The sequence below is a fragment of the Bufo bufo genome, chromosome 10 (assembly GCF_905171765.1).
Source record: "Bufo bufo chromosome 10, aBufBuf1.1, whole genome shotgun sequence".
Classification (NCBI taxonomy): Eukaryota; Metazoa; Chordata; class Amphibia; order Anura; family Bufonidae; genus Bufo; species Bufo bufo.
The window spans coordinates 59,335,632-59,479,810 of record NC_053398.1 but is presented as its reverse complement, the minus strand read 5'-3'; the positions used below and the strand labels follow the sequence as shown (position 1 = coordinate 59,479,810).

At 44.9% G+C, this 144,179-nt stretch overlaps 1 protein-coding gene across 1 annotated transcript; it reads right to left on the bottom strand.

The window, feature by feature from the left end:
- Positions 1-49,612: 49,612 nt before the first annotated feature.
- Positions 49,613-112,752, bottom strand: STIP1 (stress induced phosphoprotein 1). Its single transcript, XM_040409950.1, has 14 exons — positions 112,635-112,752; positions 91,281-91,490; positions 89,550-89,691; positions 89,324-89,465; positions 88,292-88,457; positions 79,095-79,221; positions 68,643-68,745; positions 67,224-67,344; positions 66,220-66,316; positions 56,013-56,137; positions 55,689-55,725; positions 52,993-53,096; positions 51,414-51,586; positions 49,613-49,944 (listed from the first exon to the last, which is right to left on the bottom strand). Exons 1-14 carry the CDS (start codon positions 112,743-112,745, stop codon positions 49,872-49,874), a joined length of 1,731 nt encoding a protein of 576 aa, XP_040265884.1. The 5' UTR covers positions 112,746-112,752; the 3' UTR covers positions 49,613-49,871.
- Positions 112,753-144,179: the final 31,427 nt, after the last annotated feature.

Here is a 144,179-nt window from a genome sequence, read left to right as displayed (position 1 = left end):
AATACGCACCCTCTTCCTTCCCCAAATTAGGTCGTTGATCAAAGTTTCCAGTCTATGGAAAAAGATATCATCAATCCAAATGGGGCAGGCACATACCGGAAACAAAACTATAGGGAGAATAATCATCTTAATCAATGCAATTCGGTCTGTCTGTGCCAGTGTCAATTTCCGCCAAGCACCAATTTTGGTCCCAACTTTATTCAGCACCGGGGCCAGATTGAGCTCATAAAACCTGTCTATAGGGACCCCGATCTTAACCCCCAATAAATCCAAAGAGTCATTGGGGGCCAAGACGCGAACTCGAGTCCCCACATCTACAGCTTCCCGGTTCAGCGGGAGGAGCGATGACTTTGTCCAGTTGATCATATAGCCTGATAGTTTACCATAATCTTCAATTAACTGTATAACATACGGAAGGATTTTCCACCCCTGATCCAGAAACAAGATCACATCATCTGCATACAGGCTTATTTTATCGCTAACACCCGCCACCCCGAAACCTGCTATACGATTCTCCAACCGAATCCGACAAGCCAAAGGTTCAATAAAAAGAGCGAAGAGGAGAGGAGAAAGGGGGCAACCCTGTCTCATCCCTCTCTGCATCGTAACCGGAGAAGATCTCATGCCATTGATGTTAATATATGCAACTGGCTGTTCGTATAACATTTGGGTCATCTCCAAAAATACATTCCCAAGGCCAAAACACGACATCGTAGCCCAGAGAAAAGGCCACTCCATCCTGTCAAACGCCTTTGCGGCGTCCAATGACAGGATGGAGTGGTCCGCACTGCCTCCAACTGACAAATTCAAATAAACCCTATAAATACTGGCCTGTATTTGCCGTCCCGGGATAAAGCCTGTTTGGTCAGGATGAACCAGGTCAGCTATAACCTTCTTCAAGCGGTTAGCCAGAATTTTTGCGAGAATCTTATAGTCCGTGTTTAATAGCGATATGGGTCTATATGACCCCACATCGCATGGATCCTTCTCCTTTTTCAAGACCAAAGTAATTACTGCCTCTCTAAATGATGGTGGTAAGGAACCAAATGCACAGGATTCCTTAAAAACTTGGAGAAGAATCGGCAAAAGGGATTTGGCGTGATACCTATAAATTTCAAACGGCAACCCGTCTGGGCCAGGAGCTGAACTATATTTTAGGAGCAGAAGAGTCGCCTGAAGTTCTTCCAATAGGATGGGGGATTCCAACATCTCTCTATCTTGAGTAGATAACTGAGGGAGCACCAATTGTTGTAGGTAATAATCCATTTCAGTACGACTAATTATAGACCCAGATGTATAAAGGGTTGAATAGTATTTCACAAACTCCTCTCTAACCTCCTCTGCGGATCTCACCCCAATTCCCTGTGGGTTCCTAATTTCTTTTATAATGGAATCCTCTCTCTGATTGGCCACCAAACGCGCCAAAAACCTACCCGTTTTACCGGATTCGCAGAAGTGATTCTGGCCTTGAAATAGAAGTTTATGTTGTGCTTTTTTATACAAAAGTGTCTTAAATTGTGAATTAGCCTCCTTTAATTGACCAATGAGTTGTTCCTCATGACAGTCAATCAATGTGGCACGCAAACTCCTAATTGAATCTACCAGTTGTTTTTCCTTACGTCGTGCTTCTATTCTAAATCTGTGGATTTTGGTAAAGTAGAGGCCTCTAATATGGGCCTTCAGCGCATCCCACACATAGTGGATATGAGTCGAGCCTACGTTGAGGCCCCAAAATTCCTGTATGTCCTGATCTAAACGGGATTGCTCCCCTATCACCTCAAACCAATGCGAGTTCAACTTAAAGATTCTTCCTGTAATTGGAGCCTCCGCAAACGTAATCAGAACTGGGGAATGATCCGATATTCCATGAGGCTCATATCTCATTCTCAGGACGCGGCCACACAGATCCCGACTTGTAAAGGCCAGATCAATACGGGACATAGACCCGAATGACTGGCTAAAACATGAAAAGATTTTTTTTTCCCCATAGAGGTGGCGCCAGATATCAACCAGCGCCATCTCCTCACACACAGCAATCAAAGGGGACCCACTGTGCCCGCGTCCAGAAGACGACGAAAACCGATCCAGTTCAGGGTCAAGAACCGCATTAAAGTCACCTGCCACTAATAAAGGACATTGATTTTTAGAAGCTATGTAATGGGCTAAATGGGAAATAACAGTTGGTTTAAATGGAGGAGGAATATAAATAAAGGCCAATATCGTCTCCTGACCTTTCCAATGCCCATGGAGGAATACATATCTCCCTTCTTTATCAATAACGCTATCTAACGGTTGGAACTCCATCCCTCTATGGATATATACACTCTCAGCAGGTCATTTAATGACAGCAATGAAATGCAGTGTAAAGGTTTTTTTGGGATTAAGTTAATTTTCATGGCAAAGAAGGACTATGCAATTCATCTGATCACTCTTCATAACATTCTGGAGTATATGCAAATTGCTATTATAAAAACTTAAGCAGCAACTTTTCCAATTTCCAATATTTATGTAATTCTCAAAACCTTTGGCCACGACTGTATATGTTCTAAAACATGTATATTTCGCTCTGTCTGTTGCTATAATTATCTTTAGATACAACCACACCTGTACAGGATAGTTGTATTTATGTTTCTATGAGATAAGCTCATTCACTTAATTGTGGTATAGATAACGAGAATTTTAGCTAAATACTTGATGTAATTTGGTAGAAGGTTTCACTTTTCAATGTTCACTAATGTTACAAGTCTTATCATTTACCAATACCTCTATTTAGGGGTTTATCTTATTATTAATATGTCTGGGGTCATCAGGACCCTAAGGATACCCTCCAGGGAACACCCTGAAACCCACGACTCTGCTTTAAACAAGTAATGATAAGGTTTCCAGTTCATTCACAGTTTTTATGGTTATCTGATTGTTATTTGCCTCTGGGCATAATCATCCCCCCCATTCTATGTGTAGGAACCTTACTGATATCGCTACTACCCCATGATTTAATGAGGTGGACTCAGCGGTGTCTAAGTTAAATCACAGACCCGTCTTTCTCTCTCCCCCCCAACCTTGACGGTACCACACTGTTAGTGTGGTAGGAACTCAGTCCCTCTAGATTCAGAAGGACTGACACTGTCAATTTCCTATTTGGTACTATTCCTCTGCTGTTTGGAGGAGTACCCACATATATTTGCATCACATATAGATTACATAACCTCCCCAAATCCCTAAACCTTCAAATCCCCCACATACTACATACTCTACAGACTAGTCCTTACAGTTAAAATCTCATATATCTATATGAGAAGGTTTGAATTATAGTAATTCTTTATTATTTAGCTTTCTCCTTTCCCTACCTTGTCCCTCATATTTTTCCTTATATACCTTCGGGTGGTCTAACACACATCCTTACTAAAGTAAAGAAATTACTGACATGTCCGAACTACATTGTGTCTCTTTTAACTCTAATGGGTTGAACATCCCATCTAAAAGAGGACAAGTTTTGCATTTCTTTAAGAAAAAACATGTAGACGTGCTGTTTCTCCAAGAAACTCACTTTCGCAAAACTTTTACACCAATCATGAAAAACAACTATTATAAAGTATGGTACAATGCCTGCACACCGCTTAAGAAACAAAAAGGTGTCTCGATAGTCTTTGGCAAAAATGTGGATTTAAAAAAATGGACAGTTTGGTGGACTCAGATGGACGTTATATATTTGTAAAAGGACATATTGGTGAAACACTATATACCTTTGCAAATATACACTCACCTAAAGAATTATTAGGAACACCATACTAATACGGTGTTGGACCCCCTTTTGCCTTCAGAACTGCCTTAATTCTACGTGGCATTGATTCAACAAGGTGCTGATAGCATTCTTTAGAAATGTTGGCCCATATTGATAGGATAGCATCTTGCAGTTGATGGAGATTTGAGGGATGCACATCCAGGGCACGAAGCTCCCGTTCCACCACATCCCAAAGATGCTCTATTGGGTTGAGATCTGGTGACTGTGGGGGCCATTTTAGTACAGTGAACTCATTGTCATGTTCAAGAAACCAATTTAAAATTATTTGAGCTTTGTGACATGGTGCATTATCCTACTGGAAGTAGCCATCAGAGGATGGATACATGTTCTCATTCTATGCCAAATTCGGACTCTACCATTTGAATGTCTCAACAGAAATCGAGACTCATCAGACCAGGCAACATTTTTCCAGTCTTCAACAGTCCAATTTTGATGAGCTCGTGCAAATTGTAGCCTCTTTTTCCTATTTGTAGTGGAGATGAGTGGTACCCGGTGGGGTCTTCTGCTGTTGTAGCCCATCCGCCTCAAGGTTGTGTGTGTTGTGGCTTCACAAATGCTTTGCTGCATACCTCGGTTGTAACGAGTGGTTATTTCAGTCAACGTTGCTCTTCTATCAGCTTGAATCAGTCGGCCCATTCTCCTCTGACCTCTAGCATCCACAAGGCATTTTTGCCCACAGGACTGCCGCATACTGGATGTTTTTCCCTTTTCACACCATTCTTTGTAAACCCTAGAAATGGTTGTGCGTGAAAATCCCAGTAACTGAGCAGATTGTGAAATACTCAGACCGGCCCGTCTGGCACCAACAACCATGCCACGCTAAAAATTGCTTAAATCACCTTTCTTTCCCATTCTGACATTCAGTTTGGAGTTCAGGAGATTGTCTTGACCAGGACCACACCCCTAAATGCATTGAAGCAACTGCCATGTGATTGGTTGACTAGATAATTGCATTAATGAGAAATAGAACAGGTGTTCCTAATAATTCTTTAGGTGAGTGTGAGGTGACCTTTTTGAGGACCGTTCTTAAGCTACTTAGCTCATTCAGTGAGGGTTACTTATTAGTTGGAGGAGACTTCAATATTGCACCCGATCCCAGTGTTGACTCTTCAACTGGTAGTTCCAATTACTCGAAACAACAATTAAAAAGGTTTGGAGAAATGTTAGGAGAACACCTCTTGGTCGACATCTGGAGGGTGTTGCACCCAAACACAAGAGATTATTCTTTCTATTCACATACATTTCAATCTCACTCAAGGATAGATTTTTTTCTAATAAATCAAAAAGATATAGGTCTGGTTCAAAAATCAGAATATGATACAGTGGGGGAAATAATTATTTGACCCCTCACTGATTTTGTAAGTTTGTCCAATGACAAAGAAATGAAAAGTCTCAGAACAGTATCATTTCAATGGTAGGTTTATTGTAACAGTGGCAGATAGCACATCAAAAGGAAAATCGAAAAAATAACTTTAAATAAAAGATAGCAACTGATTTGCATTTCATTGAGTGAAATAAGTATTTGAACCCCTACTAACCATTAAGAGTTCTGGCTCCCACAGAGTGGTTAGACACTTCTACTCAATTAGTCACCCTCATTAAGGACACCTGTCTTAACTAGTCACCTGTATAAAAGACACCTGTCCACAGAATCAATCAATCAAGCAGACTCCAAACTCTCCAACATGGGAAAGACCAAAGAGCTGTCCAAGGATGTCAGAGACAAAATTGTAGACCTGCACAAGGCTGGAATGGGCTACAAAACCATTAGCAAGAAGCTGGGAGAGAAGGTGACAACTGTTGGTGCGATTGTTCGAAAATGGAAGGAGCACAAAATGACCATCAATCTACCTCGCTCTGGGGCTCCACGCAAGATCTCACCTCGTGGGGTGTCAATGGTTCTGAGAAAGGTGAAAAAGCATCCTAGAACTACACGGGAGGAGTTAGTTAATGACCTCAAATTAGCAGGGACCACAGTCACCAAGAAAACCATTGGAAACACATTACACCGCAATGGATTAAAATCCTGCAGGGCTCGCAAGGTCCCCCTGCTCAGGAAGGCACATGTGCAGGCCCGTCTGAAGTTTGCCAATGAACACCTGAATGATTCAGAGAGTGACTGGGAGAAGGTGCTGTGGTCTGATGAGACCAAAATAGAGCTCTTTGGCATTAACTCAACTCGCTGTGTTTGGAGGAAGAAAAATGCTGCCTATGACCCCCAAAACACCGTCCCCACCGTCAAGCATGGGGGTGGAAACATTTTGCTTTGGGGGTGTTTTTCTGCTAAGGGCACAGGACAACTTATTCGCATAAACGGGAAAATGGACGGAGCCATGTATCGTGAAATCCTGAGCGACAACCTCCTTCCCTCTGCCAGGAAACTGAAAATGGGTCGTGGATGGGTGTTCCAGCACGACAATGACCCAAAACATACAGCAAAGGCAACAAAGGAGTGGCTCAAGAAGAAGCACATTAAGGTCATGGAGTGGCCTAGTCAGTCTCCGGACCTTAATCCAATCGAAAACCTATGGAGGGAGCTCAAGCTCAGAGTTGCACAGAGACAGCCTCGAAACCTTAGGGATTTAGAGATGATCTGCAAAGAGGAGTGGACCAACATTCCTCCTAAAATGTGCGCAAACTTGGTCATTAATTACAAGAAACGTTTGACCTCTGTGCTTGCAAACAAGGGTTTTTCCACCAAGTATTAAGTCTTTTTTTGTTAGAGGGTTCAAATACTTATTTCACTCAATGAAATGCAAATCAGTTGCTATCTTTTATTTAAAGTTATTTTTTCGATTTTCCTTTTGATGTGCTATCTGCCACTGTTACAATAAACCTACCATTGAAATGATACTGTTCTGAGACTTTTCATTTCTTTGTCATTGGACAAACTTACAAAATCAGTGAGGGGTCAAATAATTATTTCCCCCACTGTATATGCTTGCTGTCAGATCACGCACCAATCTTTCTTCTCTTTAGAACCGCTCACACCAGCAGTAGAACTAACAGCTGGGTTTTAAACGAAAGCTTATTAAATAATGAAAGCAACACAAAGCTTGTTTCTTCTGAGTTAGAACACTTTTTCAGAGAAAACAAGACGGAAGGTATTAATAATTCAGTAATCTGGGAAACCCATAAGGCGGTAGTGAGAGGATTGCTGATGAAAATTGGGGCTAAAGAGAAGAAGGATAGAGAGAAACAAGTAGATACATTACTTAAACAAATTAGATCCCTGGAGAAAGTTCATAAAACCTCCCCAGACAAAAAAATTGAAATAAAACTTGCGGAACTCAGAACAAATGTGAAAACTATTTTGGAACACTCTTTTCAGAGATACATTTACATGGCAAAATATAGACACTATCTTTACGCAAATAAGTGTGGTAAAGAGCTTGCCAGGCTAGTGAAAAAAGAGAGAGTCAAAAATAATGTTAACAAGATTAAAAATAGCTCTAACCTAACTATACAAGATTCCAGCAGGATAGCATCTGTTTTTAGGGAATATTATGAGAAATTATATAATTTACACTCTACAGAGTCACCGGAAGATAGGGAAAGCAATCATTTCAATGTCAAAAAATATTTAGGAGATATTACAATCCCCAGTCTAACCTTGGCCCAACAAAAAACACTAAATGCCCCATTTTCAGCAGAAGAGGTCCTAAAGGCCATAAAAGGTCTTAAACGTGGTAAAAGTCCGGGCCCGGATGGGCTTACAGCATGTTACTACAAAAATTTTTAAGATATTTTGGCCCCATGCTTAGTAGAATATTTCAATTCAGTGGGAAGGGAAGATTCACTGAGAGAAGAATCTCTTCTTGCCCATATTACAATTTTACCTAAGGAAGGAAAAGATCTGACTGACTGCTCAAACTACAGACCAATCTCGCTGCTAAATGTTGATTTGAAGTTGTACGCGGCCTTGTTGGCAGGTAGGATTGGTCCTTTGGTGGGTTCTCTCGTCGGAGGCGATCAGGTGGGTTTTATACCTGGCCGAGAAGCTAAAGACAACACAACAAAAGTGTTACACCTAATGCAATTTGCTAAAATAAAACATATCCCAACAGTACTGGTCGCCTCCGACGCGGAGAAAGCATTCGATAGATTGAATTGGATTTATCTTAGAGATGTGCTTCTTAAATTCGGATTCCCAGAAAGCTTTATCAATAAAGTCATGGCCTTATATACGGTACCTACTGCGAGAATTAAGGTAAATGGGGTCTTGTCGGACCCTTTCTTTATTAGAAACGGGACGAGGCAAGGCTGCCCTCTATCCCCGCTTTTATTCATTCTTTCCTTGGAACCATTCCTTACCAAAATCAGAACAAACAGACACATAAATGGCTTGAATACAGGCTCGGATGAGCTCAAAATAGAAGCTTATGCGGACGACACTTTATTTATAGTGACAAATCCAAAATATTCATTACCAATTCTGATTAATGAGTTTACACGCTTCCATGAAGTATCAGATTTCAAAATTAATCTTTCTAAATCCGAAATTTACAACATCAATGTTAAGTCCAATACCTGGGAAGAAATCATTTCACTGAGTGCCTTAAAACCTGCTTTAGATGCTTTTAAGTATTTGGGAGTTAATCTATGCCATAACATGAAAGAATTGTACAAATTAAACTTCGCTAAAGTACTTAAGCTGATTGAAGAGCAACTTAAGGAATGGGGGGATCTTTGGCTATCTTGGATGGGCAGAATTAACATTATAAAAATTATTATAGTCCCTAGAATCCTATATCTCATTCAAGCGTTGCCCATTAATATTCCCAAAGAATTCTTCAGCAAATATAGGAGAATGGTCTTGAAGTTTATTTGGAAGGGTAAAGCATGCAGATTGTCATACAAGCTGCTTACTAGATCTAGAAAAAGAGGCAGTGTTAATCTACCAGACGTAGAAAAGTACTACAAAGCAGCATGGCTTTCTAGATCCTTTGAGTGGTTCGTACATCCGATAAGGAAAAAATGGGTATCAGTTGAGAATGATCTTGCGGGAATAAACCTAACTTCCCTGCTTTGGAAAACTTCAACCCTTCCAAAAAGACTCAAAGGCATACAAAATCTAATAACTAAGGAAGCAACTAGGAAATGGCACTCAATAAACTCAGTCTCACACTTTGTTCCGGAATTATTCAAGGAATCACCAATCACTTGCATAATCCCAATGTCATGGTCTTACCTGCTTGCTGCTCTCCTTCGTTTGACATGTGCTGGCGGCCATCTTGGTTTCTGGGTTTCTTGTAGCCTTCCACCCTGCGGCTCCTCCTTCCCCTGGGAGGAGCTGGATGCCTAGCTCATATATATAGGAGGTCTGTGGCTTCAGTTCCTTGCTTGGTCCTCTTGTGTTCACATGCTTCTAAGACTGCTGCTGCTTCTGGTTCCTGATCCTGGCTTCGTCTGACTACCCTTCTGGTTCCTGATCCTGGCTTCGTCTGACTACCCTGCTGGTTCCTGATCCTGGCTTCGTCTGACTACCCTGCTGGTTCCTGATCCTGGCTTCGTCTGACTACCCTGCTGGTTCCTGATCCTGGCTTCGTCTGACTACCCTTCTGGTTCCTGACCTCGTGCTTCGCAAAGACTCTGCTCGGTTTCACCATCCGTTTGGACTTTTGCTTTACAGCTTTATTTTCAATAAAGCCTTCTTATTTTCACTTATCTCTTGTTGTACGTCTGGTTCATGGTTCCGTGACATTAGGACCAAGCCATGAATTCTGACGGTACAGGGCCATCCTCGCTACCCACGCTGGTTGCCAGACTTGATCAGCAGGATCACCTGTTGGGTCGGTTCGCTGTGGCGTTGCAAACCCTGCTTGAACGCACGGCTCATTTCGCTCCCGTTGCCGATGGGTCGGTTGTCGCTCCTGGGCTCGCTCCTACTGCCGCTCCGGTTGTTGCGCCAGAGTCTACCCCGACAACCTGTTGTTGCGCCTGCGGTGTTTCGGGGTATGACCGGTTCTGCCCCTCTTCCACAGCGCTTTGGGGGAGAGCCAACTCAGTGCCGAGGTTTCCTTACCAGGTGGGCATTTATTTCGAGTTGCTGCCACATGCCTTTCCTACTGAGAGATCAAAGGTGGGCTTCTTGATCTCGCTGCTCTCGGACAAGGCCTTGGCCTGGGCCAGCCCTTTATGGGAGAACAACAATCCGGTGGTTGCCGAGTTTTCCGGTTTTGTTGCTTCTCTTCGGAAAGGTATTCGATGTGCCGGCTCGTGCTGCCTCTGCTGCGAAGCTCTTATGTCCATCAGACAGGGTTCACGATCCGTAGCTGAATACGCCATTGAGTTTCGTACCTGGCAGCAGAGGTGGGCTGGAATAATGAGGCTCTGGTCGCTGCTTTCTCTCATGGTCTCTCGGATGCCTTGAAGGATGAGGTTGCAGCTAAGGACCTACCAGTTGAGCTCGAGTCTCTTATTTCTTTCCTGATTTTGATTGACACCAGACTCAGGGAGAGACCTTCCTTTAAGGAGAACCTGCGGAGGTCTTCTAACAGATTGGTGCCTACGTTTGCTGTCCCACCCGTGCCTCCCTCTCCTCCCACGCCTCCTGGGGCTGACTTGTCTGGGGGTGAACCCATGCAGCTGGGGTTTGCTCGCCTGTCCGAGGGGGAGAGGGCACTCCGGAGACGTGAGGGCGATGCAGGTACTGTACGTGGTCTCGGTGGGCATTTTCGGTTGGCATACAACTACCAGGAACTTCAATATAAAATTACCACTAGATGGTACAGGACTCCAGTGTTATTAAACAGATTTAATCCAGAACTTTCCAATGTTTGCTGGAGATGCGGACAAGGCATTGGTAATTGCGAGCACATTTGGTACACATGTCCCTCTCTTACCCCTTTCTGGAATGACATATGCAATGTAATCAATAAGGTATTTGATACAGAAGTTGCTTTGTCTGTGAATTTGGTCTTGTTTAATTTGCATAATACACACCAACAAGGTGTGAAGTCAGACCTGTGTAATTTTATCCTAAATGTGGCTAAGATATTAGTTCCAAGACGTTGGCTCCAAAAGGATCCACCGACATTGAGTGATTGGTTCCCCAAATTTTTCAAAGTTTGCAACTTTGAAAAGAAAAGATGGTACTCTGCACACAAGCCTGAAAAGTTTGACAAGATCTGGAAAAGGTGGCTAATAGCTGTGGACACGGACGTTATCTCATCTTTGTGCAATGCTGCTGGACTTTAATTTTGCTTAGGTAGCTTAGGGCTTACTGGTGAATGGTCTTTTAAAGTTACACTCCTTTAAGTAAGATAGGACATTGTAATATTTGCTGATTGATGGTAATGTCGTGCTGCTGATCACTAATCCTGTTCCCCTTCCCTATCCTATTACCCTTCCCATTTTTCCATACCCCTCCTAATTATTTTGAGGCTGATCTGTATGGTCTACATTAGCGTTTTGCTTATGTTTTCCTTGCTATTATGTATGTGATTTGTTCAGGTTACTTAGTAATCTGATATGTTCTTATGTAAAAAAATAAGTAATTTACACAAATCCATTGTGGTGGTGTATAGAGGCAAAAATGTTAGAATTGTGTTGATGTCCCAATATTTATGGACCTGACTGTATATGCTGCAAAGAATATATAAAACTAATATAATCCAGGCAATAAACTGTGGTATTGTATTTTGTGTTTTTATGTATGTTTGTATTTTTTTTCCAGTAATATGGGAGCAATGTTAGTCAATGTGACAATTTAAAAGGTGGCTTTACACTGCCCGATTGTCATGCAGATTATCAGGGATGAATGACCATGTGAACGCTCATTCCCGATATTCTTAAAGTTGCAGCCGTTGACCCAATGAACAAGCAAAAGACTCTTTCGTCAGGTGAAACAATCGTTCATGCAGACAGTGGTACATTGGTCCTCACTAGGGGCTTCAACTTCCGTTGGCCCAATCACTGGTACAATATAGTGATGAGCAGCAGGGGCAATATTCGATTTTGCAATATTTAGCGAAAATTTGGGCAAATATTCGTCATATATTCGCGAATTCACCATTTTTTTCTTGATTGTGAAATCAGCAATGTAATATTCGCGTATTGTCAACATGTTCTTTTCTTATGTTTTGAGATATTATGGGTCCTCTCATCAATATTTTTCTCTCTAAAGTCAGTTTACAGACCCTTTTAAAATATACTTTTTATTATTTATACTTAAATTAAACCCCTTAGTGGTGGCTTGATGTCATACATAGAGTGCAGGCCTCCAACCGGCTACTCTTATTGTATGACAGCATCCGCCACAATTATGACATACAGACAATACAGACTTACACAGTGTATAATATGAATTGGAAGGTAGATGGTTGTTGTAGGAAATCTTTCCCTAGTACACACTCTTTCTAACCTTTGCCCAGGGGTCGCCCCTGATGGTGGGGTTCCCTGTCCGCGTACCTTCCCTCCTTTTCCTATAACACCCTAACAGTGATAGTGTAGTGTAAACAAATAACATATATACGATACTGCCACAACATAGATAATTGTTGTACAAAGCAATGACCCAACGCGTTTCGCCCATTCAAGAGCTCCTCCGGGGGTCTCGGTTCCAGTGATACAGATAGTATAGTGACACCTGTTAAAGTGTTTATCCCAAGATATATACAATAACACTTTTTGCAGTGTCTAGGTAGATGGTACAATCACCATATATACATTATCCCATTCGTCGTCTCAAATAGGTCCACAATACCATGTCATAATTGTGGCGGATGCTTTTATACAATAAGAGTAGCCGGTTGGAGGCCTGCACTCTATGTATGACATCAAGCCACCACTAAGGGGCATTTATTTTAAGTATAAATAATAAAAAGTATATTTTAAAAGGGTCTGTAAACTGACTGTAATATTCGCGTATTGCATGCGAAATACATGCGTGGGTCCAGGGGCGGACACTGGCAGCAGAGGGCCCCTGTGCAAAGAATGTGCCTGGGCCCCCCAACCACACATATAGAAATAAACATAGGCCATAGGTAAAGATTAATACAATGAGGTGTGGCAGCAGAAGGGACCCCAATTTGTCATCTTCCCCTAATCCTACAGGGAGAGGAAGGGGTGATCAGTCGCATTAAAGATAGGGGAAACCCTTCAGATACTGTGGTGCGTATTAATGTCCTCCTAATGCTCCTACATAGTAATTTTTGCCCCTTTGTGCCAGCACACAGTAGTAATATCCACATTGTGCCCCCTCCACAGTAGCTATGGACAGATATGTACCCCCTCGCAGTAGTTATGCCAGATATCTGCCCCCTCACAGTAATTATGCCCAGATACATGCCCACCACAGTAGTTATGCCAGATTATTTGCCCATCACAGTAGTTATGCTAGATTATGTGTCCTTTACAGTAGTTATGCCAGATATGTGCCCCCTCACAGTAGTTATGCCAGATTATGTGCCCCCTCAAAGTAATTGTGACATATTATGTGCCCCCTCACAGTATTTATGCCCAGATATGTGCCAACTTCACAATAGTTATGCCAGATATGTGCCCCCCTCACAGTAGTTATGCCAGATTATGTGCCCCCTAACAGTAGTTATGGCCAGATATGTGCCCCTCACAGTAGTTATGGCCAGATATATGTCCCCTCACAGTAGTTATGGCCAAATACGCGCCCCCTCACAGTAGTTATGGCAGATATGTGCCCCCTCACAGTAGTAATGCCAGATATGTGCCCCGTCACAGTAGTTATGGCCAGATATGTGCCTACTTTACAGTAGCTATGCCCAGATATTGTCCCCCCCTTCACAGTAGTTATGTCCAGATATGTGCCCCTCACAGTAGTTATGTCCAGATATGTGCCCCCCTCACAGTAATGTCCAGATATGTGCCTCCTCACAGTAGTTATGCCAGATTATGTGCCCCTTCACAGTAGCTATGCCCAGATAGTATCCCCCCTCACAGTAGTTATGTTCAGAAATGTACCCTTCACAGTAGTTATGTCCAGATATGTGCCCCCCTCACAGTAGTTATGTCCAGATATGTGCCTCCTTTATAGTAGGTATGCCCAGATTATGTCCCCCCTTCACAGTAGTTATGGCCAGATATGCGCCCCCTCACATTAGCTATGGCCAGATATGTGCCCCCCACAGTAGTTATTGCCAGACATATGCCTCCTCACACAGACCTATTGAAATGAACGGGTCAGGATTCAGTCCGGATGATATGCATTTACACGGCCGGCGCCTCGTCATAACATCAGCAGAACCACTTCCAGTCTAGGGGTTATTAAGACCGGTGTCTAAAACACCGGTCTTAATAAATGACCCCCTGCATGTCTGGGCAACACTTTAAACCCATTTACATGACACGGACCATATGTATTTTATGATCTGCAAATTACGGATGACACCCATGTGCCATCTGCATTTTTTTTGCAGACCTTTTAACTAGCCTGCATGTTGCGGACCAGTATAGGACATGTCACATTTTCTATCCTTTGCGGAACAGACATACGGATGCAGAAAGCAAATGACTTCCATGTGCTTTCTGCATCTGTATGTCCGTTCTGCACAAGATGGAAAATGTTACATGTCCTATATTTCTCTACAAAATGCGGACTGCAGACCCATTTAAGCTAATGGATTTGCAAAAATATACAGATCGCATATGGACGGCATACATAACTTGTCGATCCGCGGACCGCAAAATACATTGTTAATGTAGCCTCACAGTATGTGGGTAAGGGACAGTCACAGGAGGGCCAGAGGGGGACTGTCACCGCCAGCTCTCTGAGAAGCTCTGGAAGACGTTCTTCTGTACCTCTTGCATGATGTTCTTTGTTTTGGTTTCACTTTGTCATCTCTTTTCCTTCTCCCAGCTGTCACCTATTTACACTGATTGCCTCCCTTTATATTCCCTCCCTTTGCGGTTTATACTACTTCCTGGATTGTGTTCACTGCCAGAGGCTGCAACTGCTGGTTCCTCAGATAAGTCTTTTTCCTTTATTTGTGTTTCCGTGCTGGCTTGATTCTAGGTGACCCTGACTCCCTCCCTATTAAGTGCAGGGAGCCGGTGGTCATGTCCCCTCACTATTATAGGGTTTTCAGGTGTCACACAGTCTAGGTACGAGGGCTTGCAATCCTCTATCATAAAGATCTTTGCATGGGCATAGCAGTCAGGGAGAGCTCTAGGGGTTTTATAGGACTCACCCATATGTTCCTTAGTTTTGGATCAAGTCAGTCGGATGTTTATTCATAACTTCCAGTTTTCTGCAACACCATTCGTGACAGGGACAGGTGGGGTAAAAAACAACAACATACCAAGACAAGTGGGGGGTCCCGTTTGCAGCGCTTTCTGCAGTTTCTGATCCCCGCGGTCCCTGACCGCGGGGATCAGAAACTTTAAAATGCCCAAAATTAAGATTTTTCACCCCCCCTGCACCCCTGAATGATTTTATGCCGGCGGGTGGTGCAGGGGGGGGTTGCAGGCGGTGCGGGAGGCGGGTGGGATCGCGATCCCCAGCCCGCCTCCTCTTGAATATTCATTGGTGTCCAGTGGGTATACCAGAGTGTCAGCACATTGCTGACACTCTGGTATAAACGGCTGACATCTGTGCTGTGATGTCAGCCGTCTAACCCTTTCCATACCGCGGTCCGTACGGACTGCTGTATGGAAAAGGTTAACAGTCAAGGAGCTCCCTCCCTGTCCCATCGGGGGGCTGCTGTGCCTTTGCAGCCCCCAGACAGGATGGGGTCACAGAGGGAGGGAGCTCCCCTCCTTCCCCTTCCCCGTCTGCTCAGTTGTGGCACACGGGGAAGGTTCCCATGGCAACAGGACGCCTTCTCAGGCATCCTGCTGTCCATGGTGCTGAACAGATCTGTGCTAAAGGCATAGATCTGTTCAGACAAAGTGTAAGTAAAATACAGTACAATACGCTATATAGTGTACTGTACTGTATTATACAGACATCAGACCCACTGGATCTTCAAGAACCAAGTGGGTCTGGGTCAAAAAAAAAAAAGTGAAAAAAGTAAAGATAAAAAAAAACACATTTATCACTGAATAAAAAAAAATTTAAAAAAATACACTACACATATTAGGTATCGCCGCGTCCGTAACGACCTGATCTATAAAACGGTCATGCTACTTTCCCCGCACGGTGAACGCCATAAAAATAAAAAAATAAAAACTATGAGGAAATTGAAATTTTGCCCACCTTACTTCCCAAAAAAGGTAATAAAAGTGATCAAAAAAGTACCAATCAAACCATCATCTCATCCCGCAAAAATCATACCCTACCCAAGATAATCGCCCAAAAACTGAAAAAACTATGGCTCTTAGACTATGGAAACACTAAAACATGATTTTTTTTGTTTCAAAAACGAAATCATTGTGTAAAACTTAAAAAAAAAAATATATATTAGGTATCGCCGCGTCCATATCAACCGGTTCTATAAAAATATCACATGACCTAACCCCTCAGGTGACCACCGTAAAAAAATTGTAATAAACGGTGTAAAAAAAGCAATTTTTTGTCATCTTACGTCACAAAAAGTGTAATGGCAAGCGATCAAAAAGTCATATGCACCCCAAAATAGTGCCAATCAAACAGTCATCTCATCCCACAAAAAAATTAGACCCTACCTAAGATAATCGCCCAAAAACTGAAAAAACTATGGCTCTCAGACTATGGAGACACTAAAACATGATTTTTTTTTTTTTTTTTATGAAATCATTGTGTAAAACTTACATAAATAAAAAAATTGCATACATATTAGGTATCGCCGCGTCCACGACAACCTGCTCTATAAAAATACCACATGATCTAACCTGTCAGATGCCAAAAAAGCTATTTCTTGTTACCTTGCCTCACAAAAAGTGTAATATAGAGCAACCAAAAATCATATGTACCCTAAACTAGTACCAACAAAACTGCCACCCTATCCCGTAGTTTCTAAAATGGGGTCACTTTTTTGGAGTTTCTACTCTAGGGGTGCATTAGGGGGGCTTCAAATGGGACATGGTGTCAATAAAAACAGTCCAGCAAAATCTGCCTTCCAAAAACTGTATGGCATTCCTTTCCTTCTGCGCCCTGCCGTGTGCCCGTACAGCAGTTTACGACCACATATGGGGTGTTTCGGTAAACTACAGAATCAGGGCCATAAATAATGAGTTTTGTTTGGCTGTTAACCCTTGCTTTGTAACTGGAAAAAAATATTAAAATGGAAAATCTGCCAAAAAAGTGAAATTTTGAAATTGTATCTCTATTTTCCATTAAATCTTGTGCAACACCTAAAGGGTTAACAAAGTTTGTAAAATCAGTTTTGAATACCTTGAGGGGTGTAGTTTCTTAGATGGGGTCACTTTTATGGAGTTTGTACTCTAGGGGTGCATCAGGGGGGCTTCAAATGGGACATGGTGTCAAAAAAAACAGTCCAGCAAAATCTGCCTTCCAAAAACCATACGGTGCATCTTTCCCTCTACGCCCTACTGTGTGCACGTACAGTAGTTTACAGCCACATATGGGGTGTTTCTGAAAACGACAGAATCGGAGCAATAAATATAGCATTTTGTTTGGCTGTTAACCCTTGCTTTGTTTTTGTAAAAAATGGATTAAAATTGTAAATTTGCCAAAAAATTGCAATTCTGAAATTTTATAACCATTTGTCATTAACTTGTGGAACACCTAAAGGGTTAACGACATTTTTAAAATCAGTTTTGAATACCTTGAGGGGTGTAGTTTCTAGAATGGGGTCATTTTTGGGTGGTTTCTATTATGTAAGCCTCACAAAGTGATTTCAGACCTGAACTGGTCCCTAAAAAGTGGGTTTTTGAAAATTTCTGAAAAATTTCAAGATTTGCTTCTAAACTTCTAAGCCTTGTAACATCCCCCAAAAATAAAATATCATTCCCAAATTGATCCAAACATGAAGTAGACATATGGGGAATGTAAAGTAATAACTATTTTTGAAGGTATTACTATGTATTATAGAAGTAAAGAAGTTGAAACTTGGAAATTAGCAATTTTTTTAAAAAATTGGGTAAATTTGGTATTTTTTTTATAAATAAAAATGATTTTTTTTTTTACTTCATTTTACCAGTGTCATGAAGTACAATATGTGACGAAAAAACTATCTTAGAATGGCCTGGATAAGTCAAAGTGTTTTAAAGTTATGTATATAGAAAGGCTGAGCACTCTCCCAATGGACCACACACAGACTATTCAAAATTATTATATTTATTACACCGATATATAGATCAAGAACAAAGTGAACATATAACAAATTACACAATAAAAATACACCTTAAAAAATACAATATAAAAGTTATTTGAATAAAAAGCGTGCAGATAAAAAGCATTAATAATTCATCTGCGGTGGTATACAAAAGATTAATATATGCAACCTGAATGAAGATATGCTGATTGGAAGAAAAAAGGAGTCGATATCAATTCAATATGTTCGATATTGTGAAAATAATTTTCGACCATAAGAAAATAAATGTTCGAATAAATATAAGAACAAGTTTTTTCCTTTCGAATAAATGTCCAAACTGGAATACGATATTCGATATGAACTTGCAGTAATAATGTTGATTAAATATTATTCAATCAATATTCCCTGTGTGGCAATGCGAAAAGAATAAACATTCACTCTTGTAAAGTTATCACCACTTAAAGTGACACTGGTCAGATTTGCAAAAAAATGGCCTGGTGCTTAAGGTGAAATAAGGCTGTGTCCTTAAGGGGTTAAAATACTGTAGAAAATTACTGCTGGGAAGGTTATTTTATAGTAAGGGGTAGGCAACTTTCCTATTGGTTGCTAGGGATGTTGCTAAGCTCAGAAAAAGACACTGCATCCTTCTCATTGACCCACAAGCAAGAAGCAGGGAGGGATCATGGGTTCAGATGAAAAAAAAATCTAGAATATTCGAAAAAACGAATATATCACTATATTCTAAATATTAGCGAATTCTCGAAGTGCCGATATTCGCGATTCGAATATTCGCACCCAACACTAGTACAATACATTAAAATACATACTGTATTGTAATGCATTGTACTTGTTAGTTTTACACTGACACTTCACCTATCAGACCCTGCCTGTGGCAGGGCCTAATAGGTTTCCATAGCTGGCAGACCCAGAATAGTGGAGTGTTCATCTCTTTCCAAGTCAAAGGTTTCTCTTTGACTATTCTGTCACCTATTGGACATTAGAAAAATCTCTGATGAATGTGAGTGGCAATCACATGCAATGGAAGATAGTGGACTTGCTATACTCATTCCCCTAGTGACACAGAATTAGAATGTAGAATTCCAGTGAGATACAATGGATATGCTTTTTGGTAATTTATTGAATGTACCTTGAGAAATGATGTGATTGGGGGTCAAAGGAAAATCTCTTTCCAAGCTCTATGATGCATGTCTGAACATACAAGAAATTACTGCAGGACAGAGGATATGAGCTTACAAAAGTAGAGAAGTTACAAGATGAAAAGCATATGAAATTGCAGCCATATATAACCTACATAAAGCAAAACCTAATACCAATACATAACTGTGTTTTTTGCTAATTTGATGCGGTTTTGCCACAGATGTCATCCTTTTATTACAAAGGGTGAAATCCGTACCAAAGATCCACAAACATACAAACCGGATTCCAAAAAAGTTGGGACACTATACAAATCGTGAATAAAAACTGAATGCAATGATATGGAGGTGCCAACTTCTAATATTTTATTCAGAATAGAACATAAATCACGGAACAAAAGTTTAAACTGAGAAAATGTACCATTTTAAGGGAAAAATATGTTGAATCAGAATTTATGGTGTCAACAAATCCCCAAAAAGTTGGGACAAGGCCATTTTCACAAATGTGTGGCATCTCCCCTTCTTCTTACAACACTCAACAGACGTCTGGGGACCGAGGAGACCAGTTTCTCAAGTTTAGAAATAGGAATGCTCTCCCATTCTTGTCTAATACAGGCCTCTAACTGTTCAATCGTCTTGGGCCTTCTTTGTTGCACCTTCTCTTTATGATGCGCCAAATGTTCTCTATAGGTGAAAGATCTGGACTGCAGACAGGCCATTTCAGTACCCGGATCCTTCTCCTACGCAGCCATGATGTTGTGATTGATGCAGACTGTGGTCTGGCATTATCTTGTTGAGAAATGCAGGGTCTTCCCTGAAAGAGATGACGTCTGGATGGGAGCATATGTTGTTCTAGAACCTGAATATATTTTTCTGCATTGATGGTGCCTTTCCAGACATGCAAGCTGCCCATGCCAGACGCACTCATGCAACCCCATACCATCAGAGATGCAGGCTTCTGAACTGAGCGTTGATAACAACTTGGGTTGTCCTTGTCCTCTTTGGTCCGGATGACATGGCGTCCCAGATTTCCAAAAAGAACTTCAAATCGTGACTCGTCTGACCACAGAACAGTCTTCCATTTTGCCACACTCCATTTTAAATGATCCCTGGCCCAGTGAAAACGCCGGAGCTTGTGGATCTTGCTTAGAAATGGCTTCTTCTTTGCACTGTAGAGTTTCAGCTGGCAACGGCGGATGGCACGGTGGATTGTGTTCACTGACAATGGTTTCTGGAAGTATTCCTGAGCCCATTCTGTGATTTCCTTTACAGTAGCATTCCTGTTTGTGGTGCAGTGTCGTTTAAGGGGCCGGAGATCACGGGCATCCAGTATGGTTTTATGGCCTTGACCCTTACGCACAGAGATTGTTCCAGATTCTCTGAATCTTCGGATGATGTTATGCACAGTTGATGATGATAGATGCAAAGTCTTTGCAATTTTTCGCTGGGTAACACCTTTCTGATATTGCTCCACTATCTTTCTGCGCAACATTGTGGGAATTGGTGATCCTCTACCCATCTTGGCTTCTGAGAGACACTGCCACTCTGAGAAGCTCTTTTTATACCCAATCATGTTGCCAATTGACCTAATTAGTGTTAATTGGTCTTCCAGCTCTTCGTTATGCTCAAATTTACTTTTTCCAGCCTCTTATTGCTACTTGTCCCAACTTTTTGGGGATTTGTTGACACTATGAAAATTGGAATCAACTTATTTTTCCTTTAAAATGATACATTTACTCGGATTAAACGTTTGATCTGTCATCTACGTTCTATTACAAATAAAATATTGACATTTGCCATCTCCACATCATTGCATTCAGTTTTTATTCAAAATTTGTTTAGTGTCCCAACTTTTTTGGAATCCGGTTTGTAATTGACATGCTGCAGATTTCTAAAACGAGCAAAGTGTACATGAGATTTGTTTAATCTTATTCACTTTGCTGGTACTGTATTACGCTGCAGTTTTTCCGCATGGGAATCCGCACTGAAAAACCTTGCATAATCTGCACAGTGTGCAGACACCCTTATGTTATGCAAGCGGGTGTGGACCCACTGCACCACTGACTGGCTATACTCTGCAGGGATGTGACCAAGCAACTACCTGGTCTTCACTAGGGCCTCTGATGGTGAGGATAGGCTTAGGCCGTTAGGGTAGTTGCCAGGTGCCACTCCAGAGCGTAACCCGAGTCAGTGGCAGCTGACCAGGGGGTCAGAGATACCGGTGCAAGCACCGAGGGGAAGTATGTGGTCAGGGCAGGCAGAGATCAACAAAGTCCGAGGTCAGAGGCAGGCGGCAAACAAGCAAGGTCCATAAAAGAAGTCCGAGGTCAGAGGCAGGCGGCAAAAAATAATTCCAAAAGCAGGGTCCGGTACACAGCAAAACAGAACTTGAAAAACACCTTTACACTTGGAACTAGGCAAGCTAGTGACCGTGAGTTGCTCAGGCATCTTCCTGTGGTAGGAAGCGCCTTTAAATACTTCCTGCAATCCAGCCATAGGCTGGTGAGACAGAGGGCGTGTATGTGCTGCCTCACAAGGTAGGAAAGACACAGCCATACACGCTCTAACAAACAGTACAGGTCTCCATCAGGAAGTAAACTCTGGCATGGAACACAGATGCAACGGTTAAGCTACCTGCTGCCCGCGCTTGTCAGCACAGCGCATGGCAGCAGGAGGGAAAGAGAGAGCCCGGCGGCCGTGCCCGCGGGTAGGGGCAGCAGCGCCGGCACAGACTGCTGGGCTAACACCTTAGAAGGAAAAGCAGGAGTCATCAGATCCCCAAGCAATGACTGTACATTATACACTCACCTAAAGAATTATTAGGAACACCTGTTCTATTTATCATTAATGCAATTATCTAGTCAACCAATCACATGGCAGTTGCTTCAATGCATTTAGGGGTTTGGCCCTGGTCAAGACAATCTCCTGAACTCCAAACTGAATGTCAGAATGGGAAAGAAAGGTGATTTAAGCAATTTTGAGTGTGGCATGGTTGTTGGTGCCAGACAGGCCGGTCTGAGTATTTCACAATCTGCTCAGTTACTGGGAATTTCACGCACAATCATTTCTAGGGTTTACAAAGAATGGTGTGAAAACGGAAGAGCAACGTTGACTGAAATATCCACTCGTTACAACCGAGGTATGCAGCAAAGCATTTGTGAAGCCATAACACGCACAACCTTGAGGCGGATGGGCTACAACAGCAGAAGACCCCACCGGGTACAACTCATCTCCACTACAAATAGGAAAAAGAGGCTACAATTTGCACGAGCAAAAAACAAAATTGGACTGTTGAAAACTGGAAAAATGTTGCCTGGTCTGATGAGTCTCGATTTCTGTTGAGACATTCAAAGGGTAGAGTCCGAATTTGGCGTAAATAGAATGAGAACATGTATCCATCCTCTGATGGCTACTTCCAGCAGGATAATGCACCATGTCACAAAGCTCGAATCATTTCAAATTGATTTCTTGAACATGACAATGAGTTCACTGTACTAAAAATGGCCCCCACAGTCACCAGATCTCAACCCAATAGAGCATCTTTGGGAAGTGGTGGAACGGGAGCTTTGTGCCCTGAATGTGCATCCCTCAAATCTCCATCAACTGCAAGATGCTATCCTATCAATATGGGCCAACATTTCTAAAGAATGCTATCAGCACCTTGTTGAATCAATGCCACGTAGAATTAAGGCAGTTCTGAAGGCAAAAGGGGGTCCAACACCGTATTAGTATGGTGTTCCTAATAATTCTTTAGGTGAGTGTAAGTTGGGGACAAGTGTCTATATGAATAATCAATGTAAGTGATGCGTAAATATCTATAACTGCAAGGACATAAATAGAAAAGGTACATGTCACACAAAGAGGTGAAATAGAGGAAACAATGGCCCCTTTATCATCAGTAGATACAAAAACAGAAAAGGAGGAACAAGAAATAAATTGGCTTTGGGAACAATTACAAGTAGAAGAAACAGCATCAAGCCCATAATTAGAGAAATCAAAATCTTTATTATTAGTTTATCAAGAAACATTTGCCTTACATGATGAAGACTATGGATGTACCAATGCTATAGAACATGGTATACATAATGGAGATTCCATTCCAGTATGAGGACACAATAGGAATATACCACTAGCTCTATACCAGGCATGATCAACCTGCGACCCACAATGCCCTGCTGTAGGCTGATAGCTGTAGGCTGTTCAGGCATGCTGGTAGTTGTAGTTTTGCAACAGCTGGAGGGCCGCAGGTTAAGCATGCCTGCTCTATACCAAAAAGTAAAATAACTTTTAGATCAAATGATCTAAGGCAATGTCATCAGAAAAAAAAAACACCAGTCCATGGGCAGCGCTAATAGTATTTATCCGAAAAAAACACGGCTATCCAATTTTGTGGGGATTATCAAAACTAAGTGCATATATAAACAGAGATGCAAATCCATTGGCAAGAGTAGAAGAATCATTCTCAGCAATGAAGGCACAATATTTCACCACACTAGATCCGGCAAGTGGCTATTGGCCAAGTTCCATTCAAAGAAGTAGATAAAAAAAAGACTTCTTTCATTACGCCAATGGGTCTTTTTGCGTTTAATCAGATGAGTTTTGGATTGAATAATGCACCAATACATCCCAAAGACTCATTGGGGGAGATTTACCATCCTGTGCCAGTTTTCTCGCTGTGCTTGCGACTTTTTTTAAGTTTCAACAAAATAGTTTTTATGCGGCCCTTGCCACTTTCTAGTAAGAGGACGTGGCGAGAGCTGGCTGGTACATTTATCTTCATTTACGACAGTTTCCAGTGTAAATGAAGACAGAAATCTACAGCATCTTGAAGCTGCCGTAGATTTCAGTAGGTCAGATGGACTGCTGGAGAATGTGCCTAATATATGATGAGGTCTGCGCCTTGCATTAATTATGAGCCTCCTCCGACAGCACAGGAGATATCAAAGACCCACATTTACAGCAGTCTTTGATAAATCCCTTGCATAGAGCATTGACTGAGTCCGTCTTTATTTATCTAGATAATATATTCTCTACTGACTTTGAAAAACATCTAAAAGTCCAAAGGACTAAAGTTAAAAACTGCCAAGTGCTGAATGGCAAGAAAATAAATATAGTGCTCAAGTAACTCAATCGAGATCATTTCCATGATTAGAGATAAGCAAAACGATTAGTACGAATCATATCAGAAGGAATTTTGCATCTATGAGGGAGTGTCCTTCAACAAGCAGCTTCCTAATGTGCGAGTATTGGCACAAGCGCTAATGATATGCCTACTGAAATGAATCAGTGATTGGGTATGCGCTACTAAAATTCATTTAGCGGTGCATGCAAATTTGTTGAATCTATTTGTACACATATTATCGCACATGCATCAATACTCAGAGTAAAGGTCCATTCACACATCTGTGTGTGTTTTGCGGATCCGCAAAACACGGACACCAGCAATGTGTGTTACTCATTTTGCAGACCGCACATCGCCGTCACTTAATAGAAAATGCCTAATCTGGTCCGCAATTGCGGGCAAGAATAGGACATGTTCTATTTTTTTCGGGATCGGAATTGCGGACCCGGAAGTGCGTTTCCGGATCGGGGCAGCACATCATGCGGCCCCATAGAAATGAATGGGTCCGCAATTCTGTTCCGCAAAATGCAGAACAGAATTGCGGATGTGTGAATGGACACTAACGGCGCATACTCAAGATTACCAAGGCAGCGCCTGATTTGTGACCATGTTAATCTGCCAGCAGAGGGAGTATTCAGAGCTGTGGGACTCTATCTCTAAAGTATACATTTGTTCAGATAAACAAATCGATTCACTTATCACTACCACAGATATATCCAGGATTTTGCAAGGATTACTGCTCCACTCCACAAGTTGTTGGGCAGGACTACATGGAAAGGAAAAGTTTACCCATCATTAGTAGAATACTGGGTAGGAGAACAACAGAATGCCTTCAAGGAGTTGAAAAGATTTCTGGTTAATACACCCATTTTGGCATATGCACATTATAATCTCCCATTCCACTTATACACAGAGATGCTAGTTTACAGGGATTAGCGGATGTATATTTTAGCTACACAACAGACAAGAAAGAGTTATTACATATGGAAATCGGAGCCTGAGACCAACCAAACGTAATCCTGCAAATTATAACTCCTTCGAAATGAAATAATTGGCTGTCATGAGGGTAGTCACTGAGAGATTTTCAGAATACCTAACAGGAGTCAAAATCAACATCTGTACAGATAACAATCCATTAGCACATTGCATAGATATGGTCACATTAGGTGCTCTTGAACAACAATTATGTCATACATTATAAACCAGGAAGGAACAACAATAATGAAACTCCGAAAGGAGAGCCTGACTTGGAACAGGGGAACATTGAAATTCCTCCCTTGCATGTATCTCCAGTGCCATCTTGTGATTACTATCCCATCATTTGTAATGATATTTCGAACTATATACAAAAGAAGAACGGAGACAGAAACAAGATGAGGACTTTGATACAAAAATATATTATACATGTGGACATTTTTGTGCCGAGAAGACAGAACAGAGAGCTAGGGAAAGTTTATAATCCAAAATTGACTCAGATTACATGATAAGTATACCAAAACGGTGCCAAGTGTATAGTCCATATAGGACAAGAACAAATCATACACACTATAGGTGACAATTACCAGATAACCATCTGAGTTATTAACAATAGATTTCCTCATGGTCCAAGAAGTAACTTCTGGTTATAAGTATACATTAGTCTATGTGAACCATTTCACTAAATTCCTAATAGTTATACCAATTAAGGACCAGATGGCCCAAACAACATCCAGATTGTTATGGGCAAATGTTATCCATCCTTATGGATGCCCGAAAAGATTGTCTGACCAGGGGCATAACTAGAAAGGGCTGGGCCGCATAACAAATTTTTGAATCCCCCCCCAAGCAACGTTACCCACAACCGCAATAGGTTAAGAATGTCATAGTGCTGGGTGGTATCATGACGTTCTTTACCAGTGTCAGGGAAATCAACGTCATCCTGAGTCCCCTGATTCTTACTAGTATAGAGCGGCGCTGAACAGAAGAGTCCAACTGTAGGGTATTGTGAGCCAGGGCCCAGGGGCAGGTCAAGATTGCCATGGGCTCCAGGCTGCATGAAAAGTGTGGGGCCCCCTCCAGTCCAGTATTTTAAAATGTAGCACCACACTATATGTATAACTACATACAGTATGTATATACACTCACCTAAAGAATTATTAGGAACACCATACTAATACGGTGTTGGACCCCCTTTTGCCTTCAGAACTGCCTTAATTCTACGTGGCATTGATTCAACAAGGTGCTGATAGCATTCTTTAGAAATGTTGGCCCATATTGATAGGATAGCATCTTGCAGTTGATGGAGATTTGAGGGATGCACATCCAGGGCACGAAGCTCCCGTTCCACCACATCCCAAAGATGCTCTATTGGGTTGAGATCTGGTGACTGTGGGGGCCATTTTAGTACAGTGAACAGCTTTGTGACATGGTGCATTATCCTGCTGGAAGTAGCCATCAGAGGATGGATACATGTTCTCATTCTGTTTACGCCAAATTCGGACTCTACCATTTGAATGTCTCAACAGAAATCGAGACTCATCAGACCAGGCAACATTTTTCCAGTCTTCAACAGTCCAATTTTGGTGAGCTTGTGCAAATTGTAGCCTCTTTTTCCTATTTGTAGTGGAGATGAGTGGTACCCAGTGGGGTCTTCTGCTGTTGTAGCCCATCCGCCTCAAGGTTGTGCGTGTTGTGGCTTCACAAATGCTTTGCTGCATACCTCGGTTGTAACGAGTGGTTATTTCAGTCAACGTTGCTCTTCTATCAGCTTGAATCAGTCGGCCCATTCTCCTCTGACCTCTAGCATCCACAAGGCATTTTTGCCCACAGGACTGCCGCATACTGGATGTTTTTCCCTTTTCACGCCATTCTTTGTAAACCCTAGAAATGGTTGTGCGTGAAAATCCCAGTAACTGAGCAGATTGTGAAATACTCAGACCGGCCCGTCTGGCACCAACAACCATGCCACGCTCAAAATTGCTCAAATCACCTTTCTTTCCCATTCTGACATTCAGTTTGGAGTTCAGGAGATTGTCTTGACCAGGACCACACCCCTAAATGCATTGAAGCAACTGTCATGTGATTGGTTGACTAGATAATTGCATTAATGAGAAATAGAACAGGTGTTCCTAATAATTCTTTAGGTGAGTGTATGCTGGGTAAATTACAACACTATTATTATTTATACATTTACATGTCCACCTTCGGTACAAACAGCTCATGCATATACTCACTACTTAGTCATCAAAACAAAAAAACTGTGATGCTTGTGCAGTACACCAGACCTGGGGGTATCTGTAATTAATGTAAATAGTTATGTATCGTTATGTATTGTATTGTATATTTTTTGTTTTGGCCAGGGGCGTACATAGAAATCACTGGGCCCCATAGCAAGAATCTGAATTGGGCCCCCTAACCCCACCCACTACCCACCCTTGACACATCCCACCTCCTGTCCTGGCTCCTCCCCTGTCACACCCCCACACGCCAATAAAGAAATGTATACATATGTTCGCACCGATTCATACTGACCCAGGGAATGAAGGGCACAGGTCAGTTTTGCGGCAAAGGGAATGCCGTAGGAACAAAGCCCTTTAGTATCTGAATCTATTGGACTCCTGTGGATATTCCATAAAAGTTTTATTTGCAGTCCTTGTAACACTACCAATAGCACAGTGATAACTCTCTGAGTACAGATCATGTAGTAGATGGTACCTGCAGTCCTATGTAACACGTCAAACAACACAGTGATGGCTCTCTGATTACCGAAAATGTAGTAGTGTTACCTGCAGTCCTATGTAAAACCACAGATAACACTAGTGCTAATAATGTGGTAGTGTTACCTGCAGTCCTATGTAAAACCACAGATAACACTAGTGTAGAGCATGTGGTAGTGTTACCTACGTCCTTAGTGTGCCTTCCTGTGTCTCTCTCCTACGGACTCCATGCTGCTGGCGCTGCCTCCATTTTCTTCTTCTTCTTTCCCCACACAGAACGTCCTGATGCAGTTGCGTCAAGACAAAGGAACACTGTCGGCATGGTGATGGTGACACAGAGGGAGACACATACATACAATAAATATGATCACCAACATTATATTTATATATATATATATATATATATACACACATATACAAACACACAGGCATACATACAGTGGGATGCGAAAGTTTGGGCAACTTTGTTAATCGTCATGATTTTCCTGTATAAATCGTTTGTTGTTACGATAAAAAATGTCAGTTAAATATATCATATAGGAGACATACACAGTGATATTTGAGAAGTGAAATGAAGTTTATTGGATTTACAGAAAGTGTGCTATAATTGTTTAAACAAAATTAGGCAGGTGCATAAATTTGGGCACTGTTGTCATTTTATTGATTCCAAAACCTTTAGAACTAATTATTGGAACTCAGATTGGCTTGGTAAGCTCAGTGACCCCTGACCTACATACACAGGTGAATCCAATTATGAGAAAGAGTATTTAAGGGGGTCAATTGTAAGTTTCCCTCCTCTTTTAATTTTCTCTGAAGAGTAGCAACATGGGGGTCTCAAGACAACTCTCAAATGACCTGAAGACAAAGATTGTTCACCATCATGGTTTAGGGGAAGGATACAGAAATCTGTCTCAGAGATTTCAGCCGTCTGTTTCCACAGTTAGGAACATATTGAGGAAATGGAAGACCACAGGCTCAGTTCAAGTTAAGGCTCGAAGTGGCAGACCAAGAAAAATCTCGGATAGACAGAAGCGACGAATGGTGAGAACAGTCAGAGTCAACCCACAGACCAGCACCAAAGACCTACAACATCATCTTGCTGCAGATGGAGTCACTGTGCATCGTTCAACCATTCGGCACACTTTACACAAGGAGATGCTGTATGCGAGAGTGATGCAGAGGAAGCCTTTTCTCCGCTCACAGCACAAAAAGTGCCGCTTGAGGTGGGCTAAAGCACATTTGGACAAGCCAGCTTCATTTTGGAATAAGGTGCTGTGGACTGATGAAACTAAAATTGAGTTATTTGGCCATAACAAGGGGCGTTATGCATGGAGGAAAAAGAACACAGCATTCCAAGAAAAACACCTGCTACCTACAGTAAAATATTGTGGTGGTTCCATCATGCTGTGGGGCTGTGTGGTCAGTGCAGGGACTGGGAATCTTGTCAAAGTTGAGGGACGCATGGATTCCACTCAGTATCAGCAGATTCTGGAGACCAATGTCCTGGAATCAGTGACAAAGCTGAAGCTGCGCCGGGGCTGGATCTTTCAACAAGACAACGACCCGAAACACTGCTCAAAATCCACTAAGGCATTTATGCAGAGGAACAAGTACAACTGCAGAGGAACAAGTACAACGTTCTGGAATGGCCATCTCAGTCCCCAGACCTGAACATAATTGAAAATCTGTGGTGTGACTTAAAGAGAGCTGTCCATGCTCGGAAGCCATCAAACCTGAATGAACTAAAGATGTTTTGTAAAGAGGAATGGTCCAAAATACCTTCAACCAGAATCCAGACTCTCATTGGAACCTACAGGAAGCATTTAGAGCAGGCATGCTCAACCTGCGGCCCTCCAGCTGTTGTAAAACTACAACTCCCACAATGCCCTGCTGTGGGTTGATAGCTGTAGGCTGTCCGGGAATGCTGGGAGTTGTAGTTTTGCAACAGCTAGAGGGCCGCAGGTTGAGCACGCCTGGTTTAGAGGTTGTAATTTCTGCAAAAGGAGGATCTACTAAATATTAATTTCATTTCTTTTTTGTGGTGCCCAAATTTATGCACCTGCCTAATTCTGTTTAAACAATTATAGCACACTTTCTGTAAATCCAATAAACTTCATTTCACTTCTCAAATATCACTGTGTGTGTCTCCTATATGATATATTTAACTGACATTTTTTATCGTAACAACCAACGATTTATACAGGAAAATCATGACGATTAACAACGTTGCCCAAACTTTCGCATCCCACTGTAGTCTAGTTTGCTGGCTACAATGACCTTAGGGTAAAATATTTTAAAGGGGTTATCCTATGACTAATGTAAAAATGAAAATCAGACATGATGTAGTACGTGGTAATCTCTGTCTATTAAAGCTAGAACCAGCCCTGTACCTCACATGGATCCAAAGATCTCCCCATTCCTTGTTCTGACAGATTTATATCAAGCTGACAGCTCAAGGGGAGTGTCTTTTCTGCTGCAGCTAAGGGGGCGTGTCCATGCTCACCCTATCACAGCTCAGGAGGCAGTTGAAGGATGAAACTGAGCATGTGCGGCCATCTCAGTGAGCAGGACAAAGAAATAAGAAAAAAAACAGCAGGTGGCGCTATACAGATACATTGTATTGAATAACTCAGTGGTTATACTAAATTTTGAACAACATACAATTACAAAAGTATTCAGATTTAAGTGCTGGTTTGAAAATTGTAGAATATTTTCTGTGGGATAACCCCATTAACTTACAATTTTCTTTATGGGCCATCATAACTTAAAACCACATATAAATTGCAAACCAGTCAGATTGTATATCACTGCTAAACGTCTGTGATTGAATATGGTAAATGGTCAATTAGTGCATAACATTAGGGGCCAAGCAGCAATCAGAAAAGTTTATACGCTGTTAAGAAGTCTCTGCAGTACAGCGCTATATCTCCTGTACTACATATCCAGTCCTGCCCTCTCACTGTGATACATTTAGGCCCCTTTCACACGGGCGAGAATTCCGTGCGGGTGCAATGCATGAGGTGAACGCATTGCACCTGCACTGAATCCTGACCCATTCACTTCAATGGGGCTGTTCAGATGAGAAGTGATTTTTACGCATCACTTGTGCGTTGCGTGAAAATCGCAGCATGTTCTATATTCTGTGTTTTTCACGCAACGCAGGCCCCATAGAAATTAATAAGTCTGCGTGAAAATCTCAAGCATCCGCAAGCAAGTGCGGATGCGGTGCGATTTTCACGCATGGTTGCTAGGAGATAAAGTAAGTAAATTGACAAAAGTCAATTTACTGTATTATTTTCCCTTATAACATGGTTACAAGGGAAAATAATAGCATTCCTAATACAGAATGCTTACTAAAATGTGGCTTTAGGGGTTAAAAAATAAAAATAAATTAACTCACCTCATCCTGTTGTTCGCGCAGCCGGCATCATCTTCTTTCTTCTTCTTTCAGGACCTGCAAAAGGACCTTTGATGACGTAATCGCGCTCACACGTGGTGAGCGCGGTGACGTCACTGCAGGTCCTGCTGAATGAAGATAGAAGATTTCTATCTTCATTCAGCAGGACCTGCGCTGACGTCACCTCGCTCACCATGTGGTGAGCGTGATTACGTCATCAAAGGTTCTTTGGCAGGTCCTGAAAGAAGAAGATGCTGGCCGCGCGAACAACAGGATAAGGAGAGTTAATTTTTTTTATCCCCTAAAACCACATTTTAGTAAGCATTCTGTATTAAGAATGCTAATATTTTCCCTTATAACCATGTGTGAGAAATGGTCAACAATTCTCATAACTTATTATCTGTCTATGTTTTTATACCTATCGTGTGATCCTATATATTTTCCATTCTGTGATTGTTCGCGCCGTTCTGTCTGGGCCTGCAGGTGGAATACACATTGCCCTTTGAGGAAATCAGTTTATCACCTGAATTTTAAAAACTAGCCCTTTTGCAAATGTTAATGAAGGTGGTTCCTGGAAATGCAGCCACTCAGACAACCTGGAACCTCATCCCGCAGGGGTCCAGAAGCTTTTCAAATACAGTGCCAGGGGATGAAGAAAATATCATATAAGCAATAACTCATCTCTGATACAACTCACGTATTAATATTTGTGATCATTGTATTCCGCGTGATGTGGGCATTGTAGGGGGTCTAAACACCCCATCCCTGATAGCCAGCATTCCCACATAACCAGTATCTCACCTTCTGGGACAACCACACCGGTCATGTGTGGTATCAAAATGACCAGCCGGATATAATATACATTATTAAAACATGTTGGGTCCCGACCACGAGAGGAAGGTATGGACATTATTTCAGAGGATGTTATTGACCAATCAGATAACAAAATGGAAGACAGCAAAGCCACAAAAGAATCCCTTAAGGAAGAGACTTTAAATTATGTTAATGTGGTGGAGAAGGACAATCTCTCTGTAGCCAAGCTGAAAAATGGGGCCTAGCAAGGAGGAGCTATGCAGTCAGACCCCGTCAATTTATCCAGCAGTCGTCATGGAGCAAGGACTGAAGGCAGAGTCACTGCATCAATATGATGGACTTACAAATGTTACTGATAATAATGACCTAGTTAACGATACCGCATTGGATGTAACAGAGGAGACAACCATAGCATATGATGACCTCACTCTGACCACTAAAGCTTCTGGTCAGCAGCGCAATGAAGCCACAGAACTGACAGAATCGCTTCTCTGCCTTTATGGCTAAGATTATGTGTAGTATCTGTTCTTATCAGTCTGCCTTGACTTGCCGGCCCAGGTCCTTGTGGGTACCCCCTGCACTCTGCCTTTGAGCATCGTTATTGGGTGTAGGGCTATTCCCCAGGGAACAAGAGTGCTCTGGTCTCTGACCTCCTCTTGGCCTTTGGCTTAATAGTCTTGGTGTACGACGTCAGACAGTGCTTACTTGGATCTCGACAGCCGAAGACGACTATTGGAAGATTTTCTCCGACTGTGATCAAGGAGAAGACTTTGCGAAGACTAGACGAGGAACTCTGACGACGAGAACTGAAGACTCCAGCCTGAGGACTTTGGCCTTGGGGGACCCCGACAAGGAAAAGAAGCTCGGCGAAGACCTTCCCCGGAAGAAGCTCCACGCAGCAAAAAGGAATTTGCATAGGCCCACCCCCTGTGGCAAAAGGGACCCATTGCGAATATTTTCCAGAGAGAGGAAGAAGGAAGAAGCTATGGCCTCAACCTCAACCTCCAAGCCTCCCAAGACCAAGAACAATGCCACAGAAGAAAGAAAGGCCACGGAAGAGGCCCACCAGGGCCCTTCAGCCTCCACTTCATCGGCTACTGACCCGGCGGCACCCGTTCCCCTGAAGCAGCAGGAAGGCAAGAAGCCCAGCCCCGGCTCCCCACCCCTGGAGCCTTGGATGAGGCAGACAGTCGTCCTAAAAGATGAAGGAAGTGAACGGGAGAGTGTTGGACATGAGCCAGGATGTGTTTGGCAAAAAGATGGTCCTGGAACAGGGATTCACAAAGCCAGAAGTGGTGAGCATCCATTCGTTCTTCACAGGAATGTTCTGGATCACTTTTGCTTCCGTGGCCATCTGCAAAAAGGATTTGGAGATGGTCAAAGCGGCGAGACCGGAATCCCCTTTCAGGCGATTTGTGGGCAGCTGCCCCGTACAGAGGGAAGAAAGGAGAGTGATCGTCTCTATTCGGAATCCGCACATCCCAGGCAAGGACATCGTCACCTTCCTGAAGCGGTTCTGCACCGTGGTGAGGGATCCCACCCACATAAGGACGGAAATGGATTCTGGACCGGCAAGTGGTCTGTCATTGTCCGCCTCAACAAAGACCCGTCAGACCCGGATGGCGTACAGCACCTGCCACAGTCATTCTCCTTGGTCAACTCTTCGGCCCTCATCTACTACCCCAATATGCCGCAGGTCGGCAGGAAATGCAGCAAGAAGGGCCATCAGATGAAGGACTGGAAGGAGGACGCCTGCAGGATCTGTCATGTGGCAGAACACGACTTCAAGGATTGCCCCAAGAAGACGGTATGCCATCTGTGCGGTCTGGCCTCCTACGTCTACAAGGACTGCCCGAGGAGAGAAAGTACCTGGGCAGCCGTCGCAGCCAGACCTCCGGCCAGCGGGAACCCCACCCCAGCCCTGACTCCGGCGGTGACCAAACCCAAGGCAAAACCACCTAGGAAGGAGGGTAAGCAGACACCTGTCCTAGGCCATGCTCCCGCCCTGTTGTCACCACCACTGAGGATTCCTATTTCCAACTGCCCATTACCTCAGTAGGACCTTCCACCGCCCCCAGCCCAACCCGCCCCATTGCCACCTCTGCAGTAGCACTAACCGCTCCTCCAGCCTCCTACGAGGAGGAATATCCCACTCTCTCCTCCCCAGGTGTCCAGCAAAGAAAGGGGAAAAGAAAGGAGATGGACAGCCCAGTCGCTGACCACTCCAAGAAAAAGATGATCGAGGCGGTGGAAAAAGAAGTGGTGGAGCAGCAATTGGAGGAGCAGGCGGCCGCCAAGGAGGTCCCTGAGCAGCAGGGCCCCCAGACCACCGAAACACTCGACGAGACCAACGTGGAGGAACCGGCTACCATAGTTGAAACCCCCATGCTGCAAGACCTCCAGACCACCGAACATTTTGACGAGCTCGACATCAAGTGCCAGCTGTTGCAGAGGTCACTCACAGACAGCAGACAAGAAGAAGAGAAGCCGCCGGACGACCGGGGTGGTAATTAAGCTGTATCGATTACGCTAACCTATTTCTTTTCCTTACATGATGGCAAATTTTAACCTTTTTTCCATTAATGTTAGGAGTATTAGGGACGGGTCTAGACATCAGACGGTGCTAACTTTTCTTGCTTCCCAGGTTGCCGATGTGTATATGTTGCAGGAGTCTGCTTTGCCCCCCTCTAGGTCTCAACCATCTGCCCAGGCAGTGGTCCCATGGCCTGTCCTACTGGTCCGGTGGTGGCGACTAAGTCGGTCGGGGTGGCCATCCTCCTCAGGGGAAGCGCTTTTACACTTGACTCCGTCCAGGAGCTCATCTGCGGCAGGCTACTTGTCGTAGACGGTTCTTGGGCGGGAGAGCCGGTTAGGCTCATCAATATGTATGCTTCCCCTGACAAAGATGCGTGACTGGAGCTTTTCCAGGCCCTACGACTGCAGCTCGCTACCACTAGGGCCGTAGTGATGGCCGGGGACTTCAACTGCCCGATCGAGGAGGACAGACGCAGCTCCGGCACTTCGAGCAAGTTAAATGTCACTTCCAAACTGATTATTGAGATGGTGACTGAAGCGTCCTTGCAGGACGTTGTGGGCTCCATGAGGAAAGGCTCCATTAATTATATGTGGAGCCGACCCGATGGCTCACTCTGTTCTCGGATAGACTTTGGGTTTACCTCTCGGGCAGTCAGGTGGTGTGGGAACTATATGATCCCTTGCTTCTTCTCCGATCACAGAGCCATTCAGGTCCAGTGCATTCTTGGGATCGGGTTCCCCCAGCCATGGATCCTGGAAACTGAACTGCGCACTGTTGAATCGGGAGGACGTGCTTGCGGAGCTCAGAGAGGTCTACGTAGCCTGGCGGAATGAGAAAAGCTTGTTTAAACGGACTAGTGACTGGTGGGAGTATGTTAAATTCCAGTTTCGTTGTTTCTTTCAGGCCAAACAACAAAAACAGGCGTGTGAGAAGAAGAGGGCCTTCAGAGAGCTGCAGCGTGAGCTGCGGTCCCTGCAAGACCTTCACCGGTGCGGCTGGAGCGTCAGAGAGCAGCTGGAGGAGACCAAGAGGAGCCTGAAAAGGCACTTTGAGGAGGAATCCAATCGAATAATGTAATGTAATGTAAATGTAACTCGTTCTTTTTCAGGAAACTCCACGCCGGCCACACGCCCCTGAACGAACTTAGAGACAAGGATGGCAATATGCGATCAAGGAATGAGGAAGTGCTGGGAGTCCTCATAGACTACTAGAGCGACCTCTACACCCTGAAGAACACCGACCCAAAATCCGCTGATAAATTCCTGTCAGGTATCACTAACCATCTTCGCCCTGCAGGTGCGGAGGCCATGGATAACCCTCTGACAGTGGGGTAGGTGCTCCCCGGCCGCTAGATCCTTTAAGGCCAGCAGGACCCCGGGCAGTGACAGCCTCCCAGCGGAGCTCTATGTAGCGCTGGGGGATCTGATGTGTACGGACGTACTAGAACTCTATGAGGAGATGGTGGTGGAGGGTAGAATGCCCCCATCGTTGAGGGAAGGAATGATCACGATCTTGTATAAGCGGAAGGGGGAGAGATGTGACTTGAAAAACTGGCGTCCCATCTCTCTCCTGAATGTGGACTACAAGATCCTCGCCAAGGTACTAGCCACTGAAGGTGGTCATCGGCGGAAGGTGGTCATCGGCGGAAGACTGACCCCTTTCCGATGCGCTCTGGGGTCAGACAAAGCTGCCCTCTCTCACCTCTCCTTTTTGTTTGTGTTATAGAATCCTTCACGGAGTCTATTCGGCAGAATGGAGAGATCAGAGGGATCACCACACCAGGACCTGGACACTACGAGTTCAAATGCTCACTGTACATGGACGACGTGACCATCTTCTTCGCTGACCGGCGTTCGGTGACTGCTCTCATCCAGACCTGCGAGGAGTTCGGACAAGTTTCAGGGGCCAAAGTCAACTGTGGCAAGTCAGAAGCCATGCTCTTTGGGGGCTGGCAACTGGCCTCTTCTGCCCCCTTCCCATTTACTATCAAATTGGACTTCATCAAAATCCTCGGAGCCTGGTTCGAAAAGGAAGGCGCAGCCCTCAAGTCTTTGGAAGAACACTTTGCACAAGGTCGGTCGAAGAATCGGACTGTGGAGCCTCAGACAGCTCACAATTGAAGGCAAAGCACTCGTCCTGCGTAACGAAGTTCTGCCTGTGCTCCAGTACACTGCACAGGCATGACCCCCTCTTGCCACCATTTCCAGGGCCATCACCAGGACAGTGTTTTGCTTCGTCTGGGGATCCAAGATGGACAGAGTGAAGCGAGCCATAATGTACAAAGAGCCCCGCAAGGACAGAAAGGGCACCCCGGACCTGCCCACTTTACTCTGGATCGCCTTTGTTTGTGACAGCGTTCGCCGGACTCTGAGAACAGCCAACATCTCTGTCTCGCTTTTTCCTCCTGCCCCTCTGGAGGGGCCTGGGACAACTCCATCCCTTACAACTGGCACGCTCCCTGGTTTTATAGCGATGTCGTCAAGTTTGTGAGGGAAGATCAGCTGGAGGGCCTCAAGCCCAACTTGTGGAAACCATAGACTATCCACAAGCTCATCAGAGCAAAGGATGCAGTCAATTCCAGGGATCCATGATGACACCGTAGAGACATTTTGGACTAATGTGTCAGAAGACAGGTTAACCAATGGGCCCAAAGACATGGATGGCCATCAAGGGTGCCTTGCCCATCCGGTCATTCATGCCCCTCCGCAACCTGTACAAAACCTGTACTGCCCCAGGTGCCCCTTCGTGGAGGAAACATCGTACCAAATGTTTTGGGAGTGCCCCTTTGCACAGGTACTGTTGGATGCCCTGGAACATGAACTCAAAGACTCTGTGCTCTGGAACAGCCTGCAATGCACTTCGGTGCTGTACGGACTATTTCCCGGGATTCATACAGTTGGAGCCATCCCGGAGGCCTGGCGCCTTATGAACTGTTTTAAGGACACTATATGGTTTGCCAGGAACCGGCTCATTCTCAGGAGGAAGATGTCCGTCCTGGACTGCCGCAGACATATCCATAGCCTGCTGTGGGATTACAACATCTTGGACATCGACGACGAAGAAGAGGACTAAACCCCTCTCCCCCCGTTTGTTTCTGTCTTCTCAATAAAGCTGATGGCATGTGATTTCCCCTCCCTACCCCCTCATCACTGTCTAAATGCTTTGTTGGAAGGTGATTGTTCCATTTTCCTCCTGTCCCCAGAAAACAGAAGGAACTCTTACCACACAAATCATTGAGTAAGAACCATTCTGCTTTTTATCCTTTTATTTTTATACTGTTTTGTGCACGTTTATGTAGGTCTTATTTCTTGTAACTTTTTTGTAACTCAGCACTGTACCTTTTTAGTACATTAAAGCACATCTTTAATGGTTTTGCCTTGTGCCTTGAACGAGCCCAGTAACCTCCATTTTTTTTACATGTATGAGTGCGCTCTGCATTACAGTGTATTTGCTATAAGTGTTGCCCGTGCTACTGTGAGCCTGCTTGCGAGCAGGGCGCTGTGGGGTTTTCTATGAGCCCTTAATTAATCGGTGTATTGATTTAAATGTCATAGATGGTGGCAGCGTGTTGGGGTGCATGAGAGGCTGTGGCAGGGTGTAATTGAGGCTCAATCTGAGGCCTCTGTGTAGGGGCGCGAGAGATTTAGTGCGAAAAATAAATCGACCCCTAGCAGTCGCACACAGGTCACGTGACAGGGCGGTTCCCATATGTGACACCATGTTATAAGGGAAAATAATAAAATATACACAATACCTAAAAAAAAAAAAAAAAAAACACACAACGCCTAACCCGAACTTCAGTGAATAAGTCCGGGTTCAGGTCAGGGTACCACAGTCTGTTTTTTATCACACGCGTGCAAAACGCATTGCACCCACGCGATAAAAACTGAACATCGGAACACAATCGCAGTCAAAACTGACTGCAATTGCGTACCTACTCGCACGATTTTCCCTGATCGCAGACTCAACACATCCGGACCGAATTCGGACACACTCGTCTGCATGGGGCCTTAGTGTACTGTTCTTTAGTGGCCACAATGAGGTCCCCCATTTGACAGTGGATGATGGTGGCTCCATTTTATCTGTACAATGTATAGTACAGGATTCTAAAGCTCCTGTTGCTATATAAAAATAATTTTTAGTTAATCCTCTTTATTTTTGATTGACATTTTGGAAACATTAAAACCAATTACTACAACCTATTTATAAACAGGACTATGGAAATATTTGCTTCTTCCTCTGTTAAACAAATTCCTCATTTATTATTAGAAAAGGAACTGATCCTTTCATAGAAACTCCAACCTATAACAAGCAAATGGGGATTTCTTGTGATATCACCAAATACGTTATCACTGGATCTACTCACTTCAGAATTAATGTAATATTGTCACATGCAATCAGGGTTGCCAACTAGATCTTTTCTTTTTTCTGGACAACTTGTCCCAAAATCACGGACATCCAACATTTTATAAGGACAAATTGGAAAACCATAATGAATGATAAAGATTATAAGCAATAAGTCTATAGCTCAATATACTGATAAGAACTCATTACCAGCGTAGACTGAGCTGTAAAATGATGATAATTACCACCAAAATAATCTAGTCATGTACCACCAGCCTAAAAAAAAAAAAATTACTGACACATCTATTTTTTTCACAGCTACATAAAAAGTCAGTTTTTTGGGACTTGGCAACCTTGCATTTAATGTTAATTGAAAGGTCCCTCTTTATATGCATATAGTCAGTCTAATGTAATTAAAAAAAAACACTGAGGACGAGTGCCTGCTGAGATATATACGGTATGTGCCACCATTTGCAATTTTTCATGCCAAAATACTGGCACAAAACACTTCCCTACATTTTCTCTGAAATGTTGCAGAATGGGAGTGTAAGGGCTCATTCACACATCAGTGTTCCACAGACGTGTGCTGTACGTGTTCTCCACAGACCGCACACGTCCCCATTCATTTTAATGTGTGTATTCACACATCTGTGTTTTAGCACGGTCCATGGGTCAATTTTTTTTAGCACGGATGCATGCTCTATTTTGTCTTTTGCCCATTATAGTCTATGGGTCTGAAAACCAGATGCAACACGGATGCAATCTGTGTCTCACGGACCATTAGGAAGAGATGCTTTGAAAATTATTTTTCAGCTGTTCAGTGTTAGTGAAACACGGACAGGAAAAAACAGACAAATGGACCCAACACTGATAGCTTCATAGATGCATCACTGACCACCTATTCATGGATTTAACCCCTTAAGGACTCAGCCCTATTTCACCTTAAGGACTTGGCTATTTTTTGCAAATCTGACGTGTCACTTTAAGTGCTGATAACTTTAAAACGCTTTGACTTATCCAGGCCGTTCTGAGATTGTTTTTTTCATCACATATTGTACTTCATGACACTGGTAAAATGAAGTAAAAAAAAATCATTTTTATTTATAAAAAAAATACCAAATTTACCAAAAAAATTTAAAAAATTGCACATTTCCAAGTCTCAATTTCTCTACTTCTATAACACATAGTAATACCTCCAAAAATATTTATTACTTTACATTCCCCATATGTCTACTTCATGTTTGGATCATTTTGGGAATGATATTTTATTTTTTGGGGATGTTACAAGGCTTAGAAGTTTAGAAGCAAATCTTGAAGTTTTTCAGAAACTTTCAAAAACCCAATTTTTAGGGAACAGTTCAGGTCTGAAGTCACTTTGTGAGGCTTACATAATAGAAAATAGAGATACAATTTTAGGTGTTCCACAAGAATTAATGGAAAATAGAGATACAATTTTAAAATTTCACTTTTTTGGCAGATTTTCCATTTTAATAATTTTTTTCCAGTTACAAAGTAAGGGTTAAACAGCCAAACCAAACTCAATATTCATGGCCCTGATTCTGTAGTTTACAGAAACACCCCATATGTGGTCGTAAACCGCTGTATGGGCACACGGCAGGGCGCAGAAGGAAAGGAATGCCATACGGTTTTTGGAAGGCAGATTTTGCTGGACTGTTTTTTTTTTTTACACCATGTCCCATTTGAAGCCCCCCTGATGCGCCCCTAGAGTAGAAACTCCAAAAAAGTGACCCCATTTTAGAAACTACGGGATAGGATGGCAGTATTGTTGGTACTAGTTTAGGGTACATATGATTTTTGGTTGCTCTATATTACATTTTTTGTGAGGCAAGGTAACAAGAAATAGCTGTTTTGGCACAGTTTTTATTTTTTGTTTTTTACAACATTCATCTGACGGGTTAGATCATGTGATATTTTTATAGACCAGGTTGTCACGGATGCAGCGATACCTAATATGTATACTTTTTATTTATTTATGTAAGTTTTACACAATTTATAAAAATCATGTTTTAGTGTTTCCATAGTCTAAGAGCCATAATTTTTTCCGTTTTTGGGCGATTACCTTGGGTAGGGTATGATTTTTGCGGGATGAGATGACGGTTTTATTGGCACTATTTTGGGGTGCCTGTGACTTTTTGATCGCTTGCTATTACACTTTTTGGGATGTAAGGTGACAAAAAATGGTTTATTTAGCACAGTTTTTATTTAAAAATTTTTACGGTGTTCATCTGAGGGGTTAGGTCATGTGATATTTTTATACAGCCGGTCGATACGGACGCGGCGATACCAAATATGTATACTTTTTTTTTATTTATGTAAGTTTTACACAATAACAGCTTTTTTAAAACAAAAAACACTGTCGGCGCCCATGCATTGCAATGTATACACACATATATACACACACATACTTAGGCTCCATTCACACATTCGCAATTCCATTCTGCATTGCCGCTGTCCGTGTTTTGTGGATCCACAAAACACACACGGATGTGTGAATGGAGCCTTAGACATAAATACATACACATAGACACATACGGTCAGTGCCCATGCATTGCGGACTGCAATGTATATACACATATACAGTCGTGGCCAAAAGTTTTGAGAATGACACAAATATTAGTTTTCACAAAGTTTGCTGCTAAACTGCTTTTAGATCTTTGTTTCAATTGTTTCTGTGATGTAGTGAAATATAATTACACGCACTTCATACGTTTCAAAGGCTTTTATCGACAATTACATGACATTTATGCAAAGACTCAGTATTTGCATTGTTGGCCCTTCTTTTTCAGGACCTCTGCAATTCGACTGGGCATGCTCTCAATCAACTTCTGGGCCAATTCCTGACTGATAGCAACCCATTCTTTCATAATCACTTCTTGGAGTTTGTCAAAATTAGTGGGTTTTTGTTTGTCCACCCGCCTCTTGAGGATTGACCACAAGTTCTCAATGGGATTAAGATGTGGGGAGTTTCCAGGCCATGGACCCAAAATGTCAACGTTTTGGTCCCCGAGCCACTTAGTTATCACTTTTGCCTTATGGCACGGTGCTCAATCGTGCTGGAAAATGCATTGTTCTTCACTAAACTGTTGTTGGAAGAAGTTGCTGTTGGAGGGTGTTTTGGTACCATTCTTTATTCATGGCTGTGTTTTTGGCAAAATTGTGAGTGAGCCCACTCCCTTGGATGAGAAGCAACCCCACACATGAATGGTCTCAGGATGCTTTACTGTTGGCATGACACAGGACTGATGGTAGCGCTCACCTTTTCTTCTCCGGACAAGCCTTTTTCCAGATGCCCCAAACAATCGGAAAGAGGCTTCATCAGAGAATATGACTTTGCCCCAGTCCTCAGCAGTCCATTCACCATACTTTCTGCAGAAGGTCAATCTGTCCCTGATGTTTTTTTGGGAGAGAAGTGGCTTCTTTGCTGGCCTTCTTGACACCAGGCAATCTTCCAAAAGTCTTCGCCTCACTGTGCGTGCATATGCGCTCACACCTGCCTGCTGCCATTCCTGAGCACGCTCTGCACTGTTGGCACTCCGATCCCGCAGTTGAATCCTCTTTAGGAGACGATCCTGGCGCTTGCTGGACTTTCTTGGATGCCCTGAAGCCTTCTTAACAAGAATTGAACCTCTTTCCTTGAAGTTCTTGATGATCCTATAAATTGTTGATTGAGGTGCAATCTTAGCCACAATATCCTTGCCTGTGAAGCCATTTTTATGCAACGCAATGATGGCTGCACGCGTTTCTTTGCAGGTCACCATGGTTAACAATGGAAGAACAATGATTTCAAGCATCACCCTCCTTTTAACATGTCAAGTCTGCCATTTTAACCCAATCAGCCTGCCATAATGATCTCCAGCCTTGTGCTCGTCAACATTCTCACCTGAGTTAACAAGACGATTACTGAAATGATCTCAGCAGGTCCTTTAATGACAGCAATGAAATGCAGTGGAAAGGTTTTTTTGGGATGAAGTTAATTTTCATGGCAAAGAAGGACTATGCAATTCATCTGATCACTCTTCATAACATTCTGGAGTATATGCAAATTGCTATTATAAAAACTTAAGCAGCAACTTTTCCAATTTTCTAAATTTATCTAATTCTCAAAACTTTTGGCCACGACTGTACATATATTAAACACGTGTGTTATATTTTGTGTATAAATAAATAAGTATGTGTAATATATATATATATATATATATATATATAGCAAAACAACAGCACTCTCATTAGATGAAAATAGAAAAAAGATTATTCACCCATGTAGACTTGATGATTATATATATATATATATATATATATATATATATACACACACACACACACAGTACAGACCAAAAGTTTGGACACCCCTTCTCATTCAAAGAGTTGTCTTTATTTTCAGGACTATGAAAATTATAGATTCACACTGAAGGCATCAAAACTATGAATTAACACGTGGAATTATATACATAACAAACAAGTGTGAAACAACTGAAAATATGTCATATTCTAGGTTCTTCAGAGTAGCCACCTTTTGCTTTGATTACTGCACACTCTTGGCATTCTCTTGATGAGCTTCAAGAGGTAGTCCCCTGAAATGGTTTTCACTTCACAGGTGTGCCCTGTCAGGTTTAATAAGTGGGATTTCTTGCCTTATAAATGGGGTTGGGACCATCAGTTGCGTTGAGAAGTCAGATGGATACACAGCTGATAGTCCTACTGAATAGACTCTTAGAATTTGTATTATGGCAAGAAAAAAGCAGCTAAGTAAAGAAAAACGAGTGGCCATCATTACTTTAAGAAATGAAGGTCAGTCAGTCGAAAAATTGGGAAAACTTTTAAAGTAAGGGCTATTTGACCATGAAGGAGAGTGATGGGGTGCTGCGCCAGATGACCTGGCCTCCACAGTCAGCGGACCTGAACCCAATCGAGATGGTTTGGGGTGAGCTGGAACGCAGAGTGAAGGCAAAAGGGCCAACAAGTGCTAAGCATCTTGGGGAACTCCTTCAAGACTGTTGGAAGACCATTTCAGGGGACTACCTCTTGAAGCTCATCAAGAGAATGCCAAGAGTGTGCAAAGCACTAATCAAAGCAAAAGGTGGCTACTTTGAAGAACCTAGAATATGAGATTTTCAGTTGTTTCACACTTGTTTGTTATGTATATAATTCCACATGTGTTAATTCATAGTTTTGATGCCTTCATAGTCATGAAAATAAAGAAAACTCTTTGAATGAGAAGGTGTGTCCAAACTTTTGGTCTGTACTGTATAATATATATACACTGCTCAAAAAAATAAAGGGAACACAAAAATAACACATCCTAGATCTGAATTAATTAAATATTCTTCTGAAATACTTTGATCTTTACATAGTTGAATGTGCGGACAACAAAATCACACAAAAATAAAAAATGGAAATCAAATTTTTCAACAAATGGAGGTCTGGATTTGGAGTCACACTCAAAATTAAAGTGGAAAAACACACTACAGGCTGATCCAACTTTGATGTAATGTCCTTAAAACAAATCAAAATGAGGCTCAGTAGTGTGTGTGGCCTCCACTTGCCTGTATATGCTCCTGATGAGGTGGCGGACGGTCTCCTGAGGGATCTCCTCCCAGACCTGCACTAAAGCATCTGCCAACTCCTGGACAGTCTGTGGTGCAACATGACGTTGGTGGATAGAGCGAGACATGATGTCCCAGATGTGCTCAATTGGATTCAGGTCTGGGGAACGGGCGGGCCAGTCCATAGCATCAATGCCTTCGTCTTGCAGGAACTGCTGACACACTTCAGCCACATGAGGTCTAGCATTGTCTTGCATTAGGAGGAACCCAGGGCCAACTGCACCAGCATATGGTCTCACAAGGGGTCTAAGGATCTCATCTCGGTACCTAATGGCAGTCAGGCTACCTCTGCCGAGCACATCGAGGGCTGTACGGCCCTCCAAAGAAATGCCACCCCACACCATTACTGACCCAATGCCAAACCGATCATGCTGGAGGATGTTGCAGGCAGCAGAACGTTCTCCACGGCGTCTCCAAACTCTGTCAAGTCTGTCACATGTGCTCAGTGTGAACCTGCTTTCATCTGTGAAGAGCACAGGGCACAAGTGACGAATTTGCCAATCTTGGTGTTCTCTGGCAAATGCCAAACGTCCTGCACGGTGTTGGGCTGTAAGCACAACCCCCACCTGTGGACGTCGGGCCCTCATATCACCCTCATGGAGTCTGTTTCTGACCGTTTGAGCAGACACATGCACATTTGTGGCCTGCTGGAGGTCATTTTGCAGGGCTCTGGCAGTGCTCCTCCTTGAACAAAGGCGGAGGTAGCGGTCCTGCTGCTGGGTTGTTGCCCACCTACGGCCTCCTCCACGTCTCCTGATGTACTGGCCTGTCTCCAGGTAGCGCCTCCATGCTCTGGACACTTCGCTGACAGACACAGCAAACCTTCTTGCCACAGCTCGCATTGATGTACCATCCTGGATAAGCTGCACTACCTGAGCCACTTGTGTGGGTTGTAGACTCCGTCTCATGCTACCACTAGAGTGAAAGCACCACCAGCATTCAAAAGTGACCAAAACATCAGCCAGGAAGCATAGGAACTGAGAAGTGGTCTGTGATCACCACCTGCAGAACCACTTCTTTATTGGGGGTGTCTTGCTAATTGCCTATAATTTCCACCTGTTGTCTATCCCATTTTCACAACAGCATGTGAAATTGATTGTCACTCAGTGTTGCTTCCTAAGTGGACAGTTTGATTTCACAGAAGTGTGATTGACTTGGAGTTACATTGTGTTGTTTAAGTGTTCCCTTGATTTTTTTGAGCTGTGTGTATATATATATATATATATATATATATATATATAAAAATAATCCAAAAAGCAGGCAGCATATACACTCACCTAAAGAATTATTAGGAACACCATACTAATACGGTGTTGGACCCCCTTTTGCCTTCAGAACTGCCTTAATTCTACGTGGCATTGATTCAACAAGGTGCTGATAGCATTCTTTAGAAATGTTGGCCCATATTGATAGGATAGCATCTTGCAGTTGGAGATTTGAGGGATGAACATCCAGGGCACGAAGCTCCCGTTCCACCACATCCCAAAGATGCTCTATTGGCTTGAGATCTGGTGACGGTGGGGGCCATTTTAGTACAGTTAACTCATTGTCATGTTCAAGAAACTAATTTGAAATGATTCGAGCTTTGTGACATGGTGCATTATCCTGCTGGAAGTAGCCATCAGAGGATGGGTACATGGTGGTCATGAAGGGATGGACATGGTCAGAAACAATGCTCAGGTAGCCCATGGCATTTAAACGATGCCCAATTGGCACTAAGGGGCCTAAAGTGTGCCCAGAAAACATCCCCCACACCATTACACCACCACCACCACCAGCATGCACAGTGGTAACAAGGCATGATGGATACATGTTCTCATTCTGTTTACGCTAAATTCGGACTCTACCATTTGAATGTCTCAACAGAAATCGAGACTCATCAGACCAGGCAACATTTTTCCAGTCTTCAACAGTCCAATTTTGGTGAGTTCGTGCAAATTGTAGCCTCTTTTTCCTATTTGTAGTGGAGATGAGTGGTACCCGGTGGGGTCTTCTGATGTTGTAGCCCATCCGCCTCAAGGTTGTGCGTGTTGTGGCTTCACAAATGCTTTGCTGCATACCTCGGTTGTAACGAGTGGTTATTTCAGTCAACGTTGCTCTTCTATCAGCTTGAATCAGTCGGCCCATTCTCCTCTGACCTCTAGCATCCACAAGGCATGTTCGCCCACAGGACTGCCGCATACTGGATGTTTTTCCCTTTTCACACCATTCTTTGTAAACCCTAGAAATGGCTGTGCGTGAAAATCCCAGTAACTGAGCAGATTGTGAAATACTCAGACCGGCCCGTCTGGCACCAACAACCATGCCACGCTCAAAATTGCTTAAATCACCTTTCTTTCCCAGTCTGACATTTAGTTTGGAGTTCAGGAGATTGTCTTGACCAGGACCACCCCCCTAAATGCATTGAAGCAACTGCCATGTGATTGGTTGACTAGATAATTGCATTAATGAGAAATAGAACAGGTGTTCCTAATAATTCTTTAGGTGAGAGTATATTTATTTATATATATATATATATATATATATATATATATATATATATATATATATATATATATATATATATATATATATATAAAAATAAATAATCCAAAAAGCAGGCAGTATATATAAATACATACAAAATCATAGTTCCGGGCTAGATGTCCTGCTTTCCCTGTTGGTTGCAGGGGCGTGGCCTAATGGAACTGGTGGGCGTGGCTTAGCAGGTCAGCTGTGTGTCGATAGTGCAGGGGGGGATGGGGATTGACTAAGTAGCTACTGCAGTAGGGACTCTAAAGGTTTTTCTTACAGCTTCTGACAGGAATCAGCTGTTTGTAGAGAGGGAACAAGCAGCTGATGCGGGCAGCAGGGAGCCGACCACTGACAGGAGCAGACTGCACATGCGCATGGACGAGCTTCCTCTCAAGCTCCTCCATGTCGCGTGCAGCCATGGACGAACTCAGCTGCAAGGTAGAGCTGGGCTGACGGGGAGTGGCTTATAACTGAAAGAGAAGCGGGCAGATGTGTTTAATGAAGTATATTAGGAACTTTTTCCCTGCCTGCCACACTGTAGTGGAGAGTATTTAAAGCAAACCTTTCACCTCATTTTCACTTTATAAACTAGCAAGCGCCGTACGTGATGCCTTGCCATCTGCGGCAGGTCTACAGTGATCACGTGGGTCACTTGGAGCCTGAAGATAGGGGAGCGCGCGCACGGGAGGGAGAGCAGACAGGCAGGCATCACGTACGGCGCATGCGCGATTCTGTTACAGGATCACGCTTGTGTCCGCAAGAAAGACGGGATCGTGCGGCGAATGAGGAGGACGGCGCATGCGCAGGATTCACATGCGTGGTCCCGGCGACTGAGCCGGCTGTCAATTACAGAGCATAGAGGCGGGGCTAGGGCAGGGGAGGTACAGCCAGAGGTGAGGGAAGGGCTACCCCCTTGACTTGTTGCGTGACTGTTGGAGCAGGAAATGTGAACTTTATAAGACGATTTTTTTCAAGAATAAACAGCGCAGGAAAGCGGCACTAACATGTATAAGAACACACTGAAGATAATCTATAAGGTACTGTTGCTAGTTTATAATGTGAAAATGAGGTGAAAGGTTCGCTTTAAAGAGTGGCCAACCCCTTTAAGATTCCTCACTACCATTTCTATTATATATTATTCTGGCTCTCCTGGTATTCTTAGCCTGCTTGGACCTTGACCTCGGACTATAGGCTGATGATTTGGATCCTGACACCACCTCCTGGTTCTGACCTTCTGACTTGGAAATGGTTCAGATTATGATTTGCCCTAATTGCTATTCTGGTTTTGTCTCCTACATCAGTTTTTCGAATCTGTCTCTGTTTATGAGTTGGTGTGGTCATCGATCTGTCCATAGGTGTTTTTCCTTCCTTGTAGACACCTGCCCTTATCTAGGAAAGGACTGTTGTCCAGTTGTGGGCCGCTGCTTAGAGAAGATCATGCCAGTAGGTAGGGAGAGAGTGACAGGAAGTTCAGGGTTCATGGCTCCCTGCTGTGACATGCGTCCATAGGGTTACATTATTAGGATGAAAGCCAAAAGCATAACCAGCTACTGCAAAATAAAAAGTATACAGATCAAAGTAGCCTGCACTAGTCCATACATTATCCAGTACACGAATTGATGTAAACAGAGCCTTAAAGTCTATGAACACCTTTGGGGCATTTTTTGTTTATTACTGCATTCTACTCCTGTTGGGCCAAGATCATTTCTTCAATTGGTCTTCATTAAAAATTCAACAGTTCAATTTGCTCTTTAACAGTTTTCCTTCTACAGCTTTCAGTTTCAGAGAACTGCTCTGGTGGGTGGATATGTAGTCCTTATATCTGAACTCCTCACAGCTCATAAACACTCATTTAAAGAGAACGTGTTACCACGAAATGCAGTGAAGTCTGCAGGCAGTATGTTATAGAGCAGGAGGAGCTGAGCATTGTCATGTAGTTACCTGCCTGTGCTCTGATGGGGAGCCCGGCCTCTCTGTTGCCAGCAGGGTCTCCGTTTCACAAAGAGACAGACAGCTCTTCTGGCCTTTTTAAGACTTTTTATTTATACATTTTTTAACAGATCACTATGATAGGCTGTCACAATGATCAAAAGCCCTGAAACCAGGGAGTTATTCTGATTGCCTGATTGGAGTCGGGAAGGAGTTTTATGTCCCCTAAAGTGAGGAAAATTGACTTCTACCTCAGTTTTTTTTTGTCTTCCTCTGGATCAACTTGCAGGATAACAGGCCGAACTGGATGGACAAATGTCTTTTTTCGGCCTTATGTACTATGTTACGATGAATGATCTATAGTAACAGCACTGTCACAGTGATCTGCAGTGCCATGGGCTGCTGGCTGATCGTAAAGTAACCTGACGCTTCTATATGTAACAGCCTACCGCCATGATGTATAACATTGTTGGATGATAGGCAACTGGTTAAGATAAACACAACACTAATATGAGTAATCAAATCTTGTCACGTGCTGCTCTTTATTAACATCATTACAGATCAATAAACTTAGCAAATGGGAGAGAATGACAGAACAACAGCGCAATACTAGAGTGTCTGGCGCACAGATCTCTCCCCTGTACTTTGCTGAATCAAGAGGAAACTTTCTGGCATGTCCTTCAGCACTCAAGTGCTTCCTCACAGGTGGACAGCAATAAAGAAGTAGCAGAAGGGATAACATTGGAGAAAAAGTAGGTGCAAGGAGTTCATCACCGAATAGCAATCAATCCTACATCCATCAGTTTCTGAATTTTCTGGGCAATACCTGGGTTCTTCAAATGTCTAGAAAAAACAAAGACAGTTTACCCTATACAGAATATAAAAAAATAAAATATAGATACTGCCACTAAGACAAGGAGCCTACTCTGGATCTTAGATTGTCGGGCATCCCAATTTATGGTAATTCTACATACAGGTAAGGTCCCAATCAACCAACAAAAGGCTAATATTATCCCTATATAGAAAAAAGGTTTAAGGACAAAGTCCAGTATTTATAGGTTATCAATATTAGACCAATGGGGAAAGGGGTGGACATAGGACCCCTATATTCATGATCTGTTGGGGTCTCTGTGGCCAGACTCCCACCCATAAGACACATCCCCTTATCCTGTGGCTAGTGGATAAGTTTAAATCTTGGGACAGCCCCTTTGAATATATACAGTAGGTTAAATGGTTTTTCCCATATGAACACTAATAGCATATCAGTAGGATATGCCATAAATCTTGAACAGGAGCGTGTCCCAGATTTGGGATCCACGCCTATGTCAAGAACGTGGCCTTGCTGTGAACGGAGAGCATACCATGCATGTGTGGCATTCTCCATATAGTCACTGCTATGGGGCTTCCCAAAACAAACAGGTAAGTAAGCGCTGCCATTTTGAGAAGTCCCATAGCATGCACAGCCACCCATCCATTCACCGCTATGAGACTTATGAAATAGCCCAGCCAGCGCTCACCAAGCAGTTTTAGGAAGTCCCATGGCAGTAAATGGAGAGGATGCAATGCATGTGTGGCGTGCTCTCCTTTCACATCAAGACCCTGTTCGCGGTTCCTTGACGTGGGACCCGCATTTATCGGAGATTTACAACATGGCCTATCAACATGCCATAAAATGTCCAGATGGGATAACACTATGAACCAGAATATATATTTTTTTTTCTCTCAAAGTCCTACTTTATGACAAAGAATCCATCTAAACGAGGATTTAAAAGCGTGAGTAATACTCTGGAAAGTCAGCTTGTTCCCTCTCAGAGAAGTCAGCTAGTGCACGAATACATTGCGGTGTGCACTGCTGAGAGCAGCTATTAAAGGGTTTCTTTACCCTTTTGTTACTTTGGCTAGATCATCTGCATCTGATCGGCAAACGTTCATAAACCCGGGAACCCCGCCCGCAGATCAGCTGTTTGAGAAGACAGTGGTGCTACTGCGAGCTCCATGGCCTACTAGCCGTTTCCTGCATGCCAGTGACTTCAGGACTATGTACGTGGCCTGGGCACGGCTCAGCCCCATTGAAGTAAATGTAGCTGAGCTATGCCCAGGCCACTGAAATAGCTGTGACGTCACTGGCCTGTGGGAAACCGAGAGAAGGCCACGGTTCTACTGCGAGCGCTGCTGATCTTCTGGGGTCCCTGGTGTCGAAACCCTTTAAAGTAAGTCTTTAAAATAAGCTAAAAAATAAATCTGTATGACAGTACTTCTAAGTAAAAGGATAGTACACTTAAAATGTTCATTAACGCATGTGAATTACTCACTCGCTCAGGGCCTGTGGATCCTTTTGCATCTGTTCTAATATAAGTCTCATCGCTGGATCACTCATTATTTGCTGAACTTCTGGATCTGCCATAGCTCTGCGCTTTACATCCTCGGGACTGTCATTTCGATGGTACTGTGACATCATACACCTTTGATAGCCATCAGTTGCTTCCTATGTATATAAATTAAAACACAGTTTATATTAATGTCACAAATCTTTTTCTGTCTATGTAGCCGAGCGTTTACTGATCACTTATAGGGAATGTATAATATTTTTTTACTAATTAAAACCAGATACTGATACATATCCTTTTTGTCATCTGTTTTTATTTTGTGACTGTACATTTTTAACATTAACATGATGGGGCAGCCATCTTGCATCTTTACAGATCTTCTTTATTGCAGTTACATGCAGTCACTTACTAATCGGTCTCCCTCTCACTAAACTCTCCCCCCTTCAGTCTGCTCTAAATGCTGCAGCCAGGCTCATCTATCCATCCAACCGCTACACTGATGCTACTAGTCTGTGCCAGTCACTTCACTGGTTGCCCATCAACTACCGAATACAGTTCAAACTTCTCACCCTCACCCACAAAGCTCTCCACAGTGCTGCACCTCCCTCATCTCCATCTACCACCCTACTCGTGCTCTCCGTTCTGTTAGCGACCTAAGATTAATAACCTCCATAATTCGTACCTCTCACTCCTGTCTTTAAGACTTTTCTCGAGCTGCATCTACTCTCCAGAATACTCTGCCCCGGAATACTAGGTCAATCCACAACTTCTCCACCTTCAAAACGTGCCTTAAACACACCTTTTCAGGCAGGCTTATCAAGCTACCTTTCCCCCACCGACTCCTCTGGCCTAAACTCGATCCTCTAGTAGTCCCGAAGCAGATCGGCCGACACCACTCCTGTCAGTTCAATAATGGCTCAAATCCTACTTATCACAATCATCTACCTTATGTGTCACCCCCAATTCCTCATAGATTGTAAGCTCTTGCGAGCAGGGCCCTGACTCCTAGTGTTTCAGTTGCATATTATCCAGTTATTTTTGTTTTGTATATGAACCCTATGAACATGTAAAGCGCTGCAGAATATGGTGGCGCTATATAAATACATTTTATTATTAGTTACATGGACCATATATTACAATGAAAAGGACATAAGCTGTGACCGTCTCCTATTGCCGATGGTGGATCTTGTGTTGTCTACACTGAGGTTTTATCTTTCAATGTAATGCTGCCTATTGACTGCTAAAAAGTGATTTGTACAGAACAGAAAATGTCAGCCGAATATTAGTCTTAGGAGCCAGTGTGAAACTTGCATGACTTTAGTGTTTTCTTTTTTTAAATATGGTAACATGGAAAATTAAAAAAAATAACTGAAAAATTCTCAAAAAATATGTGCAACAAAAGCTTGATTTCTGATAATGCATTCCCTTTAACAGCATGTATAGGGTCTAGAAAGAAGTACTTTGACCTATGGTACTTGAATGGCGTTATTATATACTTGGCTTGCACAAAGGCTCAGAGTATCCACAATTAGATAGCAACCTATGGCAGGTTCTTGCACCGTACCTTGCATGCAGAGTCCAGGTCTAGTGCCTTTTGATAGACATCCATAGCCTTAGTGTAATCTTTCATGGCCTCTAGTGCAGCAGCTTTGCGAGTATAGCCTTTAACTGACGAGTACAAATAAAATAATGTATAGATTAAAGACATTTGCATTGATTTTTAAAATGATGCTAAATACAACCCTAAAAGCAGATGGCACAATCAGGGCTTGAGCACATAAGCAGCCTTTCTAGACTGGAAAGTAGGTACTTCCCTTTCTTAGCTGCACAGCACCTTCTAAGCAATTGGCAATATGATCTAAACGTGGCCCTGCACATTAGTATAAAGTTGATCAAAACAGATGAGTTCAACTAAAACAAAGTTTGTTGGTTGAAGTTTAACAATGAACAATCATGAAAAGAAGTCAGCCATGTTTAAAGGGGTTATCCAGGAATTTCATATCAATCACCCATCCTCAGGAGAGGTCATTAATATCAGACCGGCAGGGGTCAGACACTTGGAACTCCCTGCCACAATCAGCATTGCTCCGTGAACACCTAGTCCTCTTGCTAGGCCAGTGAAGGCAACGTACATCTGCCATGTGGCCTAGGCGCAGCTCAGCCCCATTCAAGTGAATGGGGCTGGGCAGAGTTTTTGGCCCAGAAAAGGGTGTAGTAGACGTCAACATTTTTGCCAGATCTCGCAGCACACAGCCCTATGGGAAGTGTTGTGGCTGCAGCTCATCTACACCCACAACCTGGAAGAGGGAGCACGGAGACTGAAGTGAAGACTCAGGAAAAGGTGACAGGCACACTATTATGCTCAGCAGTGGGGCTGAAACGATTATTCTAATTAATTAACTCGACACAAAAAAAGTCCTTGATTCGTTTGTCCCATGTGACCACTGAGTGTGAGTGAAGAGCTTGCCATAACTCATGCTCCGTGGTCACCCTCCTGCACTGGATCCTGATCTACACACATCGTCAGGACATGGTGCACATATTATGACCTGATGCTGTGTGACGTCAGGTCCCAGTGCAGCGCGTGAAGAAGAGGATGGAAGATCTCTGAAGTGTCGGCAGTGCTCCTACAGGAAAGGTGAGTATTTTAGTTCACTGGCGCTGTGGCTGGGCATTGATGGCTAGGAGGGGGAGTGAGGGAACTGATGGCAGTGGGGGCAGCTGATCGCACTGGAAGGGGGGGGGGGGGGGGGGGAAGCTGGTGGCATTGGGGGAGGAGCTGATGACCTGGGGAAGCTGGTCGCACTGGGTGGAGATGGTGGCATCGAAGGGGGAACTGATGGCACTGGGGGGGGAAGCTGATTGAACTCGGGGGAGGAACTAATGGCACTGGAGGGGGAACTGATCGCAGGGGAGCTGATGAGTTTTTAGAGAAAACATCCTTTTAATTAGGTTTTTCTCATTAGAGTACTCGATTAATCAGTAGAATACTTGATTACTAAAATAATTGATAGCTGCAGCCCTACTCAGCAGGAGACCAGACAAGGTTTACACAATTAAATGACATGTTTTAGGGTCCCACACAACCCCTTTCTAAATGGAATAGCCCTTTAAAGGGCTTCTGTCAGCCCACTAAACCATTTTTGTTTTGTTTACTAATAATCCGTATACTGCGATCTCTGCATACATAAGTTAAATAATCATTTTTGTTCAGTAGAATTTGATAAAAAGCGATTTTTAAAATATGCAAATTACCTTGCTACCAGCAAGTAGGGCGGCTACTTGCTGGTAGCAGCCGCATCCTCCGACCCTAATGACGCCCCCTCCGCATTGTGATTGACAGGGCCAGGGAACGGAATCGTTCTCTGCTGGCCCTGCCTGTTAGCATTCAAAATCTGGCGCCTGCGCTGCGGCCGTACGTATCTTCAATCTGCGCAGGCGCACTGAGAGGTGGCCACTCTCTCCTCAATGCGCCTGCGCAGGGTGTAGATGTGACGTCATCGGCGCATTGAGAATGGAGCGGCCGAGCGAGTACCCGTCTCTCAGTGCGCCTGCGCAGATTGAAGATTGGTACGGCCGCGGCGCAGGCGCCAGATTTTGAATGCTAACAGGCAGGGCCAGCAGAGAACGATTCCGTTCCCTGGCCCTGTCAATCACAATGCGGAGGGGGCGTCATTAGGGTCGGAGGATGCGGCTGCTACCAGCAAGTAGCCGCCCTACTTGCTGGTAGCAAGGTAATTTGCATATTTTAAAAATCGCTTTTTATCAAATTATACTGAACAAAAATGATTTAACTTATGTATGCAGAGCTCGCAGTGTAGGAATTATTAATAAACAACAACAAAAAAAACAAAACGGTTTAGTGGGCTGACAGAAGCCCTTTAAGTCATCCCCTATTAGATCGGGGTGGGGGATCCCATTGCCGAGTACAGCGATTATCTCTGGAACGTCCATAAAAATGAATTGAGAGGCTGCTTCGTTCATTTCAGGGGGGCTGCAGGGGGCACAAAGTTTCCATTCTCATGATCGGTGGGGGTCCCAGCGGTAGGACCCCCACCAATCTAATAGTTATCCCCCGTCCTATGGATAGGGGATAACTTGAAACAACCAGAATACCCCTTTAAAAGCTCTGCAAGTGGCTCAACTCATCATCTGCTCTTTTATTTAGGCACTGGGGTTCTCTTCCAATAAGAACTGCAGAACACCTAAAACTAAAACCTTGCTCACGATGCAGACATGTAAAACACAGAAGACACTCACTGAATGCAGGTTCTAGTCGTATACACTCTTCACAGTCCTGAAAGAATTAAAGAAGGATCACTTATAACAAACAGATCACAGGGAAGCTTTGGACAACTACACAGTACTGAAGGAGCACAGGGCAGAAGTGAAGAGGAGATGTGGGACACATTAGTATTTAAGAGTTTCTCAGAGAAGTCCTGTACAAAACTATAGAAGGGCTTTTAATAATTGAGGAGGGCCATGGTTAGAGTTCTCATCAGAATGCAGTGTCCAAATATTGTATCCAAAGTGGACAAATGCTTGGTCATTTATCATTGCAGCGGTATTCATATTATTCATTACCTTTAGTGCAAGCTGAAATTCCAGCAGCTTCGTGTAGCATGCAGCACGGTTGCTGTACAGTTTGGCATCTTTTGGATTCCTCTTAATCGCTTCTGAGTAATGTTTCACGGCTAGTGGATAATCTCCTGCAAGAGAAAAAACATTTCATCTAGATGTATTCAATCTATATTATGTCTGCCCAAAGAAGACGACATTAACACTGGTCATGATTTTTGAAATAAGATGGAATCATTCACATAGATATACATCACTTAAAGGAGTTTTCTGGGATTTTAATATTGATGACCTATCCTCAGGATATGTCATTAATTTCAGATCAGTGGGGGTCTGACACCCGGCTCCCCCGCCGATCAGCTAGTTGTGTGAGCGCAGCCTTCCCTTGTTTACCAGCTTGCCGTCGACAGCGCAGTGGTGACCAGGTGTAATTACATAGAGTGCCATCTAAGGTAGTGAGAAAAAGCAAATATAGGCAACTGGAACTCCTCGTTTTAGGCCGAATATATTTACTGAGTATTCCTAGGCCAGGGTTTTAACATTCAATAATGATATATATTGAGCCACTGAGGAAGGGGACACTCTAGCCCTGAAACGCGTCTGGTCTGACCACCCAAGTACAACTTTATGTGAGTGCACCACATCGATCCTATCTAGGAATAACTCTGAACCGACCTGCAAAGTGTAGCCGGTCTGAAACTTCTGCCCGGAAGGTTGGGATATTGCATTTGGATCCAAACAAGCGGGACCGCGTGCAGCAACCAAGCTGCTAACAGGTGACCCATATCATCAACCGTGGGATTCACCCGACCGCAATAAGAAAAGCGGGAGTAAGTTCCGATAGACGGCAGAGGTTTCTCCTGTGTGTGAGAACCCTCCAACATCGGTAAGAGTGTTCCTTTATTTATTATCGACCTATTGCTGGATCTATTTCTGACCCAAAGCGGGACGCTGCTGGGTCAGTGACGGAGCAAGATATTGCCTATGACTATTGCAATTATACCCATAGCGTCATTACGCTACTCTAAATCGGCAACAAGTATCCGATTGGCTTGAACCTGTTGTACCCGGACATTTCAGAGCTTTTTGACCTATTCGGGTCAGCAAACTCTTACTTTCTTACTTTATTATTCACCAGATGATCACTGCCAACACTGTATTTTAACTGTTTTATTGTAGTTTACGGCTACTGATGTATCGTTATTGATGTAAGACTCATTTTACCATTACACACCCGCTTCATCTATTTGTATTGTGTCTGGGGTGAGGCTGTCAGTCACAGTTATCTTACACCATTGTCCATGAGTGACTAATTTCTGCCATATTTCAGCCATAACATGCAGAATTTTTGTCTTGATTGCTGCTGACAGTATGGAAGTAATTTTAGCTTGTATTGTCGTACTGTATATTATTGTATCGTATCTGTTATTTTAACTACTACAATAAACACTAGTAACCAAGTATCTTAGGTGTGCCCAGTCATCTCCTTTATATTTCAGGGTTTTAACATGTCTCCAAAACTGGCATCAGCCATCTCATCTGAAAGTTTCGCCACAGTTCTTGCCCAGCTTTAGACCCCTTTATCAACCCTATGGAGGGGTTATGAGTACTATTTCACTTATCTACAAATGTTTAACCACTTCAGCCCCCAGTGCTTAAACACCCTGAAAGACCAGGCCACTTTTTACACTTCTGACCTACACTACTTTCACCGTTTATTGCTCGGTCATGCAACTTACCACCCAAATGAATTTTACCTCCTTTTCTTCTCACTAATAGAGCTTTCATTTGGTGGTATTTCATTGCTGCTGACATTTTTACTTTTTTTGTTATTAATCGAAATTTAACGATTTTTTTGCAAAAAAATGACATTTTTCAGTTTCAGTTGTAAAATTTTGCAAAAAAAACGACATCCATATAGAAATTTTGCTCTAAATTTATAGTTCTACATGTCTTTGATAAAAAAAAAATGTTTGGGTAAAAAAAAAATGGTTTGGGTAAAAGTTATAGCGTTTACAAACTATGGTACAAAAATGTGAATTTCCGCTTTTTGAAGCAGCTCTGACTTTCTGAGCACCTGTCATGTTTCCTGAGGTTCTACAATGCCCAGACAGTACAAACACCCCACAAATGACCCCATTTCTGAAAGTACACACCCTAAGGTATTCGCTGATGGGCATAGTGAGTTCATAGAACTTTTTATTTTTTGTCACAAGTTAGCGGAAAATTATGATTTTTTTTTTTTTTTTTTTTTTCTTAAAAAGTCTCATATTCCACTAACTTGTGACAAAAAATAAAAAGTTCTATGAACTCACTATGCCCATCAGCGAATACCTTGGGGTCTCTTCTTTCCAAAATGGGGTCACTTGTGGGGTAGTTATACTGCCCTGGCATTCTAGGGGCCCAAATGTGTGGTAAGGAGTTTGAAATCAAATTCTGTAAAAAATGACCTGTGAAATCCGAAAGGTGCTCTTTGGAATATGGGCCCCTTTGCCCACCTAGGCTGCAAAAAAGTGTCACACATCTGGTATCTCCGTACTCAGGAGAAGGTGGGGAATGTGTTTTGGGGTGTCATTTTATATATACCCATGCTGGGTGAGAGAAATATCTTGGCAAAAGACAACTTTTCCCATTTTTTTATACAAAGTTGGCATTTGACCAAGATATTTATCTCACCCAGCATGGGTATATGTAAAAAGACACCCCAAAACACATTCCTCAACTTCTCCTGAGTACGGCGATACCAGATGTGTGACACTTTTTTGCAGCCTAGGTGGGCAAAGGGGCCCATATTCCAAAGAGCACCTTTCGGATTTCACTCCTCATTTTTTCCTGAATTTGATTTCAAACTCCTTACCACACATTTGGGCCCCTAGAATACCAGGGCAGTATAACTACCCCACAAGTGACCCCATTTTGGAAAGAAGACACCCCAAGGTATTCCGTGAGGGGCATGGCGAGTTCCTAGAATTTTTTATTTTTTGTCACAAGTTAGTGGAAAATGATGATTTTTTTTTTTTTTTTTTTTCATACAAAGTCTCATATTCCACAAACTTGTGACAAAAAATAAAAACTTCCATGAACTCACTATGCCCATCAGCGAATACCTTGGGGTCTCTTCTTTCCAAAATGGGGTCACTTGTGGGGTAGTTATACTGCCCTGGCATTCTAGGGGCCCAAATGTGTGGTAAGTAGGTAAATGACCTGTGAAATCCGAAAGGTGCTCTTTGGAATGTGGGCCCCTTTGCCCACCTAGGCTGCAAAAAAGTGTCACACATCTGGTATCTCTGTATTCAGGAGAAGTTGAGGAATGTGTTTTGGGGTGTCTTTTTACATATACCCATGCTGGGTGAGATAAATATCTTGGTCAAATGCCAACTTTGTATAAAAAAAATGGGAAAAGTTGTCTTTTGCCAAGATATTTCTCTCACCCAGCATGGGTATATGTAAAATGACACCCCAAAACACATTCCCCAACTTCTCCCGATTACGGAGATACCAGATGTGTGACACTTTTTTGCAGCCTAGGTGGGCAAAGGGGCCCATATTCAAAAGAGCACCTTTCGGATTTCACAGGTCATTTTTTACAGAATTTGATTTCAAACTCCTTACCACACATTTGGGCCCCTAGAATGCCAGGGCAGTATAACTACCCCACAAGTGACCCCATTTTGGAAAGAAGAGACCCCAAGGTATTCGCTGATGGGCATAGTGAGTTCATGGAAGTTTTTATTTTTTGTCACAAGTTAGTGGAATATGAGACTTTGTATGAAAAAAAAAATAAGCATTTTCCACTAACTTGTGACAAAAAATAAAAAATTCTAGGAACTCGCCATGCCCCTCACGGAATACCTTGGGGTGTCTTCTTTCCAAAATGGGGTCACTTGTGGGGTAGTTATACTGCCCTGGCATTTTCCAGGGGCCCTAATGTGTGGTAAGTAGGTAAATGACCTGTGAAATCCTAAAGGTGCTCTTTGGAATATGGGCCCCTTTGCCCACCTAGGCTGCAAAAAAGTGTCACACATGTGGTATCGCCGTATTCAGGAGAAGTTGGGGAATGTGTTTTGGGGTGTCATTTTACATATACCCATGCTGGGTGAGAGAAATATCTTGGCAAAAGACAACTTTTCCCTTTTTTTATACAAAGTTGGCATTTGACCAAGATATTTCTCTCACCCAGCATGGGTATATGTAAAATGACACCCCAAAACACATTCCCCAACTTCTCCTGAGTACGGCGATACCAGATGTGTGACACTTTTTTGCAGCCTAGATGCGCAAAGGTGCCCAAATTCCTTTTAGGAGGGCATTTTTAGACATTTGGATACCAGACTTCTTCTCACGCTTTGGGGCCCCTAGAATGCCAGGGCAGTATAAATACCCCACATGTGACCCCATTTTGGAAAGAAGACACCCCAAGGTATTCAATGAGGGGCATGGCGAGTTCATAGAAATTTTTTTTTTTTGGCACAAGTTAGCGGAAATTGATATTTTTAATTTTTTTCTCACAAAGTCTCCCGTTCCGCTAACTTGGGACAAAAATTTCAATCTTTCATGGACTCAATATGCCCCTCACGGAATACCTGGGGGTGTCTTCTTTCCGAAATGGGGTCACATGTGGGGTATTTATACTGCCCTGGCATTCTAGGGGCCCTAAAGCGTGAGAAGAAGTCTGGAATATAAATGTCTAAAAAATTTTACGCATTTGGATTCCGTGAGGGGTATGGTGAGTTCATGTGAGATTTTATTTTTTGACACAAGTTAGTGGAATATGAGACTTTGTAAGAAAAAAAAAAAAAAATTCTGCTAACTTGGGCCAAAAAAATATCTGAATGGAGCCTTACAGAGGGGTGATCAATGACAGGGGGGTTGATCAATGACAGGGGGGGTGATCAGGGAGTCTATATGGGGTGATCACCACAGTCATTGATCACGCCCCTGTAAGGCTTCATTCAGACGTCCGGATGCGTTTTGCGGATCCGATCCATCTATCAGTGGATCCGTAAAAATCATGCGGACGTCTGAATGGAGCTTTACAGGGGGGTAATCAATGACAGGGGGTTGATCAATGACAGGGGGGTGATCAGGGAGTCTATATGGGGTGATCACCACAGTCATTGATCACGCCCCTGTAAGGCTTCATTCAGACGTCCGGATGCGTTTTGCGGATCCGATCCATCTATCAGTGCATCCGTAAAAATCATGCGGACATCTGAATGGAGCTTTACAGGGGGGTGATCAATGACAGGGGGGTGATCAGGGAGTCTATATGGGGTGATCACCACAGTCATTGATCATGCCCCTGTAAGGCTTCATTCAGACGTCCGGATGCGTTTTGCGGATCGGATCCATCTATCAGTGCATCCGTAAAAATCATGCGGACGTCTGAATGGAGCTTTACAGGGGGTTGATCAATGACAGGGGGGTAATCAATGACAGGGGGGGTGATCAGGGAGTCTATATGGGGTGATCAGGGGCTAAGAAGGGGTTAATAAGTGACGGGGGGGGGGGGGGGTAGTGTAGTGTAGTGGTGCTTGGTGGGACTTTACTGAGCTACCTGTGTCCTCTGGTGGTCGATCCAAACAAATGGGACCACCAGAGGACCAGGTAGCAGGTATATTAGACGCTGTTATCAAAACAGCGTCTAATATACCTGTTAGGGGTTAAAAAAAACACATCTCCAGCCTGCCAGCGAACGATCGCCGCTGGCAGGCTGGAGATCAACTCTCTTACCTTCCGTTCCTGTGAGCGCGCGCGCCTGTGTGCGCGCGTTCACAGGAAATCTCGCCCATCGCGAGATGACGCATATATGCGTGACTGTGCGCAGGGCTGCCACCTCCGGAACGCGATCCTGCGTTAGGCGGTCCGGAGGTGGTTAAGGAAACAGGAATCAGCCTGACCTACAAGATAATAATAATTAGCTAAATAGCTATAATTAGAATGCCTCCATAAAAGCGTGGACACACCACAAGGTTTACAAATGTGACATTTAGCATTTGTTCCCAAAAGAGAACTACAACACGTGATGTAATGTGTCCAAAAGTTGATCCATACTTCACTGGCAATGGTACAAATGTACACAGGAATTGTGAATTTAAAAAAACAAAACACAAAAACAAATATGTATAAAATGTATTATTTATTAACTACACATATCCATCAATAATCAACTGCTCAAAAGAATAGAAAACGTTGCCTAAGGATATATTCACACGTGAAAAAAATGGGGGCAGGTGCCCTATTGTGCTCTGCAGGAGGCTAGACAAGGTTTACACCGGTTCCTCAGACAACTGGGCAGCTAATGAGGCTTACTTAGCAGCCAGTTGAAGCCGTCACTTAACCCTTTCTGGAACTCTGCCATACGTGTACAGGGGTAGTATGGTCTTTAAAGATGGCCAAAACCACTAGGTTTCTGCCGTTTTACACAGCAGAGGCCAGGTGCTAATGTCTGCAATCAGTGGAAGTGCCGATCAGGGATTTAACCCCTCATATACCATGGTCAATCTGGGAGCGCAAATACAGAGAGCCGCATGCTTTCCAGCCTGGGCTGCCTTCCCATGGCTAAGATTGTGGAAAGCGTCCCATACTAGTAATACGCCTGAGCCTGTACACGGCTTTCAGTGTTTTAAAAAATATAACAAAAATACAAAAAGTTTTTTTTTTTTTTAATCATGAGCATAGGGAAAAAAATATATTTTTATGGGGGGGGGGGCGCGAGAATGTGGTGCTGACAGGAAAAATTTTTTTGGAGGATTGAAAAACACAAAAAACTATATAAAATGCGGTATTGTTGTAGTGCTAAGAATGAAGAGGCTAGGTCAGTTTTACAGCAAAACACTGGCGGAATTGCTCCCCCCCCCACCAAGATTGAAAATTCGCTCCAGATTCTGCTACATTGTATGCAACAGTGAATTGTGCCATTAAAAAGTACAACTTGCAAGAAACAAGCCCTCATACAGCTATGAGTTATGGTTCTGGGAAGGCAGGGAGTAAAAAATGAAAAAACACAAAAATGGAAAATTACAAGGTTCTGAAGTGGTCAAATACAGGCTAAACTCTTCTGACATGGCTCCCAGTCTGGGGAAGAAGCCGGCATGTGCCAAGGCAGGGGCGGACATACCGCATGTGCAGCCGGTGTGGCTGCACAGGGGCCCAGAGCAGGAGGGGGCCCCTTCCTACCGGCAGCAGGGGGAGATGAGTGCTTCCATTGTGGAAGCGCTCATCTCTATTCATCTGTATCGCTGTCCTTAGGACAGCTATACGGATGGATGCTGCGACGGGGCAGGAGAGAGGCGTCTCCTTTCCCCAGTCCTCTCATAGGCTACAGGCCTAGTGCCTGTAGCCTATCAGAGGACGGCGCAGGCGGCGTGATGACGTCCTGACGCCGCCTGAGCCATACAGCGAGGCCTGCATTGCATCGCTGAAAGCGGCAAGGAGGTAAGTTTTTTTATTTCTTTCATTTACACTTTACTAGGGGCCCTATCTGGCACTCATGGGGGCATCTACTGGGGGCCCTATCTTATGTACTGGCACACATGGGGGGCACTATGGAAGAGGAGGAGCACTATAGGGGCCCTATTTTAAATACTAACACACATGGGGGGCACTGTGGAGGGGGGGGGGGGGAAGTATGATTGGGGCCCTATTTTATATACTGGCACACAAGGGGGGCACTATGGAGGGGGAGGAGCACTATGGGGGGCCCTATTTTAAATACAGACACACATGGGGGCACTATGGAGGGAGGAGTACTATTGGGGCCCTATTTTATATACTGGCACACATGGGGGGCACTATGGAGGGGGAGGAGCACTATGGGGGCCCTATCTTATATACTAGCACACATGGGCACTATGGAGAAGGGGGAGCAGTATGGGGCATCTACTGGTGACCCTATTTTATATACTGGCACACATTATGGGGGCATTTTATACTGGCACATTGTCAGGCACCATGGGGACAAGGGGAGGCACACGATATAGGAGTATTTTATACTGGCACAAATTATAGGGCACTATGGGGAACTTGGCTTAACTGGGGGCACATTCTTTGCACAGGGGCCCTCTGCTGTCTGTGTCCGCCCCTGTGCCAAGGCCTGTGGGAGCTGCAGGACAACATACAGTACATGGCATGAACTCGGACCTATTGATCTTGGTGTGTGTGGCGCCAGTAGACTGCACTATGGTAGCGAGGGACAAACTACCATGTAAGGCTACTTTCACACTAGCGGCAGGACGGATCCGACAGGCTGTTCACCCTGTCGGATCTATCCTGCCACTATTTCGCCGCTCCGCCCCCCATTGACTATAATGGGGACGGGGGTGGAGCTCCGGCGCAGCACGCGGTGAGAGGCCGCCGGACTAAAAAGTCGGACATGCAGTACATTTAGTCCGGCAGCCTCTCGCCATGCATTGCCGTGCTGCGCCGGAGCTCCGCCCCGTCCCCATTATAATCAATCGGGACGGACGGAGCGGCAGTTCGGCGAAATAGCGGCAGGACAGAGTGTGCACTGTGATGTGACCACCTGTTTGCTGTGGATGAAGACTGAGAAAGCAGGTTGTGGCCAGTTTGCACACAAATCTAGTCTTGAAGTGGGTTCTTAAAGTGTGCCAACCATCTTAGACAGAAGATGGAGTTCCCAGACAGCTAAGGGACCCCTGAGTTGTCACATTAGCTATTTAAAAATGTCATTTCTGAATGCACTGGTGGTGTCAGCAACTCTAAATGGCACAATGCTTACCCTTCCTATGGATCTAGTGACATGTTCTGTCTGCAATGTGTCTCATCTGTTGCACTGCAGAAGGACAAAAAGAAGGACTTCTCTAATGTGACTGGCTCAGGAGAACGCATGCTTGGCTCGACAAAAATGAAGAAGTATAGTGGGCACAGTTCCCTTAGGCTATTTTCACACTCGCATTTGGTGCGGATCTGTCATGGATGTGCACAAACGCATCCGTTCAGATAATACATCCGTCTGCAACGGATCAGTTTGTATCATCTTTAACATAGCCAAAACGGATCCGTCTTGAACACCATTAAAAGTCAATAGGGGACGGATCTGTTTTCTATTGTGCCATATTGTGTCAGTGAAAACGGATCCGTCCCCGTTGACTTACATTGTGTGTCAGACTCAGGACGGATCCGTTTGGCTCAGTTTCGTCAGACGGACACCAAAACGCTGCTAGGAGGCGGAACAGAGACAAACTGATGCATTCTGAGCGGATCCTTATCCATTCAGAATGCATTAAGGGCAAAACTGATCAGTTTTGGACCGCCTGTGAGATCCCTGAACGGATCTCACAAACAGAAACCAAAACGCCAGTGTGAAAGTAGCCTTAGCTGAAGTCACAATCAGCAGGCACGTATTCAAGGAATCGTGCAGAATCACTCTGGCAACTAGTTACTAACATATGGAACAGTTTTGCTTTAAAAAGATCTACTAAGCTATGTAGAAATGTTTAACATTTAGGCCCCTTGCAGACGAGCGATACGGATTAGGTCTGGATGCGTTCATTTTCAAATGCGCGATTTTACAAGCATGTTCATTCAGTTTTGCCTGCAACTGCAATTCAGTTTTTATCGCACAGGTGCAATGCGCATTGATAAGTTTTTTCACTCGCGTGATAAACTGAAGGTTTACAAACATCTCTTAACCACCATCAGTGAAAAACGCATCGCATCCGCAAGCAAGATTTTCACGCAGCCCCATTCACTTCTATAGGGCCAGTGTTGAGTGAAAAACGGAGATTAGAACATGCTGCGATTTGTGCATTGCGTGAAAAACGCTCATGTACACAGACCCATTGAAATGAATGGGTCCGGTTACAGTGCGGGCGTAATGCATTCGCATCACGCAGAATACTCGCTCATGTGAAAGGAGCCTTAGTTGAAAGTACACTTTAAGACAGATGAACAACTTACAAGTTTCTGACATACACAGCTCCTCTAGGGCTTGTGCACACAACCATATTTGTCTTATAATCCTACCCATTCTTTTTATGGGGCCATGCACACATCAGTATTTTTTGCAGATCCCAGTGTCTCTTGTGCAAATCTCAGCACAAGTCCTATTCTTGTCCATATTTCCAGATGAGAATAGATCTCTCTATTGATGCGAGAGAAATACAGAATGCACACAGAAAGCATCTGTACTTGGTGGACCGAAATACGAACACTATGTTGTGCACAAGTCCTTGGAAAGTTGAAACGTTACCTTTTTGGAAGGCCTCGTTGCCTTTATTCTTCTCGTCCAGAGCTAGCTCAGGATTTATATATGCTAGTCGTTCCTGTTCCTTTAGGATTTTCTCTGCCTATAGATTTAAAAACACACACATATTATAGTTCATATCTCTCAATGTAAAACTAAAGATAACTCATGGACATCAATTCATCCAAGTTATTTCAGATTTACAACATATAAAACCTGACTGGAACATTTCAGCAAAGTGCACTAATTCTAGTTCCACTAAGATATTTTTTAATGTGTTTAGGTCACTCTTCTGGCATAAATACATGAAACATATCACATTTGGGCAAAACTCATACATTCATGAAGCCCCTGCACTTTCAGATACGTGTGAATGTGTTCAAAAGATGGGTGGGGTTTTATAGAGTTGTGGCAAGCCCAACTCATTAGTGAGAGATTTTCTAAGGCCTCATGCAGATGACCGTATGTATTCTGCAGTTTAAGGATCAACAAAATACAGAGGCAGACACTACTGATACCCGCCTTTAAAAACGCCCAGAACAGTGCTGTACACCGCCCACTTGAGCCAGTGACGTCACCGGGCTCCCTGCTAGGTGGATCCCCAGTACGTCACTGGCTTAACTGGCCTTGCCCTGCGCAATGCAGCGCAAGACAAGGGGAGCATCGGAGCAAGGAAATCCTACATGCTAAAGGAGTGAAGGGGAGCTTATGACCGGGTTCAGCCCTGAAACCGAACAACCTCTTTAAAAAAAAAAAAATAATAATAATTGAAAATTAAAAAAAAACGTTGGGAGTTTTGGATGCCTTTTGTTGAGGGTGGGGAGGCACGACAATAAAATGGACATAATTGGTCAAACTACCCAAGTAGTGCAAACTGGGGGAGAGATCAGTGCACTACTCATACGGTATATGCGCAAATCTCCTCAAATCTAAACAGTATTTTAGAAGTTATCCTACGTCTGTACACACTACACATTCATTTCTTTACTTCTGCTCCCGCGAGTACTGACCTGCTGACATTTCTTAAGAACATCTGGTGTTCTGTGCTCCGCCAGAGATTTGTTGAAGAACTGAATTGCTTCCTTGTACTTGTCTTCTTTGTAATAGGAATTTCCTATACGTGCATAAGCTCTGCAGACAAAGGAAAAACAGTTATAACTAGTGCACATAACTCAATGCCCTTCTGATATAATCAGTGAAATTTCTGTAAAGAAGTGTCTTAAAAGAAAATGCATTCAAAAAGGCAATTTGCTAAGCCAAGAGCATCTGCATTTTCATGAAGTTACAATATAAAAGCACTGACATGTTTCACAAAAGGAACATTTGTAACTTATCAGAAATCAGTGTAAAGTATTGACTAACCCCGATCAGTTCCCAGGCCTGTCATGGTAATCTGCCTACAAAGCACAGCTCAGCAGGCATTGAGACAGAATCTCAGTCACCATAATAGTTCTCTGTAATGGTGTATGGGACAAGGGATCAAAAGATTCCAGGTTCTAGGCCCTCTAAGTGGGCTAAAAGATTATGTAAAATGGTAAAAAAAAGTGTAACAGTTCAAATCACCCCCCTTTCCCAACAGTACATTTATTTAAAAATAAACAAGAGGTATCGCTGTGTCCAATGTCTGAACTATTAAAATATATTTTAAAAAATGTATACAAGATTCAAATTTTTTTTGTTACCTTATTCCCCCCCCCCAAAAAAAATTAAAATACAAAATAAAAAAATATTGAATAACCGTGATCAAAAAGTTGTATGTACCACAAAAATGGTACTAACAAAAACTAGATTGCCCAACAAAAAACAAGCCTTCACACAGCTCTGTAGACAAATATCTAAAAGTTATGGCTGTCATAAAATGGTGATGAAAAGAAAATTGATTTTCTAAAGTTTTTTATTTGTAGTAATAAAACAAAGCACTATAATTAATTTGGTATCACTAATTGTATTAACCTGCAGAGTAATAATTGCTAGCGCCGCAGTGAACGCTGTAACATCAAAACCAAAAAAATCTGGTCAAAATTGTGAAACATAGTAAAAAAGTTATGTCTATTGGAATGTGGGGAGTAAAAAAACGAAAATTCAAAAATGAATATGGTCCCAGTCCTTAAGGGGTTAATGTAGATCAGTGCTAACAGATCTTGTAGAACACTGAACAGAAGAGGTAAAGCAAATTTTACATGTGAATAGTCCCTGAGAGGTGGACTTGGGGAGCATATTTTTCCACAGAATCATAGTGACATAAAGCTGTCAGTAGGATTCTGTAGAAATAAAGTCAAGCAGAGGCACATAGCATTATAAATCATGATAATGCCGTGCGCTCCTGCAAGTCCAGAGCGGAGGATCACACACACTGAGCACGATTCCCGCAATGGACTCGCTCGAGTGAAACAGCTCTAAGGGTCACAAATGACTCGATGGGGACTTACTTGGCAATTTGTCTATAGTCTTCACGATTTTCTCTTCCGACCTCAATGGCTGTTTCACATAGCTCTCTGCACTGATTGTAATCTCCTTGTTCAAAGTATACAGCTGGATAACAGATGAAGACAGGTCAGTTCAATGGTGGAATACATTAAGTCCATTCTGGGCGGCCACCCAGGACCCCTGGCCACCCTAAGTGCAGATCAGTGTCAGCCTGTAACTTACTGTAGGAGTAGGCTGCTTAGAAGAGCAGCAGCTTTGCTTCTGCAAGAGAGGTCCTGGTCCTTCTAGCTAGCTACACAAAACATCAGTACCGTGTAATGCAGTATGTAGTATGTAGCATAGCGGTTATATTGTTGCCTGGTCTTGCTGTTGTTTTAGGTTCAAATCCAAGCATGGGTAGTAACATAGTATATAAGGCCGAAAAAAAAAGACATTTGTCCATCTAGTTCGGCCTGTTAATCTGCAAGTTGATCCAGAGGAAGGCAAAAAAATAAAAAATAATAATAACCCGTTGGCGGTAGAAGCCAATTTTCCCCACTTAAAAGGGGTTGTCCGGGATCAAACATTTTTTTTTAAAACTGCTTACTCACTGTTAGTAGCCAAATCTATCTTCCTAAGATGTTTTTAGGTAGCTTTTGCACTGCTGCATGGCTCCTACAGTCCCCAGCAGACTGTTTACATATCTGTTTATGTATGCCATCACTTCCTGCTGCAGTGCATTGTGGCTCCCAGTGCAGCTCAGCAGCTCCTGGTTTCTACAGTGTAAGATCACCTCCCTGCCCCCGCCCCCCTCATACATATTCAGCCTCCTCCACATCAGCCACGCCTCCATAGATCCGCCCCCCTCTTACATATTCCTCCCCCATAAACTCCTCCCCCCTCTGTCTCTTGCACATGTCATGTGCTCAGTGTTTGCAGACAGTGAACTAACACAGGGAGCAGCTCCATCTTTCCACAATGGTAGATCATTTTTAGTTTTATGTGTGCATTCATCATTACAATAACCAATTATTAGTAATATATCTTAGCATTGCTAATGTTTTACAATTTCCCTAGTTTTGCTCTGCTACACGGTAAGGCTATTTTCACACTCACGTTTGGTGTGGATCCATCATGGATGGATCCGCACTGATAATACAAATTGCTGCATCCGCTCAGAATGGATCAGTTTGTATTATCTTTACCTTAGCCAATATGGATCCATCTTGAACACCATTAAAAGTCATTGGGAGATGGATCCATTTTCTATTGTGCCAGATTGTGTCATAAAAAACAGATCTGTTCCCATTGACTTGAGCCCTTGGCAGCTGTAGACATCTCTGTTGGTCCCATGTTCATATGTGCCCGCATTGCTGAGAAAAGTGATGTGAGGAAGGCCTAACATTGTGTGTCAGGTGGATCCGTCTGGCTCAGTTTGGTTATGCGGACACCAAAACACAGCCAGCAGCGTTTTTGTGTTCGCCTCTAATGTGAAATGGAGGCAGAACGGAGCCAAACTGATGCATTCTGAGCAGATCAATTCAGAATGCATTAGGGCAAAACTGATCTGTTTTGGAGACCTCTTGTGAGATCTAAATCTCCTGTCTGAAAGAAGTCTTAGGCTACTTTCACACTAGCGTTCGGAGCGGATCCGTCTGATGTTTCATCAGACGGATCCGCTCCGATAATGCAGACGTTTGCATCCGTGTGAAAGTAGCCTGAGCGGATCCGTTCAGACTTTACATTGAAAGTCAATGGGGGACGGATCCGTTTGAAGATTGAGCCATATAGTGTCATCTTCAAACGGATCCGTCCCCATTGACTTCCATTATAAGTCTGGACGGATCCGCTCGCCTCCGCACGGCCAGGCGGACACCCGAACGCTGCAAGCAGCGTTCAGGTGTCCGCTCACTGAGCGGAGGCTGAGCGCTGGCAAACTGATGCATTCTGAGCGGATCCGCATCCACTGAGAATGCATTAGGGCCAGACGGATCCGTTCGGGGCCGCTTGTGAGAGCCTTCAAACGGAGCTCACAAGCGGAGCCCCGAACGCAGGTGTGAAAGTAGCCTTATTGAGGATCGCATTGGTGGATCCGCAATATATGTGCACTGTTCCATTTGCATTATGATTCACCGATGCAGACCCAATCCGCAAATCATGAGATTTGGAATGGGGCACTACGGAGTGTTTCCTGGGGTTCCATTCGATTCCTCTGCACAGAAAAAGGATAGAACTTGCTCTATCTTTTTGCTGAACGGATGAATCTTGGACCCATTCAAGTGAATGGGTCCATGATCTGTATGTGGCTGGCCCACGGTCGGTGCACGTGCATTGTGGACCTCAATTTGCGGTCAACAGCACGGGCACGTGAATAAGCCCTTATGCGGCAGTTAAAAAACACGAATGCTGCCTGTGTGCTGTCATAAATTTGTCTAAAAAAAACAGTCCATCAGGGCTCATGTACATATAATAAACATTGGTGGCGCAGTTCGCCCCCCCCCCCCCCCCCCCTCAATATAATAAACATTGGTGGCTCAGTGCACCCCCCCCTCAATATAATAAACATTGGTGGCGCAGTTCGCCCCCCCCCCCCCTCAATATAATAAACATTGGTGGCTCAGTGCACCCCCCCCTCAATATAATAAACATTGGTGGCGCAGTTCGCCCCCCCCTCAATATAATAAACATTGGTGGCTCAGTGCACCCCCCCTCAATATAATAAACATTGGTGGCGCAGTGTGCCCCCCCCCCCCCCCCAACAACCCAGTATGATAAACATTGGTGGCTCAGTGCTTCCCCCCTCAATATAATAAACATTGGTGGCTCAGTGCGCCCCCCCCCCTCAATATAATAAACATTGGTGGCTCAGTGCTTCCCCCCTCAATATAATAAACATTGGTGGCGCAGTGCGCCCCCCCCTCAATAGAATAAACATTGGTGGCGCAGTGCGCCCCCCCTGTGCCACCAACGTTTATTACACTGGGGGGGGGGCGCACTGTGCCACCAACGTTTATTATACTGGGGGGGGGCGCACTGTGCCACCAATGTTTCTTATACAAATACAGGAGGCGGGTGCCGGAATCAAATAGCCGGCACCCGACCTCTGTGACAGGGAGCTGCGATCAGCTACAATTAACCCCTCAGGTACCGCACCTGAAGGGTTAACTCAACTGCAGCTGATCGCAGCTCCCTGTCACAGAGGTCGGGTGCCGGCTATTTGATTCCGGCACCCGCCTCCTGTATTTGTATTACAGGTCATTTTTCTTCATTGGTGGCGCAGTGGCCACAGCCCTCTCCTCCCTCCTCCCCCCCCCCCCCCGTCTCTTCTTATTGGCAGCGGCGAGGGCAGCAGCACAGGGGGAGAGAGAGACTTGGGTCCATAGCAACCAGGACGCCTTTGTTAGGCGTCTGGTTACAATGGCAACGATCGCGCCGTTGCAATAGCAGCAGCAGGGGCGCGATGGTAGAGAGAGGGAGCTCCCTCCTTCTCAACCACATAGATCTGGATGCCGCGGGTGTTAGCTGTTACAGTTACAGCTAACGCTCTCTGCTGATGGCAGCGGCTCCGTTCCTGAGCCGCTGCCATCAATATCGGCACCGGACTGGAGGGGCGGAGCTTAGCCAGGAGAGTTACTGCCCCTCCTAGACTTTTGAATAATTAATGAGGCTGTCAGTGACGTCACCGGGCTCCCGGAGCAGCGGAAGAGGAAGCTTTCCTCCTCTGCAAGGGACCCGGTACGTCACTGACTGAAAGAAATCTGTTACTTCCTGCCATAAAGGTTTTTGGTAAAAAGGGTACTTTAGAAACATGCTGAAAAGGTAGGACATGGGTGTATGTAAAGTGTGTGCATGTGCAATTTTATTAAACAATGGTCCCTAATCCCGGACAACCCCTTTAAGGGAAAAAAAAATAAAAAATACTTCCCGACTCCAATCAGGCAATCAAAATATCTCCCTGGATCAATGACCCCTCTCTAGTAGCTATAGTCTAATATTATTACACTCCAGAAATACATCCAGGCCCCTCTTGAACTCTTTTAGTGAGCTAACCATCTCCACCTCCTCAGGCTAGGTTTGGGCAATATACCGGTGTTAATATACCGCGGTATTAAGAAACAGCGATATCACCGTTTCTTAATTACCGCGGTATATTAGTGACGTCATAGGAGCGATCGCACTTGCACTGACCGCTTCTAGAAATGTCTGCGTCCGGCCGCCTGTGCACATTGCCTGCCAGTTCTCAATGCAACTGCCTCCTCCTCGTTCCTACTTTACCTGGACTCCAGCCACCGACCCAAGAACTAGCACGCTACGGCCACCCTGAAGCCCAAACTTCAGCAGCCAATGAGAGAGGAGAAAAGACCACGGCATCCTCACAGGCCAGCTGCGAGCCAGGCCTGTACCATTTGTCCACAGCGGGGGAAAACACATGCTGACTAGGGTAATGAATAAACATGTCTTCTAGGTAATACCATCTCCTATCCTATCTTACCATCTATTGGCAGGCTCATCGTTTTTTGCATATGGCAGTGCCAGCTCTAGCGTTGAGAAATAGTAACCAAAACAAAAATATACCACTTTACCATTTACTGCCCCCCATATACACATGAACGCCTGACTTCTCCCCATATACAGTGTACAGCACCCGGCCACCCCTGTATACAGTGTATTTTGTACAGTGCACATAGATGGGGATGTACTACTAGACCGAAGGGGAATATACGGTATAACGTCTCCTTGTGGCCGCCCCCATACAGTATAACGTCTCCTTGTGGCCGCCCCCATACAGTATAACGTCTCCTTGTGGCCGCCCCCATACAGTATAACGTCTCCTTGTGGCCGCCCCCATACAGTATAACGTCTCCTTGTGGCCGCCCCCATACAGTATAACGTCTCCTTGTGGCCACCCCCATACAGTATAACGTCTCCTTGTGGCCACCCCCATACAGTATAACGTCTCCTTGTGTTTTTTTCTTTTAAACGGGTATTTATTGCGATAAATTTCTCAATACCGTTATCGTCTGAATATTTTTGATATCACCCAACCCTACCTCAGGCAGAGTTCCATAGTCTCACTGCTCTTACCGTAAAGAATCCCGACCCCTGAGGTACCCCACTAGTGACAGTGATCCAATCTGAGTGTGCACCATTAATAACCACCCTCTGTTTTCTATCACTCAGCCAGTTACTTACCCACTTAGACATTTTCTCCCAGTCCAAGCATTCTTATTTTATATAATAACCTTTTATGTGGTACTGTGTCAAATGCTTTGGAGAAGTCCAGATATACGCTGTCAAGTCTAGAACTTACCTCCTCATAGAAACTGATTAAATTAGTTTGACATGACCGATCCCTCGTGAAGCCATGCTGATATGGCGTTATTTGCTTATTTTCATTGAGGCGCTCCAAGATAGCAAAGTTTCCAGGGCTGTTTTTGGACCCTTTTTGAATATTGGCACTACATTTGCTATGCGCCAATCCTGTGGAACATTCTTTGTCAGTATAGAGTGCTTAAATATGAGAAATAAGGGTCTGGCTATGACATTACTTAATTCTCTTAGGATACGGGGGTGTATGCCATCTGGTCCTGGCGATTTGTCAATTTTAATCTTTTTAAGACGCCGCTGTACTTTTTCCCGGGTCAAACAGGGCACTTTTAATGGGGAATTTACGTTTACATTCTGCATTTCATCTGACAGTTTATTTTCTTCAGTGAATACAGGAGAAAAATAAAAATAAAAAAATTTAATAGCTTTGCTTTCTCCTCATCGCTGTCTGCAACTTCCCCCTCACTCTGTAAAGGACCAACACCTTCAGATTTATACTTTTTACCATTTATCTAACTGAAGAACATTTTAGGGTTAGTTTTGCTCTCTTTGGCAATTAATTTCTTGGTCTCTAGTTTGGCCGCTTTGTTTTTTTACATATTCTTTTATATCTATCCTTATAGTTTTTCAGTGCTTCCTCGCTACCCTCCTGTATTAGCGATTTAAATTCTCTCTTTTTGACATTTATTGCTTTCTTTACAGTTCTATTTATCCAAATTGGTTTCTTCTTGTTCCTTAACCTTTTATTCCCATAATGTATGTACTTCTCACAATTAGATTTTAGGATGCTTTTAAAAAATGTCCCATTTTGTGGCTGCATTTTTATTTTTGAGGACTTTGTCCCAGTTAGTTAGGCCTATGGCCTCTCTTAGTTGGCTAAATTTAGCTTTTTTGAAGTTTGGTATTTTTGTTCCTCCCTGAAGAAACACTTTTGAATAATAATTGGAAGGTTATTTTATGGTCACTATTTCCCAGGTTTCCCCCAATCTGCATGTCTGTTGTTCTGTCAGGTCTATTGGTTAATACTAAGTCCAGTGTGGCCGTCCCTCTAGTCGGTCCCTGAACCAGTTGGGAGAGGTAATTGTCTTTGGTTATTGCCAAGAACCAGTTTCCTTTATGAGATGTACAGAGATGTACAGGTTTCAGTTTCCCAGTCTATATCTGGGTAGTTTAAGTCCCCTATAATAACCACCTCATTATGATTTGCAGCCTAATCTATTTCCCTTAGTAGTAGATTTTCTGTGGACTCTGGTACAGTATATTAGGTGGTTTATAATAAACTCCTATCAGTATTTTATTATTGTTTTTGCCTCCATGTATTTCTATCCACAGTGACTCCACATGCTCATGTCCCTCACTTATATCTTCTCAGACTGTGGGCTTTAGACAGGACTTTACATAAAGGCAAACCCCTCCCCCTCTCCGGTTTGGTGATCCTTCCTAAACAGACTGTAACCCTATATGTTAACCGCCCAGTCATAGCCATCATCCAGCCATGTCTCAGTTATTCCCACTATGTCATAGTCCTCCTCATACATCACTAATTCCAGCTCCCCAGTTTTATTAGTGAGGCTTCTGGCATTAGTATAAATATAAGAAAGGGAGGGGATGCAGCTCACCTGCTTTGCAAATAATCAGCCTCATAAAGTCAGGAGACCCTCAAAGTCATGAATAAGAACTGCTAAGTTTGAAACGCGTCGACTGACACAAGACCACGTGTTTTTACCGCTTGTGATGTGAACAGCTGTAATATTTGCATCCACCGGAATAAAGAAGTTACGGCTTGAAATCAACATTGAAAGTGCTGGATTTTTCTTTCCTTTTGGTATTAGTATACATAAGATTAAGAGGTTTATGTATATTTTTTACCCTACACCTTTCCTTCTGAAATGTTCTAGTCCTTCCTTCCACTCCTCCCCCAGTTCCATTACCTTACCCCAGGACACTAACTGCAATATTACCCTCCCCCCAGTCCCTAGTTTAAACACTCCTCCAACATTCTAGTGAACTTCTCCCCCAACACAGCTGCCCCTTCCCCATTGAGGTGCAGCCCGTCCCTACGATAGAGCCTGTAGCTGAGTGAGAAGTCAGCCCAGTTCTCCAGGAACCCAAACCCCTCCTTCCTACACCAGTTCTTGAGCCACTTGTTAATCTCCCTAATCTCCCGCTGCCTTTCTTGTGTGGCTCGTGGTACAGGTAGTATTTCGGAAAATACTGCCTTTGAGGTCCTTGCCCTAAGCTTTCGACTTAAATCCCTAAAATTATTTTTAAGGACGCTCCACCTACCTCTAACTTTGTCATTGGTTCCGATATAGACCATGACCACTGGATCTTCTCCAGCCCCTCCCAGTAATCTGTCAACTCGATCCGCGATGTGTTGAACTCGAGCGTCAGACAACACACCGTTCAATGATCCCGGTCTTTGTGACAGATCGCCCCATCTGTACCCCTAATAATGGAGTCTCCCACTACCAGGATCTGTCTGGCCTGCCCTGCTCTCCTGCTTACTGGAGATGACATTCCCCTGACTCAGAGGAAGTGTCCGTCTGCGGCAGTGCCGACATCCTCATCTGCCAACCGTGCAAACTTGTTGGGGTGTGACAGATCCGGGCTAGCCTCCCTGGCACTCTTCCCTCTATCCCACTTTCTAAATGTTATCCAGCTAGCTACCTCACTTTCCTCGCTACCACCCTCCCCCACATCTACCCCAAAGAGTGCTTGCTCAGTGAGCAAACTCTTTTCCAAATTGTCAACGCCTCAGTATTGAAATTCGCTCGTTTAGATACTCAATATGCGATTCGAAACAAGCAATTTGCTCACATTTTGAACAAATATATGCACTCTCAAACGGCAGTTCCAGGGCTGCATACATTTGACAAAATGTGCACTGAATAGAAATGGGACGGCTCACTCACTAGATACACGGATTGGTGCCAATGTCCAAAATAGAATCACCCCTTCAAAACAGTAAAATTTAAATAGTATTGGACCGGCACTCAAACATATGGGTTCATGCAGAGAACCAGTATAGTATGGTAAAATAGTGCAATTTAATAAAACATAAAATACATAAAAGCATACATACACATGATAGTGGGATGGATGAGGTAATGGGTAAATTGACTCATATAAAGTCCATACAATGCAAGTTGTTAAGGGGAATTAATAATGTCCCATATTTGTGCGAATAATTTCTGGAAAATCGATTGCAAACACTATCCAACTAAGGCCTCATACACACAACCTTTTTTTTTGCGGTCCGCAAAAATGGGGTCCGTGATCCGTGTCCGTTTTTTCTTCCTTGATTTTTGGAGGATCCACGGACATTAAGGAAAAAGTGGTTTTGGTGTCCGCCTGGCCGTGCGGAGCCAAACGGATCCGTCCTGACTTACAATGCAAGTCAATGGGGACGGATCAGTTTGACGCTGACACAATATGGTGCAATTGCAAAAGGATTCGTCCCCCATTGACTTTCAATGTAAAGTCAGGAGTCCCTATTATACCATCGGATCAGAGTTTTCTCCAATCCGATGGTATATTTTAACTTGAAGCGTCCCCATCACCATGGGAACGCCTCTATGTTAGAATATACCATCGGATTTGAGTTAGATCGTGAAAACTCATATCCGACAGTATATTCTAACACAGAGGCGTTCCCATAGTGATGGGGACGCTTCAAGTTAGAATATAACTACGAACTGTGTACATGACTGCCCCCTGCTGCCTGGCAGCACCCGATCTCTTACACGGGGCTGTGATCCGCACAATTAACCCCTCAGGTGCCGCACCTGAGGGGTTAATTGTGCGTATCATAGCCCCCTGTAAGAGATCAGGTGCTGCCAGGCAGGAGGGGGCACACCCTCCTCCCTCCCCAGTTTTAAATTCATTGGTGGCCAGTGAGGCCCCCCCTCCCTCCCCTGTATTACTGTACATTCATTGGTGGCCAGTGCAGCCCCCCTCCTTCCCTCGTATTACTGTACATTCATTGGTGGCCAGGGATCTATTTCGAAACGCGTCTGGGATCGATGGGATATTCATAAAGAGTCCGAAATTTGAAGCATGGCCATGCAATACTGAAAGAGACCTAAGAAATTATCATCTGAAACGAATGTAAGCAAACCGACTGGTGGTCGATTTTATTAACGGCTGGCTACTCATAATAATCCATTATCACAAGATCGAAGCTTCACCACGATTTTAGCTGCGATTGACAGAGTCTGTATTATACGAAAGAGAAAAAAAGAAACAGCTCATCTTGCGATAATTGAAGCGATCTTACGGAGATCCGATTTTATGACGTCAGTTAAGCAATTACACTTTGCAGTTTGCATTTGACTAAACCGACACCAAGGTAAGCGCTCTTACACGTGGGACGCCACAGAGCTGCGCAAAAGTGAGTACCATACTCACAGTTGAAGACTGTTTGCTATCAATTTTTTCTATCCATTACTTGGATAGTGTTTGCAATCGATTTTCCAGAAGTTATTCGCACAAATATGGGACATTATTAATTCCCCTTAACAACTTGCATTGTATGGACTTTATATGAGTCAATTTACCCATTACCTCATCCATCCCACTATCATGTGTATGTATGCTTTTATGTATTTTATGTTTTATTAAATTGCACTATTTTACCATACTATACTGGTTCTCTGCGTGAACCCATATGTTTGAGTGCCGGTCCAATACTATTTAAATGTGCACTGGACTGCGCTGTCAATGGAACACATACTAAATGGGGATTACGCAAGAAAAGAGAAAAATACAATATAATGCAGTGATAAGAAACTGATCTACTGCAGTCCCCCACTGTAGTCAATTAATCTAAAAGTCACACACTGGAAATCAGTCACACACTGGAAATCAAACACGCGAACGCTCACAAACTCGCGTTATTTGACTGCTTGTATAAATGGAGCTCTCAAAACGCCCTGTCTTTTTCTTTTTTTTTTTTTTTTCTGTGTTGCCTGACCTTTTACACCACTAGATGGTGTTATATCCCTTTCCTGCTGTAATGTGTATATAAACTTTGTGTGTATTTCTGTATTTTGGCCTGATGAAGATGGCAGATATCCTTAAGGGATTAAAAAATAAAATAAAATTAGATATATACTTTCAAAAGGAAGACCTCATTTGGAACTTACCTGCCTGATTTGTAATATAAGTCATGTTAGTTGGATCAAGTTCACGGGCTTGAGCATAGTGCTTCAGTGCAGTTTCAAAATCTTTCTTCTTGTAAGCTTCATTGCCAAGCTCTTTCTCCTTTTGAGCCTTAGATAGATAAGAACATTTGAAAACCTGTTACATCCTATTCCTCGCAAAATAGAGGGAAGAGGGTTTATTCATTACCATAGGAAGCCTAAGAATGACACTGTGTTTAGGGAAAGAACACCCAGCACACCCTTGTCATCACCCCCAGCCATCTCTTTAATTGTAGGTAGAAAGCATGCCAGGGAGGGAACATCATAAAAGCACTACAGCTAAGGGGATGCAATATGAAGATTTACTGAATTTTCCAGACTATAAGACAACATAGCATTAAAATAAATAATTTATCTGCTACATGCACAAAACACAGCTCTGCAACACAGACATAGGGTACATCTTTAGTAAAAACGTGTCCACATTATTGAAGGTCCTTAAAGGGCTATTACCATCTTCTTAATCATATGTAATTAAGTTATTTATCCCCCAATGAACTAATTTCTAAATATATCTTAAAAAAAAAAAATAAATAAATTTCGCACTCTTCTCTTTCAAATATAAATTTTCAATTTCCATTGTTTATTTCGCTGCCCATGGATACGGCCACCGCTCGCCGGCCGCATCCATGGGCCGCGCTTGCGCATTGTTATCTCTTGCGATGCCAGCCTCCTCACTGACACTGAGCGCTCACGCACGTCGCCGGGTGGTTCTTTTGAGCCGCGGCTAATATGGATCTGCGCATGCGCAGCCACCCGAACAGTTTGTGCAGGGAAGAGAGTGCGGACAGCGTCTGAGGACATAAGCGGTGGGTAAGTATTATTTCTATGTGCACCACCAACGATTGGTGGGCTGTTTGAGGCACTTGGGGGGCTGTTTGATGTAGCAGAGCTGAATATGCTGCTGTTCAGCCATAGTTCTAGTGGGGAAGGGAATAGACAGATGTAGCAGAGCGGTATATATGTGGCGGGTCAGCATCAATGCTGGTGGAAGAGAAACAGATGTAGCAGAGCTGAATATGCGGCTGTTCTGACAGTGCTGGTTGAAGAGATAAACAGACAGATGTAGCAGAGCTGTATAGGAAGCTTTTCAGACACAGTGCTAGTGGGGGAGTAGAATAAAGATGTAGCAGGGCTGTATAGGAAGCCATTCAGCCAAAGTGATGTTAGGGGACTGGAGAAGACATGTAGCTGAGCTGTATATGCATCTATAAGGATTCATAGTGTAAGGTTTATACATAACTGGAGTACAGCTGTAAAGGAAAAAAATCTGCATCAGTGCTGGTGGGTGGGGGTTGGTCAAGCTTTTGGGATAATGTATAATATGGAACTATAGTTTTTGATGCACAGAATGGGTTTGTAAAAGATCAGACAGATTTTATTTGTAAAACTGTGCAGAAGAGCCACGTGTTACTGTACACCGAGCTCACTTCACATGGCTCTCTGATGATTCCCCAGCAGGGGGAGGGGCCTCTCAGACACTGCAGGCTGCCAGACTGATGAGTCATACTCTTCACATGAACTAGCAGGCAAGGACTGAGTTCTCAGTGTGATGTCATAAGGAGGTGTGGCCGGCCTTCACTATCTGCCTAATCTCGCCCAGCTTTAGAAGCCTCAAACCAGGAAGTGAATTCTGCTGTAACTGCAATTCAGGCTGATGTAAGGCTCTTTCACACCTGCGTTATTGTCTTCCGGCATAGAGTTCCGTCATCGGGGCTCTAAGCCGGAAGAATCCTGATCAGGATTATCCTAATGCATTCTGAATGGAGAGTAATCCGTTCAGGATGCATCAGGATGTCTTCAGTTCCGGTACGGAACGTTTGTTGGCCGGAGAAAATACCGCAGCATGCTGCGCTTTTTGCTCCGGCCAAAAATCCGGAACACTTGCCGCAAGGCCGGATCCGGAATTAATGCCCATTGGAAGGCATTGATCCGGATCCGGCCTTAAGCTAAACGTCGTTTTGGCGCATTGCCGGAGCCGACATTTAGCTTTTTCAGAGTGGTTACCATGGCTGCCGGGACGCTAAAGTCCTGGCAGCCATGGTAAAGTGTAGTGGGGAGCGGGGGAGCAGTGTACTTACCGTCCGTGCGGCTCCCCGGGCGCTCCAGAGTGACGTCAGGGCGCCCCAAGCGCATGGATCACGTGATCGCATGGATCACGTCATCCATGCGCATGGGGCGCTCTGACGTCATTCTGGAGCGCCCCGGGAGCCGCACGGACTGTAAGTATACCGCTCCCCCGCTCCCCGCTCCTACTATGGCAACCAGGACTTTAATAGCGTCCTGGGTGCCATAGTAACACTGAAAGCATTTGGAAGACGGTTCCGTCTTCAAATGCTTTCAGTACACTTGCGTTTTTCCGGATCCGGAGTGTAATTCCGGCAAGTGGAGTACACGCCGGATCCGGACAACGCAAGTGTGAAAGAGGCCTTAGCAAGATGGGAATACCCCTTTAACCTCTCCCGGACACATGACGTACCGGAGCGGCATGTTGTCCTGGTAAGTCATGTGTATTTCCGATCACCGCCACTCAGTGATCGGAACCAGATGCCTGCTCAAATCGTTGAGCAGGCACCTTGGCTAAATCCCCGGGGGGGGGGGGGGGGGTTAGTCCCTTAACCCCCGTGTCCGCGATCTCCACAAAGCGCAGGTCAATTTAGACCTGCGGTATGCGGCTTTTCAATATTGCGTCAGCGATGTCATCGGGTCCCCATGCGGCTGTAGGGGGGACCTGATGGCATGGAAGGCAGCGCGATGCCTTCCTGTGACGAGCCTGTGAGATCCAGGCCCCTGGATCTCACAGGCCAGAAGCTGTATGAGTAATACACACAGTATTACTCATACAGCCAATGCATTCCAATACAGAAGTATTGGAATGCATTGTAAAAGGGATTAGACCCCCAAAAGTTGAAGTCCCAAAGTGGGACAAAAAGTAAAGTAAAAAAAAAAAATTGAAAAAATAAAGTCCCCCCCCCCCCCCCCCCCCCCCCAAATTTTTTTATTTAAAGTTTCAAGTAAAAATAAACAAAAACTTCATTTTTCGCCACGTCCGTATCGACCGGCTCTATAAACATATCACATGATCTAACCCCTCAGATGAACACCGTAAAAAATAAAAACTGCTAAATAAACCATTTTTTTTGTTACCTTACATCACAAAAAGTACAACAGTAAGCGATCAAAAAGGCGTATGTCCACCAAAATAGTACCAATCTAACAGTCACCTCATCCCGCAAAAAATTAGCCCCTAAGGCTACTTTCACATTTGCGTTGTTCTTTTCCGGCATAGAGTTCCGTCACAGGGGCTCTATACCGGAAAAGAACTGATCAGGCATATCCCCATGCATTCTGAATGGAGAGTAATCCGTTCAGTTTGCATCAGGATGTCTTCAGTTCAGTCGTTTTGACTGATCAGGCAAAAGAGAAAACCGTAGCATGCTACGGTTTTCTCTCCGGCAAAAAAAACTGAAGACTTGCCTGAACGCCGGATCAGTCGTTCCGGCATGCGCATGCGCAGATCGGTAAAAATGTGAAAAAATGTACAAGACGGATCCGTCAGTCCGCATGACAAGCGGAGAGACTGATCCGTCCTTGCAATGCATTTGTGAGACGGATCCGCACCCGGATCCGTCTCATAAATGCTTTCAGTCAGCGGCAGATCGGCGGATCCGGCGGGCAGTTCCGACGACGGAACTGCCCGCCGGATCACACTGCCGCAAGTGTGAAAGTAGCCTAACTAAGACAATCAGCCAAATAATGTAAAAACTATGGCTCAGAATATGGAGACACTAAAACATTTTTTTTTTTAAAAAAGCTGTTATTGTGTAAAACTTAAGTAAATAAAATAAAAAAAGTATACATATTAGATATCGCCGCGTCCGTATCGACCGGCTCTATAAAAAAGATCGCATGACCTAACCCCTTAGCTGAACACCATAAAAAAATAAAGTGTAAAAACAAGGCAATTTTTGGGCATCTTACATCACAAAAAGTGTAATAGCAAGAGATCAAAAAGTCATATGCACCCCAAAATAGTGCCAAACAGTCATCTCATTCCGCCAAAAATGAGACCCTAACTAAGACAATCGCCCAAAAACTGAAAAAACTATGGCTCTCAGACTATGGAGACACTAAAACATGATTTTTTTTTGTTTCAAAAATGAAATCATTGTGTAAAACTTACATAAATAAAAAAAAAAATTATACATATTAGGTATCGCGACATCCGTGACAACCTGCTCTATAAAAATACCAGATCTAACCTTTCAGATGAATGTTGTAAATAACAAAAAAAAATAAAAAACACACAACACTGTGCCAAAACAGCTATTTCTTGTTACCTTGCCTCACAAAAAGTCTAATCTAGAGCAAACAAAAATCATATGTACCCTAAACGGGGTCACTTCTTTTTTTTCTATTCTAGGGGTGCATTAGGGGGGCTTCAAATGGGACATGGTGTCAAAAAACCAGTCCAGTAAAATCTGCCTTCCAAAAACCGTACGGCATTCCTTTCCTTCTGTGCCCTGCCGTGTGCCCGTACAGCGGTTTACGACCACATATTGGGTGTTTCTGTAAACTACAGAAAGAAAGAGAGAGAGAGAGATAGAGATATAAAAGATAGTATGAAGGGACACAGGGGGAAGTCACTACAACCAGAAGGAAAGAAAGAAAGCCATTACAACACCCAAGAAATGACATACAAGATAGAGGAGAGATTAGAGGAAAAAAGAAGACTGATTAATCCTGAATAGCTGGCATAGTATACATTTTCATCTGTATATTAGGCAACTGATTGCCATATACATATTTATTTAAATAGACCATATTGTTCTGTGTAGGATCTAGGGTTGTTGCGGGTATCGAAATTTCGATACCAATCGATACTTTTGTCCCGGTATCGATACGATACCGGGATTTCCGTTTTTTCGATACTGGGCTGCGCTTCTGCGCAGTCTAGTATCTCTGAACATGAGCGCGCTGCTATCGGCGCGCTCATGTTCTCTCTCAGCAGCACGGGGAGAAGGAAGCTGTCCTCCCTCCCCCTGTGCTGCTGCCGCTGCCACCAATGAGAAGAGAGGGGCGGAGGAGGGGCGGCAATGAGAAGAGAGGGGCGGAGGAGGGGCGGCAATGAGAAGAGAGGGGGTGGAGGAGGGGCGGCAATGAGAAGAGAGGGGCGGAGGAGGGGCGGGCGCACTGCGCCACCAATGATAGGATTACTATCGGAGCGATGGGAGGAGACATCAGCTTCACTAGTGGGCGTTCCTTTTCCCTGCGCTGCGATTGGACAGCGCTACAGCCAGGGAGAAGGAACGCCCACTAGTGAAGCTGATGTCTCCTCCCATCGCTCCGATAGTAATCAGCAGCATGTGGAGCAGGAGAGGAGACAGTAATGGGGCACTGCGGGCGAACGGAGCGGCGCCCAGGACTAAATGGTGAGTGCTGAGACATCGCTGGGCGCCGCTCTGTGTGGCCTAATAGTGAAAGTCTGGACTCATATACAGTAGTCAGTCTTTAACACATACAGGAGGCGGGTGCCGGCAGCAGAATCGCATTGCCGGCACCCTGCCCCTGACAGGGAGCTGCGATCAGCGGCAGTTAACTGCCGCTGATCTGCTAGTACCCGCCTCCTGTATAAAGGGGTAAAATCATTGGTGGTGCAGTGTGCCCCCCCCCTCAATCCCCCCATCCCATTAAAATCATTGGTGGCACAGTGCGCCGGCCCCTCTCAACCCTCCAGTATTAAAATCATTGGTGGCAGTGGCCACAGGGACCTCTCCACTCCCCCTCATTGGTGGTGCAGTGGCAGCTTCTGATCGGAGCCCCAGCTGTGTAAGCCTGGGGCTCCGATCGGTTACCATGGCAGCCAGGACGCTACAGAAGCCCTGGTTGCCATGGTAACATCCCTGATGCTGTGTGCACAAAGCACAGAGCAGCAGGGACAGTGTGGAGTCCTATTCACCCTGATAGAGATCTATCAGGGTGAATAGGAAAAGGGATGAAAGATCCCAGGTTCTAGCCCCTAAGGGGAAAAATAGTTATTAAATAAAAAGTGAAAAAAAAAAAAAAACACTAAAATATGAAGTATAAATCACCCCCCTTTTCCCAATTTCACATATAAAATATATAAATAAACATATTACATCGCCACGTCAGAAAAGTCCAAACTATTAAAATATAAAAAAAAAATCTAGGTGGTGAATGCCGGAACTGAAAAAATAAAATAAAAACTGCGCGATTCGCCATTTTTAAAAATGAGGAATGCACGTGGCTTTTTTTGTTTATTTTTTTCGCGTGGTATCGAATGGTATCGAGTATCGCAATACTTTTTCATGGTATCGAAACCGAATCAAAAATTTGGTATCGCAACAACTCTAGTAGGATCTAGATTGATTTGGGTTAAATTGTACCTGCAGCATCAATTATGTCTTTCAATCTAGGGAGATAAAATCTATACAACTGATATATCTACAATTGTATAGTCTCCAAGGAACTGATTTTAGTTCTAGTCAGATGGTCTAATTGAATATATATTATTACATAACATTGTGGAGGCTAGGGCTGCAACAAATACTAGACTAAATCGAGTAGTCACACACAAATAAATCCTCAATGCATATTTTTTGCATAGAGGATTCGTTTGTCACGTGACCACGGAGCGGGAGTGAAGCGCTTGGAATACTCACCTTTCCAGCAGGGGGCCTCCGGACACTCCTGACGTACGCACGCCGTGATCTGACGAGCTGTGTGACGTCAGGAGTAGAGCAGCGGGGAACGATGGAGTCCCTGCTGGAAAGGTAAGTTGGTGCGACTTCGAGGAACGAAGGGTGTTGGGGACTGATGGTAGGGGGTCTGATAAGTTTTTATAAAGGAAAACCAGTCTATTAATTCATTTACTACAGTCCTAGTGGAGGCCTAATTTTAATTTGGATTATAATCTAGAGTTATAACAAAACTCATGCATGAGGAGATGATGTTATCATGCACGGTTAAATTTTGATTCAGGAAAATCTGTTAGCTGGGAAAAATCAAGTGTCAATTCTGTTTTCTGTTATTACTAAAATACCATTTCAATTATTGATTATATCTATATCCTATAGGTTATTTTGTCTTATTGATTGCAGACAATTGATTATTCTTGAATAGTCACCAATTTTATATAGTCTTATATTTTATATTGCACAGAAATCGATAATTTCATCGATTAATCGGGAAAAACAACCAAAATGACAAAAAAAAAAGGGGTTTATATGATTTTACTTGAAAAATTACGTTCAAAAGGCCATATTAAAACAAATTGTGGATGGCACCGTTATGGGGAGGGGGACCTGTGGGTGGATGGCACCGTTATGGGGAGGGGGACCTGTGGATGACATTATACAGTGCTCCAGACCAAAAACAAATGACCAGGAGCCATTGGCTCCTAAACTAAAAAATTTAGGAGCCAAATACAATTTTTTAGTCGCCAAATTGGAAAATAGGAGAGCGCACTGCACCACCGAAGAATGTTTAAAGAGGACCTTTCGTGGGTCCAAAGAATATGAACTTATCAGCAGGCTGCATAGAGCGGCGCCCAGGTATCTAAGTGCACTTACTATTATTCCTGGGCGCCGCTCCGTTCGTCCGCTGTGGCCCCCGGTATTTTCAGCATTCAGAGGAAGGAGGAGGAGACGTCAGTGTCTCTCCTTCTCCCTGACAGCAGCGCTGTCCAATCAGAGCTCAGAGCCAGGGAGGTTTTTTTTCTCCCTGGCTCTGAGTTCTGTGCTGTGATTGGACAGCGCTGCTGTCAGGGAGAAGGAGAGACACTGGCGTCTCCTCCTCCTTCCTCTGAATGCTGAAAATACCGGGGGCCACAGCGGGCGAACGGAGCGGCGCACAGGAATAATAGTAAGTGCACTTAGATCCCTGGGCGCCGCTCTATGCAGCCTGCTGATAAGTTCATATTCTTTGGACCCATGAAAGGTCCTCTAACTCCTTTATACAAGTGTCTGCAGCGGTATCACAGACCTGGCCTCAATAACAGGGCATGCGATCTGGGGCACCTAAGGGGTTAATGGCCGCGGATCGCATGCCCTGTTATTGAGGCCGGGTGCCGGGTCTGTGATACCGCTGCCTATACTTATGTTTTACATTCATTGGTGGCGCAGTGGCGACAGCTCCTCCCCTCCTCCTCCCTGCTATATCCCCCATTGGTGGTAGTGGCGGCCGCGTCACAGTGGAGAGGGAGGGACTCCTTCCTTCTCCACTGTGCAGTGTGCTACTGAAGAGAACTTAGGCTGCGCAGGATCGCGGCGGTACAGTCGCAAATGGCGACAAGACTAAAAAGTCTTGTCGCCATCTGCAAATTTTAAGGCGCATTGGCGACCGTTTTGGTCGCCATCTGGAGCCCTGTTATATAGCATCTCAGTGTCATCCACAGATCCCCCTTCCCATAACAGTGCCATCCACAGATCCCCTCCCCATAACAGCCCCGGCCCCGCCGTTCACAGCAGTATTCCTTAACCGGCAGTAACTTTTACTTTAAATCACTGCATCTTTATCACCTTACAATGAAGCTCCAGTAACAGACCGAGTGGGTGGCGGCGGCGTAACGTCACTTACTCACGCGACGTGCCTGCTCCGCCCACTTTATGAATAACGTGAGTGAGTTACTTTACACCGCCGCCCTCTCTGCCTGTTACTGGAACTTCATTGTAAGGTAATAAAGATGCAGTGATTTAAAGTTCAAGGACCTGCAGGTATAGCGCCTGACCGCCCACATAGCAACGAATCGGCCGATTATTCGATAACGCCGATTAATCGTTGATATATATAGTACACAACTGTCTTTCTTTTGTCTTCAACTTAGCGCTGATCATGAGCCCTCGTTAGCTCTTGTTTTATTTGTGGAAATAAGTCGGAATCTCCTCTATTATAGATTCTAGCTTGTTTGTCCATAAATAAATTAAACAGTTTCAGAGCAGTATAAACATTCTGACACTGCACACTGCCAAATCATTAAGGAAGCAGTCAGGGGGTCTGGCACTGCTGGACCGCTCTGACTGCAGACTATAAGACGCAATATTTTTTTTCTTGATAAAAAGTGTGTGTCTTAGTCGGAAAAATACAGTATATAAAAATAATTAGTAATTATCCCCGTTTACCTGTTTTTTGTTTTCTGGGAGGTCTTCTTCCATTGGCTCGGGCTTAGTCTCCTTCTTGGGCTGAGGGGGAGGTGGTGCAGGTGGTTCCTCTTCCTCATCACCACTTCCAAGATCTACCCCTAGTAATACACTTAGTGTTGACATAACTCGTGGGTCTTGGAGCTTTCTGGATGCCAAAAGAAAAGAAAGAAAAAAAGAAGTTTAAAATGAATTTTAGCATTGTACTGACTTAATTAACCCCATCAGAAGCCTTAACGTCCACAGCAACATTTCATCTTTTCGAATGACACATTGTAAGGATGAACTTTATTACAGACATGACAATACCTTTATATGTCTTATAAGCCATGATTAGGGGAACATTTTTTTTTTTTTTTAAACACTTGAAACTTATTTGTATAAAACACTTTTTTTTTTTACTTTTTATTTTTGTCCCACTATGGAACTTCAACTTTTGGTGGTCTGATCCCTTTTACAATGCATTGCAATACATAGTGTATTGTAATGCATTGAAACTGTCAGTATTATACTGACAGTTGCCTACGAGAACCAGCCTGGGGGCTCAGCTTCATAGGCTCCTGTAGCTGGCAGCTGATGGAAAGACAGGTGAAGCCCTCTCCCTCTGCAAACCCCTTAGATGCAGCAAGTCAGCATTGATTTAAGAGGTTAATCCGCAGATACTGCAGAGGATCGGCTGTTCGTGACAGCTGGGCCCTGCTACTGATCAAGCAAGCACAACTTCTGTCCACCCAGTCACTGCCCGTAGCACCCGTATATGTGTGGCACTGGGCATCTAGGGGTTAAAATCCACATATTCAATGTTTCCTTAATGAATACAAAGACTCCTGAGCGCATGGATTGCATTGAGCAGACGTTCTCGCTCAGGTCTCTCTGCACTGCTCAACAGGGATTTAAAAGAAATAACTGGGTGAAAAAGAGAAATGACCGTGTTTAAATCAGGGTGTTTGTCACTAGTTTATGATCTAGGACAGCAAAAAACTAAAAAAAATGCATAGATGGATGTGTACTCACGTGCCAAGATCAGATGGTTTGTTTCTCAGTTGTTCTATAAGTTCTCTGTAGCTGGGGTCACTAAGAAGGGCTCGTGTACGGGGGTCAGACTCTAATTTCTGGAATAAGTTAGGGGAGTTGAAAGGATTCATAAACTTCCTCTCTACACAGAATGGATAAAAATATAATTAGTAACAGATAAGAGAATGAGATGTTCTTTAAAGCTTGATGTGAGCGGATCTTTCACCTGCTAGCCTTGCCTCCATATTCTGCAGGCCCTCTTTAAGCTGTGCATTTGTTGGCTCATGTCTTAGACCCTCTTCATACGTTTTTTTGGCTTCCTCAAAGCGATTAAGAAATTCCAAGGCTGCAGCTTTTCGAGAATATCCCTAAACAAGAAGACATTAAGACAATGCTTCAACCTGTTCCAGTTTTATTACAAGTATAAAAGTTCTAGTACTTATGTAACCTGTCTTACAATCATGCAGGATAAATCTGAAATCAAAGTACATTAAAAAACAGGGGAAAAATCTCAATCTACAAACATCCAGTACATAATTCTACCTACTGCCACTTGTCAAAAGTCAATCTACCAGATGACAATCCCAGCATTCACTAGTACATGACCTTGGTTGCCTAGTATTATGCCCCGGGTCTCTACTGTCACCGGGATTTTGTGTATAGAGCTGAGGACATGGGCTGCTAGATAGCCGCTAGCACATCTGCAATACCCAGTCCCCATAGCTCTGTGTGCTTTTATGGTGTATAAAAAAAACACCACACTATTTGAAAAATAAATGGAGGGAGCTGTGCAAGGAGCGGGTCCCAAACCTGCACCCATCAGATATTAATGGTATATCCAGTGTATACATCATAATTGTCCAGATAGGACAGCCCCTTTTAAATAGTAGTTAACACCTGGCTTTAGATTAACCCTTAGACAACTGCTGCCGTACATATGGGGGAAGTTGTAAGTTTAAATTTGGCTGCTGGATTTCTGCAGTTTTAAAGGGAACTTGTCACCAGGATTATGTGTATAGAGCTGAGGACAAGGGCTGCTAGATGGTCGCTAGCACATCCGCAATACCCAGTCCCCATAGCTCTATGTGCTTTTATTGTGTCAAAAAAACTATTTGATACATATGCAAATTAACCCGAGATGAGTCCTGGTCCTGAGACGAGTCCAGCACCGCCCGGCATCCTCAGAATCTCCTCCTTGCTCTCGACGTCAAAGGTAGAGCGCCGTAATCTCGCGATGCGCAAGCTAGCGCATGCACAATGTCGGCATAGTGTTCTTTCCCTGTGCTGGCATCAGCCTCAGGGAACGAACTGCGCACTAACTTGCGCATCGCGAGATTACGGCGCTCTAGCTTTCTGACGTCAGGGAGCAACTCCCACCTACCCTCATATCTTCTCATGCCTCTGCACTTGTGCCATGCAGGACATCAGGAAAGCTGAGTCACATTACATAATGTAGTGACAACCAGCTTTCCTCCTGTTCTGATTGCTATATGTGCAGAGGAATAGCCTGGGAAAGCTGAGTGACCCCCCCCCCCCTTCCTCCACACATACACCTCTGCACTGTCCTCACCTACAAGTCGTCACTTCATTACTGGTGGGGTAATCTTCTGGGGACACATGGTCAGTGGTCAGAGTTAGCATGTTTTTTTGCGCCTATGAAGATGGGAGGTGGAGCTAGCAGACAAGAGGCGGAGCTAGGAGGCGGGGCTAGCAGATGGGAGGCAGTTAGGGAGATAGACGGGAGCAGTTAGGGGGCGGGGACTCTCTCCACTGTGGGCCCCATAGCAGCTGCGTGGTCTGCCTATATGGTAGGTACACCACTGCTCAAAACCAGAAGTTTTGTATAGATTTCATTTCCGTGCCATCCCACCATGATACAGCCCACAGGATAATGCTCTGTCCCCTCAAATCTTGAGGATATATAGGGATAAATCAACATTTAAGGGTTAATTAATACCTTTCCCCAGTCAGGCTTCAGCTCTACCGTTTTGCTGCCATCTTCCAGGGCTTTGGAGTATTCCCTCTTTTTGGCGAAGGCTGCTGAGCGATTACTATACAGCACATGGTTTTTGGGGTCCAGTTTGATGGCTTCTGTGTAGCATTGCACCGCTTCATCCAAATTCCCAGCCGACAGAGCTTTGTTGCCCTTCTCTTTTAATTCGTTAGCCTGACAAAAAGAGTGAAGAACAGATGTAAATGGGCAGAGAGCTCGTATTTCATATATATGCCCCTAGCAAAGCCATAACCAGGCTACCTACGTGGTAATGTGCCAGCCCCCAACTAAAGTACATGTGAAGTACACGTACAGTCCATTTCTCCATGTATAATACGTGATGTACCGCCATATGTAATACATACTGTACAGTCTAATCATCATTTCCACAGCCTGGGTCTATGCACTGTTCACATGTACCATGGTAGTACCTGGACTGCACTGCCATGTACCATACAGACGGCACATTAAACCATCCCTGCTATGGTTTGCAAACCATCACTTAACCCCTTCTGTTCAACACTAACACTCCCACCCCCGCTCTGACTCACTCAGGGCAGCGTGGGTTGGGTAGAAAGGCACAGTTTTAACGATTTTCTTTTCTGTAGAGAACTACACAATTCCTAAGCTGCAAAGCATTTATCCAAAGTATAGGTTAGGTAATTATTTTAGGACGTAAGCCAAGATTTAGACATCGGCGCATTGACGACTAAAGAAAAAAAAAATATGAAAATGCTATTTTAGGACATCCTGCTGATAGACCTTCAGGTCAGAAGACGGACATCTGACCAAAATTGCCTTTGCCTCTAATAGCAGAATACCCCAATCCTCTTCCCCATAGCATGGCCGTTCTGAAAGGACTCTCCATTCACTTCTGTGCATGAGCTCCCACCGCGCCATTCACTGCAGCCATGGCAGCAATCGGAAGCTGCATCAGACATTTATGGCATATCCTATGGACAAGTTATTAAAGGGAATCCAAAACCTCTTCCAAACTACAGTAAGCGGTGTGTGGTGTAAGTGACGCTGAGCCCGGTGATTAAATTTTCATCATATGCTGTGCTCCCCCAAACCAGCAGTAAATGCATTGAGAGGACTCCTGACAGAGTCCTCTCCATTATGTGTGTGAGCACAGGAGTCCACTCAGTGCATTTACTGCTGGGATGTCGGAGCACAGCGTCAGAGTATGAAGATAAACATGATAGATGTAGCAGAGTTAACAGTCATACTTGGTGAGTTATCACATAGTTAACTCGTTAGGATTTAAAAACAGCAGCAGGGGGCACACCTATAAATGTAATAAGGGAGTGCTGGCCTTCGTATCAAAAAAAGACATGAACTAAACCAAGTAAAGAAATACCACAACTAGACCGCACCTCCAAAAATAAAAAAACATAATTTATTGAAACATACTCATTAAAAACATCGATACATGGAGCAGACCCCATTATTGGGTAAAATCATATACAAAATTTCATCCAGAGCCACCATTGAAGCAATCAAAGAAATAGCAACCAATGCCTACAATCTCTTAAATAATATACTTATCGGAAACACAGTGGTGGCACGTTGAAAATGTAGACCCATAAGGGGGGGAAAAGCAAAGAACCCTCAGGCGTATCGCTAGTGCATGGACTAGCTTCCTCAGAGGTCCATGTAAATATGCATTGGCGTTTCAAAGTTATTATAGTCTTTGTAATTAATCAGTAATCAAATATAGCTGTGGTTAGATTAATAAAACGATAGAGGAGGGAGGAATTAGGGGAGGGCGCAAATAGGAGTTACCTGGATTCTCCCCGGTGAGAACCGGCGTGCTGGATAAGCAAACGCGCATGCGCAAAATGGCGCCCGAGCGGAAGTCGACAAAGATCCCACTACAACGTTCAAGAAAAAAAAAAAAATTGGACCAGCTTTTAAGAAGGGCCTTTGACATGAGGATCATTACTAAGCGGGAACTTCAATTCTTGGGAGGCGAGTTGCCCCATTACACCAACATTCTATATGCTACCAAAGGTGCATAAACATCTAGACAATCCACCTGGCCGCCCAATTGTGGGGCCTATGTGAACAAGCCTGTATTTAGACTTTTTTCTACAGTCCTTCGTCTTAGGCCTCAAATCATACATTTGTGAGTCCATGCATCTTATACAGGAATTAAGGGATGTTGTCTTGCCGCCCGGTACCTTGATGGTTACATGTGATGTCGAGTCATTATATTCCAACATTGCCCATATTGATGGGATAACTGCTGTAAAGTCCTTTCTGTCGAGTGCCACCACTGGCGACCCAGCCCACCATGCTTTTTTGGTGAGTTTACTGGAATTTGTGTTGATGCATAATTATTTCGTTTTCGACCGTATATGTTACAGACAAATCTCCGGCACAGCCATGGGGGCACGGTGTGCGCCCTCCTATGCCAACCTATTTTTAGGTTGGTGGGAGGCCACACAGGTGTACCCATTGGCCATTGGACCAGTTTAGGGACCATGTGGTGGGTTGGTATCGTTTTATTGACGACATCCTTTTCTTCTGGCAGGGATCAAGGCAGGAGTGTGAGCACTTCATTGGCTACCTGAACGAGAATCCGTTAAATATATTTCTAACATATAAAATCTCAGAATCAGAGGTCGATTTCTTGGATCTCCGAATTGGATTGAAGGATTCCCACATTGTGACATCTCTGTTCCGAAAAAGCACTGCAACTAACAACCTACTTCACTATGCGAGCTTCCACCCGACGCATTTGAAGAAAGGCATACCCAGGGGCCAGTGTCTACGTTTACGACGCAATTGTACCAATTTGAGTGACTTCAAGGAAGCTTCACAAAATCTGTCATCACTACTACATGAGAGGGGGGTACCCTAAAAAGGTTATATCCCAGGCTTTTGAAAGGGCTAAGGAGTCCAAATGGTGAGGACTTGTTTGAACCCAGGATTAAATTACAGGACAATAAAATACGAGTGATCACCAGGTACAATAACCAGTGGTCGGATCTCTACAGAATTCGAAATACTCACTGGTTCCTACTTCTAGCAGATGGTAAACTTGCTTCACACGTTGACAATGAACCCAGGATTATAGCACGGAGGGCCCCTAACTTAAAAGACACCCTAGTACGTAGTCACTTCCAACACCCTGGAGGCACCACGGGAAGCGGTGGTACATTGAAAGGTACATATTCATGTGGGGATTGCAATATTTGTCAATTTATGCTGAATTCGGACAGCTTTTCCTACGGGGAGAATTGTAGGGTTGATCTAAAACATTATGTCAATTGCCGCTCCAGGAATATAGTCTATGCCCTTTTGTGCCCCTGTAATAGGATATACAGTCAGGTTCATAAATATTGGGACATCGACACAATTCTAACATTTTTGGCTCTATACACCACCGCAATGGATTTGAAATGAAACAAACAAGATGTGCTTTACCTGCAGACTGTCAGCTTTAAAGGGATTCTGTCATCAGAATTTAGGCCTATAACAAACATATGGCGAGGTCCCTACTAATACACAGAATCCTAAAGTGACCTTATCAAATGCGCCTGTGGCTCTATAATCATATAAAACAGGTTTATATAACTTGTCACTCACGTCAAAATGTGTCCAAGGGGACGTCTCACAATGCAGGGTGCCCGGCTGCAGCCATCTCCTTTCGGTGCCCAGCGCCGCCTTCTGAATTGAAATCTCCGCCCTTCCTTCCATTAGAGCCGCCTACCTCAGTTCATCGTTCACTCCTGGCAGCGGCCTCGTTATGCGAAGTGCGCATGCGCCGGCCGGCACTCTTCGCTAGAACCTGCCTTGGCCGCCCGATTACAGGCTGTAATAGGTTATAGGCCTAAATTCTGATGACAGAATCCCTTTAATTTAAGGGTATTTACATCCAAATCAGGTGAACGGTGGAGGAATTACAACAGTTTGTATATGTGCCTCTCACTTGTTAAGGAACGGGACAGAATAATAATCATAAATCAAACTTTCACTTTTTAATACTTGGTTGCAAATCCTTTGCAGTCAATTACAGCCTGAAGTCTGGAACGCATAGACATCACCAGACGCTGGGTTTCATCCCTGGTGATGCTCTGCCAGGCCTCTACTGCAGCGGTCTTCAGTTCCTGCTTGTTCTTGGGGCATTTTCCCTTCAGTTTTGTCTTCAGCAAGTGAAATGCATGCTCAACCAGATTCAGGTTAGGTGATCGACTTGGCCATTGCATAACATTCTACTTCTTTCCCTTAAAAAACTCTTTGGTTGCTTTTGCAGTATGCTTTGGGTCATTGTCCATCTGCACTGTGAAGCGCCGTCCAATGAGTTCCGAAGAATTTGGCTGAATAGGAGCAAATAATATTGCCCGAAACACTTCAGAATTCATCCTGCTGCTTTGTCAGCAGTCACATCATCAATAAATACAAGAGAACCAGTACCTTTGGCAGCCATACATGCCCACGCCATGACACTACCACCACCACCATGCTTCACTGATGAGGTGGTATGCTTAGGATCACGAGCAGTCCCTTTCCTTCTCCATACTCTTCTCTTCCCATCACTCTGGTACAAGTTGATCTTGGTCTTATCTGTCCATAGGATGTTGTTCCAGAACTGTGAAGGCTTTTTTTAGATGTCATTTTGGCAAACTCTAATCTGGCCTTCCTGTTTTTGAGGCTCACCAATGGTTTACATCCTGTATTCACTCTGGTGAAGTCTTCTCCTGATTGTTGACTTTGACACACATACACCTACCTCCTGGAGAGTGTTCTTGATCTGGCCAACTGTTGTGAAGGGTGTTTTCTTCACCAGGAAAGAATTCTTCTGTCATCCACCACAGTTGTTTTCCATGGTCTTCCAGGTCTTTTGGTGTTGCTGAGCTCACCGGTGCGTTCCTTCTTTTTAAGAATGTTCCAAACAGTTGTTTTGGCCATGCCTAATGTTTTTGCTATCTCTCTGATGGGTTTGTTGTGTTTTTTTTTAGCCCAATGATGGCTTGCCTCATTGATAGTGACAGCTCTTTGGATCTCATCTTGAGAGTTGACAGCAACAGATTCCAAATGCAAATAGCAGACTTGAAATGAACTCTGGACCTTTTATCTGCTCATTGTAATTGGGATAGCATGGAACAGCTGAGAAGCCAATTGCCCCATTACTTTTGGTCCCTTAACAAGTGGGAGGCACATATGCAAACTGTTGTAATTCCTACACCGTTCACCTGATTTGGATGTAAATACCCTCAAATTAAAGCTGACAGTCTGCAGTTAAAGCGCATCTTGTTCATTTCATATCCATTGTGATTGTGTATAGAGCCAAAAATGTTAGAATTGTGTCGATGTCCGATGTCCCAATATTTATGGACCTGACTGTATGTGGGCCAGACTATGCAGGAGCTAAGGAAGAGAGTACAACAGCACACATCCAACATTCGGTTGGCAGTACGAGATAGAAGCAAAGGGGAAAAACCTCTAACATCGGTGGCGGCCCATTTCTTGGACTGCCATGAAGGTAGGTATGACGACCTACGGGTTGCAGGGCTGGACACTGTCCGGGGTAACATTAGGGGCACAAATATATTTCTAAGAGATTGCTCCGATCTGAATCAAGGTGGATATTCAACCTTGGTTCACAGGTCCCACGGGGCCTAAACGAGGAACTCACCTTTACTGTTTTTTATACATAGGCTCCTTTTCTTTAGAATGGGTCTTTGTATCACTTATCATTTAACTGCACCTTTATTTATGTTTGTCATTTATTTTTTAGGTTTAAAGGTTTGATGACACAGGGATGCAGGACTTATTGAGCTGTGGGACTTCCTCTTCCTTTTTACATATACACTCACCTAAAGAATTAGGAACACCATACTAATACGGTGTTGGACCCCCTTTTGCCTTCAGAACTGCCTTAATTCAACAAGGTGCTGATAGCATTCTTTAGAAATGTTGGCCCATATTGATAGGATAGCATCTTGCAGTTGATGGAGATTTGAGGGATGCACATCCAGGGCACGAAGCTCCCGTTCGACCACATTCCAAAGATGCTCTATTGGGTTGAGATCTGGTGACTGTGGGGGCCATTTTAGTACAGTGAACTGATTGTCATGTTCAAGAAACCAATTTGAAATGATTCGAGCTTTGTGACATGGTGCATTATCCTGCTGGATGTAGCCATCAGAGGATGGATACATGTTCTCATTCTGTTGACGGCAAATTTGGACTCTACCATTTGAATGTCTCAACAGAAATCGAGACTCAGACCAGGCAACATTTTTCCAGTCTTCAAAAGTCCAATTTTGGTGAGCTCGTGCAAATTGTAGCCTCTTTTTCCTATTTGTAGTGGAGATGAGTGGTACCCGGTGGGGTCTTCTGCTGTTGTAGCCCATCCGCCTCAAGGTTGTGCGTGTTGTGGCTTCACAAATGCTTTGCTGCATACCTCGGTTGTAACGAGTGGTTATTTCAGTCAATGTTGCTCTTCTATCAGCTTGAATCAGTCGGCCCATTCTCCTCTGACCTCTAGCATCCACAAGGCATTTTTGCCCACAGGACTGCCGCATACTGGATGCTTTTCCCGTTTCACACCATTCTTTGTAAACCCTAGAAATGGTTGTGCGTGAACATCCCAGTAACTGAGCAGATTGTGAAATACTCAGACTGGCCCGTCTGGCACCAACAACCATGCCACGCTCAAAATTGCTTAAATAACCTTTCTTTCCCATTCTGACATTCAGTTTGGAGTTCAGGAGATTGTCTTGACCAGGACCACCCCCCTAAATGCATTGAAGCAACTGCCATGTGATTGGTTGACTAGATAATTGCATTAATGAGAAATAGAACAGGTGTTCCTAATAATTCTTTAGGTGAGTGTATAATTGTTCACTGCTTTTTTTTTTATAAAAAAAAAAAAAAAAAAAAAAAAAAGCATATAGAATGGAACTTAGCACTTTAATAATCGTTGGTTATTTGAACACATACAACTTTACGGTCGTCATTTTCTACTTTGGTATTTTTGATATCTTATGGAACTGTATATTTTTACATACTACTATGATATATATATATATATATATATATATATATATATATATATATTTTTCCCTTTTGCATCATTACTTATATGATATTTATACATGTATTGAATTGCTCTCTTCAGAGGTCGCAATAACGCCTGTACAAGCGTCATAGACGCCTGTTCAGGCCATTTTACTCCGTGGAAAAAGTCTAAGGCGTACCGATACACCTTAGACTTTTCCCTGCCATTCATCAGCGCTGTGAACGGCACAGGCAGCGCAGCGATGCTGCTGCCTGAAACAACCAATGATAAAGCTCCTTACAGTGAGGAGCTTTGTGATTGGTCAGTTTGAGCGGCTGCTGGAGATTATGGCACACTGCTCTGAAGTAACTAGGAAAGGCGCACGCGATCGTCACTGGCGGGGTAAGTGGCCTTGCTGCAGCTCCTTGTTTTAACTTGTTCAACCTCACATGCTGTATGAGGCCAATCCGGCTATGAAGACATGTGGATATGTGAGCTATAGCGGGGCTCGTCCGCAGTGTGCGCCCGGTCAGGGACCAGCCCTGCTAGTAGTAACTGTTCGGTAACTCCACAGTTCGCACAGGTTACCCATAAGTGACGGCCGGCAGCATGGTGAGTGTTGTGTCACCGACAACGTTTCAGTTTCCCGCGCTTAGCTGTAGTGTACAGCTCCTAATGTGCAGGCAGTGTGCATCATGAGGACGGGAGTACAGTACAGCTGTTACCCATAGCAACCGGAGACAGCCTGCTCTGTAACTAGAGGGAGCAGTCACAGTCTGTTCATAAGTCAGTCTGGCAGATTGGCACTGTTCTGGGGGTAATGTGGCTGATGGGGTTATGACTTAAGAACAGACTGTGGCTGCTTCCTCTAATTACAGAGCAGGCTGTCTCCGGTTGCTATGGGTAACAGCTGTACTGTACTCCTGTCCTCATGACGCACGCTGCCTGCACATTAGGAGGCTGCTGCCCCCTGGTTACTTGATGGGCCTTCAGGGCCTAATATGGCTGGTACTGTTCTGCCTGGGGGTAACATGCCTGGCCCATGTGATGGATGGCAAACCCCAGTGACCAGCGGCACAGAAACAGCAGCAACAATGTAAGGGATTGTCCCAAGATCAACACTTTTTACCTATCCATACTTAACCCAGAGAGCACTAGAACATGGTAACCAAGGTGGGGCCCCTAGCGATCATGTACTTGAAGGGGTCTGTTTTAGTAAAAACTTGCATTTCCCATGCAATAACAATTCTGGGGAGTCAATTCTTGTGACTCTACAGGGAGTGCAGAATTATTAGGCAAGTTGTATTTTTGAGGATTAATTTTATTATTGAACAACAACCATGTTCTCAATGAACCCAAAAAACTCATTAATATCAAAGCTGAATATTTTTGGAAGTAGTTTTTAGTTTGTTTTTAGTTTTAGCTATTTTAGGGGGATATCTGTGTGTGCAGGTGACTATTACTGTGCATAATTATTAGGCAACTTAACAAAAAACAAATATATACCCATTTCAATTATTTATTTTTACCAGTGAAACCAATATAACATCTCAACATTCACAAATATACATTTCTGACATTCAAAAACAAAACAAAAACAAATCAGTGACCAATATAGCCACCTTTCTTTGCAAGGACACTCAAAAGCCTGCCATCCATGGATTCTGTCAGTGTTTTGATCTGTTCACCATCAACATTGCGTGCAGCAGCAACCACAGCCTCCCAGACACTGTTCAGAGAGGTGTACTGTTTTCCCTCCTTGTAAATCTCACATTTGATGATGGACCACAGGTTCTCAATGGGGTTCAGATCAGGTGAACAAGGAGGCCATGTCATTAGATTTTCTTCTTTTATACCCTTTCTTGCCAGCCACGCTGTGGAGTACTTGGACGCGTGTGATGGAGCATTGTCCTGCATGAAAATCATGTTTTTCTTGAAGGATGCAGACTTCTTCCTGTACCACTGCTTGAAGAAGGTGTCTTCCAGAAACTGGCAGTAGGACTGGGAGTTGAGCTTGACTCCATCCTCAACCCGAAAAGGCCCCACAAGCTCATCTTTGATGATACCAGCCCAAACCAGTACTCCACCTCCACCTTGCTGGCGTCTGAGTCAGACTGGAGCTCTCTGCCCTTTACCAATCCAGCCACGGGCCCATCCATCTGGCCCATCAAGACTCACTCTCATTTCATCAGTCCATAAAACCTTAGAAAAATCAGTCTTGAGATATTTCTTGGCCCAGTCTTGACGTTTCAGCTTGTGTGTCTTGTTCAGTGGTGGTCGTCTTTCAGCCTTTCTTACCTTGGCCATGTCTCTGAGTATTGCACACCTTGCGCTTTTGGGCACTCCAGTTATGTTGCAGCTCTGAAATATGGCCAAACTGGTGGCAAGTGGCATTTGGCAGCTGCACGCTTGACTTTTCTCAGTTCATGGGCAGTTATTTTGCGCCTTGGTTTTTCCACACGCTTCTTGCGACCCTGTTGACTATTTTAAATGAAACGCTTGATTGTTCGATGATCACGCTTCAGAAGCTTTGCAATTTTAAGAGTGCTGCATCCCTCTGCAAGATATCTCACTATTTTTGACTTTTCTGAGCCTGTCAAGTCCTTCTTTTGACCCATTTTGCCAAAGGAAAGGAAGTTGCCTAATAATTATGCACACCTAATATAGGGTGTTGATGTCATTAGACCACACCCCTTCTCATTACAGAGATGCACATCACCTAATATGCTTAATTGGTAGTAGGCTTTCGAGCCTATACAGCTTGGAGTAAGACAACATGCATAAAGAGGATGATGTGGTCAAAATACTCATTTGCCTAATAATTCTGCACGCAGTGTATATTGTACCATTCCTCTATTATTCCTACTAGAACTTATGAACAAATTGTTAGTAGTCTGCAATAAAGCTCCAGCTGGATGTTACCAGTTGACAGCACTGATTGAATAATATCAGGCTGTGCAGTGACACCCCCATCTGGACCTTCACTGCAAACTGCTAGCAAGTCAGTCATAACTAATAGCAGAAATAAGAGGATTGGTGCAACATAAGGTTATAAGAATAGATGCTCCAGGATTGTTATTATATGGGGGGGGGGGGGGGTGCAAGTAGTTTCCAAAACAGACAAATCAGGAGAGGTGAGGGGTCCTCTTTAACGACAGGTGATAAATATCGATCTTAGGGCAAAACCCTTTAAACCTCATAAAATCACTGCAACAGTAACCTCAGCGGTGCCGACCCCCCTCAGCGCAAGTGACCTCAGCTAAATTTTAAATTGTCTAAATTTGCCATTTATGCATGGAAGACAGTTCTAGATACTAGTAATGGTTTCCCTGCATAAATAGCAACCCCTTAATGTTATGTAGGCCTTCGTATTAACTATTTAAATTACTGTAACTTTCGTACTCATCGGCTAAAAATACTCCTCAAAAATGGTAAGGAGTATTTTTACTCTTCCAGAAAAAATGTAGCGCGACCTCTGGCTCTGCCAATCCCTTCACTGGCTCCCCGGTGCCCAGCGAATTCACTTCACAATACTAACAAATACATACAGGGCCGTCCACAACCTGTCTCCTCCCTACATCTCTAAGCTACTTTCCCGATACATCACCACACACACTCTACGATCCTCACAAGACCTCCTTCTCTCCTCACCTCTTCCCACAATCACCTCCAAGATTTCTCCCATGCACCCCCCACACACTGGAACTCGCTACCCCAACATATCAGACTCTTACCTACAGTGGAATCTTTCAAAAGAAACCTGAAAACCCACCTCTTCAGACTAGGGGTGGGCGATATGGCCTAAAATCTATATTGCGATATAATTTTAAGCATATGCGGTATATAGTTTTCTATATATTTTTTTTTTGGGGGGGGGGGGGGGTTTAAACTTTTTATTTAATAACTATTAGCCTCCTTAAGGGCTAGAACCCTTGTCATATTCACCCTATTAGGGTGAATAGGACTTTACACTCTCCCTGCTGCCTTGTGCACACAACAGCAGGGAGCTGACCATGGCAGCCAGCCTCTGATTCGCCCCCCAGCATCTCCTTATCAGCCCCCTCTGGTAACTCAAACCCACGGAGTCCCAGCAGTGTAATGCTGGGGCTCCGATCGGTTACCATGGCAGCCAGGACGCTACTGAAGTCCTGGCTGCCATGGTATGTTAGTGAGCAGCAATATACTCACGTGTGCGCCGTGGCCGCCCCTTCTTCTCATAGGTCTGTGCGGCGCATTGCTAATGCTATAAACATTAGCAATGCGCCGCACAGACAGAAGAACGAGCGCCCGGCGGCCACGGCGCACGCGAGTATAATGCTGCTCACTAACATACCATGGCAGCCAGGAATTCAGTAGCGCGACTCCTGGCTGCCATGGTAACCGATCGGAGCCACGATCGGAACTGCCGACTGCCACCAATGCAGAGACTGAAGAACATTCCCGGCACCCGACCTCTGACAGGACGCTGTGATCCGCGCGATTAACCCCTCAACTGAGGGGTTAATTGCGGCGGATCGCAGCGTGCAGTCAGAGGGGCCGGGATATGGCTAGCACATGAACGCTACGTTGGTATTCAGGCATTCATTGGTGGCGCAGTGGCCACAGTCACTCCCCTCCTCCTCCTACTCTGTTCTTATTAGTGGCCAGCGGCAGCCGCGCACAGTGGGGAGGGACTCCCTCCTTCTCCACTGTGCCGGCTCAGGAGAACATGGTGCGTGCAGAGAGCGCGATCATTCACTACCGCTCTTGGGTCATATCGCGGTCCGGCGATATGCACAAAATCCATATCGTGGCACAAATTTATATCGCCTATATCGCCCACCCCTACAACCAGTGACCCTGCTGGCCCTATACCGCCATGACCAGCTTCACCCACACCTACTGTGTCCTTCTCCCATACCATGTAGATTGTAAGCCCTCACGGGCAGGGCCCTCTCTCCTTCTGTATCTGTACCAGTCTGTAACTAGTCTTGTTCATGCTTAGTGCAATTGTCTGTATTATGTATGTGCGCCCCTTATCATATGTACAGCGCTATGGAATGAATGGCGCTTTAATAATAATAATAATAATATTATTATACATCTTCTAGCAATCATCAGGGAAAAAACACATTGGCGGATATTTATCAATAATGGCGTAATTTGCGCCAAAAAATAACATTACAAATCAAAAGTGGTAATTTCACCTCATGTACCAAAAGGCGAAAACCGGCGGAAAATGCAAATGTGATCGCACACTACATCCAGCACTCTGCCCTCCATGCTGGATGAGACATTGGTTTATATTTTGGCCAAAGCATAGTAAGCCACTCACCGCGTCAAGGTCGTCTCATGAGTGGTCCCTAACTCTTGTTCCTACCTGTTCATGGGCCATGACAGCCACATAAAACCACTTTTAACCTGTTCCGGACACAGGGCGGGCGGTGATCGGAACCCGGTGCCTGCTCAAATCATTGAGCAGGCACCTGGGAACAATGCGCCGGGGGGGGGTCCTGCGACAGCCCCCTCCCCCCCCCATGTAGGCGATCGCAGCAATCCGCAGGTCAATTCAGACCTGCGGTTTGCTGCGTTTCCGGGTTATTCGGGTCTCTGAGGAGCCGATAACCCGGAACAGGATGGTGATCGGTGGTCGGCTGCAGGGGCGGGCAGTTCAAATTACTGCAGAGCTCCTCTCTTCCTCCTTTTTAGTCCGGGAGCCGAGGAGCGCTGCGTGTCGGATCTCAGAGCCAGCACCCCCATCTGTTCAGAGATCATCATCCAGCACCCCCATCTGTGCACCCAGGTATTTAGGGAAAGGTTAGGCAGGGATATTCAGGGAAAGTTAGAATTTTTATTTATTTTTTTAAACTTTTTTTATTGCATCACCCTAAATCGGGTGTCTGGGGTCCACAGCACAGCTGTGTGACCCTAGACCCCCCAGGGGTGCTGCAGCTTGCCCCCCCCCCCCCCCCCCGCCCACAACTTTTTTGGGGGCGCAAGCGGTTTTTTTTTTTTTTGTGTGCGTACGCTGATTGTGGCCAGCACTCTTAGTGCATCACACACCCCACCGCTGATCAACTTCGGATGGTTGATCAGAGAGTTTGAATTTTTTATTTAAATTTATTTCTTTTTTCCTTTTTTTTTTTGTTACTTTTTTTTCTTTTGTCTGTTAGGTTTAGGGTAAGTTCGCGAACACCTGTGCCCCACACACACCAAATAAAGTTTATCATGCACGCACACACACTCCCATATGGCCCGCCGGATGTTCTCGGCCGAGGAGGCATACGCCCAGCTTGCCTCCGAGTCACAGAGCCCCAGTATAGACGAGGATGACCCCACTTTCCTTTTGTCATCCACGTCCTCCATCATCTAGCGATGATGATGAGCCCCCAAGGCTGCGGAGACACTGCCAGGCGGAGCAAGGGGACCGCCATGCTAGGGACCCTGTGGCCCACACTAGTACGAGCAGCTCTGGGGCTCGTACTAGTTTTCCGGCCCACCAGTTAAGTCCACCTGAGCCCCCTGCCGGTGAGCTTGCATGGTATACCTAAGAGCGTTTTAAGCCCGTGATTCCCGATTTTGGAGGCTAACCAGTAATCCAGATTTCCACAGTGGGCTTCACTGAATACGACTACTTTAGTCTTTTTTTCAGTGACCACTTTGTAAATCTAATGGTGGAGCAAACAAACCTGTACGCCCAACAGTTTGTTGCTCAAAACCCGGGCTCCTTTTTGGCTAGGCCCGGTGGCTGGACCCCGGTCAGTGCAGCCGAGATGAGGACGTTTTGGGGCCTCGTGCTGCACATGGGCCTAGTCAAGAAACCTAGTGTCAGGCATTACTGGAGTGGGGACGTCCTCTACCAGACCCCACTTTACAGTACGGCAATGACACCCTCCCGGTTTGAGGCCATCCGGAAATGCCTGCATTATTCAGATAATGCAGCATGTCCCCCCCATAGGTGATCCTGCCTATGACTGCCTGTACAGAATCAGGCCGGTCATCGATCACTTTGGGGCCAAATTTGTACAGGCCTATGTACCTGGAAGGGAGGTTGCGGTTGATGAGTCTCTCATTGCTTTCAAGGGGAGACTCCTTTTCAGCCCGTATGTTCCTTCTAATCGAGGTATGGCGTGAAGCTGTACAAACTTTGTGAGAGTACCTCAGGGGACACTTACAAGTTTAGTGTGTACGAGGGGGGAGATTCCCGTATTCAACCCCCAGAATGTCCCCCCACTATGGGTGTTAGCGGGAAACTCGTGTGGGACCTTATGCACCCACTGCTAGATGAGGGTTACCACCTGTACGTGGATAACATTTATACTAGTATCCCCTTGTTCCAGGCCCTCGCCGCCAGATACATGTCCGCTTGTGGGACCGTGCGGAAAAATCTACGCGGCCTCCCTACCCATCCCCTCCAGGTACCTATCCCCAGGGGTGAGACCCGTGCCCTTACCAGTGGAAACCTGTTGCTGGTCAGATATAAGGACAAGAGGGATGTCCTTGTACTGTCCACAATACATGGTAACAGCATCACCCCTGTCCCTGTGCGAGGTACCGCGGCAACGGACCTCAAGCCCGATTGCATCATTGACTACAATCGGTATATGGGAGGAGTTGATCTCTCTGATCAAGTCCTCAAGCCATATGATGCCATTCGCAAAACCCCGGCATGGTACAAAAAAGTTGCGGTCTACTTGGTACAGGTTGCCTTGTACTACTCTTTTGCGCTGGCAACACAGGGAAATTCCTTCAGTTCTATTAGGCAGTCCTCAAGGCCCTGATCTTTTCTGACCGGGAAAGAGCAGGCCGGAGTACCTCGGGAACTGGAGGCGCCCGGATCGTCCCTGGCCAACACTTTCCAGGTGTGGTCCCCCGTACCGAAAGAAAGGACGGACCCCAAAAAAAGTGCAGAGTGTGTCACAGGAGGGGGATACGGAAGGACACCACTACTCAGTGTGACACGTGCCCCGATCATACGGGCCTCTGCATTGACGGTTGCTTCAGGGAGTACCACACTTCCATGGAGTACTAAATTTATATCCCAATTTAGCCACTGACAATCGGAAAAAAACTATAGTTCTCAGACTTGAGATACTAAAACGAAAAAAAAAAAAATTTCTAAAATATTTAGTAAAACTAAAATAAAGAAATAAAAAAAGTAGACATATTAGGTATCGCCGCGTCCGTAGGAATCTGCTCTATAAGGGTCCATTCACGCGCCCGTGTGTGTTTTGCGGATCCACAAAACACAGACAGACATCGGCGATGTGCGTTCCGGAATTGCAGATAAGAATAGGCATTTTCTATTAAGTGCCGGCGATGTGCGGAAATGAATGGGTCAGCAATTCCGTTCCGCAAAATGCGGAACGAAATTGCGGACGTGTGAATGAACCCTAAAAATACCCTATGACCTAACCCCTCAGATGAACACGGTCAAAAAAAAATTAAATTTTGATGGCATTTTTTTGGCACCATATCCCATTTGAAGCCCCCCTAGAGTAGAAACTCCATAAAAGCGACCCCATCTAAGAAACTACACCCCTCAAGGTATTCAAAACTGATTTTAAAAACTTTATTAACCCTTTAGGTGTTCCTCAACAGTTTATGGCAAATTGAGATGAAATTTCAGAATTTCTATTTTTGGTAACCTTGCCTCACAAAAATGTAAAATAGATAAACCAAAAATCATATGTACCCTAAAAATAGTCCCAACAAAACTGCCACCTTATCCCGTAGTTTCCAAAATGTGGTCAGTTTTATGGAGTTTCTACTCTAAGGGTGCATCAGGGGGGCTTCAAAATGGGACATGGTGTAAATAAACCAGTCCAGCAAAATCTGCCTTCCAAAAACCACACGCCGCTCCTTTCCCTCTACGCCCTATCGTGTGCCCGTACAGTAGTTTACGGCCACATATGGGGTGTTTCTGCAAACTACAGAATTGGGGCAATAAATACAGCATTTTGTTTGGCTGTTAACCCTTGCTTTGTTACTGGGAAAAATTGATTTAAAGGGAATCTGTCACCTGCTTTAACCATTTTTAAGCTGGCACCATCGCTATGTGGACTAAAGTACCTTTTTTCCAGCAGTCTTCTTTTTACTTGATTTCGTTTTGTAGTTTTGATATAAAAGCGCTTTTTCTGTTATGCTAATTAGGGTCCAAGGAGCCCAAAGGGGCGTTTTTTTCCCTCTCCGGAGCCCAGTGACGCCTCCTGATCATCAAAACACCTCCCACAGCCCGGCAAATGGTTCCGCCCCCTCCCCACGTCATAGTCTACCTTATAGAAATGCCTCGTCCTTCTTCCTGTCTGCGGCCAGAAAACTCGCGCGGGCGCAGTACCGCCTGCGGCCTGTGCGATCATCAACCTCCTGAGGGCAACAGCCTCAAAATTCTCACTGGGCATGCCCCCGAGCCCAGTGATGTGACCTGAGCGCTGTTGCCCTCAGGACGTTGATGATCGCGCAGGCCGCAGGCGGTACTGCGCCTGCGCGAGTTTTCGGGCCGCAGACAGGAAGAAGGACGGGGCATTTCTATTAGGTAGACTATGACGTGGGGAGGGGGCGGAACCATTTGCCGGGCTGTGGGAGGTGTTTTGATGATCAGGAGGCTGTCTTGGAATTCAAATTAAGGCGGGCTGGGCACTGCAGGGGGGCGTCACTGGGCTCCGGAGAGGGAAAAAAACGCCCCTCTGGGCTCCTTGGACCCTAATTAGCATAACAGAAAAAGCGCTTTTATATCAAAACTACAAAACGAAATCAAGTAAAAAGAAGACTGCTGGAAATAAGGTACTTTAGTCCACATAGCGATGGTGCCAGCTTAAAAATGGTAAAAGCAGGTGACAGATTCCCTTTAAATGGAAAATTTGCCAAAAAATAAAATAAAAAAATATCGAAATTCTGACATTTTATCTCCATTTGCCATTAACGCTTGTGGAACACTTAAAGGGTTAACGACGTTTGTAAAATCTGTTTTGAATACCTTGAGGGGTGTAGTTTTTAGAATGGGGTCATGTTTGGGTGGTTTCTACTATGTTAGCCTCACAAAGTGACTTCAGATCTGAACTGGTCCATACAAATTGGGTTTTTGAAAATTTCTGAAAAATTTCAAGATTTGCTTCTAAACTTCTAAGCCTTGTAACGTCCCCAAAAACTAAAATGGCATTCCCAAAATTATCCAAACATGAAGTAGACATATGAAGAATGTAAAGTAATAACTATTTTTGGAGGTAATGTTATGTATTCTAGAAGTAGAGAAATTGAAACTTGGAAATTTTCAATTTTTTCCAAAATTTGGGTAAATTTGGTATTTTTTTTATAAATAAAAATGAATTTTTTTTTACTTCATTTAACCAGTGTCATGAAGTACAATATGTGACGAAAAAAAACATTCTCAGAATGGCCTGGAGAAGTCAAAGCGTTTTAAAGGGAGTCTTTCACCATAATTTGACAATATAAACTGCTTACATGGCGCTCTAGCACAACTCCACAAGATTCCAATGGTACCTTTGTTGTATTCTTCTGACTTTCACCGGCTGAAAAAACATAGTTTTATCTATATGCAAATGAGGGATCGCAAGTGCCCAGGGGCGGGGTTCTTGTTGTAGGTGCCCAGGCTGCTCTGCCTTCTTCTCATATTACCCCTCCCCAGCCTCTTGCTGGTCCCGCCCTATAATGCCGTTTTATCATCCCAAGTACCGGCCGAGATCCGGTGCGTGCGCAGTTCACCGCCGGCCCGGGCATGCGCACTGCAATGTGGATATACTTATCTTTCTCTTGCTCGGCTTGCCTCCAGTCTCCCTGCTTGCTTCTGGTCCGCCGGCGCATGCGCACATGAAGCGATGCCGCACCCCACAATGGGCATCGTAGTGCGCATGCCTGGGACGGCAGCGAACTGCACACGCGCCGGATCTCGGCCGGTACTTGGGATGATGAAACAGCCTTATAGGGCGGGACCAGCAAGAGGCTGGGGAGGGGTAATATGAGAAGAAGGCAGAGCAGCCTGGGCACCTACAACAAGAACCCCGCCCCTGGGCACTTGCGAGCCCTCATTTGCATATAGATAAAACTATGTTTTTTCAGCCGGTGAAAGTCAGAAGAATACAACAAAGGTACCATTGGAATCTAGTGTAGTTGTGCTAGAGCGCCATATAAGCAGTTTATATTGTCAAACCAGACTACAGATATTTGAAACCTATTTGTGACTTTTAAAGCATATTTGCAACGTTTACAGTGGTAAATTGTGACTTTTGTCTCAGACCGGGGACATTTTTATTGTTTTTGTTGGATGTCCCTGCTGTGTCGCTCATTTCTATTAGAAAAAAAGAAGCGCGCCCTGTTTTAATACTTAGGGTACTTTCAGACTTCCGCTTTCCATTTCCGCTATTGAGATCCGTTAAAGGATATGAATAGAGGGGGAAAACGCTTCTGTTTTGTCCTCATTCATTGTCAGGGGGAAAAAACTGAACTGAACAGAGTACACCAAAATGCGTTCGGTTGTGTCCCCATCGTGGACAGAATAATGCTGCAAGCAGCCTTTTTCTGTCCGCGATGTGGTGCAGAGCAAGATGGACACAATAGAAAACGGATCCGTCCCCCATTGACTTTCAATGGTGTTCATGACGGATCCGTCTTGGGTATGTTAAAGATAATACAACCGGATAAGTTCATAACGGATGCATGCGGTTGTATTATCAGTAACGGAAGCGTTTTTTGTTGATACATGACGGATCCAGCAAAAACGCTGGTGTGAATGTAGCCTTACCCATCACTTGGTTTTCGCTTCATAAATGTGACTTGTTACACAAAACATCACCACATAAGCTGCCTTAATTGTCCGCAACAATTAGAGCCATTTCTGCCGATAAGAGAATGATAAATGAGGCGTAATATGCGCCAATTTGATAGTCCCGCCCACTTTGACATCTAGAACTAATTTCTGGTGTAATACATTGTTTATGGTGAAAATTCTGGAGAAAACAGTTGATATATTTGGCACAAATCATAACACCATTTTAAGCCAAAATTCTGGTAAAACATGCTTAGTAGATGTCCCCCATTGCTTCGCCGTCTAGATGCCTTCTGTTTTTCACTTAAGCCCCTTCTATAGAGGCAGAGCCGGGGCGCACAATACAGAACGTGCTGCGATTTTCCCCGAGCGCAGAGATGGTGTATGTGTACAGACCCAGTGAAATGAATGGTCAGAATCCAGCCCGGATGCTATGCATTCACTACATGTATCCAGAAAGAAAACTCACCCTAAGGGCTCGTTCACACAAACGGATTTTGCGTTCCCTATATGGGCCATTTTTATGCGTTCCGCATACGGTACCATTCATTTCAATGGGTCCGCAAAAGATGCGGACAGCACTCTGTGTGCTGTCCGCATCCGTTGCTCCGTTCCGGGGCCCGCGCAAAACATTTGAGTCCTGTCCTATTCTTGTCCGTTTTGCAGTCAAGAATAGGCATTTCTATAATAGGCCTCCTGTTCCGTTCCGCAAATTGAGGAAGGCACATGGGCACCATCCGTGTTTTGCAGATCCACAATTTGGGGACCGCAAAAAACGGCACGGTCGTGTGAACGAGCCCTAAGACAATACATAAACCTAGAACACTGATCGGCCCAATGGGCCCCATCAGTGATGACACACACACATAGGCTGGTTTCAGGCGAGTGTCACGCTCCGGACTTGCAGCGCAGCTCCCGTACTGACCTCCCAGCACTGCCGGGGTCACATAGCATTATATCGATTTCTGATGCTATGTAACCCTTAGAGGTCTGGAATGTGTTGGATAACACTGGCATAATGCTGTCACTGTTATCCAGTACATTCCAGACCTTTAAGGGTTACATAGCATCATAAGTCATAATAATGCTATGTGACCCCAGCAGTGCTGGGAGGTCAGGCCGGGAGGTGCGCTGCGAGTCCGGAGCGTGACACTCGTCTGAAAGGGGCCACCATGTAGTTATTGCTGGAAGAGGACTTACTGCCCTTCCAATAAAACTAACACAAAGCTTCTCTATGAGGAATCACAAGGAAAACGTATCCGAGCCCTGGCTGCAGCAGACTTGTGCCACCAAAGTCACACATTTTTACCACTTTGTTTTGCACATATCTGTGACTTCTTGCCACATTTGTGGCCCAGTGTTTACCATGACGTATACCAGTTTTCTGGTTACACATGAGATCTCTGCCGGCTGCTAAAGAAGATTTCAGAACCTGATGCAGGAACCTGCCGGGATCCAGAAGAATTAGGCGTCCTACACATGACCGCATTTTTGGTCTGTGTCCGATCCACATTTGTTGTGGATCGTGCACAGACCCATTAATTTGTACGGGTCTACAAAAATACGGACAGCATTGGTACGTCTGTCTGGCAAATGATAGACCATGCCCTACTCTTGTCCGTTTTGTGAAGAATAGGCGTTTCTAGAAATGGGACTGATAGAAATGCGGACTGCACACGGCAGGTATCTATTTTGTGGATCCACAGAACATAAAACAGATACGGTCGCATGCAGGCCTTATTAAGAGGCATGCTACTTATAATAATCTTGTCGCATCTCATGCCATCGCCAAGTAGATCAAAACTAGCATTAGAGACCCCAGACTTGATAAATCCCCCCATGGACCCATTTCTAGAGTAGTTGTCCATCGATACAACACAGGCCTCCTGATTAGTGATGAGACAGATGTCCGGCGTACAAGGTTCGGGTTATCTAAGAGGTCCGTTATGGATGCCACCAACCAGAACTTATGCTCCGTGGTAGTGGTATCCATGACGGAATTCTTGGATAACCCGAACCCTGTCCGCCGGACTCGAAAACAGAGGTTCGCTCATCCCATTTCCTGATTAGGAGAGGGGCATTTCCATAAGGTGATGGCAGATCACTAGGGAATGAATGGTGGCGGCACTGGTCTACACCGGGGGCACTGGGCAGGTAATAACTGCAATGGACCTCAGCACTGGAGCCCCAGGGAAACAGTGGGGGTCCCACCAGTCATACAGGGAGGTATACCCTAGTGACATTATATGCCATCACTTCACAGGTCAGGACTTCCCTGCAGCCACTGCCTATCCCCGGCCTCTCCCCTGATTACTGCATGCCCCTGTCATGCCCTTCACCCGCACAACAGACCGGCAGCCATAGAATGCGCTCGTCACCCTCTCTGTGACCCCAGGGCAAATGAGGGCAAGGAAACTGGCGGTAAAGTTAATTCCCCTTCCTGAAGTGGCAGGCCGGTCATGACTGACGGAAGCCGGCAGGGGCCACCCCGGGGACAGGGCGTCCCTCCGTCCGCACCACTAACTTCTACCCGGCGCCCTCTTACCGTCTCCATAGCTGCACTGTATTCCTGCCTCTCCACGCGTCTTCTCGAACCTACTAGAAGATGACAGTTCAAAGCCCGCCCAGTAAGTGGCACACTATTCGTGGACGTCATTAAAGGAACGCTGTTGATTGGGCAACGCCGACGTCAATCAACAAGCCCCTCCCCTCCCTGGCTTTTGCAGGGCACTATTAAGACCCTCCCCTCGGAATGGCTGCCATCTATTGGTCGAGACGGTTACCGTGAACTGGGTGGAATTGGCTGGCGGATTCTGGAAGCTTCTACTGTGGGGATTGGCTGACGTCACGGGCTCTCCGTGTAATTGGCCTGTGTTCAGGCCTGTCTTAAAACCCCGCCCCTACAATCTTCATTGAGAAAACGTGACGTCACGAGGATGCTGCAGTTACCGGTCACACGGACTTTGTGTTGAATATGGATAGGCCATCTGACCATGGGAAAAGGGTCATGTGATCTGTGGGTATGCTGGAAAATCACTAAGAAATCCAGTTTTGGTGCAGGTTTTTTTTCACATTATTATTTCAGCTTCCCATTCATTTTGATTGGACAATCAGCTCCGATTGCACTCCAAGGGCGGCATCAAAAATTGTACATATCTCTGCTAGTGTATACTTCCACTATACATTATATATCTGCTAGTGTATACTTCCACTATATATTATATATCTGCTAGTGTATACTTCCACTATATATCTCTGCTAGTGTATACTTCCACTATACATTATATATCTGCTAGTGTATACTTCCACTATATATCTCTGCTAGTGTATACTTCCAGTATACAGTATATCTCTGCTAGTGTATACTTCCAGTACATATCTCTGCTAGTGTATACTTCCACTATATATCTCTGCTAGTGTATACTTCCACTATATATCTCTGCTAGTGTATACTTCCACTATATATCTCTGCTAGTGTATACTTCCACTATATATCTCTGCTAGTGTATACTTCCAGTACATATCTCTGCTAGTACCGCCACTATATATCTGTAGCAGTGTATACTGCCACTATATATCTCTGCTAGTGTATACTTCCACTATACAGTATATCTCTGCTAGTGTATACTTCCAGTATAATCACCGCCACTATATATCTGTAGCAGTATAGCGTTATACAGCGTCGGGGGATGTGCGCTTCCACTGGCGCTGCATTTGCTGCGATATCGCTTCTTGCTATCAATTATGTTTCCCTTGTATATTCAGGATTTCTGTGCCCCTATAACAGCAGTGCCATCTTAAGAGCATTATAGGCCCCCGGGCAATACAGTGCACTGGGGCCCTGTCTACACAATCACGCACTAGAATAAAAATGCAAATTATCAATAAGGCGATATTTATTGGTACTTTCAACAAAATCAGTGTTTAATATAGGAATAATATATAGGGGGGGCACAAAGATACCACAGTCAAAAATGGGGGGGCAAAAACAAAATAAGTATATATAAATAAGATTACAAAATATGAGAGAATTGCGGTATGCAGGGATACATTTATAATAAAACTATTTACTTACAAAAGAAGCTGTTCAATCGTCTGCTGTGCCGTCCTCTGCTTGCTTCCGCGGATTCTTTCCCCTTCTTTCTGTCTCTCGTCAGTGCGCAGGCGCACTGTTATGGTGGATCTGTGGAAGACACACTGTTATGGGGGCATCTGTGGATGACAGTGTTATTATGCCTCTCATTAGCCCCCATATGCTGCCTCTCATCATTAGCCCCCATATGCTGCCTCTCATCATTAGCCCCCATATGCTGCCTCTCATCATTAGCCCCCATATGCCTCTCATCATTAGCCCCCATATGCCTCTCATCATTAGCCCCCATATGCTGCCTCTCATCATTAGCCCCCATATGCCTCTCATCATTAGCCCCCATATGCCTCTCATCATTAGCCCCCATATGCCCCTCATCATTAGCCCCCATATGCCTCTCCATTAGCCCCCATATGCCTCTCCATTAGCCCCCATATGCCTCTCCATTAGCCCCCATATGCCTCATTAGCCCCCATATGCCTCATTAGCCCCCATATGCCTCTCCATTAGCCCCCATATGCCTCTCCATTAGCCCCCATATGCCTCATTAGCCCCCATATGCCTCATTAGCCCCCATATGCCTCTCCATTAGCCCCCATATGCCTCTCCATTAGCCCCCATATGCCTCTCCATTAGCCCCCCATATGCCTCTCTCCATTAGCCCCCCATATGCCTCTCTCCATTAGCCCCCCATTATATGCCTCTCCATTAGCCCCCATATGCCTCTCCATTAGCCCCCATATGCCTCTCCATTAGCCCCCATATGCCTCTCCATTAGCCCCCATATGTCTCATTAGCCCCCATATGCCTCTCCATTAGCCCCCATATGCCTCATTAGCCCCCATATGCCTCATTAGCCCCCATATGCCTCTCCATTAGCCCCCATATGCCTCTCCATTAGCCCCCATATGCCTCATTAGCCCCCATATGCCTCATTAGCCCCCATATGCCTCTCCATTAGCCCCCATATGCCTCTCCATTAGCCCCCATATGCCTCTCCATTAGCCCCCCATATGCCTCTCTCCATTAGCCCCCCATATGCCTCTCTCCATTAGCCCCCCATTATATGCCTCTCCATTAGCCCCCATATGCCTCTCCATTAGCCCCCATATGCCTCTCCATTAGCCCCCATATGCCTCTCCATTAGCCCCCATATGCCTCTCCATTAGCCCCCATATGCCTCTCCATTAGCCCCCATATGCCTCTCCATTAGCCCCCATATGCCTCATTAGCCCCCATATGCCTCTCCATTAGCCCCCATATGCCTCTCCATTAGCCCCCATATGCCTCATTAGCCCCCATATGCCTCTCCATTAGCCCCCATATGCCTCTCCATTAGCCCCCATATGCCTCTCCATTAGCCCCCATATGCCTCATTAGCCCCCATATGCCTCTCCATTAGCCCCCATATGCCTCATTAGCCCCCATATGCCTCTCCATTAGCCCCCATATGCCTCTCCATTAGCCCCCATATGCCTCATTAGCCCCCATATGCCTCTCCATTAGCCCCCATATGCCTCTCCATTAGCCCCCATATGCCTCATTAGCCCCCATATGCCTCTCCATTAGCCCCCATATGCCTCTCCATTAGCCCCCATATGCCTCTCCATTAGCCCCCATATGCCTCATTAGCCCCCATATGCCTCTCCATTAGCCCCCATATGCCTCTCCATTAGCCCCCCATATGCCTCTCTCCATTAGCCCCCCATATGCCTCTCTCCATTAGCCCCCCATTATATGCCTCTCCATTAGCCCCCCATATGCCTCTCCATTAGCCCCCATATGCCTCTCCATTAGCCCCCTTATGCCCCCAGCAGCCACATTTTCTTATAAAATAAAAAATCACTTACCTTTCCTGCTCCTGGACGCCGCCTGCCTCTCCTCAGTCGACTCTGTGCTCTGAACTGGCGCGCACAGCGTGAGGTCACAGAGCGCCCTCACGCTGTGCGCAGCCCTGCACAGCCGACAGCCGAGGACCAGGAAGTGGTGAGTACAGAGCGTTCACCACTTCCTGGTCTCTCGGTTCTAATGAGCGCTTCCATAATGGAAGCGCTCATTAGTATTCAACTGGTGGGTTCACTGGGCAGGCGGGCCCCCAGGCAAGTGGGGCCCCCGGGCAACTGCCCAGCGTGCCCATTCGGAAAGACGGCCCTGTATAACAGTGGTGGCGAACCTGTGGCACGGGTGCCAGAGGCGGCACTCAGAGCCCTCTCAGTAGGCACCCACGCCCTGGTAAAGTCTATGGTGTACCAATATACCTTAGAATTGTCCTGCCATTCATCAGCGCAGGGCGCACTATGAACAGCACAGGCAGCGCACTGAATGTAGGCAGGCCATTATAGCTAAATGATAAAGTACATGGAAGATATACTATATTGGTATTCAGGTTGGGACTTTGATATAAATAAGTGGGTTTTGGGTTGTAGTTTGGGCACTCGGTCTCCAAAGGTTCACCATCACTGGTCTATACTGTTCTAAAAACACATTCAAACGCTGCCTCCCGACATGTGTCTTCAGGGGATCGGGCAGGATGTGTTTGAAGGGGTGGGACAACCCTTTCCATAACTAACCCCAGTGATGTCACACAGTATAGTGTCCAATAATGCAATCTTATACTTGCCACGGCCAAGTCTAGAGTAAGTAAGCCAGTCTTAATTGGATCGAGTCTCTCTGATTCTCCCCCCCCCCCCCACTGTAATGACGGACGCGCGCCTCCCACGCTCCTCTGCGCCAGTTCTGAGGTTCCCAGCGGACTTAATAGTAGGCAGCATTTATAATTTCCTTCTGCTCATGTCCTAGCCTATCTTTCCCCTTGTTATGCAGGCCACTACTATTTTGTATCTACAGTTGCAAGAAAAAGTATGTGAACCCTTTGGAATGATATGGATTTATGCACAAATTGGTCATAAAATGTGATCTGATCTTCATCTAAGTCACAACAATAGACAATCACAGTCTGCTTAAACTAATAACACACAAAGAATTAAATGTTACCATGTTTTTATTGAGCACACCATGTAAAAATTCACAGTGCAGGTGGAAAAAGTATGTGAACCCCTAGACTAATGACATCTCCAAGAGCTAATTGGAGTGAGGGGTCAGCCAACTGGAGTCCAATCAATGAGATGAGATTGGAGGTGTTGGTTACAGCTGCCCTGCCCTATAAAAAACACACACCAGTTTTGGGTTTGCTTTTCACAAGAAGCATTGCCTGATGTGAATGATGCCTCGCAAAAAAGAGCTCCCAGAAGACCTACGATTAAGAATTGTTGACTTGCATAAAGCTGGAAAGGGTTATAAAAGTATCTCCAAAAGCCTTGCTGTTCATCAGTCCACGGTAAGACAAATTGTCTATTAATGGAGAAAGTTCAGCACTGCTGCTACTCTCCCTAGGAGTGGCCGTCCTGTAAAGATGACTGCAAGAGCACAGAGCAGACTGCTCAATGAGGTGAAGAAGAATCCTAGAGTGTCAGCTAAAGACTTACAAAAGTCTCTGGCATATGCTAACATCCCTGTTAGCGAATCTACGATACGTAAAACGCTAAACAAGAATGGATTTTATGGGAGGATACCACAGAGGAAGCCACTGCTGTCCAAAAAACACATTGCTGCACGTTTACAGTTTGCACAAGAGCACCTGGATGTTCCACAGCAGTACTGGCAAAATATTCTGTGGACAGATGAAACCAAAGTTGAGTTGTTTGGAAGAAACACACACTATGTGTGGAGAAAAAGAGGCACAGCACACCGACATCAAAACCTCATCCCAACTGTGAAGTATGGTGGTGGGGGCATCATGGTTTGGGGCTGCTTTGCTGCATCAGGGCCTGGACGGATTGCTATCATCGAAGGAAAAATGAATTCTCAAGTTTATCAAGACATTTTGCAGGAGAACTTAAGGCCATCTGTCCACCAGCTGAAGCTCAACAGAAGATTGGTGTTGCAACAGGACAACGACCCAAAGCATAGAAGTAAATCAACAACAGAATGGCTTAAAAAGAAGAAAATACGCCTTCTGGAGTGGCCCAGTCAGAGTCCTGACCTGAACCCGATTGAGATGCTGTGGCATGACCTCAAGAAAGCGATTCACACCAGACATCCCAGGAATATTGCTGAACTGAAACAGTTCTGTAAAGAGGAATGGTCAAGAATTACTCCTGACCGTTGTGCACGTCTGATCTGCAACTACAGGAAACGTTTGGTTGAAGTTATTGCTGCCAAAGGAGGTTCAACCAGTTATTAAATCCAAGGGTTCACATACTTCTTCCACCTGCACTGTGAATGTTTACATGGTGTGTTCAACAAAAACATGGTAACATTTAATTCTTTGTGTGTTATTAGTTTAAGCAGACTGTGATTGTCTATTGTTGTGACTCAGATGAAGATCAGATCACATTTTATGACCAATTTGTGCAGAAATCCATATCATTCCAAAGGGTTCACATACTTTTTCTTGCAACTGTATATCTATCAGTTTATACCAGTAAGGGCTCATGCACAGGAAAGTTATTTTTTTTCCGTTTCCATTCCAATTTTTTACAGGTCCGTATGTGGAACCATTCACTTCAATGTGTCTGCAAAAAAAAACTGAAATAACTCAGTGTGCATTCCGTTTCCGTTCTGTAAAAAAATAGAACATGTCCTATTCTTGTCCGTTTTGGGACAAGGACAGGCATTGTTACACTGGATCTGCAAAAAAAGGATGCAATACGGATGTCATCATTTTTTTTTGCGGATCTGTGTTTTGCGGACCACAAAATACATACAATCGTGTGGATGAGCCCTAAAGCGGCAGCAAAGTATTCTTTAGAGGGAAAAAGGTGTTCAGGGGCTGATGGGGTTATCATTATGTCCCCAGTTATAATGTTATAACACAGATCCGTATGCGATGTTCACTCACCTCTGTATTTCCTGTAGGCACAATTAAGACACTCACATTCCTAATAACTAGGAGTAATATTATCCTTATCAATCATACCTTTTTTTATTTCTTTTCTTTTTTAACTACTATCCCTACATTTTCCCCACATCAACTAGATCACCACCCCAGACCCCCATCAATGGTAAGTATATATTTTAGTTTGTGTTATTTTTTTATTTATTTTTGTTTTTCTACAGAGATATATTGTATACTGTACATTGTTGCAGTACATTGATCTCTCTCTTAGTGCTCCTTTCTACTGGACAAGACCCTGTGAGACGAGGACAACCATAAGAAGATTATGATAATTTTATTTCCTATACCCTTTATTTTTATTTTTATTGTATTCTTCTTCTCATATCTATCGATAGTGGACGGATACAGTTCAGTGCATGGTCTTGTCCAGTAGAAAGGAGCACTAAGGGAGAGATTAATTGGTCTATGTAATAAAGACGCTGCAACAATGTATTCAATATATCTCTGTAAAAAAAACTAAAATAAATAAAAAAATAACACAAACTAAAATATATACTTACCATTGATGGCGGTCTGGCGTAGTGATCTGTTGATGTGGGGAAATGTAGGGATAGTAGTTAAAAAATAAATGAAATAAAAAGAGGTATGATTGATAAGGGTAATATTACTCATAGTTATTAAGAATGTGAGTGTCTTAATTGTGCCTACATTTCCCAATTTGCAGGTTCTATTTGAAAGACAAGTGATGCAAGATAAGGAAATACAGAGGTGAGTGAACATCGCATACGGATCTGTGTCCTCTCTCCTTTTTATAAGGCCTCTTTCACACATGACCATATTGCGGCCCCCATATGGCGGGTCCGTAATACATGGGGCACCGGCCGTGTGCATTCCGCATCACGGATGCGGACCCATTCACTTGAATGGGTCTGCAAATCCGGAGATGAGGTGCGGAACGGAACCACGGAATGGAACGGAAGCACTACGGAGTGCTTCTGTGGGGTTCCGTTCTGCAAAAAGATAGAACTTGTTCTATCTTTTTGCGGAACGGACAGATCGCGGAACCCATTCAAGTGAATGGGTCTGCGATCCGCATGCAGCTGCCCCACGGTCGGTGCCCGCAGCACGGCCACGGGGGACACACGTTCATGTGAAAGAGGCCTAACATTATAACTGGGGACATAATGATAACCCCATCAGCCCCCTGAACACCTTTTTCCCTCTAAAAGAATACTTTGCTGCCGCTTTAGGGCTCACCCACACGATTGTATGTATTTTGTGGTCCGCAAAACACGGATTCGCAAAAAAAACTGATGACATCCACGTGACATCCGTATTGCATCCTTTTTTTGCAGATCCAGTGTAACAATGCCTGTCCTTGTCCCAAAACGGACAAGAATAGGACATGTTCTATTTTTTTACAGAACGGAAACGGAATGCACACTGAGTCATTTCCGTTTTTTTTGCAGACACATTGAAGTGAATGGTTCCACATACGGACCTGTAAAAAATTGGAATGGAAACGAAAAAAAAATACTTTCCTGTGCATGAGTCCTTACTGGTATAAACTGATAGATAGTACTGTACCCCTCCATCCACCGCCTTCTCCAACCACTGAGCACCCTTACTCACATAAAACAAGTAATATATATAATATAGCTTACAGTAAATTACTGTAAACACTTAGTTCTGAAGTTGGGCTCAGGGCTGGAAGTGTTTACAGTAATTCACTGTAAGCTATATTATATATATTACTTGTTTTATGTGAGTTAGGCCTCTTTCACACGGGCGTTGCGGGAAAATGTGCGGGTGCGTTACGGGAACACCCGCGATTTTTCAGCGCGAGTGCAAAACATTGTAATGCGTTTTGCACTCGCGTGAGAAAAATTGCGCATGTTTGGTACCCAAACCCGAACTTCTTCACAGAAGTTCGGGCTTGGGATCGGTGTTCTGTAGATTTTATTATTTTCCCTTATAACATGGTTATAAGGGAAAATAATAGCATTCTGAATACAGAATGCATAGTAAAACAGCGCTGGAGGGGTTAAAAAAAAAATAAAAAAAATTTAACTCACCTTAGTCCACTTGATCGCGTAGCCCGGCATCTCCTTCTGTCTCCTTTGCTGAACAGGACCTGTGGTGACGTCACTCCGGTCATCACATGATCCATCACCATGGTAAAAGATCATGTGATGGATCATGTGATGACCGGAGTGACGTCACCACAGGTCCTGTTCAGCAAAGGAGACAGAAGGAGATGCCGGGCTACGCGATCAAGTGGACTAAGGTGAGTTAAATTATTATATATATATTTTTTAACCCCTCCAGCGCTGTTTTACTATGCATTCTGTATTCAGAATGATATTATTTTCCCTTATAACCATGTTATAAGGGAAAATAATAATGATCGGGTCTCCATCCCGATCGTCTCCTAGCAACCGTGCGTGAAAATCGTACCGCATCCGCACTTGCTTGCGGATGCTTGCGATTTTCACGCAACCCCATTCACTTCTATGGAGCCTGCGTTGCGTGAAAAATGCAGAATATAGAGCATGCTGCGATTTTCACGCAACGCACAAGTGATGCGTGAAAATCACCGCTCATGTGCACAGCCCCATAGAAATGAATGGGTCGGTATTCAGTGCGGGTGCAATGCGTTCAACTCACGCATCGCATCCGCGCGGAATACTCGCTCGTGTGAAAGGGGCCTAAGGGTGCTCACAGTTCAGGAAGGAGCCCTATAAGACGCACCTAGGTTTTAGAGGGGGACAATAAGAAAAATAATATTTTTCATTACACCTCAGGTCAGACCCCCAATGTTACTCAGACCTCAGCTGACAGACCCAATCAGACCCCTAATGTTAATTAGACCCTAATAAGACCTCAAATCAGACCCCAGCTCAGACCCCAATGTAAATGACCCCCAATCAGACCTCACATGAGAGCCCCATGCCTTTCATTACCGCCATATCAGCCCCCATGCCTCTCATTAGCCCCCATAATCAGCCATCATGCCTCTCAGGCCCTCCATTATGCCTCTCGGGCCACCCATTATGCCTCTCGGGCCACCCATTATGCCTCTCAGGCCACCCATTATGCCTCTCAGGCCCCCCATTATGCCTCTCAGGCCCCCCATTATGCCTCAACCCCCATTATGACTCTCAGCCCCCGTTATGCCTCTCAGCACCCATTATGCGCCTCTCAGCACCCATTATGCCTCTCAGGCACCCCATTATGCCTCAGCCCCCAGCAAAAATAAATAAAACACTTACCTCTCCTGCTCCTGAACTCCGCTGCTCCTCACCAACACCGCAATCTTCTTCCTCCTGCTGTCACAGAGCGACTCACGCTGTGCGCAGCCTTGCACAGCCGACAGCCGAGGACCAGGAAGCAGTGAGTACCGATCCTTCACCGCTTCCCGGTCCTCCGGTACTAATCATCGCTTCCAAAAGTGCATAGTGACGGATAGGATCGGGACACACACGGAGCCGGCGGAGTGGAGGTAGTGGCCAGCAGGGCCTGACGGGGCCCACTAGTGGCCGCGGGCCCTCGGTCCATGCCTGAGTGCCTGAATGGTCAGTCCGGCCCTGGACACTATACTGTGTGACATCACTAGTGTTAGTTATGTAACGGATTGTCCCACCCCTTTAAACACATCCTGCCCGATCCCCTGAAGATGCTGGTGTTCCGGCAAAGCATGTCGGGAGGCAGCGTTTGAGTGTGCTTTTAGAGCAGTATAGGAGCACAGAAACCCTGAATATACAAGGGAAAGATAATTGAGAGCAGATAGCGATATCACAGCAAAAGCAACGCTGGTGGAAGCGTACATCCCCCGGTGCTGTATATCGCTATTCGCTACACTGCTACTATACACCGCTACAGATATATAGTGGCGGTGATTATACTGGAAGTATACATTAGCAGGACTGTGCCATCCATCATAGTTTTATGACTAAATGTAAATATACAAATGGGCAGGGTGCACCAACTTGATAAATCTCCCACATGGTTTATTAATGTCTGCCTATTTCCCTTTGTTCCTTTTGTATCCCTCTACTGGTATCCATATGGTACCGTTCAGGTTTTCCATGTGCTTGACATATCTTTTCCTAGCCTGTCAGTGTATTTAAACACGTTAACATGATTTTATATTATGCTGTGACTAAGGGTACTTTCACACTAGTGTTTTTCTTTTCCGGTATTGAGTTCCGTCCTAGGGGCTCAATACCGGAAAAAAACTGATCAGTTTTATCCTAATGCGTTCTGAATGGAGAACAATCCGTTCAGGATGCATCAGGATGTCTTCAGTTCAGTCACTCTTACGGTATTTGGTCGGAGAAAATACCGCAGCATGCTGCGGTATTTTCTCCGTCCAAAATTCCGGAACACTTGCCGGAATGCCGGATCAGGCATTATTTTCCATTGAAATGCATTAATGCCGGATACGGCACCAAGTTTTCCGGCAAAACTGATCCGGTTTTCTGGTCTGCGCATGCACAGACCTTTAAAAATGCAAAAAAACAAATACCGGATCCGTTTTTACGGATGACGTCTACAAATGCTATCTGTTTGCACACAGATTTCCGGATCTGGCAGTCAGTTCCAGCGATGGAACTGCCTGTCGGATCTTCACAACGCAAGTGTGAAAGTACCCTAAGAGATTTTGACACTCGAAAAGTTTAAGCAAAGATGATTTTAACCTCTTACGTATGTCCTAAATTTGACAGAGTTTTTATTGAGTGCTAAACACTATTGTTTGGATGCCTTTTTCTAGGAGTCAGCCCTGTATTCGTGCACCGAGCCTTATTTGCACTGGATTAAGGTGGGCTGATCAAATATTACTATATTTTAGGAGGATCTATGTCTCTCCTCCTCTCCCTGCAACCTGTCAGCACTTCCCCCATTTCCCCCTTCTCTTCCAACCTCTGTTTCAACCCAGAATATCTGCTGTATAGCACTAGGTATATGAGTCCCAAATATAAGTCTTAGAAATCGGGCCAGGTTATGAGATCTGCAGGTATAGTTAATACCTCTAGGCACTATACAGCCCGAAATATAGCCATTAATAGCAAGAAGGTATCTCATACCTCCATGGTTACTGAAAATCTCCATCACTTTTATGTGCCCCAAAATATTAAATATCGGCACCCGCTGGGCTGCTGGCCAGGTGGAAACTTTACACAATCTCTCAAAACAGTGAACCTACAGTGCTCCCATAACAGATCAGTTCCACAGGACCACATAGCAGTGCCCTACTACAGAAATAGCCAGAGTACCCCATAACAACACGCCCTTGCAGAGCCAGACTACCAGCATAAAGTGCCCCCTTACAGAGATAGTTCTCATTACAGTGCCAATTACAGATACAACCACATAATACAATCACCTTTATTGTGCTCTCATTGTTATCTTTCAGCAGGTACTCATAAGGGAAAGGGGAATGTATTCTTCTATGCCAACTGCTTAAAGTTAATTTCCGTAGTTCTGACATTTACAAATAAAACGTAAATAAATAAATACAAATTAAAAAAAAACATACTAACTGCAATACAAAATATATTTTTGAAGGTAGACAGGTAGGGAAGACGTGATGACGTAGGCGTTCTGCGTCGAGTCCTCCTCCCCTCCTCCTACCTCACCATGCTGTACGCGGTATAAGCTAAGTTCTGGATGTGCTTTGGGCAGCCAACTGATGGATACCAGCCGGGGGGCTGCAATGTAACAACGGGTCCCTCATCGGTGCTTCAGTGCCTCGTGGCTTGATGGCGTGCCCGGTTCCTTTGGGCTTCTGCTAGCCTCTCCATCCCTGCTCCCGGTGGATCTTCAGGTGCTCTAGCCTCTTGTCCTTCTCTCCTTATACGCATAATTTAATGATTTTCCTATTCCATGACGTAAAGTCATGATTTTATGAAGGACACGGAGGCGGGTATTGCTATCTCTCTCTTTACTGAAAATCATAGCAGCAAAGAAAAAAACATGGCAACAAGCCCATCCCCTTAGTCCCAGTGTATATATAGTGTCTTCCCACTGGGATCCTCCTCTTTCTTTGTGAATTGCCAGCATCCGAAACTGAATTTCCGTGGCGAAAACAAACCGGAACGACCGGAAAAACCTTCAACGGTAACTTCTCCTAACTGGAACGACAACAACGAGTACGAGGAAGAACGGACCTCGGCATCGGACAAAAATCGGAAGGCTTGACCTCTTCAACCTATGGAGAAATGTTGCATAAAAAGGTATTGAGAAATTCGACAAGGATCACCATAATGCATATAAATACCATCACTGCCCAAAAAATAAAACAGAAGACATATGTAACAGAGGCAATATACAGCGTATCAAACAAGGTCTACAGACAAAACAGAGAGGGCAGCGAGAGGGGTGGGGCAACACCCGCCTCCGTGTCCTTCATAAAATCATGACTTTACGTCATGGAATAGGAAAATCATGAAATTTTATATCAGGACACGGAGGCTCCTATTGCAAGTTTAAAGTTGAGCCACCACAGAGGAGAAAGCATGAGATGGTGGCCGAAAATAAAATTCCCGGAAAGTGGATACTCTAGACCAATCTGCCAACTTCATGACGTCCTCCAAACGAGCTCCGGAAACAGTCATGGAAGTGGCCGACGCGCTCCGAACTGAATGCGCGGTGAAAATAGAAGCATCAATCACCGCGAGGGACAAGATCCATTTAACCCACCGCGAGAGCGTAACGCTGGCCACAGGGGAAAAAGGCCTGCGGAATGAAATGAACAGATGAGGGGAATTCGAAGGACGCAAACTGATTGTGCGCGATTCGTATTCCTGCAGACAAGCCACTGGACACAACTGTGGTGAAGATGGGAAAAATGGATAAGATACCGAACGTATGTTGGTTTTTGTACATCGGAAGATGTTAAACGTAACTCCCTCCGGAGTAAACGAACGGGCGTCATGGTCTAAAGCCCGTACATCTGACACTCTTTTGCAAGAGATCAGGCATAATAAGGTGACCAGCTTCGCGGATAACTGTCGTAACGACAATTGCCCGTTAGATGGCCAATTAATGAAGAAGTTTAGGACAGTAGAAACGTCCCAAGTTGTTAAAAAATGAGGTCTCGGTGGACGGGAGAGTCGAGAGCCCCGGAGTAATCTACAGACCAGAGGGTGCTGTCCAGCTGGACACCCGTCAAACCCACCAGGCCTGGAAGAGATTGCAGACCTATAAAGGTTCATAGTGCGGTACGCTTTGCCGTCGTCGAACAAAGACGACAGGAAAGATAGTATTGCAGTTACAGGTGCTTCAACGGAATCCAAATTCCGAGTGAGGCACCAACGAGCCCAGGAATCCCAGGCTGCTCGATAGGCTTGTCTGGTCCCGGGGGCCCCTGCACTCTCCAGTAAGAATCTAGTCGTCTCCGAAACGCCAGAGACCTCCCAGGGACCCCCGACACCCTGCAGGCGAGGAGTTGTAAGACTCCTTCTAAAAGCAACGGGTGAAGCTGACCCGCTGACCCTCTGAGAAGGTAAGGACGAGCGGGTAGAAGGACCTCCAGAAGGGTAGGATCAGAACCAGTTTGGCAGATTGACGTCGAACCTGGAGAAGAACCCTCGGAATCAGTGCAAAGGGCGGGAACGCATACATGATGGACCCTGATCACTGTTGGAGGAAGGCGTCCACTGCTTCCGCCTCCGGGTCCGGTCGCTAGCTGAAAAATCTGGGTAGCTGTGCGTTCAACCGCAACGCGAAGAGGTCGATGGAGAAAGGGCCCCATCGAGATGAAACGGCAGAAAATATTGTGACATCTAATTTCCAATCGCTGGAGTTGGACATAAAACGCCAACAACAGTCTGCCCGAATATTGTGAAGGCCCGGAAGGTATTCCGCGACCACCATGATGTCCCTGGCCAAACAATGATCCCAGAAGTCTTTTGCTAGGTGTGTCAGTACGGAGGAACGCGTGCCTCCCATGCAATTGACGTATCGGACCGCCGACACATTGTCCATACGGAGTCTGATACAGGCCCTGACTGTGCCGTTGACGAAACTGCGTATAGCCAAGGCTCCCGCTAGAAGTTCCAAGGAATTGATGTGGAGACGAGATTCGTCCCGAGACCAAGGACCTCCGGTGGAGACGCCGTTGCAATGCGCTCCCCAACCGTGAAGACTAGCATCTGACTCAATAATGAGGTCTGGCTGGGGCCCGAAGTTAGCCCTGTTATTCCACACCGAGAGGTTGTGGATCCACCACCTCAGCTTGTGTTTGGTCTCCACGTCTAGGGCGAGGGTGTCGGCATAAGACACTCCCGCCCGTAGGTGCGCGATCTTGAGGTGTTGTAGCGCTCGGTAATGAAGAGGCGCCGGAAAAATCGCCTGAATGGACGAGGCCAAGAGACCGATTATCCGCGCTAAATCTCTCAGGGACACCTGAGGCAAAGACAGGGAGTGTTTCAGCTCTTTCCGAATAGCTCGGATCTTGGACTGGGGAAGGCTGAGAGTCTGAGCGACGGAGTCTATGTTGAAACCCAAAAACTCCATGGCCGTGGAGGGTGTCAGGCAAGACTTGTCTTGGTTGATGATGAATCCCAGGCTGGAAATGAGTGCCGTGGACATCCTTAGATGTTCCTGAAGGGTGTAAGGACTGTGGGCCATGAACAGGATGCCGTCCAAGTAGATAATTATTTGCACTCCCCGGCTGCGAAGCCAAGCCACTATTGGACGCATTAGTTTGGAGAAACACCATGGGGCGGAAGAGAGGCCGAAAAGGAAACACGTGAACCTCCAAATTTGATCGTTCCACTGAAAACGTAGTAAGTCTCTGGAACTAGGTGCCACAGGGACCGTTAGGTAGGCATCCTTTAGGTCTAAATTGGCCATCCAATCCCCCGGAAGGAGAATGTCCCTCAGGAGATGTATGCCCTCCATTTTGAAGTGGCGATATTGGACGAACGTGTTTAACGTTTTTAGATTGATGACAGGGCGCATCTGGCCTCCTTTCTTCTGAACTAAGAAGATGTTGCTGACCACACCTACGTGGTCTGTGGGGGTTAGTTCTATCGCCCCTTTCTGGAATAGTTCTGTTAGTTCCCCGTCGAAGAGTGTACGTGCTGGGCCGGACAACACCATGGGGTGTGGAGGGGGCAGACCCACCGGGTTGGCCACGAGATGTATCTCGAACCCAGAGACCGTGGACAGAACCCATGGGTCGGAGGTGACCCTTGTCCACGCATGTGAAAAGAGACGGAGTCTGCCCCCTATACAAATGACCGAAGAAAGTAGAGGAAGGCGGTGACTCACCATATGGTCTCTTGGCGTTAGGATGTCCTTGGAATCCTCTGAATCGCCTTGGACCGCCTCGGGATGGGAAAAAAAGCTGGTTGGTGGCGCGGGTCCTGTAGTGATGCCCGGTAAGCAAAGGAGCCTCTACCCTTTCCTCGGGTATGGACGGAGGAGCGGCCGGACAGACGGCCCCTGGAACTGCCGACCCTGGCGGAGAAACGGTTTGGAAAAACATTCGGCATAGATGACTGCGCCTTGTCGAGGGCCGTGAAGGCACCCACATACTTTCCTAGCTCCTTAATAAAGGAGTCCCCAAATAGGAGTCCTTGGGCATCCTTGCCTGCTTCTGAAAGCGCCAAGTTGGCCAGCTTGGGCTCTATTTTCATCAACATCTCCTTCCGCCTTTCTATGGCGAGCGACGTATTGGTGTTGCCAGTTAGGCAGATGGCCCTTTGGACCGACCCACCCACTGAGCTCCTCAGGGTCCACTTGTTTACCGGCCACTCTAGCTGATTCGGCCATGTCCAAAAAAAATTCCAGGGGCCCCGTGATGTCTAGGATTTTATCTTGACACGCCCTGAGGGCGGAGTCTAGACCCTTACAGGGATTGAATCCTGTTTTTGTAAAAAATTTAACCATTTTCGGGTCCACCACCGGTGTCTCGCAAACTTTTTGCGGAATTAATGGCCGAGGGCATTCCGCCCGTAGCTTGCTGCGGGCGTCTTTATTTAGAGGCTTGCGCATCATGGCCTCCATATATTGCGCCACATGTGTGGCTGGGAGCCATTCAGAGGACCGGGGATGATGTAGTGAATTAAGGTCAAACATCGGCCCCCCTGCCGGATCCGTAAGGGAAACGGCCGATCCTGGCGCTACATCTGGGTAAGCGCCTGTAGGTGGCAAGGGATCGCCCTGTAAAGTCGGGTCTACCGCAATATCCATCAAATCCTCCTCTGATCCATGCAGAGAGTGCAACTGTGCCTCCTCCTTGGACTCCCTATCGGAGTCTGACTCCGGCTCGGGCTGTGACCGCGCCGACTTCCATCCTCGCGCACGTTCTGCCTGGCACGGACAGGCTCTCTTATGCGATCCAAGCACGTACTCAATTTATGGAGCAAGGCCATCAGTCCCGTGGGTTCTGGAGGCAGAAGGGGCTTGTAGCGGTGGTAAATTTACACCCTGGTGCGCAGTATGCGGCTGGGTGACTAGGGCTTGGAGATAGATTGTGTGAGTACGGAGGACATAGAGCCCATAGCCGTTATTATGGCATTTGAAATGGATTGCCATAATGCAAGGGCTTGGGCCTCTGAAGCAGAGGGCTCCATAGCCCTCCTAGGGGTAGGGGACATCTGGCCTCTGGACGCAGGGTCCTGTGAGGGCATTGCAGGGGGTGATGCAGAACGTGAGGGCTAGCGAGACATGATCCCTATATTAGTAGGGGTAAGTCACCCCGCAGAGAAGCACTAAGCAATTTATTAATGTCACCAGAAAACTCCTACCCTGAATGTTGTGGTACAGCTGAACAAAAAATAAAAAACAACTACCAGGCACAAACACAGGAGAACCGTTAGTCTGCAGGGCCGGAGGAGACTGCAGGCAAACTCCCGTGAGAGAAAACGAGAAGCGGGAGGGGGGGGCGTGGCCACCCGATGTGAGGGAGAACAGAGCGCCGAGAATGAGAAGAAAAGCTCTTAACCCTGAGATCTCGCGTGATTTCGCGAGATCTCGGGTGCAAGACGGCAGAGAAGAGGTAAGCCTGGCGTGCAAGATGGCGCCCGCGATTAGCAGATGCGGGTGAATGAGAAGGCGTGGATCCCAGAAGATCGGGGAAAAGGTAGGAACACGATGGTTTCAAACAAAAAAACACCATGCCAAAAGCAAGAAACCAGGTGCAAATAACCCTCCCGACACCCGGGGGTCACAACTGGGGCAGGAGGGGTTAACAGACACCCAGAGGCGCAGAAGTTGAGGGGGGGGGGAGACCCCAGTAAGCCGAAAATGCGCCTGAGCAAAACAATGATATAAATATATATAAATATATATAACTGAAAACGTGAGCCGCCCCAGGAAGTTTTCCCAAGGTTAAGGGGACGAATGAGGACTACAAGGGGCGAACTGTACAATAGGCTGCTATGACAGTGAGACAAAACATCTGTACTTATCTGGTAGCAGCAAAGAAAGAGGAGGATCCCAGTGGGAAGACACTATCAGTGGCGTAGAGTGTGTTGCCAGCACCCGGGGCGAACCTAGTATGGCGCCCCCTAACTTTTGTGCATGCGCCTTTTTATAGAATGACGCCCCACAGGCATACCAAGACCAATATTACCACTAATACTATAAAAGAGACATATACCGCAATTCATTGCAGGATCTCATAAAATACAGGGTTCCATTAACCCCATCAGAATTAAACAGGGAAGGGAGACTGCATGAATACTGAAGTGAAAGCACAGGCTACAGTATTGGACGTTGCTCCTAGCAACCAGCATTCCGGCGGTTGAACAGCCTGATGTATCTGTCCCACCACTAGTTTACATGTGCCTCTGCACTGCCGCTCCATACCCATTGACTATAATGGGGGTGTTGGCTGAGTTCCGGCGGCGCACAGTAAGAGGCCACCAGAACTCCACCATCGCCCCATTATAGTCAATGGGGATGGATCGTCAGTCCGGGGGCACATGTAAACTAGTGGTGGGACAGATACGTCAGGCTGTTCACCCGCCGGACAGCCTGCCCTGCTGCTAATGAGAAATTAGCCTAAAACTTGGTCAGCGACTGCAGAGATACTTGTCTGGACATGAGGTGAAGAGGAAGCTGATAGCCAAACAGCAGGTATGCAGTGAAGTGCCATGAGAGCCAGGCAGGTGGCAGTCAGGGTGATGGTGAAGGGTGACCAGAGACAGTACTGCCCAGAGGATGCCATCTTCTGCCCATCTCTGCTGTCCATACCAGCCCAGGCCCAGGGTAGGCCTGGTATAGAGATGGGCAGATGGCATCCCAGAGGCAGTACTGTCTCAGTGCCTCTCTACCATTATCCTGCCACATCAGAACCATGAATGCCAGACTGCCATGCCACCTATTTGGCCTGGCAGAGCTCTGGCACTTCACTCATTGATTTATTACCCTTATTATTGCATGCCCAGGCAGTGGTGCACACTGTAAACCCACCATCCCCCCACACACAGACTCGGGGAGGTCATCATTCATGGTGACATGGTCACCCAACTTAATCACTGACATCATCATGACAGTGACACTAACTCAGCCTCAGCGGCGTGGGGCAGCAGCTGCCTGGCTCCCCCTCTACCTCTGCTCTGTAGTCTGGACTCTAGGCTCACTCAGGCGGACTGGTCAGTGACTGACTGTCTGACTCAACAGTTCTCTCTGGACTGGAGTCTGACAGGACTCAGTCTTCTTCCGCCGCCGCCGCATCCTGCTCCTGGCAATCTTCTACTGGGCAACTGGCAGTGGCTTCTGCTGGCTCTGGCTCCCGCGCTCCGCATTGTGTTTCCCGCCTGGAAAGTGGGTGGAGCCGGAGGGAGCCAGGCCAGCTAATGATTGCCTATCCCGACCCTATGTATGTTAAGTTAACTAACTGAAGTGCGCCGCGCCCGCACCGCACAAATGAATCATCAGGGCGCTATCAAACAGCTCTCAGGCCGTTGCGCAGGGCCCGGCACTCCGGCAGAGAGAGAGCCGCCCTGAAAAACTTACTTTTACTATTAGCCTTAGCAGCCGGTGCCAGAGCGCCCCCCTCCAGTTTGGCGCCCGGGGCAACGGCCCCCCTGGCCCCCCCCACGCTTCGCCCCTGGACACTATATATACACTAGGACTAAGGGGATGGGCTTGTTGCCATGGTTTTTTCTGTATTCAATGTTTTTTCTTTGCTGCTATGATTTTAAGTAAAGAGAGAGATAGCAATAGGAGCCTCCGTGTCCTGATATAAAATCTGTCTAGGATATGCCTCTGTGTTCTTCCTGCTAATCTCCAAGTATCGACGGCCCCATCTCCGTCCTCCGGATTTCCCTGTTGTTGGCTCCTGTGCTGCTTTTCTGGGAATTAGCGCTAGACTCATGTTGGAACCTCTTCAGTGAACCGCTGCGCCTTTCCGATTATTACACGAAGCCCGGTAAGGGCCAGTCTTTATTGGGCCTAATTTTTCATTCCTTTTTTGTTTGTTTTTTTGTTCTGTGTGAATGCTCCCTTTTTTTAGATCTCTCTCCTGGTGCCCTGTCTAGTTAAAACAATACAATATTTCTGAACTTGACAAAAACTCCCCTTGAGTAATATCAAATACTGGTCTGGTGGAATCAGTAAGGTGTGACAAGATCAGCCAGGGGGGGGTAAGCTAAGAGCGGGGAACAAAAAAAAAAAACAGAAGAATAAGGCCGAATGCTCTCAGCAGGAATCCAGACCGTGTTACCACGGACCGCTCACGGCCGTGAAACACGGCTGTGTGCATTCGGCCTAAGGGTAACAAAGAAGAAGAAAGCGAAGGAAAAGAGGAAAGGAAGAAAGGAGAGGGGGAAAAAAAAGAGAAAAAAAAGAGAAAAATAATTGGCAAAAGCAAAATAGGCGATCAGCAGACTATTCTAAAATGGGTCAGAAGCCTACAGAATTACCCAAAAAAGATCCGTTTTTGAAATCTCCAAATGTGATGACAAGAGAAGGAGCAGGACAAAAAGGGATGTTTGATTCCAATGTTTAAAAAAAATGCGGCACCTAGAGTGGAAGAAATAGCGGATAATTATTCTCAGGAGGAGGGGGCAGAGAGAGTGGATAGCAATGATTCGCTGATTACTCAATCTGCCCCGCTGAAAAAAATTCTGGTGGCGGTAAAAAAAAATTGAGACCTAATACAACATATTTCAATGCAACTTGGGCAATCCAGTCTGATGTGATCCTGATAAGAGACGATGTCTCAAAGATACGGGACAGAGTTACAACCATAGAAAAATCTGTGGGGGCCCTGGAGATTGAAGCCAAAAGATTTAAATCCGAAATTTTGACCCTTAGTACAAATGTGAATACTCTTAAAAGAAAAGTGGTGGACTTGGAGGACAGGTCAAGGTGATGTAACGTGAGAGTCATAGGTTTACCCGAAGGTGCAAAAGGGAAAAGTTCAGCTGAAATGATACAGACCTTCATTTTGGAGAAATTTGGAAAGGAACATTTTTCACCATTATTTCTGGTCGAAAGAGCACACCAGATCCCAGGGGGGAAACCTATCCCGGGAAGGCAGCCACGGATCCTTTTGGCGAAGATATTGGTTTCACGGGACAAGGATATCATTTTGAGAAGGGCTAGGGAATGGCCTCCTATTTTATACAATGAAAGTAAAGTGTCCTTTTTTCCTGATTCTTCTAAAGAGATCCAAGAAAAGAGACAAAGTTTTACTGTGGTTAAAAATCGGCTGCAAGAAAGGGACATTAAGTACTCATTTGTTTACCCAGCTAAATTTCTGATCATTTTTAATGGGGAAACTCTTTTTTTTTATACCCCGGGTCTTGTGACAGACTGGCTTGATCGGAACAATATATAGGCACTTGTTTTCTAAATGTGTTTTACTTTACTTTTTTGTGGTAGTGGCGGGGTGGAGGGGGGGAAGGAGTGGTCTTGGGTAAGAGATCTGGTGCAATAATGTGGTGGATCAAGAGGTTTTGGGGGGTTTATGGGAGGTTGTGCGGGTTATGCGGTGCGTCTTTTTGGAGGAGGGGACGGGAGGTTGGGAGCTTGAAGAGGGTTTTCTGTTCTGGGAATCTATCGATTGATTTGATGTTGATTAAAATCTTAACATGGAATGTTCGGAGTTTGGGGGAAATGTTAAAAAGACAGGTGGTTCTTGATTTGGTACAGAGACATCTACCAGCCATTGTTTGCTTAGTTGAAACTCATCTCACTGAGGAAACAGTTAGGCGGATCGATAAGGGATGGGCCAGACAGATTTACCACTCCACCTTTTCTAGTTATTCTAGAGTAGTGACAGTGTTAGTTCATTATCAGATTGGATTTGTCTGCTGGGCATCCTCTATTGATAAGCAAGGTAGATTTGTATTTCTCTATGGAAAACTTGCTGGCACACTATGTATTTTGGCTTTTATTTATATTCCCCCACCTTTTTCTTTCTATGTACTTAATTGTTTGCTAACTTTTATGGACCAATAGCCTGAATGTCCTTCGATAGTTAATGGGGACCTTAATTCTGTCATTAATCCAGAAACTGATACGATCTCAATGGGGCAGATACCTATATCCATACACAAGGATCCCCCTTGGCTCTATTTTGTTTGGAATCAGGCTTTATAGACGTATGGGGTTATTTAGGGAAGGGGAAAAAAGCTTATTCTTGTGTAAGTAAATTCGGAAATTCCATGTCTAGGATAGATCTAGCCTTGATAAATAAAAACTATCTTAGATGTATAAAGCGGATGAATTACGAGGCCAGGGCTCTATCGGACCATGTACCATTTACTTTAAAAGTATCCATGACGGGGGGGCGGAGCCTGACCGAACATGGAGAAAGACGTGTGAGCAGAGAGCTCCTGCATAGCAGTCCCTGCAAGCTAAAGAACTGACCCTCCAGAGATTATAAAATGGTCAAGTACGGCAGAGATAGGAGAACAGAAGCAGCGGGTACACACCTGAACCCGAAGAATTCTTCAGACATCCACAGATTCCTGCATAGCAGGGCTCAGAGTTCTCAGCCCCGCTCACCTAAAATGGCGGCTGAAGAAGCAGCGGTGGTGGAAAGCGAGGAGGAGGAAACTCAGCTCAGTGGCAGCAACGAAGAGCATAGAGATCTAGAGCTCACTGCCTCATCTAAAGACTTCTTTAGATCAACAATTACTCAAGCACTCCGTCCAGTCCTATCAGAGTTATCTGAGATTAAATCGGACATTAAACAAATCGGAACGCGTGTAGAGGCTTTAGAGAACACGTGCGCAGACATAATGGCGCACTCAGAGGCCTTGGAATCACAAGCTACGGATCACGTAGTCCACTTAAACAGAGCGTTAGCGCTTATTGAGGACCAAGAGAACAGGAACAGAAGGCGGAATATCAGTGTCACGGGGTTCCGAAGGTGCACTCGGTCCCCCATTGCCCGCAGAACTGTTGCTTAGCTTTTGGAATGAGGTTCTGTGTTTGACCTCATTCCCAGGGCGGCTTTACTAGCTGGGTGGCTCCCTGCTCCTAGTCTGCCTTGAGCGCCGAGCTGATCACTCGGTGCTCGACTGGTTGGTCTGTCGGTCATGTGACGCTGGCCACGTCACATGACCCTCACTCCCCACTATAAATACAGGCAGACTGCTGGCTACAGGTTGCCTGTTAATTTCTAGGTTCCTGGCTATTTGTTGGACTGCTAAATACTTACCTGATCCTGTTCCCTGACCATCCTTTTGGCTGCTCCTCCTGTACTGTGCTTCCGTCCTGGCACTAAGGATCTGGTTTCTAGATCTTATTGGTGGCCCACTCTAACTAGGGATGTCAAGTCCTACGTGTCAGCCTGTGAGGTTTGCGCCAGGTCCAAGACACCAAGGACTCGCCCTGCTGGTAACCTACGACCCCTACCCATTCCCTGTAGACCCTGGTCCCATATCTCGATGGACTTTATAACTGACCTACCGCCGGCGGAGGGTAAGACTGTGGTTTGGCTAGTGGTCGATAGGTTTAGCAAGATGGTTCATTTCATTCCCCTGTCTAAACTTCCGAATGCTAAAACCCTGGCGTCTATTTTTGTGAGAGAGATTGTTCGTTTACATGGCATCCCGGAAAATATTGTTTCTGACAGGGGTGTGCAGTTTGTGTCCAAATTCTGGAGGGCCTTCTGTCAAAGATGTAAAATTTCATTGTCTTTTTCTTCCGCCTACCATCCTGAGAGTAATGGGCAGACTGAACGCCTTAATCAGTCTGTGGAACAATTCTTGAGGTTGTATGTTGCTGATGACCAGCAATTATGGGTCAAATTCCTTCCGTTGGCTGAATTTGCTTTGAATAACCGTGTCAATTCTTCTGCTGGGGTCTCCCCTTTCTTTTGTAACCATGGTTTTCATCCCCGTTTTCATTCTGGGTCGTCCGTCTCCTCCTCTAACCCTGAAGCGGATAAACTCTCCTCCGAACTGTGCACAGTTTGGGCCCGGGTTCAATCGAACCTAGAAAAGGCTCAATGTTCTCAAAAACTCAAGGCCGATAGGAGACTTTCAAGGGGGGTAAACTTTCAGGTTGGGGATAAAGTATGGTTGTCCTCCAAGAATCTATCTCTCAAGGTTACTTCTAAAAAATTTGCTCCTCGTTTTATTGGACCATATAAGATCACGGAAGTGATTAACCCGGTATCTTTTAGGTTGGAGCTGCCTGAGTCATTCCACATTCATAATGTGTTCCATAAATCTCTGCTTAAAAAATATTTTGAACCGGTAGTACCATCAAAAGCCTCGCCTCCGCCGGTTCTTGTTAATGATGCTGTCGAGTATGTGGTGTCTAAAATAGTGGATGTCAGGAAGGTGCGTAATTCCTTGCAGTACCTGATTCACTGGAAGGGGTATGGACCTGAAGAGAGATCTTGGGTACCTGCCAGGGAGGTTCATGCTCCTAGACTTGTTTGTAAATTTCATTTAGAACACCCTAAAAAGCCATCACCTGAAGTCTTGGGTCCGGTGGCCCCTCGTAAAAGGGGGGGTACTGTCACGGGGTTCCGAAGGTGCACTCGGTCCCCCATTGCCCGCAGAACTGTTGCTTAGCTTTTGGAATGAGGTTCTGTGTTTGACCTCATTCCCAGGGCGGCTTTACTAGCTGGGTGGCTCCCTGCTCCTAGTCTGCCTTGAGCGCCGAGCTGATCACTCGGTGCTCGACTGGTTGGTCTGTCGGTCATGTGACGCTGGCCACGTCACTTGACCCTCACTCCCCACTATAAATACAGGCAGACTGCTGGCTACAGGTTGCCTGTTAATTTCTAGGTTCCTGGCTATTTGTTGGACTGCTGAATACTTACCTGATCCTGTTCCCTGACCATCCTTTTGCCTGCTCCTCCTGTACTGTGCTTCCGTCCTGGTATTGTGACCTCGGCTCCCACCTGACTACTCTCTTAGGACTCCTCTTGTACTTCTCTGCTCTCCTGGTATTTATGACCCCGGCTTCTCCTGACAATTCTCTGCTTGCTCCATTTGTACTTTGCAGCTTTCCTGGTATTGACTCGGTCCGTTCACGTCCTGTTGTTTGTCTGTCTGTCATCCCTGCACTTACTCCAAGCTAGGGATTGCCGTCCAGTTGTCCCCTGTCATTAGGACTCGCGAGGCAAGTAGGCAGGGCCAAGGGTAAGGGTGGAGCGCAGTGGTCACTTCCCTCCCCCCTGTGTGTGTGTGTGTACGCGACCGTTACAGATTAACAGGCCCAATAACCACTGTATTATGAATCCTCTGGTGACCCTGACTGACCATGTCTCTAATCTGACGCAGAGGGTGCAGGAGTTAGGGGAAAAACTCAGTTCTTTTGAGTTAGGGCAAGGTTCTTCCACTCCTCAGGCCTCCAGTCCGCATTTTAAGCCCCAGATTATGCTCCCAGAACCCTTTTCTGGAGACCGGAGGAAGTTTCTCTCTTTTAAGGAGAGTTGCAAACTTTACTTCCGTTTGCGCCCCGTGTCCTCTGGCCCCGAGAGTCAACGCTTGGGCATTATAATTTCCCGATTACAGGGTGATCCCCAGGACTGGGTGTTCTCTTTACCTGCTGGCACCAGTTGTTTATATTCTGTGGAGGGGTTCTTTCAGGCCTTGGGTACCCTCTATGATGAACCAGACAGGGCTCTAGTAGCCGAGACGGCTCTAAAGGCACTGGTTCAGGGCAATTTACCAGCGGAGGATTATTGCACCCAATTCAGAAGGTGGTGTGTCCCCTCAGGATGGAACGAACCAGCCCTGAAGAGTCAGTTCAGGTCAGGTCTGTCTGATAAATTAAAGGATCTTCTGGTCAGTTATCAACTTCCAGAGACCTTAGAGGAGATGATGACCCTTGTTGTCCGACTTGGCCGACGGATTAGAGAGAGACGACAGGAACAACAGTTCTCTTCCCAGATGGTGGTCCAGCCAGAGGCCTATCCCAGAGACAATGCTGAGGTCTCCACCGAGGAACCCATGCAGGTTGGCATGACCCGAGGGAATCTTCGCCGCAGACGTGGAGAATGCTTTTACTGTGGAGATCCTGACCATTGGATCAACCAGTGTCCTAAGAAGGTCCTCTCTGTCAAGTCTCCTAAGACAAGGCAACCTAAAGACCAGGTACACCCTGAATTTTCTAAATGTAAGCTTTCGGTACCCATTACGATTTCTCTGGGAGTAGATAAATGGCCGGGTAAGGCCTTTATTGATTCTGGCTCAGCGGCTAGCTTTATTGACTCTGAGTATGCTGTAAGATTGGGTATTCCTATGTTTGCCTTACCAACTCCTATCCATGTCATGGCTATTGATGCTACTCCTCTTATTGGTGGTACGGTGAGCTTATGTACCTCGGAGATTTCTCTAACCGTGGGTGTGTGCCACTCAGAGAGATGTTCGCTTCTAGTCCTGGAGAACCTACCTGCTGAGGTGGTACTAGGGTTGCCTTGGCTCCGACTACATAACCCCACTATAGATTGGTCCAATGGGGAGTTGGTGAGATGGGGGCCTAAGTGTGACTCGTGCTTGTCCGTGGTACAGGCTGGGGTCTCAGTAAAGTCTGATACTTTACCCTCTGTTGTTAGAGAATATTCTGATGTATTCTCATCACCAACCCCGGAGGTTCTACCCCCCCATAGACCTTATGATTGTACCATAGAGCTAGTAGAGGGGGCCAAGTTTCCTAAAGGACGAATTTATAATCTTTCTATGCCCGAACGCAAGGCCATGGAAGATTATATTAAGGAGAGCCTTGGTAAAGGGCATATTAGACCTTCTGTCTCTCCTATGGGGGCGGGGTTTTTCTTCGTTAAGAAAAAAGATGGTGGTCTTAGGCCATGTATCGATTACCGGAGATTAAATAAAATCACTGTCCAGAATAGATACTCCCTCCCATTGATTCCAGAATTATTTAACCAGGTTCTGGGGGCAACCTGGTTTTCCAAAATTGACCTGAAAGGGGCATACAATCTAATCCGAATCAAGGAGGGAGACGAATGGAAGACGCCGTTCAATACTCCGGTAGGACACTTTGAATATCAAGTGATGCCTTTTGGTCTCAGCAATGCCCCAGCTGTGTTCCAAAACTTCATGAATGACATTATTAGGGAGTACTTAGGTAAATTTGTTATTGTCTATCTTGACGACATTTTGATATTCTCTCCTGACTTCGAATCCCATGTGTCTGATGTTAAACAAGTATTAGAGGTGTTGAGGGAGAATCAGCTATCCGCTAAACAAGAGAAATGTGTCTTTGGTGTACAGGAGATTCTGTTTCTAGGGCATGTTCTGACTCCTCACGCCTTTAAGATGGATCCTGGTAAGGTACTAGCAATTAAGGAATGGGTAAGACCTTCATCCTTAAAGGCCTTACAACGGTTCTTAGGTTTCGCCAATTACTATCGTAAATTTATTATGAATTTTTCCGTAATTGCTAAACCGTTGACCGACCTTACTAAGAAAGGGGCGGATTTGGAGAATTGGTCTACTGAGGCCATTTCTTCATTTGAAAAATTAAAAAAGGCATTTAGTAGCGCTCCCATTCTGATCCAGCCTGATCAGGAGAAACCTTTTATTGTGGAGGTGGATGCGTCCGAGGACGGCATAGGAGCAGTCCTTTCACAAGGTCCTGCTAGCCTCACTAATCTGAGACCATGTGCCTTCTTCTCCAGGAAATTCTCTCCCACGGAGAGAAACTACGACATAGGGAATAGGGAGCTGCTGGCCATTAAATGGGCATTTGAGGAGTGGAGGCATTTCCTGGAGGGGGCAAGACATTGTGTAACTGTTGTCACTGACCATAAAAACCTTATGTTTCTCGAGTCTGCTAAGAGGTTGAATCCCCGTCAAGCCAGATGGGCTCTGTTTTTTACTCGTTTTGATTTTTCCATCACGTTCAGGCCGGGAAGTAAAAATGTGAAGGCGGACGCATTATCTCGGAGCTTCCAGGCTTTTCAACCTACTGAGGTACCACCTGAATCCATCCTACCAGCAAAAATCTTCTTAGCAGCTCTTACCCAGGATATCTCGGCTCGCATTAGGTCTGAACAACATCTGGCACCGGTATCCACCCCAACAGATAAGTTGTTTGTTCCCGTACAATTTCGTCTCCAGCTGTTGGGTGAGTGTCACGATTCTGCCTTTTGTGGACATCCGGGTGTTGAGGGCACTAAGGATCTGGTTTCTAGATCTTATTGGTGGCCCACTCTAACTAGGGATGTCAAGTCCTACGTGTCAGCCTGTGAGGTTTGTGCCAGGTCCAAGACACCTACGACCCCTACCCATTCCCTGTAGACCCTGGTCCCATATCTCGATGGACTTTATAACTGACCTACCGCCGGCGGAGGGTAAGACTGTGGTTTGGGTAGTGGTCGATAGGTTTAGCAAGATGGTTCATTTCATTCCCCTGTCTAAACTTCCGAATGCTAAAACCCTGGCGTCTATTTTTGTGAGAGAGATTGTTCGTTTACATGGCATCCCGGAAAATATTGTTTCTGACAGGGGTGTGCAGTTTGTGTCCAAATTCTGGAGGGCCTTCTGTCAAAGATGTAAAATTTCATTGTCTTTTTCTTCCGCCTACCATCCTGAGAGTAATGGGCAGACTGAACGCCTTAATCAGTCTGTGGAACAATTCTTGAGGTTGTATGTTGCTGATGACCAGCAATTATGGGTCAAATTCCTTCCGTTGGCTGAATTTGCTTTGAATAACCGTGTCAATTCTTCTGCTGGGGTCTCCCCTTTCTTTTGTAACCATGGTTTTCATCCCCGTTTTCATTCTGGGTCGTCCGGGTTCAATCGAACCTAGAAAAGGCTCAATGTTCTCAAAAACTCAAGGCCGATAGGAGACTTTCAAGGGGGGTAAACTTTCAGGTTGGGGATAAAGTATGGTTGTCCTCCAAGAATCTATCTCTCAAGGTAACTTCTAAACAATTTGCTCCTCGTTTTATTGGACCATATAAGATCACGGAAGTGATTAACCCGGTATCTTTTAGGTTGGAGCTGCCTGAGTCATTCCACATTCATAATTTGTTCCATAAATCTCTGCTTAAAAAATATTTTGAACCGGTAGTACCATCAAAAGCCTCGCCTCCGCCGATTCTTGTTAATGATGCTGTCGAGTATGTGGTGTCTAAAATAGTGGATGTCAGGAAGGTGCGTAATTCCTTGCAGTACCTGATTCACTGGAAGGGGTATGGACCTGAAGAGAGATCTTGGGTACCTGCCAGGGAGGTTCATGCTCCTAGACTTGTTCGTAAATTTCATTTAGAACACCCTGAAAAGCCATCACCTGAAGTCTTGGGTCCGGTGGCCCCTCGTAAAAGGGGGGGTACTGTCACGGGGTTCCGAAGGTGCACTCGGTCCCCCATTGCCCGCAGAACTGTTGCTTAGCTTTTGGAATGAGGTTCTGTGTTTGACCTCATTCCCAGGGCGGCTTTACTAGCTGGGTGGCTCCCTGCTCCTAGTCTGCCTTGAGCGCCGAGCTGATCACTCGGTGCTCGACTGGTTGGTCTGTCGGTCATGTGACGCTGGCCACGTCACATGACCCTCACTCCCCACTATAAATACAGGCAGACTGCTGGCTACAGGTTGCCTGTTAATTTCTAGGTTCCTGGCTATTTGTTGGACTGCTGAATACTTACCTGATCCTGTTCCCTGACCATCCTTTTGCCTGCTCCTCCTGTACTGTGCTTCCGTCCTGGTATTGTGACCTCGGCTCCCACCTGACTACTCTCTTAGGACTCCTCTTGTACTTCTCTGCTCTCCTGGTATTTATGACCCCGGCTTCTCCTGACAATTCTCCGCTTGCTCCATTTGTACTTTGCAGCTTTCCTGGTATTGACTCGGTCCGTTCACGTCCTGTTGTTTGTCTGTCTGTCATCCCTGCACTTACTCCAAGTTAGGGATTGCCGTCCAGTTGTCCCCTGTCATTAGGACTCGCGAGGCAAGTAGGCAGGGCCAAGGGTAAGGGTGGAGCGCAGTGGTGACTTCCCTCCCCCCTGTGTGTGTGTGTATGCGACCGTTACAATCAGAATAAAAGGCTTACCTGAGTCCTGGGCAGTGGAGTCTCTGAGGAAAGTGGCAAATGAAATCTTCTGCGATCTCCTAGGGGAAACAGCGGCAAGGGCCGTGACCATAGAAAGGATTCACAGATCTCTCAAACCACCACCTTCTCCAACGGACCCGCCGAGAGATGTCATCTGTGGTATCCTGTCTTACACAGACACCGATAAGATCCTGAGAGCAGCAAGAGAGAAGGCTCCTATTAGATATGCCGAGGTGGTGCTGGCTTTTTACCAAGATGTTGCTCCCTCCATATTAGCAAAGAGGAGGCTCCTAAGACCGCTTCTGGAAAAGCTCAGACAGAAGAATATAGTATACTCCTGGCTCTATCCTTTTGGCTTAATGGTAAATTATAACGGCCGCAGGATTCGAATCCACACACCAGAAGATTTGCAGAAGTCCTGGCGCCAACTGGATTTAGAGCCGATCGTTATACCATCATGGCTGCCGATTTCAGCATCAGCCACTTTACCATCGTTACCGACACAAGCACCGTGGCAGCAGGCATCCAGGAACAGACTTCCTCGGCCGGAGAAGAATCTGAGAGTAAAAATTCATGATCCTGCCTGAATGGGACTCTAACTACCATTAGGTATCGTTTAGCACTCTGACATTAATTTGTCTATGAGTGTTAGTACACGCCAGATAGTTATCAATGTTATGCAGTTGCACTATTTTCTTCTCATAACCTTGTTCTTTTCTTTCTTTTTTGGCATATTATTATTATTATCTGGTGTAGGGATCAATAGATCAGGTACACCCAAAAGCTCGTTTTCACAGTTATACTCACTATACTGTTAGAATATAGCTGCTTTTCATCCATAGTATTAGACTTATGTCTTTGAAATATTTTTCATGGTGTGCTCTGGTTACTAAGCCTTTCCTTGCTTTACCCCCGCCCTTATACTTTAGGGAAATATTGTTTAGGTCCAATGCTTAATGCTTTCACCGTCATGGTGATTATTCCCCCCTATCTTTCCTGTGTCCCTTTTGCAGTAGTATGCTGACAATAAATGCCACTATGAGATCTTACTATACAACTTAGGGAAATGCCTAATCCTTTTATGATCATTATGGGGTATAGATTCCCCCCCCCCTATTTTTCCACTCCCCCCCCCTTCCCCTCTCTAACTTTGTTAGACATATACCAAGTGTGATTAGAAGTTATCCATGGATTTTAGCAGCTTTACTGAAGTTAGGATATTTCCTTTTTATTTTTTTTATTTTTTTTTGCTTAAAATGTCTTTCATCACATAGGCAATACATTGCACAGGATTTATAAAGTGTTACAATTGAAATGACTATTCATGATATAAAACACTATTGTATGTTGATTCCCCCCCCTCCTCTTTTAGAGTCTCTCAATAATATGAGATCAATATTGGTTTTTTGTTCTATGCTGACACCCCCCCCCCCCCCCATAACTTTACGGGCCAATACACTAGATGTCACCCAAAGTTAAATGGTGATAACATTTTTTGTTAATGCTGAGATATTTGCTGCTCAAAATGTCTTTATTCTAAAGTGCCTTACGGTTCAAATGTCTCACATCAAGATATAGTAGAATGTTCACTTAGGATATGGAATGTCGCTATTGCTTATAATGTTTTACTTAAGATATTGAACATCGTTATTATT

Bases quoted from the DNA above. Each gene is read 5' to 3' on its own strand.
- STIP1 (XM_040409950.1), bottom strand. From the start codon at position 112,745: ATGACGTCCACGAATAGTGTGCCACTTACTGGGCGGGCTTTGAACTGT. The intron at 89,692-91,280 runs GTATTAATTAAC...CTTCTTGTTTAG, and splicing joins TGAAGCCTGACTGGGGAAAG to GGATATTCTCGAAAAGCTGC. The intron at 89,466-89,549 runs GTGAAAGATCCG...CATTCTGTGTAG, and splicing joins TATGGAGGCAAGGCTAGCAG to AGAGGAAGTTTATGAATCCT.